The sequence below is a fragment of the Vipera ursinii genome (genome assembly GCF_947247035.1).
Source record: "Vipera ursinii genome assembly, chromosome: 1".
In the NCBI taxonomy this organism is placed as follows: Eukaryota; Metazoa; Chordata; class Lepidosauria; order Squamata; family Viperidae; genus Vipera; species Vipera ursinii.
In genome coordinates, this window is record NC_139512.1 from 271,394,590 (window position 1) to 271,538,768 (window position 144,179).

The 144,179-nt window shown below is 38.9% G+C and overlaps 1 protein-coding gene across 1 annotated transcript; it reads left to right on the forward strand.

Annotated features, from left to right (window-relative positions):
* Window positions 1–17,535: 17,535 nt before the first annotated feature.
* Window positions 17,536–111,312, forward strand: ADGB (androglobin; the record flags this gene model as incomplete). The annotated part of the gene is made up of 35 exons (XM_083348724.1): window positions 17,536–17,609; window positions 24,718–24,895; window positions 27,248–27,340; window positions 29,698–29,769; window positions 31,156–31,374; window positions 33,442–33,581; window positions 34,727–34,813; window positions 35,849–36,048; window positions 37,944–38,072; window positions 41,082–41,176; window positions 42,298–42,472; window positions 46,773–46,863; window positions 49,633–49,762; window positions 58,913–58,958; window positions 62,250–62,415; window positions 62,938–63,001; window positions 66,153–66,255; window positions 71,387–71,531; window positions 79,335–79,449; window positions 79,936–80,103; window positions 81,816–81,951; window positions 84,146–84,277; window positions 85,841–85,934; window positions 86,044–86,178; window positions 86,861–87,014; window positions 87,325–87,512; window positions 90,512–90,696; window positions 95,273–95,466; window positions 96,371–96,482; window positions 98,706–98,890; window positions 100,315–100,470; window positions 104,311–104,413; window positions 107,623–107,731; window positions 108,043–108,226; window positions 110,875–111,312. 35 exons carry the CDS (start codon window positions 17,536–17,538, stop codon window positions 111,064–111,066), a joined length of 4,749 nt encoding a protein of 1,582 aa, XP_083204850.1. The 3' UTR covers window positions 111,067–111,312.
* Between the last annotated feature and the right edge of the window lie 32,867 nt (window positions 111,313–144,179).

Genomic DNA, 144,179 nt, shown 5'->3' on the forward strand with positions numbered 1-144,179 from the left:
AGATTGCCGTAATGGCCTATGCTGATAGACAAATCTCTTAACGTGAAAAATAGTTGCAAAGTTTAGCATAAGCTTAAAAGCCAGAGATCTTAACATTTTTACATTCTGTGCAACTAACAATAAGTAGTAGAGCTTTCCAGGGAGATAGCTGTTAGTCTGAGCCAACAAAATGACAAATACTTGTGACACCTTAGGGCAGGGGTAGGCAACCTTGGCTCTTTTATGACTAGTGGACTTCAATTCCCAGCATGGCTGGATCAGGAATTCTGGGAGTTGAAGTCCACAAGTCATAAAAGAGCCAAGGTTGCCTTCCCCTGCCTTAGGGAATAGTATAAAAAAATACTTTTTATACCTTTTACAAAAAAAACCCTGCTATAGCTTTTCCAAAATATTATAAAAAATTACTTTAAAGCTTTTGTGCATCTGATGGATGTATATTATAGTCCATAGAAATTTGAGCCATAACAAATGTGTTAATCTAATATGCCAAAAGACTCCTTGTTTATACTAGTTCAGGTTATCAACAGCTACATTCCTTTTTAGGCCCACTGTAAATCCTCAGTGTATTTCAAGCTGTAAATCATATTTCCTGTCCTAGGTGAGGAACTGAAAAGAGAATAAAAAATACAGAGCCTAAATGTTGAAGATACATTTATTGTTAGAGGCAAATAATTTGTGAAAACCCGAAATTATTCCTCTGCAAATTTGACTATTCTATGGTGGTATGTGACTTTAAACTAGTCTTCTTCTAACTGTTCCCTTATGGATATATTTTATGATCAGATCTTTGATAGGCATCTCGTTTGCAAAAACTGATGAGGTCAGTGAAACATTTTTGTATTCAAGATCTTATCTACAGAATCGTGGCATGCTGACATTTAAAAAAAGATGCCCCAGTGTTCTTTACTACTATCTCAGTATTTATAAAATAGAGGCATATATCAGATTGTTAAAAAAAAGTACTAATATTTCATTTACATAAAACACTCCTGGAAAAAGTGAAGAAAATAATCCAACAACAAAGTCTAGTTCAAATCTACGTAATCTTATGACACTGGTTTGAAAGCAGTTGTTAAACTTGCAGGAATTAACTCCTAAGTAACATTCTTAAAATAATCCTGTAAAAGCTACAGTTAAGATGTAAGCAATGCATAGCAATAGAGTAATAGGAAATTTGAGTGGGGAGGCCAAGTTTAAATTCATCCTCAACTATCAGAATTCACTGCGTGTCTTCCTTTCAGTCATTTTCTATTAATATAATCTACTTAATGGGATTATTGTGAGGATGAAATAAATGGAGATTCCCATGCAAGACACCTTGAATTTTTGGGTAAAAGGCAGGATAGAAACTTAACAAATCATGCAATCACAATTTTCAGATTTATCACTTGGTGCTTAATGTGGCAGTTTTTCAGAATTTCTACTCTGACAAGATGCAAAAAAAAAACAATATTACACATGTGGACATGGGCTTTGCACATCATCTGGATTAGTTCTCCATGTAGGAATAGCTGTTTTTCTCTAAAGAATTTGCTTTCTGATTATTGGTCCTCACATAAATACAGAACAAATTTACCCATTTTTCCTTTGCTTATCTGACTCGATTTATATTTTAACAACACACATCTATGCCAGTCTACTCAGAAGTAAGGCCCATGGAACTCAGTTTGAGTTACAAATGTTTGTATAGATTGTTTCAAAGTTATACTTGGTGATGCTCAAAAATTTATATGACTTATAAGTGCCTTGCTATTAAAAAGATTTTTTCTCTAAATTACATAGTGTGAATAGAAAAAGATATATACAAATGGGAATAGTTGAATTTTCTACCCTAGCTAGTATTTCACATACTGTGGACATAATCCTAAATTTAATGTTGATGTGAATCTGACTCTTGGTGATTCTATTGGTCAGGTCTTTCCATGTCTCCTAAATTTCATAGGATGCTGCAACCTTCTTATATATGTTTCAATAGAGACATATCTTTTTAGGGTAAATTAACTTCATTAGTAAACAGGGTTATTTCAGGTTACACATTCTATGCTGCTTTTGGCATTTGCTTCAGATTGAAGGGATACAATCCTATGGAAAAGTAGAAGAGATTTCCAGATCAGCTGCTGCAGGAATGCACAACATCTGTCAATTCAAGGATCATGCCAAACTTTGTGCAGTACGTAAGAGTGCACTGAAGGTGGAACAATGATTTTGAGAGTGAAATAATGGTTACCTTAAACCCCTGTATTTTTCTTCTTAAAAACATTTTTTTAAAAAGAGTTAAAAGATGCTTTTTACACTGTGAGCTTACAAATAAACTCAAGTTCAGCTTTGCTGAGTACAAAATCTTAAATACAGAATACCAATATAGGGTTCTCAAGAATTGTGCAGAGATAATAATAATAAAGTTGGAAGGGACCTTGGAGGTCATCTAGTCCAACCCCCTGCTAAGGCAGGAAACCCTATACCATTTCAGACAAATAGCTGTCCAGTCTCTTCTTAAAAACTTCCAGTGTTGGAGCATTCACCACTTCTGGAGGCAGGTTGTTCCACTGGTTAGTTGTTCTAACTGTCAAGTTTCTCCTTAGTTCTAGGTTGCTTCTCTCCTTGACTAGTTTCCATCCATTGCTTCTTGTCCTGCTTTCAGGTGCTTGGGAGAATAGCTTGACTCCCTCTTCTTTGTGGCAGCCCCTGAGATATTGGAACACTGCTATCATGTCACCCCTCACCCTTCTCTTCATTAAACTACACATACCCAATTCCAGCAACCGTTCCCTATATGTTTTAGCCTCCAGTCCCCCAATCATCTTTGTTGCTCTTCTCTGTACTCTTTCTAGAGTCTCGACATCTTTTTTACATCGTGGTGACCAAAACTGGATGCAGTATTCCAGGTGTGGCCTTACCAAGGCATTGTAAAGTGGTATTAGTACTTCACTTGATCTTGATTCTATCCCTCTGTTAATGCAGCCTAGCACTGTGTTGGCTTTTTTGACAGCTGCAGCACACTGCTGGCTCATATTGAAGTGATTGTCCACTAGGACTCCGAGATCTCTCTCACAGTTACTACTATTGAGCAAGGTACCACCTATGCTATATCTGTGCATTTGATTTTTCCTGCCTAAATGTAGAACCTTACTTTTTCACAATTGAATTTCATTTTGTTAGATAGTGCCCAGTGTTCGAGTCTGTCCAGATCCTCCTGTATCTTAAGCCTATCTTCTGGAGTGTTGGCTATTCCTGCCAACTTGGTGTCATCTGCAAATTTGATGAGTTCCCCATCTATCCCCACATCCAAATAGTTGAAGAGGTTGAAGAGCACTGGGCCCAGAACAGAGCCCTGGGGCACCCCACTACACACTTCCTTCCATGTAGATGCAGTTCCATTTTTTTTATTGAAAAGTTTTAAAATACAGTTTTCCTTTAAAAAGCCCCCCTTCCCCCTCCCTCCTCCCCCCTCCCTCCCCCCTCCCTCCCCCCTCCCTCCTCCCCCCTCCCTCCCCCCCGTCCCCCCCCCGACTTCCCAGAGCTAAATACAAGGTATATATATATAAAAAAGCAATCATAAACAACCATATACTAACAACTATAAATTCTAAAATCCATCACTCTCTAGCTTATATAGGATAAAACAAACCTTAGCAATATTAAATATATATAAAAAACTAAAATAGAAAAAGAAAAAAAAACGAAAGAAGACTTATTCGAATGCTACATAAAATTTCTTAACCCTATACTTGTTCTGGATAAACTCAATCCATTTTCTCCATTCCATAATATAACGTTCTTGCGAATGATCTTTCAAATAGGCCGAAATCTTCGCCATCTCTGCCAGGTTGGAAACCTTTAAAGTCCACTCTTCTATGGTCGGCAGCTCCTCTTTCTTCCAATATTGACCTATCAAAAGTCTTGCTGCCGTAACTAAGTTCAACATCAACTTGGTGTCCACAACTGTAGCGTCGACAATTATTCCCAACAAAAAAAATTGCGGACAAAACTTTATCCTCCGTTTAAAAATCTTCTGCATATTCCACCAGACTTTTATCCAAAAAACCTTAACCTTCTTACATGTCCACCATATGTGAAAATATGTTGCATCTTCATCACCACACCTCCAACATTTGGGCTGGTAATTCGGATACATACTTGCAAGCTTTTTAGGATCTAAATGCCATCTATAAAACATTTTGTAAAAGTTCTCTCTTAAATTTTGAGCTTGAGTAAATTTTACATTCCTCACCCAAATCTTTTCCCACGTGTCCATTGTAATAACTTCCTGAATGTTTTGGGCCCATTTTATCATACAATCCTTAACAAGCTCTGTTTCTGAATCAATCTCTATCAGTGCAAGATATATCCGTTTGATATGTGCTGGTCCCTGATTTCTAATTTGCTTTATCAAATTTTCATCAGTCATTGCAAATCCATTTTTCTGGTCTTCTTTCCACCTGGCCCGTAACTGAATATATTGAAACCAAGTTTGAACAACCTTCTCTTCTCGCAAGAGGCTATATGATTTCAAACACCAAACATTCCTTTCCAAGCTTAAAATTTCCTTGTACGTAGTCACATCATGTTTGAAACCAGCATGTATATTTTCTATTGCGTGTTTTGGAATTGCCCACAATGGTATCTTGCTGCTTAACTTATGTCTATACTTCTTCCAAACTCTCAGCAATGCCTGCCTTAAAATATACATCATAAACACAGTATCTACCTTCTTATCATACAACAAATATGCATGCCAGCCAAACAACAAATCATGGCCCTCAAGATTTAATAACCTCGGTTGCGTCAAATTAATCCAATCGCTTATTCCTACTAATGCAGCAGCTTCATAATATAGTTTAAAATTAGGCAATTTAAGGCCACCTCTCTCACGAGTATCCTGCATAATCTTAAGTTTAACTCGTGGCTTTTTCCCTGCCCACACAAATTTATTGATACCACGCTGCCATTCCTCCAAATTAGAATCTTTCTTAAGAATCGGTATCATTTGAAATAAAAATAAAAATTTGGGCAGGACATTCATTTTCACTGCTGCAATCCATCCCAACAAAGACAATTGCAATTTTTCCCAACTCTCCAATTCTTTTTGAATTTTCCCCCATAGGTTTTCATAATTATTTTTACATAACTTTGTATTAGAGGGCGACAAAATCACCCCCAAATATTTAACCCTTTTAACAATCTCAAATCCAGTTAATCCTTCTAAGAGAGCCTTCTGTGAAACTGTCATATTTCTAGCCAAAATTTTAGTTTTCTGTGTATTTACTTTAAATCCAGAAACCTTCCCATATTGTGTTATTATCTCCATCAGGTCCACAACAGAATTCTCTGGCTGGGTCACTGTAACAACCAGATCGTCTGCAAATGCTCTCAATCTATAGTCCTGATCTCCAACTTGTATCCCCTTAATTTTTTCCGAATTCCGAATCTTAACCAATAATATCTCTAATGTTAACACAAATAACAAGGGCGATAACAGACACCCTTGCCTTGTGCCCTTCTCAATATTACATGCTGCTGTCAGGCTATTGTTAACTATGATTCGGGCAGTTTGTTTTTGATATAATGCCCTAATCGGTTGTAAAAATTTTTCCCCAAAATCCATTTTGTCTAAAACTTTCAACAAAAATTGCCAATTCAATTGATCAAAGGCCTTTTCACCATCTAAAAAGATTAGCGCTGCAGAGATCTGGTTGTGCCTTTCCAAAAACTCTAACACATCAACTATATGTCTCACATTATTTTTCATTTGCCTACCACTAATAAACCCCGTTTGATCCCCATGAATCACCTGTTGCAGAACCCTCATCAGTCTATTAGCCAAAACCTTAGCAAATATCTTATAATCTGTATTTAAAAGCGATATTGGTCTGTAATTTTTAACTTGAGTAGCATCCTGGTCTTCCTTCGGAATCAAAGAGATAAAAGCTGTTCTCCAAGACGGTGGCACCTTTCCCCCCCTCTGGATTGTCTGGAACAGTTCCTTTAACGGTTTTATCATCTCTAATTGTAAATTTTTATAATAGGCCGCAGTCAAGCCATCCGTGCCTGGTGCTTTATCCACCTTCAGTTCCTTAATTGCTGTAAAAATTTCTTCTTCTGTAATCAGTTGATTAATCCCCTCTTTTTGTACTTGCGTAAGAACCGGGATGCTAGCATTCTCCAAGTATATATCAATATCTTTTGCATTAATTTCCTCTTTAGTATATAATTTCGAATAAAAATCCACAAAAGCATCCTTAATAAGATTCTGTTGAAACACAACCCTTCCTTTATACTCAATCTTATCTATATTAGAGGCCCTTTGTTTTTTCCTCAGTCTATAAGCTAACCATCTGCCTGGTTTATTAGCGTTGCAAAAAGTATTATGCCTAGCAAACCGCAGATTGGTCGCCACTTGATCAGCCATTAATTTATCAAATTGTCCTCTTAGCAGTCTAATAGCCTCCTTGATCTTCACATCCTCTGGGTTCAAAATCAAAACCTTTTCTTTTTCCTTTATTTCATTCTCCAGTTCTTTCCTTCTAGTTTCCACTGCACGTCTATGTCTATTATTCATATATATCAACACCCCTCTCATATAGGCCTTGCTAGCATCCCAAACCATATCCATAGAGGTACCCTTATTCATATTAATCTCAAAAAAATCCTTCATCCGCTGTTTGCATTCTTCCACATTTCTCTGATTTCTAAACAAATTCTCATTTACGCGCGATGAGCGCCTATCTCTTTTCTCCTTATCAATCTCCAACCAAACTGGACTGTGGTCAGAGATAGTTCTTGCACAAATCTTCACCTTTTTAGTTCTCAAAAAAAAATCATTAGTCAACAAAATAAAATCAATCCTCGAAAAAGATTGGTGTCTGTCAGAATAAAAAGTATAATCCTTCTCCTGCAAGTGTCTCTCACGCCAAATATCTCGCAATTCCAGGTCGTCCTTCAATTCAAAAAAAGATTTAGGCAATCTAGCATGACTTGGAATGCGCTTAAAAGCTCCAGCCTTATCCAACTGCACATCCAAAACACCATTCCAGTCCCCCATAAAAATAAAAGATTTATAATCCAACTGGGTAAGCTTTGTGTGAAGTAAGCTAAAAAAGTCAGCTTGTTGTTGGTTAGGTGCATATAATCCAACTAAAAGCATCTTTTTACCTTCTAACAACAGCTCAATCATAACATATCTTCCATGCTTATCTGTTTCAATTAAGTCTGCTGTTAAGGCACTTTTAACATAAACAACCACTCCATTTTTCTTATTCTCTGCAGAAGCAACAAATTGCGTACCCAGCCTCGAGTTCAGTAAGTGCTTTTGATCCAAAACTCTAATATGCGTTTCTTGCAGACATATGACATCTATCTTAAATTGTTTTAAATATTGAAAAACTTTCTTCCTCTTCTGCGGTGAATTTAGTCCATTAACATTCCAGGTTAAAAATTTAGTTGCCATGCATATCCTCCAAAAGCTCTTGGACCACAGCTTTGATAGGACTAACTTCTTTAGGCCGTGCTCCTCCCACTGCTTGGCTATGAGTACGTTGTGAAGAATCTGAAGGCTTTTGCTGATCTTGTTCTTTTATTTTCTTTGCTCCTTTTAAAGCAGCACGCGTTACTCTTTGCTCTCTAGGATCATCCAAAGAAATTGTAGCTTGATCTCCTCCAGCACCATTTTCCTCTGTTTCATCCTCTTGATGTTCTCCTTCTCCAGATCCCTTTACAGCTTCCAGAAGTGTTAATGGGGTTGCTTTTAAGACATTATTGTAGAAATCACGCGCTTGCTTCACAGTAATCAGCCGGTACCTTTTACCTTCATGCATCACCATCAGCCCATCTGGAATCTCCCATCTGAACCTTATATCTCTTTGCTTAAGCTCATGCACGAGAAATGTATAGTCTTTCCTTCCCCTTAAAATCCTTGGAGGGATTTCTTTTAAAACCAAGACTTCTTGTTCAGCCATCACAACTTTAGCATCATAGGCAGCTTGTATAACTTGATCTCTAATTTCTCTTTTTGCAAAATAAACCACCACATCTCTAGGCAACTTTCTCTGTCTGGCAATCCATGAATTCACCCGAAACACTTTATCCATAGCTGCTCTTATTTCAGATGCTGGCTGGTTCAATACCACTTCGAGAGCCTCAGAGATCAGCTGCTTTAAATCTTCTTTAATATTCTCTTTTAAACCTCTGATTCTGACAGCAAACTGCATCTGGTAATATTGGGCAAGGCTTAACTCCCTTTCCATTTTGTCTCTTGCATTTTCATTCTCCCGTGCTTTTACTTCTAATATAGCATTCCTTTGAGCCAGATCATCCATTTTTTCATCTAAATCTTCCACACATTCCGCCACTTTATGCACTGAGGTCAAAATGTCTACCTTCATCACGCTGAACTTCTGTTCCATCCTCTCTTCCATTCTCTCCTCCAATTTCTCCAATTTCTCCTCCATCTGTGCAAATTTATCAGCAATTGATTGATTAATTGATTCCAAAAGTACCTGGGCATGTTTATCCAAAGCATCTCGCAAATCCTTCAATGTCAGCGCTTCAGGAGGGTGCAACACCTGTAGTGATGATTGTTGCACCGGTGAGGATCCACCACTCCGAAGAGTTTTAGGGGGAGGTTTCGCCGCCATCTTTTAGTCCACAATTATGATGCACTTTCACTTAAAGTTTAAAAAGTCCAACAAGCTCGAGAGTATAGTAAAATAATCCTCTTCACCTTTTCCTCTTGTACCGCTCTGCCTGCTCCTTTAAACCATAGTCCTTTCTTCAGGCAGGGATGGTTCGCAGACGCCTGGCTCTGCTCCAAGAAGTTCGGAGCAGAGACGCCGGCCAGCTGGGAGCAACCCAGGCTTCAGGGGAGTTCAATCCTTCAGCCGCCCAAGCTCCAAGCTCAGGCGGCCCCGGAGAACTCTACCCCTACCTGGGGCCTCACCCCCTCCTCTTCTCCCGAGGAGGGGGCTTCAATTTCGCCCGAACAGCTGATCGGTGCTGTTTCGGGCGAAAAAACAAACAGCTGAGCCGCGGGCAGCCCGGGAAGGCTGTCTTCGGCGCCGCGCCGCCACCGGAAGTCTAGATGCAGTTCCATTGAGGACCACACGCTGAGTACGGCCTGTCAGCCAGCTACGAATCCATCTGGTGGTGATGCTATCTAACCCACATTTTTCTATCTTATGAAGTAGTAGGTTGTGATCTACTTTATCAAATGCCTTACTGAAGTCCAAGTAAATTATATCTACAGCATTCCTCTGGTCCACTAGTTTTGTCACTTGGTCAAAGAATGCAATAAGGTTGGACTTCCGGTGGCGGCGCAGCGCCGGAGACAGCCGTTTCGGGCTGCCCGCTGCTCAGCTATGTTGTTTTCACCTGAAACAGCGCTGATCAGCTGTTCGGGTGAATTTGAAGCCCCCTCCCCGGGAGAAGAGGAGGGGGAGAGGCCCCAGGTAGGGGTTGAGTTCTCCGGGGCCGCCTGAGCTTAAAGCTTGGGCGGCTGAAGGATTGAACTCCCCCGTAGCCTGGGTTGCTCCCAGCTGTTCAGCGTCTCTGCTCCGGAATTCTTGGAGCAGAGCCAGGCGTTTGCGACCACCCCTGCCAGAAGGAAAGACCCTGGAATAAAAGGAGCAGGCAGAGCGGTACAGGAGGAAAAGGTGAAGAGGACTTTTATTTTTACTCTCTAGCTTAATGGACTTTTTAAACTTAAAGTGAAAGTGCGTAACAAGTAAAAGTAAAAAGATGGCGGCTAAACCTCCCTCAAAAACTCTTCGGAGTGCTGGAACTTCCCCGGTGCAACAGACATCGTTGCAAGCCTTGCTTCCTCCTGCTGCATTGACATCGAAGGATTTACAAGATGCTCTTGAAAAACATGCCCAGGTAATTTTAGAAACACTGGGTGATAAATTGGCAAAGGTGGAGGAGAAAATGGAGAAAATGGAGGAGAGGATAGAAGAGAGGATGGAAGAGAAATTCAGTGCGATGAGGGTAGACATTTTGTCTACAGTGGAAAGTGTGGCTGAATGTGTGCAAGGTTTGGAAGAAAAAGTGGAAGATTTGACTCAAAAAATGCTATATTAGAAGTAAAGGTATTGGAGAATGAAGAGTTAAGAGATAAAATGGACAGAGAATTGAGTCTTGTTCAGTTTTATCAGATGCAGTATGCTGTTAGAATCAGAGGCTTAAAAGAAAATATTAAAGAAGACCTAAAGCAGCTGATTTCTGAAGCTCTGGAAGCAGTATTGGGTCAGCCAGCATCTGAAATAAAGGGATGCATGGATAAAGTTTTTCGTGTAAATTCATGGATTGCTAGACAGAGAAAGCTACCTAGAGATGTGGTGGTTTATTTTGCAAAGAGAGAAACTAGAGATGAAGTTATTCAAGCCGCCTATGATACTAAAGTAGTGGTTGCTGACCAAGAAGTTTTGGTTTTAAAGGAAATTCCTCCAAAGATTTTAAGGAGAAGAAAGGACTTTGCATTTCTTGTGCAGGAACTTAAGCAACGTGACATAAGGTTCAGATGGGAGATCCCAGTTGGATTGGTGGCGATGCATGAAGGTAAAAGATACCGTCTGGTTACTGTGACACAGGCACGTGATTTCTACAATAATGTTTTAAAAGCAACCCCACTATCACTTCTGGAAGCGGCAAAGGGATCTGGAGAAGAAGATGGACAGACAGAGGAGAATGGTGCTGGAGGGGATCAAACTATAACTTCGTTGGCTGATGTTGGAGAGCTGAGGGTGACGCGTGCTGCTTTAAAAAGAGCAAAACAAATAAAAGAACAAGACCGGCAGAAGTTTATGGAAATTTCAAAGCGTACTTACAGCGAGGCAGTGGGAGGAGCGTGGCCCAAAGGCGACAGAGGGGCTATTAAAGATGTGCTCCAACAGCTTCGGGATGACAAGCATGGCGACTAAATTTCTAACCTGGAACGTTAATGGACTAAACTCGCCTCAGAAGAGAAAGAAAGTTTTTCAATATTTAAAACAATTTAAGATTGATGTTATATGCTTGCAAGAAACGCATATTAGGGCTATGGACCAAAAGTTTTTATTGAACTTAAGGTTGGGTACGCAATTTGTCGCCTCTGCAATGAATAAGAAAAACGGAGTGGTTGTCTATGTTAAAAATGCTTTAACAGCGGACTTAATTGAAGCAGATAAGCATGGAAGATACGTAATGATAGATTTGTTGTTAGAAGGTAAAAAAACGCTTTTAGTTGGACTGTATGCTCCTAATCAACAACAACAACAAGCTGACTTTTTTAGCTTACTTCATACAAAGCTTACTCAGTTGGATTACAAATCGTTTATTTTTATGGGGGACTGGAATGGTGTTTTGGACGTACAGATGGATAAGGCTGGTTTTTTTAAGCGTGTTCCGTGTCATGCCAGATTGCCTAAATCTTTTTTTGAAATGAAGGATGATTTGGAATTGTGAGACATTTGGCGTGACACACACCCGCATGAAAAGGATTATACTTTTTTTTCTGATAGACATCAATCTTTTTCCAGGATTGACTTCATTTTGTTGACTAACGATTTTTATTCTAGGATTAAGAAGGTAAAGATCTGTGCAAGAGCTATTTCTGACCATAGTCCAGTATGGTTAGAGATCAATAAGGACAATAGAGATAGGCGCTCGTGGCGTGTAAATGAGAACTTGTTTAGAAATCAGAAAAATGTGGAAGAGTGTAAACAGCGAATGAAGGATTTTTTTGAAATTAATATGAATAAGGATACTTCTATGGACATGGTTTGGGATGCTTTTTGTTGTTAGCTGCGAAGTCGTGTCCGACCCATCGCGACCCTATGGACAACATTCCTCCAGGCCTTCCTGTCCTCTACCATCTTCTGGAGTCCATTTAAGCTCACGCCTACTGCTTCAGTGACTCCATCCAGCCACCTCATTCTCTGTCGTCCCCTTCTTCTATTGCCCTCGATCTTCCCCAGCATTAGGCTCTTCTCCAGGGAGTCCTTCCTTCTCATTAGGTGGCCAAAGTACTTGAGTTTTAGCTTCAGGATCTGGCCTTCTAAAGAGCAGTCAGGATTGATCTCCTCTAGGACTGACCGGTTTGATCGCCTTGCAGTCCAAGGGACTCGCAGGAGTCTTCTCCAGCACCACAGTTCAAAGGCCTCAATTCTTTGGCGCTCAGCCTTTCTTATGGTCCAACTTTCACTACCATACATTGCAACTGGAAAGACCATAGCCTTGACTATACGCACTTTTGTTGACAGGGTGATGTCTCTGCTTTTTAGTGTGCTGTCTAGATTTGGGATGCTAGCAAGGCCTATATGAGAGGGGTGTTGATATATATGAATAATAAACACAGACGTACTTTGGAAGCTAGAAGGAAAGAATTGGAGAATGAAATTAAGGAAAAAGAGAATGCCTTGATTCTGAATCCATTGGATGTGAAGACTAAGGAGGTCATTAAGCTATTAAGAGGACAATTTGATAAACTAATGGCTGATCAGGTGGCTACCAATTTGGGGTTTGCCAGGCATAACACTTTTTGCAATGCTAATAAGCCAGGTAGATGGCTAGCTTATAGACTAAGGAAAAAACAGAGAGCTTCTAATATAGACAAAATTGAATGTAAGGGAAAGGTAGTGTTTCAACAGGATCTTATTAAAGAAGCCTTTGTGGATTTTTATTCTAAATTATATGCTAAGGAGAAGATTAACGAAAAAGACATTGATGTATATTTGGAGAATGCTAGCATTCCGGTTCTTACGCAAGTACAAAAAGAGGAGATTAATCAATTGATTACAGAAGAAGAAATACTTACAGCAATTAAGGAGTTGAAGGTGGATAAAGCGCCAGGTACAGATGGTTTGACTGCGGCCTACTACAAAAATTTACAATTAGAGATGATAAAACCGTTAAAGGAATTGTTCCAGATAATCCAGAGAGGGGGAAAGGTGCCTCCGTCTTGGAGAACTGCTTTTATTTCTTTGATTCCGAAGGAAGACCAAGATGCTACTCAAGTAAAAAACTACAGACCGATATCATTATTAAATACAGATTACAAGATATTTGCTAAGGTGTTGGCTAATAGATTGATGAGGGTTCTGCAACAGGTGATTCATGGGGATCAAACTGGGTTTATTAGTGGTAGGCAAATGAAAAATAACGTGAGGCATATAGTTGATGTGTTGGAATTTTTGGAAAGGAACAACCAGATCCCTGCGGCGCTAATTTTTTTAGATGCTGAAAAAGCCTTTGATCAATTGAATTGGCAATTTTTGATGAAAGTTTTAGATAAAATGAATTTCGGGGATAAATTTCTGCAACCAATTAGGGCATTATATCAAAAACAAACAGCCCGAATAATAGTTAATAATAGCTTGTCAGAAGCATGTAATATCGAGAAGGGTACAAGGCAAGGGTGCCCATTATCGCCTTTGTTATTTGTGTTAACATTGGAGATATTACTGGTAAAAATACGGAACTCGGAAAGAATTAAGGGTATAAAAATTAGAGATCAGGATTATAGATTGAGAGCGTTCGCAGACGATCTGGTTGTTACAGTGACCCAGCCGGAGAGCTCTGTTGTGGACCTGATGGAGATAATAATGCAATATGGGAAGGTTTCTGGATTTAAAGTTAATGTACAAAAAACTAAAATTCTGGCTAAAAACATGACAGCATCGCAAAAGGCCCTTTTAGAAGGGTTAACTGGATTTGAGATTGTTAAAAGGGTCAAATATTTGGGGGTGCTTTTGTCGCCCTCTAATACAAAACTATATAAAAATAACTATGAAAAATTATGGGGAAAAATCCAAAAAGAAATGGAAAGTTGGGAAAAACTGCAATTGTCTTTGTTGGGGCGAATCGCAGCAGTGAAAATGAATGTCCTGCCTAAATTTTTATTTTTATTTCAAATGATACCGGTTCTTAAGAAAGATTCTAATCTGGAGGAATGGCAGAGAGGTATCAATAAATTTGTCTGGGCAGGGAAAAGGCCACGAGTTAAACTTAAGATTATGCAGGATACTCGTGAAAGAGGTGGTCTTAAAATGCCTAATCTTAAATTATATTATGAAGCTGCTGCGTTAGCAGGTATAAGCGATTGGATTAATTTGACACAAGAGAGATTATTAAATCTTGAGGGCCATGATTTGCTGTTTGGCTGGCATGCATATTTGTTGTATGATAAGAAGGTAGATAATGTGTTTAGAGTGCATATTTTAAGACAGGCATTGCTGAGAGTTTGGAAGAAGTATAAACATAAGCTAGACTGTAAGATACCATTGTGGGCAATTCCAAAACACGCAATAGAAAATATAAATGTTGGTTTTAAACATGATGTGACTACGTATAAAGAGATTTTAAGCTTGGAAAGAAATGTCTGGTGTCTGAAACCATATAGCCTCTTGCGAGATGAGAAGATTGTTCAAACTTGGTTTCAATATATTCAGCTACGGGCCAGGTGGAAAGAAGACCAGAAAATTGGTTTTACAATGACTGATGAAAATCTGATAAAGCAAATTAGAAATCAGGGACCAGCACATATTAAACGGATATATCTTGCATTGATAGAGATTGATTCAGAAACAGAACTTGTTAAGGACTGTATGATAAAATGGGCCCAAAATATTCAAGAAGTTATTACAATGGATACGTGGGAAAAGATTTGGGTGAGGAACGTAAAATTTACACAAGCTCAAAATTTAAGAGAGAACTTTTATAAAATGTTTTATAGCTGGCATTTAGATCCTAAAAAGCTTGCAAGTATGTATCCGAATTATCAGCCCAAATGCTGGAGGTGTGGTGATGAAGATGCAACATATTTTCACGTATGGTGGACTTGCAAAAAGGTTAAGGCCTTCTGGATAAAAATTTGGTGGAATATGCAGAAGATTTTTAAGCAAAGGATAAAGTTTTGTCCGCAACTTTTTTTGTTGGGAATAATTACAGATGCTACGGTTGTGGACACTAAGTTGATGTTGAATTTAATTACGGCAGCAAGACTCTTAATAGGTCAGAATTGGAAGAAAGAGGAACTGCCGACTATAGAAGAATGGACTTTAAAGGTTTCTGACCTGGCAGAGATGGCAAAGATTTCAGCTTATCTGAAAGATCACTCGCAAGAACGTTATATTATGGAATGGAGAAAATGGATTGAGTATATCCAGAACAAATATAGGACTAAAAAGTTTCATGTAGCATTTGAATAAGTCTTCCTTTTCTTTTTCTTTTTTTTCCTTTTTTTCTCTCTATATATTTAATATTATTAGTGTTTGTATTATCCTATATGAGCCAGAGAGTGATAGATTTTAGAGTTTATGGTTGTTAGTATATGGATGTTTATGATTGTTCTTTTTTTTTATACCTTGTACTTAGCTCTGGGAAGTCGGGGGGGAGGGGGAGAGGGGTAGGGAGGGAGGGAAAGGGGAGGGGGGACTGTTAAAGATAAAATGTATGTTAAAACTTTTCAATAAAAAAAAAGAATGCAATAAGGTTTGTCTGGCATGATCTGTTTTTGACAAACCCATGTTGGCTTTTAGTGATAACTTTGTTCACATCAAGGTGTTCGCTGATTTGTTGTTTGATTGTTTTCCAGAATCTTCCCAGGTATTTAGGTCAGGCTGATAGGTCTGTAGTTTCCAGGATCTATTTTTTCCCTTTTTTGAAGATGGGAACTACATCAGCTCTGTTCCAGTCCTCTGGTAGTTCCCCAGTGCTCCAGGATCTTTGAAAAATATAGTTCAGTAGTTCTGAGATCACGTCTGCCAGTTCCTTGAGAACCTTGGGGTGTAATCCATCTGGTCCTGGTGATTTGAACTTGTATAGGCTGGACAGGTGTTCACTTACCATTTTCTTGCCTATCTTAACTTGCGTTTCTATTCTGTTTTTTATGGCACTGGTTTTGGTAGGTTGGACTGTTTTTTCCCTTTGTGTAAAGACAGATGCAAAAACCGAGTTAAATAGTTCTGCTTTCTCCCTGTTGCTTGTCACCTTCTTGCCACTTTCCCCCACTAAATTGTTTATATTTCCCATTTATATACTGTTAACTCCTGATATTTTGGTGATGTTATTTTTTACTTTATTCCAAATAGCTTCTGTATTGTTTCCCTTATGACTACTTTCCATTCAATCTGTTGGGAGATTATTTTCTAATTTTTTTTCTACAGGGCTCTTACGTTCTCCAATGATTCTATTTTATTCATTTTTCACTTTTTCCCCCTTTTATTCCATGTCCTTTCTCCCCCAAGATCCACATTTGACACCATTAAATGCTGTGACTCCATTCAAAAGCTGTCCTCTCTGTATATACACTTCACTAACTCAAATCTTCCAATATAAAATGTCAAAACAATCATGGTTTTAAACTGTATTAATTTATTTCTTATTATACACAGGGACAAAGTTAACATATTTGAAATACAAATCTTTACTAAGGAAATTTTCAATAATTACCACATTTGTGGCAATATATGATATATTTTCTATATACATGTAATATCTTTGTGATTCTTCATTTCTTACAGCAATCATTTTGTATGAAAAGGGCATCCCCACCTATTTTTAACTTCTTTATTGCACAAAGTATTTCCTATTAGCATAAATCCACACACTTCTGTGGCACTCTCACTCTGTTCCAAATAGCTTCCACGTTTCACAGTAAACTTTCCTGACATCCAATTTTGTACAATTTGGGGGAAACTATGTTTCTATTTATAAGTCTCCCTGCAGTTGTTCCCATCCCATATTCTTCAATTATCAATTCCTTGGAACTTAAAATGAAACTATCACCGATCTCTGAATCCTACTTTCACATACATCTATAACAATCTAAATGACACCAATTCAGTACTTTCTGATATACCTTTTCAGCCCTTTCATTGATAGCGGAGCTTACATTTTTACTTCCCTAGTGTGTCACAATTGCTTCTGAAGCACTGTGATATCATTCCATCTTTGCTGCTATTCGGTTTCTACTTCGCTTTGAGCAACGCGCTCTGCTTCGGGTCCAGTCGAGTTCTACTTTTGCTAACTTTGTAGACATGTCCAGCTTCTTTTCATTTCTTTCCGGCACCGGCATTCACACCACCATTAGCATTGCCAATGCCTTCTTCGGTGAAGTTTTTCAGCTCCTTGGGACAAAGAGTTGCAAGTCTATGAATTCGCTGCACACAAGCACACAAACACACACACACACACACACAGAGAGAGAGAGAGAGAGAGAGAGAGAGAGAGAGAGAGAGAGAGAGAGAGAGAGAGAGAGAGAGAGAGAGAGAGAAAATGAATCTATGCGTGTAGGTCAGGGGTAGGCAACCTCGCTCTTTTATGACTCATGGACTTCAACTCCCAGAATTCCTGAGTCAGCATTGCTGACTCAGGAATTCTGGGAGTTGAAGTCCATGAGTCTTAAAAGAGCCGAGGTTGCCTACCCCTGGTGTAGGTCTTCCTACCGGAAGGTGTCGTTCCGTGTCACTTTCTTCCGGTGTAGCGCACAAGAAGCAGCCGAGGGCGTCTCTTAGCAACCAAGCAGCAGACGCTGAGGCAGTGAGGGAGACGAGAGAGAGTCCAACCATGTCGAAGTTCGGCAAAAAGAAGGAGGCGGTGAAATCCAACAATGTTCTCCAGTCAAATGCGCCCACGAAAGAGTAAGGCCTGCCCTTTTCGCTGGAAGAGCTTTTCTCTTGATCTTTTCCCCCTCTGCCCCTCTTTCCGCCGGCAAGAGGAGGCTGGTGTCACACCTAGGTGGACCTCCTCCTCCCATTCCTTGGGATACTCCTCCCTTTGAAATAGTGGGTGGTCAGTGGCCTCCGATCGTGCGGAATAATGACAGGAATGTCTGAATATGATCTGGGCTTAAGTGTAGACCGTTTTAAGTTGTCAAGAGTCTGTATCGATTGGGATAGTACAGGGGTAGGCAACCTCGGCTCTTTTATGACTCATGGACTTCAACTCCCAGAATTCCTGAGCCAGCTTGGCTGGCTCAGGAATTCTGGGAGTTGAAGTCCATGAGTCATAAAAGAGCCGAGGTTGCCTACCTCTGGGATAGTATAAACAAACCAGGTATGTCGCCCTGGATAAATGACACATTGCAGCTGCTTTAAATATCCTTCCTTTGGGGTTCTGGTGTGCAGCACGGACAATGGGGTAGATTCTGCTGCTGTTCTCCCTTTTTATTATTTACTTATGAAACCAGAACCGAAAAACAAATTATTATTAAATGTTTATCTCATCTCTCTTTTTTTTGTATATAACTCAAAGCTGCAAGCCATACCTAATGCATCTGCTTCCTACTTTTCCCACAACAACAACACTGTAAGGTAGGTAGGGCTGAGAGAACACCTTAATCACTATACCAAACTGGCTCCTTGTGATGGCAGAAGCCTCCTATCCGCTCTGCAGCCATTGCTGCCCATTTTCTGCAGCCTCTATCATGGAGATAGTAATGGGAAAACAGAGGCAATGTTTGTAGAGATACCCTAAAATGAGGGGTCCTTGGTCCTCTCTGAGCTTGTTTGTTTTCTTGCAGAGGTTTCATCCCCCAACCTGGGTAACATAATCAGTGGTAGTGCTAGTGATGATGTTACCTAGTCTGGGTAATGAAATGTCTGCAAGAAAACAAGCAAGCTCAGAGAGTACCAAGGACCCCTCATTTCAACCTGGAGCTACAAATATGCTCTTTATTGGTATGCCCTAAAACAGGGGTGTCAAACTCAATTTCATTGAGGGCCGCATCAGCATTCCGGTTGCCCTCAGGGCCGGGTGGGTGTGGCCAGGGTGGGCGTGGCCTACTGGGTGGGCGTGGCTAGAGTGTGTATGGCCTACTGGGTGGGCGTGGCCAGCTCTACATCGTTCGCATCAAGGTTGCCTATGGGGGCCTGGGCAGGAGTGGGTCAGATCTGAGGGTCTCTGGCAGAAGGAGGGTCTCTGGGCCAGAGCCAAGGCAGTGGGGGCCGTTCCCTCACTGTTTCCAGGATGGCTTCGCGGGCCGCATGAAACCACTTTGCGGGCCTGATCCGGGCCCCATGTTTGACATGTCTGCCCTAAAATATTGATCTGAGAAAAGGTAAGGATTAGTTCAGTACCTGGCCACAGCAGACTAAGATGAGTTGTTTTCACTCCAAATAAAACTGGCTCTTGATCTACTTCAGGGTTCGTTTGCTGTGAATCAAAAAACTAACGAACAGGCTCTCCACTGAGACGAGGGCCTTACCCCTCTTGGGTAAGGCTATGAAGCCCTGACTTTCTTGCCAGCACTGGGACGATGGATGGGCCCAGTATAGGTGTGGATTCTGTTGAGAGTTTGTTGTTTGATGCTCACTCAGCTAGTGAACAGTGATTTTAATTTTGGTTTTTGTTTTGCTTGGAAGAGTGTTACTATATTTTTTGTGTGTATGGATGAATGTTAGCCACCCAGATTTTGTACCTTAAAAGGTGTCCGTATAAATTGTCTAAATAAATAAGAGCTAAAATATAGGAAAGTATTTTGTGGAAACAATTAATTAGCATGAAATAAAAGAGAAGCAAATAAACTAGTTGCCTGTGAAATTAAGAGAAAGGTGGTTTTAATGGTGTTAATGGATCAGAATGAAAGAAGCTTGCTTAGGAGATGGTGTACAACTTGTTTAAAATAGGTGTGAAGATTGGATCTATATCTGGCATTTGGAATAATGCTGTCATTCTTTCCTATTCTAAGTGAAAGGTAGCAAAACTGAATGTAAAATTACAGGGGGTTAGCTTGCTGAATGAACTTAGGAAGCTGTTCAGCAGAATTCTGATCAAAAAAATACAGGAGATGATAAAGATCATACTTCTTCCCTGCTGACATTCTGCTCTGTGATGCCTTCTCTAGCCACTATCACTTTCAAATCATCCTTTTCTTTTCAATCTGTTATCTTCTTTGTTCTTCTCTGGATACTGCTACGACCTTTTAAAGTGTCTGAAGACTTTTGAAAGGGTGAAGGAAGACAAGTTACTTGAAAAATTAGGGAAAGGAGTGGACTCATCTTTTCACTTAAAACACAAAAAAACTATGTATCTTCATGATAAAAGTTATTTAAAATACAACAAAAACACAGATTTCTGAGTGTCCCCATGCCATACCAGAATGGTATCAATGATATCAAAAGCTGCCAAGAAATCAAGAAGAACAAGGATGGATGCAGTGACTAGATCCTTTTGTTATGTTTAATTATGGCTACAGCCTTTTCTAGTTGGTATATGAATTAAACTTCTGTTTGGCATTTGACATTTAAAATATATATAATTTTACACTGGGAAGTGCATTTAAAAACATAAATTGTGGTTTTCCTAACTTAACAGTAGCATGGCTATTAGTACCAAATTAGATTTATTTGTCACATGGTTTGTTCTAACATAACGTTTTTAAAACTTAAAATTGATGTTGAGATTGGGATTGCAGTCTGAATGGAGACGGGCTATTAAATCTTTACACCTACTATTGCACTTGAAGGAAAGCTCCCATTGGCACTTTAATACTAAGTGCTGAGGTCCTCGATTCTCACTGGGCCCATTTCAAATGCAAAATTCAAAAACCTTGACCCTTTTATAGCAGAGACAAGTTCAAATTATTCATTTTTTAAAATTCATACTAACCTAATTCAAAAAATACTAAATGTAATAGATAATTTGATGCCTGGATTTGATTAGATGGAAACACTGCTGTTTCATCCAATATATTTTTGTCTATGACAAAATAGTTATGTTTGTCTTGAACAAATTAGAAATGTTTTCCTGCAAACTTAAAATGCAATAAAGTTTTATGCATTTGTTATGTTGCATGCCACCTGTTTTCATTTTCTTCATTTGATGTATTTTAAGTGATTGCTTTGCATTTAAAAATCCTCATTTGTATCTCTTTCAGCTAATTACTAATAAGGACAAAGATTTGAAAAGGTTTATCTACAATTATTTTCCTATTCAAATAATATATATTATCAACATCAATCAAATTAAAGTAATAAAAATTATGCTGTCATTGTGACCATTTTAAAGTTGTTCATGCTGCCTAGAAAATCGAATTGGAATAATTTGCTAGGAGTGCCAGTTATACATTTCATAAGGATAAGCAATGTCATTTGGAGAAAAATATTAGAACTGTTTGATATTTTAGTTTTTTAAAATCTTAATAAATGTGTGTGCATATATTGTTACATCCACTCATTATTTTGGCAAAGAGTAAGTGTAAGCTAATTTATGGATCCAAATATAGTATTTTAATCTGAGAATGCAATGATGCAGACGTCACGTTTTATACAACAGTATGCTACTCTGCTACTTTTATCAAATTGAAAAACAGAATTTTTTTTGCCTCACTTTTGTGCAACTCAGTTTCATTTTCCAACCCAATGTCTGTGTAATCAAATGCTGCTTCATTTGTACTCAGCCTTTACTGATTAATTTGTGGGGCTTTCTCATGGAAAAATTAAAAGATATCAGGAATCTCAATCTAATAATGAAACAATATAATTGCATGATTTCAGGAAGCACTTTTCTTTTGTCTGTCATCAAATATGCAGATTGCTGAAGTGAAGTATAAACAATATTCCCATTTTTCTGGTTAGTTTAAATTTTACTAAGCAACTATTTGTACTTAGGAGCTTTTCAAAAATTTATTTATTTATTTATTTATTATATTTTTATACCGCCCTTCTCCCGAAGGACTCAGGGCGGTGTACAGGGCAATAAATATACATAAAAGACAGAATACAAAAGTTAAAAAACGAATTAAATATAATGCCCAAATTTAAAATTTAAAACAATAATTAAAGACATATTAAAACCCCAACCCTAACCCATCAGACCAGGTCAGATTGCTCAAATAAATACGTTTTTAGATCGCGCCGGAAGGAGCAAAGGTCGGGGGCCATCCGGAGCTCAACCGGCAAGCGGTTCCATAGGTCTGGCGCGCCACAGAGAACGCCCTCCCCCTGGGAGCCACCAATCGGCATTCTTTGATTGGAGGCACCCTGAGGAGGCCCTCTCTGTGGGAGCGCACTGGACGGAGGGAAGTTGACGCTGGCCGCAGGTGTTGCCGTAGGTAATCCGGACCCATGCCATGTAGGGCTTTGTAAGTCATTACCAACACCTTGAATCTCACCCGGAGGGCAACCGGCAGCCAATGCAGCTCGCGGAGCAAAGGTGTAACATGGGAGTATCGGGAAACTCCCAGTACAACTTGCGTGGCTGCATTCTGCACCAGTTGGAGCCTCCGAGTGGACTTCAAGGGCAGCCCCATGTAGAGAGCATTACAGTAGTCTAGACGAGAGGTCACGAGCGCATGAGTGACTGTATGCAATGCATCCCGGTCCAGATAGGGTCGCAACTGGCACACCAGGCGAACCTGGGCAAAGGCCCCCCTAGTCACAGCTCCAATATGCTCTTCTAAAGAGAGCTGTGAATCTAGAAGGACCCCCAAGTTGCGCGCCCTATCTACGCGCCCTATATTGAAAACAAATATGAAAATATTTGCCATGTAAGAAAGAAATACCATGTTAGGGCTTCCGGTTTGCCAACGCCACCAGTATGGATGTTTGGAGGACGACTCTCGTCTTCCATGTCCAGTTTCACATTGCTGGGGGGTCCTAAAAGGGCCGAAGAGTAACCCTGGAGAGGTGACCAGCAAGAAGGGCCTTTTGCAGAAACGTGGGGGGGCTGCAACTCCCCTGTTAGTGCCTGTATTCCCTTTGAACCGACGAACGAAAGACCAGCTATAGCAATATGGCTGGTCACTAGGCTGCAGATAGCTGAAGCCACACTTACTACCAGGCAACATTAAAGCAGTGTGGAAGAGACCGGGTAAGATCAACCTCTCTTATACTCCAATCTTCCTCTTTTCACCTAAATAAGCTGCTAAATACCTTCCCCCCTGTGGAGAGGGAGGGGGGATTTCAACCCTCCCTTCAGAATCAGCGGCGATTGAACCTCCAGGGGTGTTTTAAAAAGAAACGTTGAAAAAAAATGAATTGGACCTCAATTAAAACTTTATTCCTTTAAAAAAAACTTGTGGACTAAAAACTTGTGGACTATTTATTCCTTACTTCCTATTTTTATTTGAAAATTTGGCTCTGCTCTTTTGAAATAGAAGAAACAATTGAAAAGAGATTAACAGGCAGTTCCCTAAAAGAAAAGAAAAGACTTTTCTAAGCACTTGGGGGACACTGTGTGGCTAAATCTGAAATTGCAATCTGACACCATAAAAAAAAAGAAGAGAGAGAGAGAGAGAGAGAGGCTTGGCTGAAAACAAGATAAGACTAACCTTGAACACCAGATGTGAGAGTCCACCATGGAAGAAATACAAAAATAAATTTATGCTATGATGCAAATAACCTGCCAAACGTATCAGTTCCTTTCTACAGCTGGTGATGAAATAAGAGCTTTTGGGGGAAAAACTAGAAAGCGTCTTGGATAAGCAAACTCAAATTGTGACTATAACTAATAATTTATCGGGACAGAACATAACAGAAAAAATTGAACAATTAAATACCCTGATAGAAGATATAACTACTCAACAAGCACAGACAAGAGAAAACTCAGAGAAAAACCTGACAAAATGGATAGAAGGAAAAAATTGCTACATAAAGCAGAAGGAATTTGAAGATCAAAATGAGAAACAGATGGAAGGAAAAATGGACAGTCCAGGACAATTACGCCAAGAGGAGAAAATAATGAGAAGATTTGGTATTTCTATCAGACCTCTCAACCCTTCAAAAATGGAGATTGGAGGGTCATTTCAATACAATACTACAACACAAGAACTCTTTGATGACCCTGAAGCAAGGAAACAGAGAATGGCATGGCAAAGGAAGAAAGCCAGAATAAGATTGAAGAAGAATGGACATATTTAAGAGGCCTGAAATAGAAAATATCTAAATAGGATTGTACTTGGATTATGAGAGATTGTTTTGATGTGCAGATAAAAATACTGGCTAATTAAAAAACTTAGATGTGTGAATATCAACAGTTAAATTGAAATATTGAATAGTTTAAATGAAATTGACTAAGATGCATTTATGTTAACATACAATGTAACAAATATACTTAGATGTAGTGATAAGAATAAAATTACAAGTCTAAGCACGAGAGAGCAGATATAAAGGAGAAGAGAAAAGATGTATTAAATGTTGAAATGGGAGAAAGTTTGGTTATTGCATTTACAGTATGTGGAAATTATAATGAAAACAATAATATTATATTGTATTATTAACCTGTTGATATGGAAATGAGATAGATACGATGTGTATCTAGATTATTAGGCACTGGAGAGAACTGTGATAAAGAGAAGTGGGATCACCTAGAAATATGAAAATGAGAAACTTCAAACGTTTAACTTTAATATTAATGCAAATTAAAGCTGGAAAAATTTATAAGGTGATTGATGTCTTAAAGATGAAATGTTAAAATAAATAAAACATATAAAAGTATTGACAAATGCAAGGAAACCATTAAATAACTGGTAGATAAAATAAGTATGTTAATTTAGATAAGAGACAATATGTATTTAAGGGGGAAAAAGATGAAATATTGGCTATAACAAACTGGAGATTTGTAACAACATGTACCTGTATGAAATGGAACTATTGTAACCCAGACACCACGTTGCTTTTCAAAGATATAAGTGTAATATTGGAAAATCAATAAATGTGTGTGTGTGTCTGTGTGTGTCTGTGTGTGTTTAAAAGAAAATACCATGTTAGAAGAATATAGTAAACTTTTCATATTCATATTATATTTCAGCCTCTGGTTTCTTTCGGGATCAGCTTCTACTGTAAATCCTCAAGGTACTTCACCCGAGTCAAAGAAAGGAAGATTTCCTATCTGGCCAGAATGGAGTGAAGCAGACATCAATGTAGAAAAGTGGGATGCTGGAAAAGGTGGAAAGGAAAAAGATAAATCTGGAAGAAGCCCTATTCTGGTATGTTTCCTATAAACTTATCTTTTTTTTCCTAATTCATCAATATATAGAAATTTATTCTTGTTGTATTTTTCTTACTTACTGAATTTTGAAGCTTAGTTGGGTGCCAATCTGGAAAGTTTGCATCCCATATGTGATACATGAGAAGAATTGTGGAGGGAAAGGTTACCATGGGTTTGGGTTTTTTAAAAAATATTTTGATATTTTAATCACTGGGTGCAGTGCTTAAATCGAAGTACTTAAATCACCAACGATCTGTTTGTTGGCTAGTTGAGCTAGCTAATGTGTTCTGTTCCCCCTCAAGGTACAAACAGCCGGACAAGCAGGTACGAAACAAAAGGGTTAATTCTTTATACTACAGTATAATTGCTGTCCGATAAAGTCTTGGTAGCAAGCTACCCACAGTCAGCCAACATAAGCTAGTTATCTCAAACGTTCACTGACATGAGATAACTGCCAACAAGTAATTCCAAGAAAGTCCAGACAAACAAACCCAAAAGCAGAGATGAAGAAGCGTAGTCACGAAATCCAGACCAGGGTTCACACAGGTAGAGAAATCCAACAGACGTGACCAGAAGCTGTGGTGAATTAATTGTTCGTCACAAAGTTCTGAGAGCAGCCGCACCCCCTTTTGTACCTTGTGGGGTGTGGCTCAATGACTCAGCTACTCCCTGGCCCTCCTACTCATCCTACATTGCTGCAAACGCTTGGCCCTGCGTCTTTCTCGGGGGTCTAGCCATGAGTCATCTTCACTAGACTGTATTTGCTGCAGCTGCTTGAGCTCTGTTCCAGCCTGGCTCCCAGCCTGGCTACTCCCAGGCTGCTCCTCTCGGCCTTCAGATGGAGACGGAGGCCTTGCCAGAGGGGAGGGTCTCAGTGAGGGAGGCCTTGCCAGTTCCTCCCCATCATCCTCAGAGTCCTTTTCCTCGGTTAGGACAGGTGCAGGGGTTGGGGCCACAACATATTGTTTCAGTTATAAAAATATTAGGTTTCATCATAACTCGTGGGTGGAGCGCATAGCATTGGGGAATGATGTTTCTGCCTTTTATTTTGAGTTTGAGGATTGCAAAAGATGGGGAGAAGACTTGTAGTAACTCTTAAGTTTTCCACATGTCGGTCGGTAACTATGACTCAACTTTACCAATGTGATGTGGAGCTTTGCCTGTGCATATGTGTATTTCATGACCGTTATTTCATTGGTTGTGTATTTTGATTGCTGCACTTGTTTCAGTGTGTCCTAGTTTTGACACGCAGACTGTCAGAGTCCTTACCAGCCCTGGTTCCACCAATGATAAATGATGGTCAACAAGGTAGCTGGCTAGGCAGGAACGTTCTGACCAGTGTTTATTGATGGCCAATAACATCTTAGAATCTGCTTCTAAGATTTCAGGAGAGAATTTGGAATTTGATCAGGGGCATTTTTTTTGTCTTTTTGTTTTATAAGTGAACAAACAGTAAGTGAAGAACAGCAAAATGCTCCTTTAGCACACGCTTTGGACTCTCTGTTGCTTTTTTTAGCATTATAGTTGGTTTTCTCCCTGTGAAGCTTGCTAGACTGGTGGAGTTGCAACCGTGAAATTTCTCTGTCAATATCTTCCTTGTCCTTTGCAATGGAGATTTGTCAAGTGAGAGTGGTGAGAAACACTCTTCAGCAAGGTTTAGATATGAGGAAAATCAAACAGCTAACAACAGTACAAAAGGCTACATGTAGACCCTCTACAATAAATTTAAGATTCATGGTTACTGAAGTTGACTTCTCATTTATTCCATGTATCCTGTTATCAAAAATGAGAATGGTGGCAGTGAGCTGGAAGATTGTGAAGAAGCTGTTTTGTCTGTTATCAACCTGCCCAATGTGTATACAGAGTAAATACTATAGTGGGCAATAAAGATGTCTCTATTTAAGACCTGTAATTGTTATGATATATTAGACATGGTTATAAAAAATAATCACATCGCAATTCAGCAAATAATCGCCAAAATTTTCTAATTGGCATAATTAGAAAAAAAAATCTTTCCACAGAGTCAATATACAGAATACTTTTACATTTTATTTTAAACTCCCACCCATAGGCCAAAAAGAAATAGATGCAAAATTTTGGGGCTATTTCCTCTGCTGGCATTACTTACATTACTCAGAGTCATAGAAATTTTACCAATTCGGCATTAAAGAGCCAGCTGTTAGGATTTGCTTTAAATAATACTTAGATTAACTCAGATCAGTTCATTAAATTAGCAGTTGGATTTGACTGAATGGATAACATCAAAGTACCACTAAATTCATTTAGTAAGGCCTAGATATCACTAAGTAAGAATTCAACTAATTTTTGTTTCAATTAACATTGCACAAAGCATGTGTTTGAAGATCCAGAAGGAAAACTTGAACTTCCCTCTTCATTGAAAGTGAGTTTCTGGAAAAGGCCTCAAGAAATTTTAACAAATAAGGTAAGGTGCACCTAATTCCAGTTATCTATTTAAAATTTATTTATTTTTTAACTTGGGGAATGTACAATAATATAGAAAAAAGAATCGGAGTATCCTTTATGGCAAAACCAATGATTTCTAGAAATGTGAAACGTATTTCTTATAATTTAAAAACTCACATTGAGCTCTTCAACAGGTTTTTACAAAAGGTTTGTCTTATTTTTTTGCACCTATGATTTAGGCATGCCCATTTAAATATATTGTTAGCTATTAGAGGTTAATAAATGCTGAATCCAGATCTTGGAAGGAAATAATAATAAATATAACATTATATTCCAAAAATTTGGAAGGGGTGTGTGTGTGTGTGTGTTTCTGTATGTATATATATATATATATATATGTTTGTGTGTGTGTGTGTGTGTGTGTGTGTGTTTTCTGAGGTTTTCGTGGGTGTTTGTATGTAGATCTTTGGTCATTCGGCTTTTTTCCCACGTAGAATTGGAGGTATCAGGGCAATGTTTCGACGAAATCTCATCCGTCATCCTCAGGCTGGTGACTTCAGCTTCATTCTTCTGGGAGAAGTGTGTGATAGTGGCTGTTTTTTCTTCTTTTTTAAACTGCCAGAGGGGATGTGTTCTGTGGGTGGAGGCTTGGCTGTGTTCTGATGGGGTGGAGGTGTGCTCTGATTGGGTGGGGGCTTAGCTGTGTTCTGATTGGGTGGGAGTGTGTTTTGAATGGGGGCTGTGTTCTGATTGGGTGGGGATGTGTTTTGAGTGGATGGGCTGGTTTCAGCTGCCAGCCTTAGACCTGAACTGGTGAGTTGTGCTGCTTTTGTTTGGCTCCGTGTTTGTGGTGGTGCCATGTTTTTATAGTGGGTGTTATGCCTACATAGTACATACATAGTAGCAGAAAAGATAATTTTGTGTTTGAAATATATACATTTACCAATTTATTTATTTTTTAAATAAAATAGCTCTCAGCCTTTGAGCTGGCCTTGCACTGATGGAGAGAAAAAGGGTTAACTATATAATTCCATAAGGGACGCGGTAGCTCAGTGGGTTAGGACGCTGAGCTTGTCGATCAGATGGTCGGCAGTTTGGCGGGTCGAATCCCGAGTGCCGTGTAACAGAGTGAGCTCCTGTTACTCGTCCCATCTTCTGCCAACCTAGCAGTTTGAAAGCACGTAAAAATGCAAGTAGAAAAATAGGGCGTTCCATGCGCCTTTGGCGTCTAGTCATGCCGGCCACATGACCACAGAGACGTCCTTGGACAAGCACTGGCTCTTCGGTTTTGAAACGGAGATGAGCACCGGCCCCTAGAGTCAGAAACGACTAGCACGCATGTGCGGGGGAACCTTTACTTTACCTATATAATTCCATATGGTCCATGTTTAGCTTACTCTTTAAAACTAAATAACATAAATATACAAGTAGTCCTTGAATTATAACCATTAGTTTAGCAACCGTTCAAAATTATAGCAGCATTGAAAAAAGTGACTTGCAAATGGTCCTCGTACTTATGATTGTCACGGCATCCTCATGGTCACTTGATCAAAATTTGGGCGCTTGGCAACTGACATTTATTTACAATGATTGCAGCATCCCTGGGTTATAGGATCACCACTTGCTACTTTTTCTGCCAGCTTCTGAGAAACAAAGTCAATGGGGAAAACCAGATTCACTTAACAAGCACATGATTCATGTAACAACTGCAGTGATTTGCTTAACAAGCATGGCAAAAAAAAGATTGTAAAACTGTGTGCAACTCATTTGATAACTTCCTTGCTTAGCAACAGAAATTCTGCTCTCAGTGGTTGTTATAAATTGAGGACTATATTATTCTTATTTTGAAAAATAGTGTTTGCTGCCTCTGTTCTTTCACCATTTCAATATTTACTTTAGAAAAATAATATTACAGCATTTTGATAACCTTTTTGCTTGAGGGAAAAAAGTATTCTTTTTTTTAATGAAAGTTTAAAGGCGCACAATTGTCTAAATCAAATTTCAAGAATTTGGAATTTCTATTCATCCAATAGTTTTTATATTTGTTCTATAGTCATATTTATTCAGAGATTTTGAAAGGTTTTCAGGTTTTCCTCAAATATACGTATAAGGAGAAAAACAGAATATGTCACCTTGGAAGACATTACCTCTTCATACGTTTTTTGACCATTTCATATTAACAGTATTCTGGATACCTGATTTGTTATGAACACAGTATATATATTGCTCAGCATACCTTCTTAATCAGCGTACAAGTCTTTTGAGATATACTTTGATATGTAACTTTGATCCATGAAGTATATGGATTTTTGCTCTAATATTATTAACAATTCATGTATATGTTCATAGAATAATTAAATTTCTCATTACTTTTAGGTTCCTGTGGTAGTAAAAAATGAAAATTGGTTTGATCTTTTTTCATCAAACGAACATTTAATGGGCAGTGAGGTATGGAATAATCATCCTTTATAAGAAATAACATACATTGAATGTGTATTTGGATGAAATAAATATTTGTTGTTGCAAAAGTATGAAAGTGACTTTGATCTGAAAAAACAGGAAGTATCAAAACCTGTCATGCAACACAGTGAACTGATTTACTAAAGTACGACCATGCAGAGCGAGACAAAGATGGGATTAGACCTCATATCAGACAGCAAAATGTTGGTTCATTACCTGAGAGCAGTGTAAATGAGCATTTATTTATTTATTTTATTTAAATGCTGCCCATTTCCCCAACTGGGCAGTTTTCATTCATTGTGGGTGATGGCATATAGTGTAAGTTTATGAAAGGTCAGTTTAGAGTTATTTAGTTAAAATGTTATGTTTTCATTAGAAAATTGAAAGGGTTTAGAATAGAAGATGTTCTAGCAGTTTGTTCATTTCACATTTTTAAGCAAATTACTGGATTCTTAGTTTTGCATGCTTTTGCAGAAAGAAACTTCATTAAATCCATTCATTCTTATTTGGACATTTTTTAAAATTTCAAAATTATTGGGCAAATAATAGGGCAAATCAGACTTCTGCATAAGTCATGTGGAAATGACATCACCAAAAATAGTCAAATCTACCTATTCTGGATGTTTAGATAAAACCAAATTACTCAGTAGAGCTTATGTTTCTTATGCTGTGTCTATAATCTACATCTAACAATTTAATTATAATATAAGCACAACTCATTTAAGATCACAGTCATAAAGAAATTACACATTTATGTATAAGTACAGCTCACAAACGCCCCTCAGAATCAATACTTCACTAAATTGAAAATGTGTGATATGATTTCTAGCGAGGTAACCTTACGAGGAACTAGAAATGAATATCATTAAACACTTTATTCTGCATATCATAGCTGCTTGTTATGAAACTCAGTGAACATTATGTTTAAAGCTATGGTTTTCATTCAACCTGTATGAGTTATAGTTAATAGTATCTTTTTCTCTCCCATATAAGGATTATCAACATTTGTTTCCATTTTTAAGGAAACTACGATTTTCATTAGTGTCCATTGTTTAAATATTTAATTAACAAATTCCAGGATTGGATTTTCATTTGTTCTTATCCCCCAAGTTTAGGCATTAGAGGCTAAGTGGAACACTATATTTTTTCGCTCTCAGGGCTATTTTTCTGTGGGGTTCCAACATTTGCACTCTAGATGACTATAGGTAGCTTTACAAAAGCTATAGGAGCTATCCAGGTCAGCAGTATTGCCTGAATATATAGAATGTATCAGAATGGTTAGTCCACTTTCATTTATTTATGGAAAGCATTTGAATGCCAGAGCTCAGCTGACTTTTCTTATTTCCTCTACATCCTATCCACATCTGGCTTCAGTTGATGAGATGGATAATAAGTGAAATATATGCAGTTTGGAAGTTGCACAATACAACTGGTTTAAGTGTTGAAGCTAAAACTAATGCTAATGAAATACCCCCAGTACCTCCAGTATTGTGGAAGCCATGGGAACATATCTACTCATTGTGCAAAGCAATAAAAGGTCATATGCCATTGTATAACAGCTATGGAAAATATGTGGTAAAACTCTTCTGGATGGTAAGTGATCATTTATGTGTATATTATATATTAGGGTTTTTTTTACAGTTTGTTAAATGAATTGCATTGCTTATTTAACTATCCATAGAAGAGGAACAATTGGGAATAGTGACTGGTATTAAGAAATTACACTACTGTTTTAACTATTATTATATATCCTACTGAGTATCTTTTATTGCATAAGAGCTGAATGTAATGCACAAAGTCTTTATATTATTACACATTCATATAATCCAAAGTGAATAAAGTCTAGATATACTATATGTTTTACATATGATTGTTTTACTTTGATCACTTTACAGTAAACCTTAAAAACATGCATTTAAAAGTGCACTTCAAATGCATGGCACATCTGTTTTGTTGGTTTGAAAAGGCAAGAAGTTTTCTTCCCTTCTGAATGTTTTACACACCCCTAGTTTGCAGTGTTTGCTATAATGCATCAGAGCCATAATACATTTACATGTTTCAGAAAATCATGAGTAGTCCAGTAGTCTATTATCATACATTCCTGTAATCAGAAAGATAGAAGTAGCACAATCAATAGGAAAAAGTGTCACAGATATTTTCAGTATAAAATCGTAGAGTCTCTTGAAATAACCTTCCACATAGAGCCTCCTTATTTTAGTCCTATTAAATGTTTTAAAATGACCAATTATTTTTCTTATGCTATTTTATTGTACTACATCTGGCTTAGGAAAATACCAACTCTGTGTAACATACCATTCCTCAACCTTTTTTGTCCTGGAGAAACCATTGAAATGATTTTTAGTTTTGGGGAACCCCTTCATAAACAATTGCTATATCTGTAGCTATTTTTCACAAAACTACAAAAACTTCACAATATAATTCAATTCTCACACCATTCATGTTTATAATGTAGAGAACAATAGCAAAGGAGCAGGCCATGTGAGTCATGATGCATAAAGGTTTCTACCACTATCAGCCCTAACAATGTTCAAAAAATGCTGGTTATTTTTTCTTTAATCATGATCTCTTCTCTGGAACCTTAGTTGAGAAAAGCTTATTTAACATGTGGCAATGCATGAATAGAAGGGACACGGTGGCTTAGTGGGTTAGGACGCTGAGCCTGTCGATCAGAAGGTTGGCAGTTTGGCGGGTCGAATCCCGAGTGCCACATAGCAGAGTGAGCGCCTGTTACTTGTCCCAGCTTCTGCCAACCTAGCAGTTCGAAAGCACGTAAAAATGCAAGTAGAAAAATAGGGACCACTATAGTGGGAAGGTAACAGCGTTCCGTGCGCCTTTGGCATCTAGTCATGCCGGCCACATGACCACAGAGACGTCCTCGGACAAGCGCTGGCTCTTCGGCTTTGAAACGGAGATGAGCACCGGCCCCTAGAGTCGGAAACGACTAGCACGCATGTGTGGGGGAACCTTTACCTTTACCTAATGCATGAATACATTGAATACAGATTCAATTTATGTCTTTCCATTAGTATAATTTGTGGAAATAATTTTGTTGTTAAGAAAAAGTATCTTATTGGCAAGAAGTATAGGGAGAGGCTAAGAAGAAAGTACAATTATCATAATACCAGTAAGGTTGTGGAAAAAAGCCAGCACTAAGTTAGTTGAATAACGTTCACAAGTTCCATTGGGCACTCTTGGTCATTTTCTATATACTTCCTTCTAGCACATATACAAGTACCCAAACAGTCATCTTTAGTCACCCGTCATAAGGGATGCTGATATCCACATTGTCACTATATTTCAGTTGCCATAAAAATGATGGCAAACAATTTGTTTGTTATGCTTTATAACAAGAGAATGTGCTGGCTAGTGATATATAAAAGCATATTTTTGCCATGGTAAAAGACACATGATTGTGGCCAGTTGAGGATAACTCATCAGTACCCTCTCTGCAAATGATATTTAAATTACTAGCTGTATTGTACATCTGTTTTATACATGTATTTCACTGAATTTTCATGTTGTTCTTTCTATCTAGTTAAATTATAATGAGCGTCAACCTTTGAGAAGGTCACGCATATTTTTGAAATGAGTCTATTTTTCATTACTACCGCATAATACTTGATTTTCATTTTTTTCTAGGGATGTTGGAGAAAGATCATTGTGGATGACAGTATACCTTTCAGCGAAGACAATTTCATGCTGCTTCCAACCACAACATGTGAAATTGAACTTTGGCCACTGATATTATCCAAAGCCATCATTAAATTAGCAAATAATGAGTATGTTTTCCTGTTTTGAGATTAAAAAAAGAAGGAAAGCCATAACTTAATACAGAGAGGATGCTTGTTTGCTCTGAATTTATCAACTAATTATCTTCTTGAACCTTTTGTTAAACCTTGGAAGCTTCCCAGCTTCGATAGAATATATTAGTACAAAAACATCAGCCTTAGGGGAACTCTTCAAATTTTTAATTCCATTACTCAAACATATTTGGAGCACCTCTTGAAATACTAGTACTAAATTTCTTGCAATGCATAGGATGATAAAGAAGTAGAACACTTCATTCTATTTGTGTAGATCCAGTTGCACTTTAAATTTCAAACCTTCTTCTGTTTAGAAGAAATGGCATATTTATTAAACAGAAGAGTACTAAAACAATGCTAGAGCAAGTTAACTGCATAACTTGATCTATGCTAGCTATTGTTATATAACAACTATATAAAACAGTAGGAACCATACAAAGTAAAAGGCACCAATGAAAAAATATGTGCTACAGCTGCAATATTTAGATTCCACATTGTCAGGGTGATGGCTGTATGCTTACTTTGAAAAAAATCAAACATACTAGCATATTTTTCCATGCATTTCTGAAGCACAACTCATGTGCCCCAAACAATATTTATTTTTTTATTTTAATTCCATTTATATCCCGCCCTTCTCCGAAGACTCAGGGCGGCTTACAAGCTTAGCAGTAGCCTTCATTCTATGTATATGCCTGCTTATTAGGGGCTTTCACACACACCCCAAGCGGCATTATTACAAAGTCAGCTTAATTGCCCCCAACAATCTGGGTCCTCATTTTACATCTCCCAGATTTTTTTTGCAACCACATCTATGTCTAAGATTTAATCTTAAATTTTAAGATTAATATTTTTGGTTCTTTTTTCTATTCTGATTTATTTAGACCTATGAGAATCTAAGATGTTCAGCAATATAGATGTGTGCTATGTTAAAAGATTTAACATAGACATTTAAGTTATTATAACTACAGTATGGAAGAAATAAATTTTTGTTGGTTGTAAAGTTTCTGGGGTTAAAAGATTGTGTATGAAATATGGAAGATTGGGGTTGTCACAGAACATGAAGAGATACAGACAGAATAGAATATTCATATGTCAATTGTCACATCTTTTATTTTTCATAGTATCAATGAGGTTGGAAAAAGGGAACTAGGAGAATTTACAGTTCTGCATGCACTTACTGGATGGATACCAGAAATTATTCCTCTCCAGTAAGTTCTATTTTTTTCTAACATATACTTTTTAATTATTGCATGTGCTGTACTCTGTAATTATTTTGTACTTATTATCATCGGGCCCTTGGGTAAAAATTCCGTGATCCCACAACTTTTGATAGGGTTGGCATGTTCTGAGTCTCATCAATTCTATACTGCCATTTTAAAGGACTGAGGGGACATGCTTTCTCTGTTGCGGTGGCTTGGGAATCATGCTCCTTCCCCAAGAGTCAGATGATCTTGACACTGTGAGCCTTTAGAAGGCCTTTAAAACTAGGTTCTTTCTACAGGCGTAGGTCCAAGTGTATGAGTCCATTGTAATTATATACGGTTGGTGTTTTATGCCCAGGACAGTGTGTTTTATTCTTTTATTTTATCTTATGTTTATATTGTGAGTGTTTTAATATGCAGTCACATGGCAGAGGGTTGACTATATAAAAGGAATGAATGAATGAGAACAAAGACAACTTATATAAAAGTCCATGATTTTAACATACGTTCCTCATATTTTGAAAATTGTAATATGAGTTGCTAAAAGTTAGAGAAGAGTTATTGTCAAATTATTCTGATTATGTTTGACTGGATCCAGTCTTCCACAGTATCTTGTCTTCTTTGGAATGTAATGTAAAGCTATTACTATTGCTATTTATATAATATTTAATATATAAGATAATGGTAACTTTAAAAAAAAAGATTATTTAAAAATTAAACCTTTTACTTGCTAAATAATGGTAAATTGAATCAATTTGAAATTAATTCTATAGTTTTCTGTAACTGTGTTGATATGTAGAAGCTATATTTTATTGTATGTATTGCTCATTTTACATATATCTGAGTTTTAGTCAGTTCTGCTAACTTGATCATTTTCTTAATTTTTAGCTAAGTATAATGCTTTTCTTTTTTCACTATTTAAAAACAGTTTATCAGATTCCCCAAGCCCAAAAAGTTCAAGCTGCCAGGGGTTTAATATATTTGTAGTAAATTAACAATAGGCATTATTTCAAAAATATATTGTATTTATTATTTTTAAAGATCTGGATATTTGGATAAAATCTGGGAATTCATAAGAGACATTGTGCCAGAATTTAAGTTACCAGAAGAATCACCTCCTGAATCCAAATCGTCACTTCAAGATGCAAAAAAGGATTTGAAAGCATCTGAGATAAAAAATGATACTACGCCTATTGTTAAACAACAAGAAAAACCAGAAAAAGCTGAGAAAGCTGGGAAAGGTATGCTTTAAATTGTCCACGCTATCAGACACACAATGAAAGAGTACCAGAAGAATAACAAGGTTATATTGCCGAGAGATAAAACAGGTACAACAGAATTACACTCATCTTTCCCACAAATTATTTATCAGGATTAACATGGCCAGTTCTGTCCCTAGACCAAATCTGAATCAGATTGCAAAAGCTCAAGATAATCAGTGTTTTCCAAAAATGCCAGCAGGTATACATATGCCAGCCTTTGAAATATATTGCCCCAAACATTATATAAAATATTTTGATGCTCAAACAAATCTCATCTTTGTTGTTTGCCATCTTAGCTGTTGCCTTCCTGTCCTATTGTATTGTACTATTATTTTCTATTCCATTTAAGAGCAACAATATAATATTTTCTTATAGTATAATGCATACATTTAGCTCTGGAGGAAAAAAAAGCTCATTCTTGTTTCTAGCTACATTAAAGATACGCATATATGTCTGCACGAAGGTCATGGAAACTACCAGCTATGCTCTTTCCTAGAGTAGACAAAGCTTATCATCCCCAGCTGAATTCAGCTGAATCACAGCTGAAGAGTATTACTGCAACAGTGTAGAGTTTTCTTTGAAAAATGTTTAAAATACAGGAAGTAAAATTTTTGATTGAAGACATTTTTTTTAAAAAAATAAGGGATTTTCCAGGTAAATCATCTTCAGTTGCTTCCACTTTGTTGGTCATTCCAAATTATTTTTAGTTATTATTTTTAAAACGTTGAAGGGCTGAAACCTGGTACTTGAAATATAACTTTTTCCTTCATTTTTCTCTCTCATTTACTATCTCTATGTCTCTGCAATACATTTGGATAGGGCAGGGGTCGGCAACCTCGGCTCTTTTATGACTCGTGGACTTCAACTCCCAGAATTCCTGAGCCAGCATAGCTGGCTCAGGAATTCTGGGAGTTGAAGTCCACGAGTCATAAAAGAGCCGAGGTTGCCGACCCCTGGGATAGGGTATAGAAAATCGGAACAGCAAAGATTTATTAACATTCTAATTGCTAGAATTTTGTTTTCCAGGTAGTCCTCGGCTTATAATCATTCATTTAGTGACCGTTACAACTGCATTGAAAAAAGTGACTTATGACCGTTTTTCATACTTAGGACTGTTGCAACATTTCCCATGGTCACATGATCGAAATTTGGAGGTTAGCGACCGGTTCATTTTTATGGCAGTTGCAGTGTCCCAGGATCATGTGATCACCTCTTGTGATCTTCTGACATGCAAAGTCAATGGGGAAATCAGATTCACTTAACAATCATGTTATTAACTTAACAATTGTAGTGATTCACTTAACAACTGTGGTAAGAAAGGTCATAAAATCGGGCAAAACTCACTTAACGAGAAATTTTGGACTCAACTGTGGCCTTAGGTGAGGACTTCCTTAGGTAAGGTAGTCCTCACTTAACAACCAGTTGCTTAGCAATCATTCAAAACTATGACAGACCTCCCCAAAGCTACTTACAAATCCAGCTACAGATTTCAATGGCTGCACCTACCTCCATGGTCACATGACTGCCTTTCAGGCACTTGGAAACCAGTTTCCGGTATAAAATGCCCATAGGAATATAGAGATTCACTTAATGACCACGGCATTCACTTAACTGCTACAAAAAAAGTCATAAAATCAGATCTGGTCACTTGGAAACCTGAATTTATGACCATCATGATTTAGGGCAAAAATTCTGGGCACCATTATAGTCATAAGATGAGGACTATTTGTCCTTAATCTTTGGCTTATCAGAAATAGAAACAGAATTTTTGGTAGCTGAGATTCTTCAGTACTATCTATTGTTTGAGACAAGATCTGCTTTATAATCTGAGACAAAGTACTGTAGTATTCGTTAGTCTACTGATTTTTTTTTAGAAAAGTCAGATCAAAAAGAAGTTGGAAAGAAAAGAAGCAAAGATGGTGAAAAGGATAAACTTAAGCCAGCTGCTCATTCTGCACGAATGTCTGCTGACTTTCAAAGTTCTCTTCAGATATTTCTTGATGGTAAGATTATAAACCTTTTTAGACATATGTGCATTGGCTACGAAAGCTTTAGTGAGATTATAAAGTATATGAGCTCATAAATTAGCAGAAGTATTTACAGTTGAAATCTGAGCTCTAATTCCAAATGTCTATAAGTGTCAGATAAAATCTTTCTTGCTTTATGTGTCAGGGGCAGATCAGTAACAGGTTATCTGACCATTATTTGCTTTTCATACTTTCAGCTCATATTCATGGTTACAAGCCTTGATTACTGGTTCCTTCTCAGAACCAGTTAGCAAAGATAATACCCTACCAATAATGTGCATTTATTTACCTATTTGTTATTTGTTTATATCACAAGGATATAATATGAAGAATTCTGTCACAAGAATATAATATGAAGATTCTCTTTCCATATTATCAGTCACCACAATGATATCATTAGTGAGATTCTGTGGGATGCACTACTTTCTATACATCACTGCAAAATCAGAGTGCTAGCCTGTTTCCTGTTCTCATCCTAAAGCATGGCAGGAGTTTGTTTTTTGCATTTTGGGAGAGTTTGGGAGATTTTAAGGGGCAAAAATGTTTCTGTCAGCTTTACAGAGACTGTAGGCTACAAAAAAGGCACAGTAAACTGCGGTAAATGGCTCAAGGTTGATAAGGAACTGAAATATTTTTCCTCACTTCAGTGAGTCTACAAATTTTTTTTCAGACAAATGAATGTCAAAAGTTGAACACAGGTACTTCACACAGTTTGTTTCAACATTAGTCAATCTGATATTGACCCAGAATTCATTTTACATGGTGTTCTGAAGAACTTTTAAAACTATAAATACAGTTAATTACTGATTAAAACAATTAATACAAATACAATACAATTAATTACTGATTGACATGCTGTTCTTACGGTGAACGTCTATGAGGAAATCCCTGTTTGGATTCTGTAAGCCGTCTCCTCTTTCAACACTGGAGATTTATTTTCCATTCAATCTTGCTTCTACTTAGCTAAGTTGTCTCCTCAGCATGGTCTTGCTCTGCTTGTTGTGATTAAAGTTGTTGGTTTTGGTTATTTGTTACTCTCTTTGTGTCACTTTTCTCTGCTCTTCAGCTTTGACCCGCTTAAAAGATTATGAAGAAAATCAATGATACTAGGTGTTGTAAATAGCCAATAATTTTCAGTTATTCATAAAATACAATTTAAAATTTAATAGAAATTTGACAAAAAGTAAACAAAAAATTACTATCTGTCTATCTATCTATCTATCTATCTATCTATCTATCTATCTATCTATCTATATATTAGCAATTTGAATAATTTACACAAATAATGAGCTGTCATAAGTTGACTATATCCTGGGGATAGTCTTGGGTTAGGCAAAAACAGGAAAGAAAGAGTTAATTAGCAACGTGTATTCAAAAAAAGCCTTGACAAATACTCCATCTCTCTCTCTCTCTCTCTCTCTCTCTCTCTCTCTCTCTCTCTCTCTCTCTCTCTCTCTCTCTCTCTCTCTCTCTCTCTCTATATATATATATATATATATATATATATATATATATATATATATATATATATATATATATATATATATATATATATATATATTTTCTGAGGTTTTCGCGGGTGTTTGGTCATTCGGGTTTTTCCCCACGTAGAATTGAAGGTATAAGAGCAACATTTCGACAAAATCTCATCCGTCATCCTCAGGCTGGTGGCTTCAGCTTCGTTCTTCTGGGAGAAGTGTGTGGTAGTGGCTGTTTTTTCTTCTTTTTTAAACTGCCAGAGGGGGTGTGGTCTGTGGGTGGAGGTGTGCTCTGATTGGGTGGGGGGTTAGCTGTGTTCTGATTGGGTGGAGATGTGTTTTGAGTGGATGGGCTGGTCTCAGCTGCCAGCCTTAGACCTGAACTGGTGAGTTCTGCTGCTTTTGTTCGGCTCCGTGTTTGTGGTGGTGCCATGTTTTTATAGTGGGTGTTAGTTTGCTTATTGTGTGGTTTGGAGGGGTTTAAAGTGGCTGATGTTGCAGCTGTAGTTAGGCTTCTGTTTTGTGGTTGTGTGTCGTTATCGTTGTGGGTTCGGATTTGCTTTTTGAATGGTTGTGTGGTGGTGATGTCATGTGTTGTTATCATGAGTTTGGGTCTGGTATCATTCTTGGTGGTTGGGACTCGTCTGTCAATCAAGGCGGGTTTCCAAATGGCTGGTAGGCGAGAGGTATCATCTCATTTGTTCATGCTGTGGGGGCGTTTTTCTATCTCGATGGCTTCTCTGATTATTCTGTTGTTAAAATGTTCAATTTTGGCGATAGTTCTGGTTTTTTTAAAATCAATTTCGTGTCCCGTGGCTTTAAAGTGTTGGAACAGGGATGAGGTTTGTTCTCCCTTTCTGAGTGAGTTCCTGTGTTCTTCAATGCGTGCACTTATTCTTCTGTTGGTCTGTCCAATGTACATCCGATGTATGTGGTGGGACAGGTGGGGCATGAGATTTCGTATACTCCTTAAAAAAGAAGAAAAAACAGCCACTATCACACACTTCTCCCAGAACAACGAAGCTGAAGTCACCAGCCTGAGGATGACGGATGAGATTTTGTCAAAACGTTGCCCTGATACCTCCAATTCTACGTGGGGAAAAACCCGAATGAGAGAGAGAGAGAGAGAGAGAGAGAGAGAGAGAGAGAGAGAGAGAGAGAGAGATGTACATATTTAATTTTTAAAACCCCAAATAATATGTGTTGATTTTAGGTAGTTACATTAGTCAATTACATTAAATATTTCTAATTGTAGCTCTCTTTGAATAAAATCGAAACAATTTAAATGTAACAGATTATTATTTAGACTTTAAAACTACTTATTTTGAGCTAGCTTCCTTGATATTTTTCAGGATACGTTACCTAACTGAAACATATCCCATTTCTCATTCTTGCATTAAGAGCACCATGTTTAACATGGGATATTATCAGTTCATATTATGTTATTACCTACAACTTTATTTCTTTTCTTTTATACTGTTTAATATATTCAATGGGTTCTTTGTAGGTTCTGCAACACCATTGCAGCCGCAGATGGTGGTGTATGCTTGCTACATGCCTCTTTATGTACCTGAAAAAAAGATCTTCATATTGGAGAAAATGGTAAAGATTTATATACTTGTCCTTTTAAGAATAAATTAATAACAATAACTATAATAGATAACAAAAGAACAGAGTTGGAAGAGACCTTGGAGGTCTTCTAGTCCAACAACCTCCCCCCCCTCCCCGGTTTAAACAGGAGACCCTATACCTTTTCAGACAAATGACTGTCCAGTCTCTACTTAACAGCCTCCAGTGATGGAGAAGCCACAACCTCTGGTTAATTGTTCTCACTATTATCAAATGTCTCCTTAGTTCAAGCTTGCTTTTCTCCTTGGTTAGTTTCCATCCATTGTTTCTTGTCTTGCCTTCTGGTGCTTTGGAGAATAGGTTAACCCTCTTCTTCTTTGTAGCAGCCTCTCAGATCTTGGAGAAGTCACTGGAGGTTTTTAAGAAGAGATTTGACAACTGCTTGTCTAAAATGGTATAGAGCACAGGTCCGCAACCCGTGGCTCCGGAGCCACACGCGGCTCTTTCAGCCATCTCCTGCGGCTCCCAGTCCTCTGCCGTGTGCAGTCCCAAAAAAAAAAAGTGGGACTAAAAACTTTCAACCAATCAATTCAAATATGCAGGGTAGGTGCATATCTCGCCTTGTCTCCACTCTTCAGTCAAACCCTGTTCTGCCCATGCGCGCATGTAGGCGCATGCACACACATTTTTTGCGGCTCCCAGTTTTTCCTTTTGTGAGGGAACCGGTTCTGAGTGGCTCTTTCACTGTTTCAGGTTGCTGACCCCTGGTATAGAGTCTCCTGCTTGAGCAGGAGGTTTGACTAGAACAGGCGTGTCAAACTCACGATGTCATGTGACATCGCACAACATATAGGGACTTTTTCCCCATTGCTGGCAATGGGGTGTGTGTGGTTTTGGCGTGACGCATCCGGCCCGTGGGCCAGCAGTTTGACATGCCTGGACTAGAAGACCTCCAAGGTCCCTTCCAACTCTGTTATTCTGTTATTCTATTATTCTGTTAATATTAATAAGATGTTTCCTTGCTTCAGATTTAAATCTTAGCACAAGTTTTTACTCGTTCTACAGAGTCTTATAACAGAGTCGATATTAAAATGTTTCCTGAGAAGATATCTTTGCATTTTGTATATAATCAAGCTGCTTTTATTATATTGCAGGCTGATTCTTCTGAAAAGTTACGACAATATGGTCTTTCCCACATCTATAGCCATCCTGTACTGATAACTAGAACAAGGTCAGGTCCCTTAGTGGCCTCACCAAAACCACCACCTGTACCTCGGTGGAAACTTATACGCCAGAAAAAGGAAACAATTGTGACAGATGAACCCCAAGGTGTGTCATTTCAGCCTTTGAGTTTTATTTCTAATTAAGAATAAATCCAGATATATAGTCTTGCTTTTTTCCTCATGGTTTCACAAAGATTTCCTTTTGAGAATCAAAATGGTTGTTTGTGAAAATGTAAAAAATGTATTTTGATTACTGCTTTAGGGATGTAATACTGATTTAAAACCATTCTTTATGTTTCATGTAATGTTCTCCAATGCCAGATCAATTGTTCTAAAAAAACAGATCTATCACGTACTACCTATCCCCCCCACCATATGTGTTGGGCCCTTTGTTATTTGGAGCGCCACGGTTGCCATGGAGGCCATGAACTCCTGAGTTACCCTGGATTCAATGTCACAGGTGGCAGGTTAATTTCCCCAAGAACCATCATCTTTAGAAACTCTAGCATCTACCTAACCATGGAATCCATCAGCTCAAATAGGGATGATGCTAGGCTGCAGGGAGGACAGTAGTCTCAATTTTGTTTGCATGGGCTCTATTCAGCCAGAGGGTCTCACAACTGACTATCCATGGAGTAGATCCTCTAAAAACCCTCAGTGGTTTTCACAGGATAATAGCCACCATCACCCCTTTTTCCTCTGGGATCGTGGTGATACAAAGCCTGGAAACCAGGTGAAAATCTTCCTAGGATGAAACACCCACACCAACCCCCTTCCAGGCCATCCAGGTTTCAGTTATGCATACCATGTCACTGCCATCTTCTATAATCAAATTGTGGACAAGGGCAGATTTTGTACACACCAATCTGGCATTCATAAGCAGCAACCAGAGGCTAGGGCCACTAGGAATCCTTTGAGCTGGCCCTGGGATCAAGATAAATAATAATAGAATGCTTATATCAATAGCTATAAATAACATATATATCTCCCTGTCTTTTTCTAGTAACATGCAGTTCAAGAGATAATATTTTTGTGTTTGCATTTTTGTGATCCCTTCATATGGCAGGCTGTGGAGCAGAAAGGGAAATGGAAAGAAAACATTAGCCAGTCAATAACCTTGAGTTTGTTTCTACAAGTTTGGAAGAGGATCGGCAACCAAATTATTAAGTTCTTTTTAGCTACATTGCCATTCTTACTCCATTATATGCAACACAGGATAAATATGTGGAAGATTACAAAATTGTTCACAAGAAACAGATCCCAGCGAGCCCCATGGTTCACCGAGGAGCTCCGGGAGATGAAGCGTCGGAGACGGGGCCTAGAGAGCCGTTGGAGGTCCAGTCGATCTGAATCCGACCGATTGCGACTAAGAATCCTCACCAGGTCTTATCTCGCTGCGATAAGGGTGGCAAAATCCAACTACTTTTCCACCCTCATCGCGTCCGCAGATAATCGCCCAGCTGCCTTGTTCAGGGTGACTCGCTCCCTATTAAACCAAGAGGTGAGGGAGGAACCCTTGCAGGGTCGAGCCGAGGAATTTGGTCAATATCTGCTGGATAAAATCGCTCGGATTCGAACTGGTCTGGACTCCAACTGGGCTGAGATGGAAGAACAAGACATGGACAGTCTTGTCGACGTCATCTGGGAAGAATTTGATCCTGTAACTCCTAAGGAAGTGGACAGGATTATGAGAAGGTTAAGCTCCTCCACATGCTTACTGGACCCGTGCCCTTCCTGGCTGGCCTATGCAGCTCGAGAGGCGACACGAGGCTGGTTCCTAGCGGTCATCTCTGCTTCTCTGAGTGAGGGTCACTTCCCCACCGCCTTGAAGGAGGCGGTGGTGAGACCTCTCCTCAAGAAGCCCACCTTGGACCCATCCTCTTTGAATAACTTTCGTCCAGTCTCCAATCTTCGCTTCCTTGCGAAGGTTGTTGAGAGCGTGGTGGCGCACCAACTTCCTCAGATCCTGGATGAAGCGGTTTATCTAGACCCGTACCAATCGGGTTTCAGGCCGGGCTACAGCACGGAGACGGCATTGGTCGCTCTGATGAATGATCTCTGGAGAGCCCGGGACAGGGGCCATTCCTCTGTCCTAGTCTTATTAGACCTCTCGGCGGCTTTCGATACCATCGACCATGGTATCTTGCTGCGACGCCTCAGGGGACTGGGAGTGGGAGGCACGGTTCTGCGTTGGTTCTCCTCCTTTCTCCAGGGTCGCTCGCAGTCGGTGCTGACAGGGGGACAGAGGTCGACCCCGAGGCCTCTCGCTTGCGGAGTCCCTCAGGGGTCGGTCCTCTCGCCTCTCCTGTTCAACATCTACATGAAACCGCTGGGTGAGATCATTCGCAGTTTTGGAGTAGGGTACCATCAGTATGCTGATGACACCCAGCTTTTTATCTCAACTCCAAACAATATCAGTGATGCCCTAGACGTGATGTCCCGCTGCCTGAAAGCGGTCCGGGAATGGATGGGGAGAAACAGGCTTCAACTGAACCCGGACAAGACTGAATGGCTGTACGTACCGGGAAGCCAGGAGATTCAGAACGTCCCACTGCTTAACATTGGGGACAAGTTACTTCCCCCTGTTGATAGGGCCCGCAACCTGGGTGTCCTCCTAGACTCGCAGCTCTCCCTGGAAGACCACATTGGAGCTGTGACCAAGGGGGCCTTCTCCCGGGTTCGACTAATTCGCCAACTACGGCCTTATCTGGACCTGGATTCCTTACGTACAGTCACCCATGCCCTTGTGACATCTTGCCTAGACTATTGTAACGCTCTCTACATGGGGCTGCCCTTGAGATCCACTCGGAAGCTTCAACTGGTGCAAAGTGCGGCGGCACGGACACTCTTGGGAGCCTCCCGATACTCCCATATCACACCTCTCCTCCGTGCGCTGCACTGGCTTCCGGCTGCCTTCCGTGTGAAGTTCAAGGTGCTAACGATGACTTACAAAGCCCTACATGGCATGGGTCCGGACTACCTTCGGGAGCACCTTCTGCCGATGTCAGCACCCCACCGTCCTGTGCGCTCCCACAGAGAGGGCCTCCTCAGGGTGCCACCGCTCAAGGAATGTCGGCTGGTGGCCCCCAGGGGGAGGGCATTCTCAGTGGGTGCGCCAGCCCTCTGGAACACCTTACCAACAGAAATCCGGATGGCCCCTGACCTCCGTACCTTCCGTCGCGACTTAAAAACTTTCCTGTTTCAGCAGGCTGGCCTGGCATGATAGCGTTAATTGGGGTCCCAGTTTGTGTTCATTAGTGTTTCTTATTATCTTTATTGTTCAATCTGTATACCTTCCTTCCTCTGTACACCGCCCCGAGTCCCTCGGGAGAAGGGCGGTTTATAAAAACTAATAAATAAATAAATAAATAAATAAGCATGCAAAAGTGAGAAGCACTTGACTTTGCATGATTGCTGCCATATGTGTGATTCACATAGTAAATCTATTTGAAATATATGTTGTGTGTGTGTTAGGTAATATACAGAGCAAGAAAAATTAATGGACTTCAAGTAGTAATGTATTATGATAAAGGCTCTGATGGAAAAAATCTAATTATGGAATTTCTACAAATATTCCAATTTGTCTACATAGTCCTTGAAAGCAGTTTAAAAATTGCATTTAGTTCTGAACAGAACTGCTGCACTGCTAGCTGGAATCAGTCATGACAGATAGTGTTCAGTTAGGTGCTCCTGTTATTGGAATGGGTTTCCTAAAATGAGTGGACAGGTGAGTAATTCCCTTCTGTACTTGAAGTCTTCTTTCCACCATCAAAAATGAATTTTAAAGATTGGATGATTCTATATAGATTAGCCTGTTCAAGTGGTGTTGAAAGAAAACTTCAACTATATAAGCAGGTTTGTGAACTTTGGCTTGAATCTGTAAATGTTACGCAATACAGTGTCCTTATGTAACAACTTTCCACTTGAATCTGTAAGTTTACACAGCTCTAACTTCACTAGTCCCATGTTATAAAGGTAGTCCTCAACTTACAACACTTTGCTTAGTGACCGTTTGAAAGGTTATCCAATGCAACAAAGTTTAATGACAACAGTCATATAGTAAATATCTAGAGTCCTGAAATTACCCATCAAAAGACTAAACAAGAGACTAGATTGAAGGGGACATGTTACAATGTTTTGCAGTATGCTAATTATACGTTATAGTTGTAATGAATTTAAAGAAACCATTTCTTATATACAGTAATATCTATATATAAATTTAGTGTATGGAGATTTATGAAAATCTATATTCTAATTTGGCAAATATATATTTGTTTTTTGGATGAAATAGCAATGGCTGTCCTAACATCATAAATGTATTGACCTTCCAGAGAACAAGTCTGAGTCTGTTGTCTTTGTACAGGATGTTTATTTCTTGCATTTCAGTGGTTGTTGTTTCTTTTCAGAAATTGTAATTAAAAAACCCGAACAATTTGTTGAGCTTGCTAGTCCTTTTCTGAACTTCAGAGTTCCTGCTATACCTATACCAAGAGACACGTAAGTAGATCAATCAGTGGGCTTCACTGAGTATAACTCAGTATTGTGTGGTGGCAATAAATACAATTAAAATTATTTTAATTATAGTATACCACTGAGAAGCATGGGAGTAATGTAGAGCAGCGGTCACCAGCCTTTCTTGGTTGGCAGACCAGAGGTAAAGGGAGGGGGAAGCATTTTACATGCGCATGTGTGCATGCACGCACACGGGGCCACGAGCATGAACGTGATACAAATGGGGTGGGGCTAGTGCTTGCATGATACTCGCTAGCCCTGCCCCGTTCTTGTATGACACAGCGCCATCTGTTTTTGCACTTACAGCACAGTGGTGGCATCCTGGTTTCCCCTGGAGGCACAGCGCTGTCCCATTTTTATGCAGCGCAGCAGTGTCCCTTTTCATGTGCTGCAGCCACGGTGCTACCATGAGTGGGGGGGTGTGCATGCACACATGCGCGCATTGGCCAGCCTGTCCAGTGGCTAGGAGGCCACGGCCCACTACTGGCCGTGGCCCACAGGTTGAGGACCCCTGATGTAGAGAAATGAAAAAGGTCTATTTCAGGGTAATTTTAGTATAAAAATATAAAAATTATTGTAAAAGTTAAATTTAAAAAATCTTATGTGTAAATGTAAAATTTTCTAGGTTTCCGAAACACTGAAACGTGGTTGAAATAATGTTATGTTTCAGTTTTATTTCAGTATAACAACATAATGCTGTCCAAATATCATGAGTATACTTTTTAAAAAAATGGAATGTTATTATAGCAGCTTATATATATGGAACTTTTAAATTTCTGTTACATATTAATATTATTTTTCATTTTTTAGCAATAGCAATAGACTTGTATACCGCCCCATGGTGCTTTAGAGCACTCTCTGGTGGTTTATAATGTTAGCATATTGTGCCCAGCAATCTGGGTCCTCATTTTACCAACCTCGGAAGGATGAAAGGTTGAGTCAAGTTTGAGCCCATCAGGATTGAACTCCAGGCTGTGGACAGAGTTAACCTGCAATGCTGCATTCTAACCACTATGCCACCAGGGCTTCTCATTTTAAAAATGTATTTTTCAATAATACACTATTGGCTGGAAAAATACAAATGATCTGCAGGCTCTAGTAATCCCAGTAAAGGAACACAGTGGAGAAATAGGACTAAGATTAAAGAAGACCATATGAATGATAACAGGTACAGCAACTAACCTTAGAATTGACAAAAATATTTAAATGGTAGATAGCTTCTGCCTTTTAGGACTTACTGTCAACAATAAAGAAACCATCTGTCAAGAAATATGCTACACACCAGTACTTGATAGGATAGCAATGAAATCCTTGGAACAGATAGCCGGATGCTGTGACACGTATACTGTATACCTACAAAGATCAATCCAGGTAATCCTCGACTTACAACAGATCATTTAGTGGCTGTTCATAGTTCCAACAGCACTGAAAAAAATGACTTGTGACGCTTTTTCACACTTACGAATATTGCAGCATCCCCATGGGTCATGTGGTCAAAATTCACATACTTGGCAACTGATTTATATTTATGATGGTTGCAATGTCCTGCAATCACATGATCCCCTTTTGCAACCTTCCAACAAGCAACGTCAATGGGGAAGCCAGATTCATTTAACAACTGTGTTATTAACTTAACAACTGCAGTGATTCACTTAACAACTGTGGCAAGAAAGATCGTAAAATGGAGCAAAATTCACTTGACGACTGTCTCGCTTAGCACCAGAAATTGTGGGCTCAATTGTGTTCATAAATTGAGTTCTACCTCTACTAATCAGGCAGTGGTTTTCCCTCTGATAATTGGATTCAAAGAATATTGACCTTTTTAAATGTTGGTGTTGAAAACTCTTGAGAATGCCATGGAAAGCCAAGAAAACAAATGGATCATAAAACAAATCCATCCAGAGCTCTCATTTGATGTATAAATGATCAAGCTCAAATTATAGTATTATACAAAGATCTAGCTGTCAAGAGAAGGCTCTAATCCTGGGAAATCTGAAAGGAAAGGAAAGAAGAGAATGATCAACAGCAAGTGGATGGCCTCAGTTAAGCTCTGAAAAACTTGGCCAGGTTGAGGACATACCATCCTGAAAAGGTCAAACGATGTGGTTGCTAAGAGTTGACAAATAATTGATTTTCAATAAGGTATCTCCAGAAAGAAAGAAATACAACATGACATATATCAAAACTTCCCTTGGATTGACATTATATTAGATATTGATGGATATTTTTGAAGCAGAGTAGAACATTATTTCTGCAGTTAATTGTATTCAGAATGTTTTAATATTTGAGGGCCTTTTAATATTATGTGCTATATTCTTCTGTTATACTTTATGTACCGTGGACCAGATAATGTATAAATAGAAATATCACTTCAAATCTTCATTGATTTGAAATTTCATTGATTGTGGGATGTACGTCTTGCCAGATGCATAGCAATTCATATGAACTGGTTGGTTTAACCTGAGGAGCTAAGTGAATGGGGGACGGGGAATTAACAAATACAGAGTTGTTGCCACAGAAAAAGGCTTGCGTGTGTATGTGTGTTTGAAGACTAGAATTTGAAAGCAATTTCCAGGATGCGTACATAAATATTTATTTATTTGGTTTATATTATTTGATCTATATTCCAAAGCAGCTATTCAATAGAGAAATAAAGATTTCAGGGTACCTGGAAATGGTGATACATGTATCAAAATTAGGAAGGATTTAGCTTGCTTTTATTTTTAAGAGAAATGTTTATTTGTATTTCCTTAGCCACTTTCCACCATCCACTTTTAAAAAGGGATCTCTTCCAGCATCCAGCCTTCCTTGTGTCACTGAAAGTGATGAAAGCCTGTTTGACAGTTCTGGAGATACGAATCTCAGTTTAGAAGAAAACTCTCAGGTTAAGTTTTTATTATTTATTTATTTAGTATTTATATATTTATCCATCCATCCATCCAATTTCTATAGCTGCCCAATTCAATCAAGTGATCTGAGTGGCTTACAATTCTAAAATTTTAAAACAATAAAAACACCCACAAAATAAATAACTATAAACAGTAGTCGTGATGATTAATCAACTAATAGTAAAAGCCAACTTGTGGGGCCCTTAACACATTTAGAGCCTCAGGCCTGGATACATTGCCAAATTTTTAAAGCTTTGCAAAAGGCCAAGAAGGGTCTAATCGCCAAGTGGAGAATATTCCATAGGGCAGGGGTTAAAAAGCCTGTCTTCTAGTTTCCACCAGTTGACACTGAGTGATGGGATCTGCAGCATGCCCAATCTGTTGGATGAGTAGAAGCTCTTGGGAAATGACAGTTTTTCCTAGTCTCAAGCCACGAACTGCATCTTGAATTGTACTCAGAAACACATTGGCAGCCATTGCACCTCACGGAGTAGCAGTATTACGTGTGTCATACCAGCACAATTTATTTATTACCCATGCAGCCATAAAGGTAAAGGTAAAGGTTCCCCCGCACATGCTTGCTAGTCGTTTCCAACTCTAGGGGCCAGTGCTCCTCTCCGTTTCAAAGCCGAAGAGCCAGCGCTTGTCCGAGGACGTCTCCGTGGTCATGTGGCTGGCATGACTAGACGCCAAAGGCACACGGAATGCTGTTAGCTTCCCACCGTAGTGGTCCCTATTTTTCTACTTGCATTTTTACGTGCTTTCGAACTGCTAGGTTGGCAGAAGCTGGGACAAGTAACAGGCGCTCACTCTGCTATGTGGCACTCGGGATTCGACCCGCCAAACTGCCAACCATCTGATCGACAAGCTCAGCGTCCTAACCCACTGAGCCACCGCATCCCCTCATGCAGCTATATTTTGCACCAATTGAAAATCCCAAATTTTCCAGAGGCAGCTCCATATAGAACACTATGTATATTTATTTATATATTAATATAAGTAGACATTAAGGGACGCGGTGGCTCAGTGGGTTAGGACGCTGAGCTTGTTGATCAGATGGGCGGCAGTTTGGCGGGTCAAATCCTGAGTGCCGCGTAACAGAGTGAGCGCCTGTTACTTGTCCCAGCTTCTGCCAACCTAGCAGTTCGAAAGCACGTAAAAATGCAAGTAGAAAAATAGGGACCACTACGGTGGGAAGGTAACAGCGTTCCGTGCGCCTTTGGTGTCTAGTCATGCCGGCCACATGACCACGGAGACGTCCTCGGACAAGCGCTGGCTCTTCGGCTTTGAAACGGAGATGAGCACCGGCCCCTAGAGTCAGAAACGACTAGCACGCATGTGCGGGGGAACCTTTACCTTTTATAAGTAGACATTATGTTTATTTTACATATCTTTATACATTTATATTTAGCTAAAGTCTAATGCAAGGAAATATCCAGATGAGTCATGCCAACCCCCACAGAGTGGAAGGATCTACTTAAGATAGTTTACCCCAATGCCTCATTGATCCAGATCAATTCTCATGAGTCACTGGGGATTTCCCTTACAATCTGGAGTCAATTCCTCTGAATACGTAGACAAACTTTACAACAGAGCAGTGACCAGGTATTGGTTTTTAAATCCTTGCTTGCTTTTTGACTTATCAAGGATTTTCAAGGAATGAAACAATTGAAGAGACATATAGAGCAATGGGAGAGAAAGACCTAAAGTAAATTTCACAAAACACAAAGAGACCTCATGCTTGAGTCTACCACCATGGCAATACAGGCAGCAAGCAATCTATTTTTCTGTTCTTACTGCAACAGCTGACCTATTGGCCCTATTCAGGTTGAGCTCCTCCCTTATAAAGAATGTGGGGCAAGAAGATCTCATCTGAGGCTACTTGTGCAACATTTGACTAACATTTCACTAATACAGTTGTTCAGTTATAATCTAGTCTACATTCCACATGGGCAGAGTGTAAAAAGATAACTGAGCTAAAGTCCTAAGAGATTATCTGGGAATAATTTTGATTAGGTAAGTTATGAGAATGTGGATATATAAAACTGTACGGCAATATTAGCTCCACCCCTTGTAAAGTGTATCCTTACCCCATCTGACTCTTTTAGGAAGCTGACTGGGCATGATCAACTGGATTGGAGAGCGGGTCAATGTCTCACAAAGGGAAGGAGTAATGTTGGTTGTCCTGAAAATAACATTTTAAGTAACAGTCAAAGAAATTTATTCCTTGTGAAAAAAAACTTTTATGGTTCCAGTCTATTTTGGACCATTTTCACTAAGTTTTTAACTTTCCACTTTTAGGAAATATTGTTGAGAAAGTGGTGAGATTACAGTTAGAAGAAATAGCTTCCCTGACTAACTTTCAGTATGTTTTAGGCCCTGGATGATTGTTGTAGCTGATAACTTTAATTAAGACTTGACTGGGGACGATTCTTCCTGGTATTTTCTGTCAGTAGCCTTTATTACCATTAAATAATTATCACATTTTTATGGGCTCCTTATAAAAGTTGAAATTTGGTGTTTTCACTCCTTCTGGAATGGACAGTCCCATTCAATAATTGAATAGAACAACAGAGTTGGAAGGGACCTTGCAGGTCAGACATGTCAAACTCGCGATGTCACGTGACCTTGCGCAATGTATCGGGACGGTTTTGCCATTGCCGGCAATGGGGTGGGCGCGACTTCTGGATGATGTGTCTGCCCTATGGGCCGGCAGTTTGACATCCCTGTTGTAGGTCATCTAGTCCAACCCCCCTGCCCAAGTAGGAGTCTCTACACCAGACATGTCAAACGTGCAACGTCACGTGATGTCGCGCAATGTATTGGGATGGTTTTGCCATTGTTGGCAATGGGGTGGGTGCGGCTTCTGGATGACATGCCCGGCCCGTGGGCCGGCAGTTTGACACCCCTGCTCTACACTATTTCTGACAAATGGCAGTCCAGTCTCTTCTTGAAAGCCTCCAGTGATGAAGCACCAACAATATCTGAAGTCAGTCTGTTCCATTGGTTAATTGTTCTCACTGTCAGGAAATTTCTCCTTATTTCCAGGTTGAATATCTCCTTGATCGGTTTCCATCTTTTATTCCTTGTCTGGCCTTCAGGTGCTTTGGAAAATAGGTTGACTCCCTCCTTTCTGTGACAGCCCCTCAGATATTGGAACACTGCTATCATGTCTCCCCTGGTCCTTCTCTTCACTGGACTAGCCATGCCCAGTTCCTGTAACCGTTCTTCATATATTTTAGTCTCCAGTCCCCTAATCATCTTTGTTGCTTTCCTCTGCATTCTCTCCAAAGTCTCAACATCTTTTTTATAATGTAGAGACCCAAATTGATTGCAGCATTCTAGGCGTGGTCTTACTAAGGCTTTATAGAGTGGTATTAGTACCTCATGTGATCTTGAATCCCTCTTTTAATGCAATTTAGGAATGCACTGGCTTTTTTGGCTGCTACCGCACACTGTTGGCCCATATTTAATTGATTGTCCACTAGGGCTCCAAGATCCCTCTCACAGTTGCTGCTATTAAGCCTGGTTTCACCCAATCTGTATGCGTTCTTTTGATTTTTCTTGCCTAAGTGTAAGACTTTACTTTTCTCTATGTTGAATTTCATTTTGTTAGATAGGGCCCACTGTCAAGTTCCCTCTGGATCTTGAGCCTATTGTCCAGGTTGTTGGCTATTCCTGCCAGTTGAGTGTCATCTGCAAATTTGACAAGTTCCCCTTCTATTCCCTCATCTAGGTCATTTGTGAAGATGTTGAAGAGTACTGGGCCTACAACAGAATCTTGTGGTACCCCACTGCTTACTTCCATCCATAGTACCATTAAGGACTACTCTTGGATTGCAGTTTGTCAGCCAGTTAAAAATCCATCTGATGGTGATACTGTCTATCTCACTTTTTTTTTAAGCTTTCCAAGAAGTTAGGTTGTGGTCTACTTTGTCGAATGCCTTGGTGAAGTCCAAGTATACCACGTCCACAGCATTCCACTGGGCCACCAATTTAGTCACCTAATCAAAGAACAAGATAACATTGGTTTGGCATGACCTGTTTCTAACAAACCTGTGCTAGCTTCTATTTATTTATTTATTTATTTATTTATTTATTTATTTATTTATTTATTTATTTATTTATTTAAATTTATATACCACCCTATTCCCGTAGGACTTTCTTTGTTTCTAGATGTTCGCAGATCTGTTTTTTTTAATTATCTTTTCCAGTATCTTCCCAGGTATTGATGTTAGGCTGATTGGTCTGTAGTTTCCTGAGTCTGGTTTTTTTTTTCTTTCTTCTTTTTTTGAAGATGGGAACCACATCAGCTCTTTTCCAATCCTCTGGTAGTTCCCTGGTTCCCCCTGGATTTTTGAAAGATATGGTCCAGTGGTTCTGAGATGACATCTGCCAGCTCCTTCAGAACTCTGGGGTGTAGTCCATCAGGTCCTGGTGATTTATGTTCATCGAGATCAGACAGGTGTTCTCTTGCCATTTATTTTTTGCTTGTTTATTTTAGCTTTTATTTCTAAAAGCTAAAGTGGAGGAAAAGGAGAGATCGGTCTGGTGATATATGATGGGACAGGGTTCACCTTTCTATTTCTCATGTTTTTAAACATTCCTGGGAAGCCTCCTGTAAGAAGTAAATTTGCCAATTTGGTCTGAAGTCTCATCAGTATGCATCTCCACTGGGAGGTAGTCTGGAGATCCTATGGAAGTCAGTCTGGTATCTGAAGACTCTGAGAGACTAAATTAAAAGCAGCAAGCCAAAGAACAATCCCTGCAAGATGGAGTTACTGTTTGCTGAAAATACCTACTGTCTCTCAGCTCTAGTTGTGACTGTGGTATTTCCAGAAACATCTTCTTAGTCAGTTCTTAAGTAAAATGCTGAGGAGCCCTCACTTCTATGAGATTAGGATCAGAGACACAAAAAACATTTTTTCTAATTATAGTTTCATCCTGTGTAATAATCTATTCCCCCAGAGATTCAAATGGCACTCTCCTTGATGGCATGTACAAAGATAAAACTGTTTTTTTAAGTGTTTTATTAATTTTCTATTATTACGATTCATTATGCTTAATGAACAACGTGTTGTCTGGGTTGATTTGTTTTGCTTAGTAATACAAGTTAAGTTCTTACTCTCTATCCCATTTCTCCAGCCATTGATAAAATAAGTTCCATGTTTGAAAATATTCTGTGTCTTCTTTTTCTTTGATTCTCAATGTGAGTCTATCCATTTCAGCACAGTCCAGTATTTTCTTGATTATCTCTTCATCCAATAGTGTTTTTTTTCATTTTTCCAGTGCTGAGCAAATATAATCCTTGCTGCTGTTAATACATATACACTTTGTTTATCAATTTTTTCTGGAATTATACCTAATAAAAAAAATCAGGTTTAAAATCTATGTGTTTCCCCTAACATCTTTTCTAACCAAGTATGTATTTTTGTCCAAAATTTGTTTGCTTTAACACATGTGCACCACAGGTGATAATATGTACCAGGATTTTGATTACATTTCCAGCATTTACTAGACATATTTTTAAACATTTTTGCTAATCTGACAGAAGATATTACAGATTATAGATATCCAAACTGTTCTAAAAGAGACTATGTAAAACAATAAGTATCTCTTCAAGCTTCTGATTACAGCATCCAGGTGACTACATTTCTCAAATTGGCAAAACTGAATCTATTTGAACTTTGAAACAGACTTTGAACTTCTTTCCAATGGGATTTGTCTTAGAATACTATAGTAGTTTCAAAGCAGTGATTTGTATAGTTTTACTGTTCATATTGTGCCTCCAAGTACAAAGCTGAATCTAGAGCATACAGAATTTATGTGTAATTTATGTGTAAACACATTGTTGAGATTAAGTCTCAGTTTATTAGCGCATATGAAAGCTCTTACCACTATCAGTTATTGAATTAAAATATTAATAGCTTCTCTAGTTGAAATCTAAATTTGATTTCTTTTTCAGAGGCAAATTCCGAACTTAATTACAACCATTAAAAATGGAGAGTTCAATACAAAATCAGTTTCCATTCAAATATATGCTGCAATCTTGCAGGAAATCTGACAGCTTTGATATATGTTAAAAAGGAGCTTGGCAAGGATTTTTCTTACTACTCTTGTTTTTATATATTGATTTAAATGATTTATTGATAGCTTGAGAAAAGAAAAAGAAGTCATTCTCCTAAATTAGCCAAAATGAGCCTCCTTTATGCAGACAGTGCTGCTTACTGTCACAAACTGTCACAAACTGGAGCTAAATATCCCTGAAGGAGCAGGGATGGCATTATGGCAGAGAGTGGCAGCCAGATGCTCAATTGCCACTCAACAAAATCTCTCTGGAGAAAGGAGACATGTACTCTGGAACCTCATTTCTTAATCACATTTTTTTAAAATTGCTTTTAAACTGTTAACCTTTGGAATAACAAGCTTTTATCACATTCACTGGGCAAGTCTCTTTCTCCTTAGCAAAATAATTTTCAAGTACAAGTTAAAGAATCCAGAATTTTTTTTTTGAAATAAACAGCAAAAGGTCCAGATGGATTTGAAAGAAGAAAATTATTGTAAGAATCCTTCCCATAGGAAATTACTATCCTTTGGATTCCTTAAGGCAGAGGTCCCCAACCCCTGGCCCGTGGACCAGTACCGGGCTGTGGCATGCCAGCAACTGGGCCGCACAAACAAGCAAAGCCCCATCCACAAGATGCAGGCAGCACACAAAACCACACACCCTCCGGTCTGCGGAAAAACCTCTCTCCACGGAACCGGTCCCTGGTGTCCAAAAGGTTGGGGACCTCTGTCTTAAAGAAAAAAATATGATAGGATGGGACTTTAAGAGTTAGATACTAGAGCAGTGGGTTATAGTTATAGCAGTTATAGCAGATGAAGTGGTTTTACTGGACAAGACTGACATTGCTTTGAATGTGGACTTAGAAATGATGAACTACAAAAATAATATGAAAAAAGTGATATACTGCATATACAAATTAAACCAATTGATGTGTTAATAATTAAAAAAGCTTACAAATAACAAACCACAAGAGTACTTTGGATAACTTTCCTATACTGGATTTATAAAAGAGATCTATACAAAAGAGATCTGTTAGGGTTTTGAAGGGTTTTCCGAGAAGGGACAAAAAAGTAAAGAAATCTAGCTCCTGGGTATTATTAATGTGATTAAAAAACAAGATTGTTAAAAGTATAGGGGAGGAATATAAATTTGGTTTATTTGATCAAGGTTAAAGTAGATAAGTAGTCATCTCTGATAAACTTTCATGGACTTTTGTTGACCAGGAAAGAATGATGAGTCTGTAAGATTTTTCTTTATAGTTAGGAGATGAGATATCGGGAGATAAGAGCATTTGTTGTATTTTAAAAGAAGGTGATAAGTTACTAAAATTGTTTATGCTTGTTGTAATGAAGAGGAAGTTATGTCTTTACATACTTTCTTTTTTCTTTTTTATTTCTTTTGTATTTTCTGCAATTTCTAATTTTTTTACTCATGTTTTTAATTTGTATTAGTGCTTTATCTTTTAACTGTAATTTCTAACAAAACTATTATAAAAAATCAAAGTGGTTTATGATAAGACCAGTACAAAATGCAAAAGAATTATTTTAATTTATTAATGTTTTTTAGTTCATTAGAACTTTTTCTTATGAAAGTTGTCTCAATCAAAACAATAAGAAAGGATTAGGAAAATCCCAAAATTAGACTATATATAAGCGTACAGTTCAAAATCAGTATTGAGATGGAATTTGAGGACAGAATCATTACTAGTTGTTGGTATCAAATTAAGTGACTAAGTTCTCTGATGGTAGACAAGGAAGAATGTCAGTGTATCCCAAAGTCCTGGTGTTCCCATTTAATAGTATCACAAATATAGAGAAAACTGTGGATGACAAGATGAAACCAATTGTGTATTGTATAAAGAAGGTTGTGAGTGATCATTTCTTATTTCCTATATATTCAGTTTTCAAAATATTGCCAATTCAAAATTTCAAATTACAAATAATGGTATAATATAAACATGCTAGGAGAAGTCTACTTATCTTTTGACTTGACAAGGACAGCATACCAATAATCATATACAAAAATCTATCGAGATTTGATAGTGCTCTGGGTTGGGTTTTTTTTTTGCAAATCCATATGAAGTTGCTTTTACTAGATTGTATTAAATTGATCAAGTTATACAAATGATTCAACTTTTCTTACATATAATAAAAGTATTTAGAATGCTTCATCATTATGAGAATCTTATCTAATTAATGAGTTGATTCTCACACTGATAATGAGGCTAGGAGTTCTGTAAACAATATTAAGAATAGCTCACTGAAATTTTTGTGTGATCAGATTAACCCTTTCCTTAATAAATCTTATTCAGCAAAAATCATAAATAAATGTTTCTTTAATGTTAGCGAGTTCTGGCATTAACAAAAGAGAGAACCAGAAATAATTGAATTGGAACATGCCTATGGAGATTCTCAATTATTTAGGACAGGGATGTCAAACTCAATTTCATTGAGGGCCGCATCAGCATTGCGGTTGCCCTCAAGGGGCCGGGTGGGTATGGCCAGGGTGGGCGTGGCCTACTGGGCAGGCGTGGCTAGAGTGCATATGGCCTACTGGGTGGGCATGGCCAGCTCTACATTGTTCGCATCAAGGGTGCCTATGGGGGCCTGGGCAGGAGTGGGACAGATCTGAGGGTCTCTGGCAGAAGGAGGGTCTCTGGGCCAGGGCCAAGGCAGTGGGGGCCATTCCCTCACTGTTTCCAGGATGGCTTTGTGGGCCACATGAAACCACTTCGCGGGCCGGATCCGGCCCCTGGGCCTTGTGTTTGACATGTCTGATTTAGGACATGGTTGTCCCAAAGGTGCTTTTTCAAAAGGCAACTGGACTTTCTTTTTCTTTTTTTCCTTGAAAACATTTTGCTTCTCATCCAATAAATTTCAAGCAGAACTGAAGCAGTTTCTTGGATGAGAAGTGAAACGTATTCAAGGGAAAAACTAAGAAATTCCAGTTGCCTTTTGAAAAAGCACCTTTGCATTGGAGATACTCACAGGTAAATATCTTGTAACTTCTTGAATAATGTCACATGGTTATTTGTATTGCTATAATAAAGTTACTTTAAATATGTGTTTCTACTCTACAGGAATCCGGTGTAGTTCCACAACACATTGTTGAAGGATCCACTAAAGGTAAGCTCGCTGTGTTGTAATATAGTCTCTTAGTTTAAAAATGAAAAAAACCACATAATTTTACATCCATTTTATTTACCTTAGTCTCATCTAAATAATTAAAATGGGAAAAACCAAAATTATTGCAACAATTGCACAGAAAAACAGTATAAAAATATATTAAATGCCGCTGATGAAAAAGGATCCATTTGATGAAACTCATTATTATCCATTTATCAGCAAACTGGGATCTTTGGAACAAATTTAAGCAAGCATGAGAAGAGAAGAGAAGATGTAAAATATGCTCTATTGTATGATTGGAAGTCCTGTAGCAGAATGTTAGATGTCAGCTGCTGATATTAAAAGCAGACTACCAAAAGGTTCAAAGAACATATTTGAGGACAGAATTGCAGTTTCCTGCTGTTGTATAAAGTTTTTCTTAAGTATCACAATGTAACCATTGGCAAATTCTGCATTCCCAATTTTACCTCTGCAGTGCGCTCACAAGGTGACATTAAGAAAACCAATCTGTTTCAGACTGCCGTAGGGCTGATATGCAATTAGATCACACTTGTGAAGTTTTTGACCACTATTTAGATGTTAATAATCATTAATAATGATTATTACTAGTATTATTAAAAACAAAATTCATAAGCAGCCTTTGAACACAGGAGTCTACAGAAGGAGAGCAAGAAGAACAAATGGTTCACATTGCTGCCCTATTGTCCCTTTGGCACCTTCATGGCTAATTACGAACTATTATGACTACAGGAGACTAAATGAGAAAGCTCCTTGAGTTTGAAAATTCACCACTGGATTAGTATATCTACAGACCATTGTTTGGTGCTTTTTGAAATTAACTCAATACTTAGACATTTCCTTCTGCTTTTTTCTTCCATTTCCTGTGCAATATTTTTTTAAAAATGCAAGGCGTACTTTAACAGATGGAATATATTAAACATTAATTATTAATAACAACCATTAAAATTTAGCTATTCCAGTAGATCTTGGGGGTGAATATGGTGCGCTCTTGTCCCCTCCTGCAAGAGTATCTTTTATAACAAGAGATTGGACAACCATTTTTCTGAAATGGTATAGGGCAGACATGTCAAACTTGTGACGTCATGTGATGTCGCGTGACATATCGCAGCTTTCCCCCCATTGCTGGCAATGGGGTGGGTGCAGTTTCATCATGATGCATCCAGCCCACAGGTCAGTAGTTTGACACCCCTAGTATAGGGTTTCCTGCCTGAGCTGAAGGACCTCCAAAATCCCTTCCAACTCTATTATTCTATCCTATCCTATCCTATCCTATCCTATCCTATCCTATCCTATCCTATCTTATCCTATCCTATCCTATCCTTTTCTATTCTATTGTTTCCTTGCATGTGGAATGGATGTTGTTGTAAATTGATCTCTTGTTTAATTTCAGTTTCAATTGTTTTAATCATGCTTGCATATGTTAGACCTATAAGCTGTTCAGATTGGAGCAGTAGCCAAATAAAGTGAAGTGGAATTCACAAACAAATGAAAGCAAGCATGTGAAAGCAGAAATTCCATAAGTACCAAACCATTTCACTTGATGTCCAGAGTTCTATGCTACATAAAAATTGCAATGAAAAAATACCATATTATAGGAAAGAAAGGATAAGTTAGACACAACCATACGGACTACTAAATTTCAAATATAATTTCAATACAATGATTTTTATATAATAGTTTCTTACTATTCTGTTATTTAGATATCTTAGAGGAGTGCTGTCCTGGGTATTCTACCCAAAACTGAGAAAAGTCCATTACCCAGTCACAACAGGGATATTTAAATAAAGACTTTCTGGTTAAAAAAAAAGTAAAGAAAAAAAGAATTTCTAATGAAGGAAAAAGTTTCTTATAAACAAGAAAAAAAGTGAACATTCTATCAATATTATTTATAGTGTTGGATATTAATGTTTCACCTGGGGGATGCCAAGGAAAAGACCGAATATTGTAATTCAAAACAGATTTTTGTTTCTCTGGGGCAAAGGTCTGCAACCCGCGGCTCCGGAGCCACATGCGGCTCTTTCAGCCGTCTCCTGTGGCTCCCAGTCCTCTGCCATGTGCAGTCCAAAAAAAAAGTGGGACTAAAAAAGTTCAACCAATTCAAATATGCAGGGTATATTTGCCTTGGCTCCACTCAAACCCTGTTCTACGCATGTACGCGCATGTGCACACATTTTTTGTGGCTCCCAGTTTTTCCTTTTGTGAGGGAACCGGTTCTGAGTGGCTCTTTCACTGTTTCAGGTTGCTGACCCCTGCTCTGGGGTGAAGCAAGTGTACCTACATCTTCTCTGTTTTTTTAAATTTTCAGCCTTATTTAGACTCCAGTTCTGCTTATCTAGAATTTTGATACTCTGGAAATAGGAGAGATGGTAACTTTATCATTTACATAATTTGCAATAATAGGAAAAATAAATATTGGATTCAGTGATTGACAAATCTGCACTTAAGTCACTTGAGATTTAATCACTATTACTTGGCCCAATCCCTGTATAATTTGGAGAAATCATGAATGTAGAGATATTTTAACATTTGTTCCATGACATGGTTTCAGCTAACTGTAACTCATTTTTTTTCTTTTAAGCAATTATGTGATAGTTTTTAGTGAGGTACAATAACTAGAATTCCTGATTGACTGATTATAGTCAAAAAATTAATAAATTCAGTCCATATACATCAATCACAACAATCACAATGAGCTTCATCTCATTCAAGTAGTAGTGTACAAATACTTCTTCCTTATACTTTACACAAAAAACACTTCTACCTTTAGTATGGATAACTAGTATGGATAATATAAAAGCTTAGTGTTTCTGTAAATTCCACCACTTTCTGAATTAAAACAACAACATAGTAGACATTTAAATCAAATGTTAAAGAAGCATAGCTTAAAAACTTGCACTAACTGCTATGGAATTTGGCATATTTTGTTCGTGCTTGAAACTCTGGAATTCTTGAAAATGTAATTTTATTCTGTCAAAAGATAGAAATACATCTGTCTCATATTAGGCTGTTCATATTTTCAGATGAACATTTTTTAGTCAGCTTGTACCACTTGAGTTTTGAATTTGTACTCTGAATTGGATTATATATAGCTCAACTCAACAGATATACTGAAAGTTCATTTATGTTATTTTACTTTATTAAGACATTAGAAGCTTCAAGAGCTGCCCTATGTGTATTTTCTAGTTCATCAGCAAACCATCATCTTTTCTTTTTCAGAAACATAGGCTTAATCTGAGGAAAAATTTCTATATCTCTTTCTTATTCATATAGGTGAATCTACAGAAAAAGTAAGTAGTGAAGTAGCTCAGATACCAGAATCAGCAGACGCTGCTTTCAACAATCAATTAGTCAAATCTCTTGAAGAAATTGAACTTGAAAAGAACATTATTTCCAAAGAAATATGGATGGACTATGAAGATTTCTGTATTTGCTTTCAGTAAGAAGCAGTGTTTTTTTTAGTTGTAACCCTATATTTCTGAAAACATAATGTGTTCTTGTATTGAAAACATTGTCTTGAATATAACAAATAAGTTGCTTTTATACCCCAGACAAGAAGGCAAGCAGTTGCCAAGGTTACCTGTACAATCATTGGAGTCTTTTTTGAAAGACATCATGATAATGATACAGAAATTATTTTTTGTGTCAAGATCCCTCATTTCTATGATTCTCTATTCTCCAGAATTTTACCAATTGATTTTAATTGAGAACCAGAACTACAGAATTCACTGCTGCATAAGACTATATGTACAGACTTACATATAAAGACTGTAAATAATTTCTGTCAATAATATTTTTCAGTTTGGGCTCTACAAAATACTGGGAATGAATTTCTATTACTATCGTTCTGTCTTCTTTAATATTGAAAAGTTAAGAATATTTTTTAATTCAGTAAAGTGTGACATTGCATGAGAGATTTTTATATAACTTATGCTAAAATAATCACATTCATTTTTCTTAGGAATTTATATGTTTTCCACAAACCAAATACCTATGCCTATAACTATCAGAAGTCAGATTTTAGGGTAAGTTTATTGACAATACGATGTATTTATATCTCAGTATGTTTCAGTTTGCATTGATGAAACATATTTATCAAACTTTATTATACAGAATAGAATATTTCAAGTTCATGTCAAGGGTTGAGACTTTTTTTTTAAAAAAGAACCAATTACAAAATAATTATCTAAAATAAGAAAACAGTTGGTAATTGCAGAACTTAGACATTGGGGCTTAAGCTCAATTCTAGCAAGATTGAGTAGTTTTAGTTTCAAGGACTTGGTGGTACAGTGATTTACCATCTTTAATTCTTGAGTAGCACTGGCCAGGTAGAACTGGTAATTTAAGGATCCTCAGACTCTCAGCTCCTGCTCAATTCACAGATGGTAATGAATGGCCAAAAGAGCCTTTGCATAATTCCAAGTTGTGCACCCATTGCCTTTGATCAGGAGACTCTTTTCACAGTCATTGGTGTCCCAGTCACTTTCCACTATGACAATGCCTATCTATATGTGCAGAGTGGAGACCACAGATGGTCCACAAAGCCACTGTGCAAGTAGTTATACATGCTTCCATCTTCAGCCATGTAATACTACCGCTCCATTGGCTGCTGCTGTTATTGGTGAGCTTCCAGATGTAATTCAAAGTATCAGTTATCTTCTGTAAAGGCCTTCGTGAATCAGTACCTGATTACCTATGGGACTATATTTCTTCCATGATTTCTGCTTGACCAGTAAGATCTAGATGAGTTGGCATGGTCTAGATCCTTGATATAAAGCTCTGTAACTTTATGGGACGTAGAAGAAATCCCTGTTTTGTTGAACACCATACCTGCTGAGAACTGTATGGCCCCAACTCAGTTGGGCTTTCATAAAGCTAGAAAAACCTGGCTCTTTTATATTCTTCGAGGTAGGGTGAAATAAATTGCTCTCGTGGTGGTTGGTGGGAAGTATACTGAGTTAGCTTCCTCTGTACAATAACATATCCTTTCGGTGATTCTGTTTTGATGTTACTTTTGCTGAATATTTCAGTCCTATATTGTAAGCCACTTAGAGCACTTTCTGATTCAGCAGTATTCAAGTTGCAGATAAGCTTACAAGCAAGAGAGAAAGAAATATCAATCGACAGGATATCATGACAAATTGGTGGTTACACAGAATCTGAGTTGATTATTGTACGACATAGATTTTTATCATTTACTGGCAGAACCAATTACTGCCCGAACGAACTTGCTTTTACAATGCTATTTAACCATTCTGCTATCATCAATTGTCACGCACCTACCGGTATATACCGTATAGAGTTCTGAGATAGATTTGAACTTCCTGGATCTTAGGTCCCACCATTCCCCAAATATAATTTTTTTAAAAAAGAAAAGAAATGTCCTCAGCCCTGAAACTGAAGTAACTATTTAATTTCACATTGAATTCAGGGGAGGGAGGGAGGGAGGGAGGGAGGGAGAAGCAAAGCAAAGAAGTAGAAATTGCATTGGGGAAAAGAAGTGCTTCTGCCTCCCCGACTTCGCATGTTCATCCCTCTTACCCTCTGTCCCATAGTACTGCCTTGATGAAACTGGGTTTCGATGTATTTATTTTTCTCTTTATCAGCTGTACATTCATGCTACATTTGATAGCATGTTTGAATACTGCAGCTTTCTTGACATAAAATAGATGACTAATTATTCTAAAGCCCTTATTGTATTTTTAAAAAAATCTAATCAAAATTAGAGATTAGATTTAGTTGTTTTATAACCCATCCCTGTGAAATCGCTGAGACTAAATTACTAGCAAGTTCTGTTAATTAGGCACTGCAAAACTTTTAGGGAATTTTTATGAAGTGTCTAAGCGAAGATAGCAGAGGTCCCACCCAACGAGCCAACACGACATGATTGATTGCTTACTAACTCTTAAGCTGGCATATATTCTGCATGTACCCATATGCACCCATTTAAATGCAAATAGAATTCTTTCTACTTAGCAAAAAGGAAGACAAGTGGAAAGAAAGATAGATGCCCTTCATTTCCCCTGGCCGAGTGGATGAAAAGCAGTTGAGAACTCCAAGGAGTTCTTTCTGGGAGAATCTCAGCTTTTCTAATACCATGTCTCCATCTTTTATAAGTTACAGCATCTATTCTAGTTTGGTGTAGTGGTTAAGGCATTAAGCTGGAAACCGGGAGACCAGGATTGTCAGTCCTGCCTTGGGCGCAAAGATAACTGGGTGTTCTTGGGCACTCTCTTTCGGAAGCAATGGTAAATTACTTGTGAAAAACTTTCCCAAGAAAACTGCAGGGACTTATCCAGGCAGTCTCCAAGAAGCAGACACAATTGGACAGAGGAAAAAATATTCAGAAACAGTAGAAGGATCAAGAGAGGGAATAGAATATAACATAAATATATTGTATATGTAAAAAAATAAAGATGTAGATGCTGCAAGTATGCATTTCATATAATGGATCTGGTCAAAATATGGAGGCATTTGTTATATCTGTGTGTTCCATATGATTGCAAATAGTTACCATGTCATTGACTCATTGGGGTAATGGTAAATACTGTATATCATTACTTTCAGCCCATATAGTAGCACCAGTGCCTACTTATAATTTCCATTAATTATGATTCTATTATATAGTCTTGCTTCTTTATTGTAAACATAATAGAGTTTTAGATTGGTAACATATAATCTAGAGATAAGTAATTTTACAAATACTATTTCTTCACTTCTTCAATTAGAAATTAGCCTCTGTAGCCTCATTTTAACTTGCAGCTATATCCATCGAAATGAATTTACCAAAAGTCATCATAATTATGCTATTGTCTTTTTTCACTTTGAAAATTTTCAGTGCATTTTAAACATTGTGATTAACTTCCAAATTTATAAATATAGAACATTATTCTTTGAACCAATCTTCCTGATGTTATTCTCTCTTAATATCCAATTAAATAATACTTTAGGAAGTTATATATAAAACCCTTCATGCAAAAGAGTGTAGACTTTTTGTCAGTTGGTTAAAACAGCACCAATAGTTATGGGAAAACAACATTCATGACTGATAAAACAAGTTGACACTTTTGGTTCTGTATCCAATACCATACATTGAAATATAACAGAAATGCTATCAAGTATTAGTTGCTACATTAGATGATGGAATTTAAACCGAATGATCTTTTCTCTTTGCAGATGGTAGATGATCGAGTTTTGTATTATATGTGCGTGGACAGCTTGAAGCCCACTGATATTCTAGTTAGCTTTTCTGGATTAGTACATTGGGGAGAAACTGGAGGTAAGATTAATACAAAGCACAAGAGTAAGATTAATATTGTTCTCTTGGATTTTTTTCTAAGAGATATTGAGAAATAGAAGTAAACCAGCTAAATCAAATAGTATTCACTCTGTATGCATTTTCCTCATATTTAGCGTTCTGTGAAAATTACCATGTAATTAGATTTAGGTCAAGAATATTTAATTGAAATACACATGTATCTACTGTAAAGTCCATTTTTATTATTGTAGCATGCTCATTATACAAATGAAGCGTGGGTAATAACATAAAACTACCAACAATAAAATATCAGTAAAATCAATAAGGCCAAGAGAAGAGGTAAAGAGAAATAATCCCTACTACTGTACTATGACTTGCTTGTAATTTTTCAGAAATGCCCAGTGAAACAGGCCTATTAATAGTGATTTATTCAGACTCATATATATCTGTACAACTGCCATTCAATACACTTTGCGAAGAAGGACATTTCACGTTAAGAGTTCCAAAGACCCTCAAATTATATTAATGCATGAAGGGAATTGCACCTTGATGTTGACAGAAGACAATCCATTGCAAGTGTCTGTATGCTAATATGCAATAGTCTACCATGTTTTGTAACTGAGAATTCAAACTATGACAACTCAACTCTGTAAGGGCAACCACTATTAAAATGTGGCCAACTTCATACTGTCCATCCTTTTCACAATCATGTTTGATTGATTGATTGATTGATTGATTGATTGATGTAACTGTCCGCCTCATAGATATAATTCTAGATGGTTTACGATAAAGTAGACAAAATAAAGAATAAAAATACATAGCAGCCCAGCATCGTATAAACAACCATCAACAAAGCCAAGAGACAGGCCACATCATATATCTGGGGCCCCAGGTGTGGATAGAAGACTAAGTTTTGAGGGCCTTATGTAGAGCCAACAGGATTGGGGCTAGACTAGTCTCATATGCAATCATAAAGGTAACTTCCAATACCTTGAATTATCCTCTGCAGCACATTGGAAATCAATGCAGCTCATGAAGCACTGGTATCACATGTGCCCAGTAACGGACGCCATTGGATGCCCACACACTACCGTACATTTCTCCAAATCTTGTCACGTGTAGTAGTTTTCATACTCCTTCTAATCACAATGTGTGCCCCCTAAAATTGAACTTCTACTTGTTAATTATTGTTTTAAAGGAGCAGTTGGACTTTATTAGTCTAAAATTGACTGACTATTTTTAGTCTCTGGTACTTTTAGTAACTCTCTCTAGATTAATTGGAAGGTGTTTATCTTTCTTCCGTGTCCTTATTTTTTTTCCCTTCTGTTAAATCTTGTCTGATTTTTTTGCAGGCAAGATTTTTTAGAAATATTTGTCATTGTCTCCTTATAAGGGCTAAGAGATAGTGACTGGCCCAAGGCCAGCCAGATGGCTTTGTGCCTAAGGCAGAATTAGAACTCACAGTCACTCAGTTTTTAGCCTGATGCTTTAACCACTACATCAAATTCTTATATTACTAATAGGAAAAAAATCCTGCACCTTTGGTATCATAAAAATATCCTTACCCTTCATCTTCTTATCTAAATATATCATTCTCTTTCACCCTAACATTAATCTTATTTCTGCAATGCATGTCCTAATTTATCCTTTCTTGAGCAAACAAGACTATTAACTACCTTCACTTATTTGCCTTCTGCTCATTTATTAAGCAAAATGGTTGAAATTACCTTTATCTTCTTAATATTTAATATTATAGGTATTTTTAGATTATTAAAACATTAAAGCAAGTTACTCCTTCAAATCTGATCCATCAGTGATCAGATTTCTTTTATTTTTTTAATGTTTATTTCAGCTTTTAAAAACAAGTAGATAAAAACTAAGACAAATCAATAGACAGTAAGCAGAGAAAAAGAAAAATCAAGAAAAAAACCAAAAACTATAAGAAAAAAAGTTTAGAAAAAGAAAAAAAAGAGAAAACCATAAAAGAGCAGCTTCTGATATTCTTCACAGCAGTTATAAGTACAAATATATTTTAACCCCACTCTCTATTGTTACATAATATTGTTCTTCTTTATATCTATCTTTCAAAGCCATAAGTCTCAAGTTCTTTTTTTTCATTTTATGAAAAACATCCATAAGAGACTTCCAGTCAGCAATAAATATAGATAATGTCTTATCTAATTATCCATTTCAGCAAAATCTTTATCAACCATTCCTCCATAGGGGGGTGGTAGTGAATCTTTCCATCTCTGCATACAATAATGTTACTGCTGTGATCATTTATTGGAATAATTTTCCATGGCTTTTTTTCTAGCTGCTTGTCCATTATAAAAAGAAGAGTTCTGGCTTTACTGATCAGATTTGTTTTAAATTTGGTCTGATACCATCACATCTAAATCACATCACATCTAGATTCAAGGTGCTGGTGATGACCTATAAAGCCCTTAATGGCTTGGGTCCGGGTTATCTGAAGCTCCCTTCGTCCAGTGCGCTCCCACAGGGAGGGTCTCCTCAGGGTGCCGCCGCTTAAAGATTGCTGGCGGGTAGCACCCAGGGGTAGGGCCTTCTCAGTGGGTGCGCCTGCCCTGTGGAACCAGCTGCCTGCGGAGCTTAGGACTGCCCCCAACCTCCGTTCATTCCGCCGGGACCTGAAGACCTGGCTCTTCGAGCTCTCTGGCCCAGGCTGAGAATTTTTTAATTTTAATTTTAACTGGGTTTTAATTTTCTCAGGGTTTTATTTAATCTTTTTTAATTTGTTTTAACATTTGTATTGACTTTCTTTTAAATGCCCTGTAAACCGCCCTGAGTCCTTCGGGAAAGGGCAGTATATAAATCTAAATAAATAAATAAATAAATAAATTTACTTGTGAAACCTTGACACTTGTCCCCAGTATCTGAATGCCTTCAACCTAGAAGACCCATTATTTGGTAGCCAAACTTTTCTAAATATTTCAGCCATGCCCATACAGCAACACAGAAGTATCTTCCTATTACCTTCTTAAAGTTCCTTCATCTAAACGAGTAAGTTTTTTTTACACCTGCAATAAATTCCAACAGTTTTTAGTTATGCCCTTTGTATTCTTTAGCCTTAAAAACCAAAGTTTTCAGATTTTCAAATCACAGCTCAGAGGAGTCTAGTGTTACCATAAGCATCTGTACATATTATCCCTCTGCATTCAGTCCAAACTAGTTGTTCTTGATTCCTGTTCATTTTAATTCATAGCCAAGTATAAGAATCCCTTTTTGATGTCCAGGTTCTGTTCTGATTCAAGAAGAGTCCATTGTTCTTATACAGACATGAATGTTTGTAAAACGTTTTGCAGTACCAAACGGTTTGTGCCTATTCCAGAATCCCAGACATATAATATTGAAAGCCACTGGTTTTACTGTTCGCTTGGCCCTCTAGGTGAAACAGAAAGCATTTCGAAGAAAACTGCACTGGCTTTCAGTTTCTTTGGAGAAATTTAAAGTTGGCACACAAGAATCCATGACTAAATTCTCCTGTGTCACAATATGCAGAACAATCATTAAATATGTATCAGTATGCAGAATAACTAAGTAGTGTATGAATATAAGCAGCAATTGCAGCAGGCAGGCAAATTACCATGCAGTCTATGAGCGCTTCAGAAAGTGAAACGATTAATTCATTTAGTTCTTGCTGCAAGAAAATACCTATTCATCATAGCAGAAATGTATCACATCATTTTCCTTTTCTTTGGTGTAATATCCACCTCTTCCCTAAAATATCATTTTCTGTGAATAAAAAGGAGCTGTCAACTTGGCAATGGGAAGCTGTTATCATATTCTTCAAGGCTTCATCTGCAAACTTTTCTATCTGGAGAATTGGATTCTTTGTGTTAGCAAACTTTGCTCTAGGGAAGAAACTTGATCCCCATGGAAATATAACTAGTGGCATCATGTGTACATCTGCAAGTTCCATCTGATGGTTTCATGGTTTCCATTCTGCAAACTGCAAACAATATTTAGCTATGTTTTGCGTCTTTTCTCCATAACGGCTTGAATATTTTACTGCTTTCTAATTCCTGTTTCCAAATCAGGTTCACTGACTTTGTCCAAACCAATGAATGTTCTCATGATCGTATTTCCAGCTTCCACGTTTCTCTGGTATATCTTTAGTTCTCTTATTTTTCTACCACATTTAAACCTTACAGCACTTAGAAAATTTAAAAATTAAGATTACTTAATAACATATTTAGCAAAATAATTGGGCTATAAATCAGATGTAAGCAGAAGAATGCACCCAACCAAAGGGGCTCTAATAAAATGGACATATTCAAGAAGTGGCTGTCTGTCATCATCAGAATATTTAGGATTGTTGGAAATTTCAAGATAATTTACCATTTTTGGTGAATTGTAATGTCAAGATAATAACTATCACTGCAATCCCCTATCAATCTATTTAGGAATATACTGTAGTTCTGGACCTAATGCACTCATACAGAAATATGTACATGCACACGTGCACACACACACACACACACACACACACACACACACTTAACAGAACAGAGTTGAAAGGGGCCTTGGAGGTCTTCTAGTCCAGCCCTCAACACAAACAGGAGATCCTATGCCATTCCAGACAAATATAACATCAAGCACAGTAGCAATTTATTCTCAAACAAGCTGTTTCTGGGGTGTAATGGTGGGCTGTATGAAGAAAAACTTTCCAAAGCATACATAGAAGCAAAAGAGCACTTGCAAAAAGTAAATTTGCTTCCATTTAAGTGTCTGTGTCTAAGTTAAAATCTTTAACAGTGACTTCATGGGATTTAATACCTCTGTAGGAATATTTGCATGGAATATTGGCAGTGTAAATACTGCAAGGTCATTTAAGGATTTTCCCCCCCTCATAAAGCAAGTGTCTCTGGGTCATTCAGCTGAAAATGGAACCTTCATTAAACGGGGATGGAAAAGGAGCACAGAAATGTTACTGGCATTTTCATTATTTGAATTACACGGTACCTGTTCAAAGTGAGAAGAAATAGAGGAAAATATGTTTGGCCTGGAATATATAATGCTGGAATATATAATTTCCCGGATATTTTGTGCTGTTTTTCTTTTTGCATTTATAAAAAAAAAGGTATGACTATGTCTTAGTTGTAAATATATGTCCTGTTTTCTACTTTTCTAGCACTTGTACAGAAAGAAAGCCAAGTTGTTCCCATGGGGTTACTCATGGTTGAAAGTTTCTCATGGAAACATTTATCTCCAGGGCAGTTAATCCTGAAGATCCACACATATGCTACTAAAGCTGCCGTAATAAGTCTGCCTGCTGGGTATGTGCTGGTTTCTTTCTATGTCACTCATTAAGGAACAGAAACATTATTCTGAATCCGATCAAAGGTCTCACTGTTCCCATAGTAGCCAGCTAGGTGACTATTGAGAGGGAATCCACATCAAGAATAACCTGAGGGCAATAATATCCTGTTGTTGCTGTTTTCTGCAGATGATATTGGAGGTATAAAATCTCGTAACAGGAAATAATATATTATGTAGGCATCGTATATATGTTGTACACTGGAAGGCATCGATTTGTTATCTCTGTAAACATGATCTTATATTTGTTACACGGAACCACATGCATTTTGTATGTTTATGCCACCATTTGGAAACATGCCATGGGAATTCTTCACTTTCCTTTTCTGTTTTGATCGTAGAAGCTTTGATGGATTATTTAAACAGAAATTGTACAAGAATAACACGCTACCCTTTTTTCGATCACTCTTAAGAGTTTGAAAACCACCGTTTAGTGAGAGAAAGGTCAAGAAGAAACACGGTTTATTAATTTATTTTTTGTCCCCTTTTCTTCATTTCTCTTTTTGTCCCTGTCTTTTTTCAGTCCGAAGTAATGCTGAACCAGAGCAGCACCTCTAGGCAGCTTGTAAAGAGAGTAAGAAAACAGGGAAAAATTGAATCCAGGTTTTTCTAAGGGAATACGCAGAGATGCTAAGAGAAATGTAAATACTGAGAGAAGCTTCATGGTGACTTGCAGAGTTTATGCAATGTTTATCTTCTTGACTGAAGAAGATCCAAAACACACCTGTTCAAATGCAAGTTTATTTTCTCTTTGGAGGAGAAAGTGTATGTAGTTGAGGAAAGATGCATCTGGGAAGATGAAAAGTTCCCAGCAAGAAAATTGACTCTCTCCAGGAGAAGCAGAGAAAGTAAGAGAATGCTAAACCACAGAGGGGGGGGAAAACACTTTGGCAGAGGCAAACACCTGATTCTGGAAGAATGTGGCCAACTCAAGAAGCAAAAATACGAGAGACAGTAGAACTGAGAAATTGGTATCAAGCTTTTCCTTTTAGCTACCTGAGCAAGCAAAGCTTGATAACCACAAAACATGGATACCAGAAAACATGGCAGAAGACCCTTGGGCTTCAGTAGCTTGAAGAAATCCAAAAGCTGTCCTGAGAAAGCAGCAGCATATCATGATTGAGGTGATTCTCTGCTTAGTAGAACTGAGGTGGCTGTGCACAAATTTAATATGATGTGGTGAGTTATGTCCTAAGTGCCCATTTACAGAATATGATAAGAGAGATTACTGAAATTATTTAAGCCTGCCGATAGCTAACCTTCCCTTTTGATCCATATGAGGAGCACAAATGACCTAGCCAGACGAAACATTTTAGAAATCTAGGGACTACAAGACATTAGGAAGTAAGGTGAAGAAACTAGGAACACTGACAGTTTCTTGTTCTCAACAGTCCTGGTTGAGAAAAGGTCTTAGAAATCAACCACTGGCTTCACAGATAATCTAACTACCTTCATTAAATACCTGGGAAGAGACGGCATACATCTTACTAGCAAAGAGATGCCTCTCCAATCCCTCAACAGGTTATTAGACTAGGGACAAAAGGGGTAGGATGGTAAAAGCTTAGAATTTCTCCAAGAATTGGAGAAAACGCAAGCTGTTTTGTATGAAATAAAAGACAAGAAGAATTAAAGAAATTTTCAGAGAAATTACATATTTGTCAACAAATTAAGGTTTCACAAAGACAATTATCTATGTTAACTGTAAAAGAAAATAAAAATGATTTAAGTAAAGCAAAAAATGAGTTTGCAAATAAACCAGGGACGTATAGCATTATAAATTATAAAAAGAATATATATATATTAGATACTATAAGAGGGAGATACTCTATTAATGAATGTGTCCATACAAAAAGCATTTCATCAATATTATTTCAATTTGTATAAAAGAAGTGACATCTATCAAGAGTAAACAGATAAATATTTAAAAAAACAAAAATTACCAAAGATTACAGAGAAGCAGAGACAAATTATAAATGGACCTGTAACAATAAGGGAAGTTTCCGAAGCCATAAAAAAGGATTAAACTAAGAAAGTGGTCGGAGCAGATGGATTATCTGGTTCTTATTATAAACGTTTTGAGCATGAATTTTTATTACCTTTATAAAACATGATGAACTCTTATCTTACAGGCAGAAAAGATGCCAGAGAGTTTGAAATATAGCATTAATATATAAAGAAGGACAAAATTTGACTTTAACAAAAAATGATAGGCCAATATCATTATTGAATCGTGACTACAAGTTGCTCAGAATGATTCTTGCTGGTGCACTAAAATAATTTTGCAACAATTTATTCATGAGGATCAGTGTGGGTTTTTACTTAAAGGACAGTTTAAAAATGTTACAAATGAGTTAGATATTTTGAAACAACATAATAAAAAATAATCTTAAATGAAAAGAAGACCTTTGACAATTTGAAGTGGGCTTTTTTGCTCAAGGTTCTGGAAGATATGAATTTTGGAAAGAACTTTATAAACTGAGTAAGATCAATTTGTATTTGTCAGAAAGCAGAAATAATTATTAATGAAGATCTAACAAAACCCTGTGAGACACAAAAAAGCAAAAAAGGGATGCCCAGTCCCTTATTTTGGTTCTTAAAATACTGAATAGAGATATAAGACAAGATGTTAAGTTTGTGGGAGTAAAGATTAAGTATAAAGTTATATGTTAAGGACTTTTGCCAGTAACAAAGAATTTGGTGCATTAAGCAGGTTGTAAGATTAATAAATAAAAGATGAAGATGTTAACAAAAATATGAAAATACAAGATTAAACAGAATTGATGAATAAAATGGGTGCTAAGATTGAGAGGAAGGTAAAATATAATGTGAATTATCTGTTATTTCAAAATAACTCTATTAAGATGAGAAATTAAGTTTAAAAAGACATCTTAAGAGGGGAGAAACTACCACCGTCATTGCTGGGGAGAATTTCTGTGATAGAAATTAACGTCCTGGCTAGAATGAAGTTTTTGTTTCAAACAATAACTGTTTTGACAACTGATGTTCCATTTAAACAGTGGCAGAAATATATATCTAAATTTGTGTGACAGGGAAAAAAAACGAGTTAAATATAAAGTAGGGATGCGGTGGCTCAGTGGGTTAGGACGCTGAGCTTGTCGATCAGATGGTCGGCAGTTTGGCGGGTCGAATCCCAAGTGCCGCATAACAGAGTGAGCGCCTGTTACTCGTCCCAGCTTCTGCCAACCTAGCAGTTCGAAAGCACGTAAAAATGCAAGTAGAAAAATAGGGACCGCTATGGTGGGAAGGTAACTGCGTTCCGTGCGCCTTTGGCGTCTAGTCATGCCAGCCACATGACCACGGAGACGTCCTCGGACAAGCGCTGGCTCTTCGGCTTTGAAACGGAGATGAGCACCGGCCCCTAGAGGCGGAACTGACTAGCACGCATGTGCGGGGGAACCTTTACCTTTACCTAAATATAAAGTGTTACATCATGCAAAGGAAAAAGGAGAAATGGGTTTACCTGATTTGAAATCATGTTTTGCATCTTATTGTTTGATTTGGATGAAAGAGTGGCACTGCTTTTGGACTGATGTCTCTTGGAAGGAGAAGAACATAACCTAAGATTTGAGTGGATATTTGTGGTACAATAAACTCAAAGTTAACATGGATTTTAAAGAACATTCTGTTAGACGTACCACATTGAAAAAATATAGATACAAATCAAGTAACTCTAAACACCCTTACGGCCCTTAGCCATAAAGCATTTTATACATGGGAAGTAACAGATAAACACAAATGGCTAACTTACTGTAAGGTACTAAATTTTTTATATTTATAATTTTTTATATTTATAATTTTATAATTATATTTATAATTATAAATATAAATAATTATTTATAATTATTTATATTTATAATTATTAGAAAGATTAGAAAGATTTAAAAATAATGGTTTGAACATTATAACACTGAGTTTGAAATGGACTTGTGCACAAAGGATAAATATATAATTGCTAAAATGTATAAATCTTTACTGAAATTTGACACAGAACAAGTGAAAGAATGTGTGATAAAGTGGACTAAAACTGATTATACAGATGAAACAATAAGAAAATATGAAAGGATTGAAATTTACACTATATTATGTTAAAGAGACTTTTTATAAAAGGACATATTGGCGTACGTCACTAGAGAAATTGTCTAGAATGTATGAAAGCACTTCAAATTTATGTTTGAAATATGGATAACAAGAAAAGATATTTATCACATTTGGTGGACATGTAAAAAAGCTAGAAAATGCTGGATTCAAATACATACACTGATTCAGAGGACATTAAAGATTTATATACGATTGAGACCAGAGGTTTTTGTTCAGGGATTGATAGGCAAACAGTTGGAAAAAAGTTATGGAACTTTGTTTTGTACATGGTAACTGTAGCAAGATTGTTGCATGCACAAAGATGGAAAGATTTATTTTATAAAACACTATTTGGCTCGGCTCCTAGATAACTTTACTACTTGGCTTCTCCAACCAAATTTAGTTGACCTACAACAGGGGTATCAAACTCAATTTCATTGAGGGCCGCATCAGCAGTGCAGTTGCCCTCAAGGGGCCGGGTGGGTATGGCCTACTGGGTGGGCGTGGCTAGAGTGCATATGGCCTACAGAGTGGGCGTGGCCAGCTCTACATCGTTCGCATCAAGGGTGCCTATGGGGGCCTGGGCAAGAGTGGGATATATCTGAGGGTCTGGCAGAAGGAGGGTCTTTGGGCCAGGGCCAAGGCAGTGGGGGCTGTTCCCTCACTGTTTCCAGGATGGCTTCATGGGCCACATGAAACCACTTCGCGGGCCGGATCCAGCCCCCAGGCCTGGTGTTTGACATGTCTGACCTACAATGTGCCTTTTAAAGAAAGCCGTTTGGAGTGTTCCGGTCTTGTTAAGTGAGGGTGGCTGGGGCCTAGAAACAATGTTTTTTCAGTGGTAGCCTTTTAAAGAATAGCCTGCCTTTGGAACTAATATTGGCTTCTACCCTATTCAGTTCAGAAATTGGTTAAACCTAAGTTTTTCAGGAGAGTGTTTGAATATTAATTATGGTGACTCAACTTTGGTTTGCTTCAGTTATTCTTTTGATGTTTTTCTTTTTTTATCTTGTTTTTTGCATTGTTTATCATAGATGTTTTAATTTTGTTGTTAATCACTGGGAATGTTAAAGATTATATTGATATACAAAATCAATCAGAAAATAATTCCAATAAACCGTTATATAAGCCCTGGTTGGTTGGGTAAGTGCTGCGACTGAGAGTTACTTTCCTTAGCCCAACTTATGAATTGATGAAAGAACTGAGATTTGTACTAGGAATTGATTTGGCTTGCTTTTCTGAGATATTATTAGAGGTAATTCCCATTGGGTTCTTTTAAAGTGATTATTTTAAATGTATGCTTAAATTACAGCCTCAGTCACTAATCTACAGCATCTGGGAATAGTTAAACAGCCTTGTAAGATATAACAATGTCACACTATAAATTTTAAAAAATGAGATGAAGAGGGGGGAAAAAGACATCTTGCTTAAAATGTAGTGCGTAAGATTTGAATCCATCTCACCAGTGCTTTTTTTCTTAAAAAAAAGGTGCCGAAACCCACATCTTGTTAATCTTTTATTTATATAATTTTATTTATTTATTTATTTATTTATTTATTTATTTATTTATTTATTTATTTATTTATTGGCTTATATTCTTTGGTTGCGCTGTGCCCTGTTTGCAACTCTGCTACTTGCTGAGAGAAAGTTGGTGAAATTGCTTCCCGGGGGCACAAAAGGAGGAAAGATTGCTGAGAAGTGCGCTTACCTGTATACTGGCATTGTGAAGATTCTGGATTTTCCTCCCAGCCTTCCTATCCTAGAAAGATCCAGCAGAGATTGACCAAAAAGTTCATCTCAGGTCTGAATTCCCATGCAGTGAAAAGGAGAGGGCTCACAACTTCTGGTTGTAGTTATCCACGTTTCTGCACACTGAGATAATCAGCCACTTATACAAATTCAGAGCCTATCATGCTTTTATATTTATATGGAACAGATACATTACCTGAAAATTTAAGGGAGAAAAAAATTGTGTATATATGTATTTTGCTTCTGACTTTAGAAGCATTTGGCATGTCTGCACTGCCAATTGTACTGTCAATTATATACCTATAAATACATCACTCATGACATAATTTTTGGAATGTGTAAAAAATTTGAGCCAGCCCAGAAACTCATTTCCCATTGTTTGTGTATATATAGAAAGTAAACCCTGAAATAGATTTGGAAAGAGCAAGAACTTTGATTAAATGGAAATGTTGCTAAGCATAGAGTTAATTTGCAGCTGTTTCTGCTGTTTTCTTTTTATGTGCTATGATTTTACATCGCATTTTAAAATCAGCTAAATTGAATATGAATAAGATTGTGACTGAAAGAATACTAATTCTGAAATATAGTAAATATCTTTAACAAGTAACGTTAAATTTAGCTTTAGTGTAACTTGCTTGCTTAGTGTAGCTAAAACTGGAAATTATATTTCTAAAGCATTAGTATGGATCATTGAAAAGAACAAAGATTTAATATTTATGATTCAGAAATATAAATGTGTGAGAAACATGTTTTTAAAGACCTTTGCAGCTTGTTCTCATATATACCCTGCCAAAGAAGTAACTAAAATTATGAAATTTAGAATCTACCAAGCTTCCCTCCCATGGACAGAAGACAATCCATGGGAAATGTGAATCACTAATCCATTAAGCATGATAGGCTCTGTATTTGTATAAGTGGCCGATTATCTCAGTGTGCAGAAACGTGGATAACTACAACCAGAAGTTGCAAGCCCTCTCCTTTTCACTGCATGGGAACTCAGACCCGAGATGAACTTTTTGGTCAATCTCTGCTGGATCTTTCTAGGATAGGAAGGCTGAGAGGAAAATCCAGAATCTTCACAATGCCAGTATACAGGTAAGCGCACTTCTTGGCAATCTTTCCTCCTTTTGTGCCCCCGGGAAGCGATTTCACCAACTTTCTCTCAGTAAGTAGCAGAGTTGCAAACAGGGCACAGCGCAACCAAAGAGTATAAGCATTGAGGGCCAGGTGCTCCAGGGTGGTCACATAGGTGTGCAGGACGAGGTGGCAGTAGGGGCGCAGGTCCAGCACCGGGTAGGCCACCAGCCTGGCTCACACGGCTGAGCACATGGAAGGAGTCCACATGGACTCCGCAGAACCCACCTCCCACTCCTTGTCTTCACTTAGCTAGTTGAGTTGGTGTAGTTGGGCAACAGGGAGGGGTGCAAAGTTCCTGCCAACTTTCCCTCACTGCAGACAACTTGCCTGTGCAACGTTTGCCGGCAGGGCCTTTTGGCACGCTCAGCAGCATTTCCTATTGGCTTTTGAAAGCCAATAGGCTTTCAAAAGCCAATAAAGGGAATAGCACAGCTTGTGCAAAAGCTTTTTGTGTGTGTGTGTGTGTGTGCAAAAAAAGATGCCGGAACGTTGTTCTGAGCATTCTATGAGAAAGAAAGCCCTGCATCTCACAATGTTAGCCACTATAGTAAACTACCAGAATGATTTTTTGATTAGGCGTTATATCTCCATTGCTGTGCACATGTTACTTTGGAACTTAACCAATGTTTTTGCAGGTTAAATGAAATGCAGATTTCCATGCATTGTTTATGTTAGTCCTGGAATTTTTATATCCACTTTTTTCTATTATGTGTAAATAAATTATGAATGTTATATTTGGAAAATTTAATTACTTTCATGTGTTGCTTTTTTAAATGTAGCCGCCACGTGTTGCTTTTTACTGCAAGTTCTCCCATAGGACACAATATCCATCTGTGTAGTATGGTGCCATGTGTATTTGGTGAAGAGGATATAGTTCTACCAAATCTTGAAAAGGTATTTTGTTACCATAGTAACTGGATTTGTGTTCTCATTGACTATTACTTAGTTTATAATGGTTTTTTTCCCCTTTTCATTTCATTTTATTTACAGTCTCTATTTTTGTTTTATACTTGGCTTTGAAAAATAAAGCAGCTAGGGCTTGCTTGAAAATATTGGCTTTTAGTAGCATTGCATCTTAGGGTCACCATAAGCCAGTGCAGTCAAGGAAAGGATTATATTAATCATTAAGTTTAGCTATGACACGCAGCCTTTTCCTGATGGGATTAGATAGCGCATCATATCCATGGAGTCATGACCTGATGACACTTGCACTGCCTGGGTTTTGATGGTTTGCTTTGATGATGTCACTGATTAGAGGAATTGATGAGCATTATAAGTTAGTATATACAGTACTATATCCATTTACACATTAGCCATATGAATATACTTTGAGTAGTTCTTAAGTTATTGGCAAGTAAAATATGTTTTTCCCTCCCCCAGGAGAGCTATCGTTTTATGGAACAAGCTGCTACCATAATGAAAGCCATTGGAAATGTATTAATTAATTATGGGAATGCAGAAAATCTTCCCAAAGCTATAAAAGCCCTGGAATTAACACATTGCCCCCCTGGTCTTTATGGCACAGGAATAGCTAGAGAACATTCTAAGGTAAAAAAAAATAAGAAGGCTAACTTGTACAAGTAGTCCTCAACTTATAACAGTTCATTTAGTGACTGTTCAAAGTTACAACATCGCTGAAAAAAGTGACTTATGACTGGTTTTCACACTTTACGACCATTGCAGCATCCCCATGGTCACGTGATCAGAATTTGGATGTTTGGCAGCTGACGTATATTTATGACGGATGCAGTGCCCCGGGGTCATGTGATCCCCTTTTGCGACCTTGTGACAAGCAAAGTCAATGGGGAAGCCAGATTCACTTAACAACCGTGTTACTAACTGAACAACTTCAGTCATACACTGAACAACTGTGGCAAGAATGGTTGTAAAATGGGCAAAATTCACTTAATATCTTTCTCACTTAGCCAGAGAAATTTTGCGCTCAACTGCGGTCATAGCTTGAGGACTACTTGTATATGCTCTTTCAGTTATTGTTTCTTAATGCTGTCTGTCATATAATTAATATGTTTAAGAAAATATGCGGTTAATTCAGAATAATTTGAAAAGTCTTGGCATTTTTCAATGCTGACAAAAAGCCTAGGCCAGATACCAGTTACAAATCATCTAAGAGGATCTACGGTAAGCCAACTTTATCATGTTTGCTGTTCTCTTGGGCATAGAACAGAAGGTCACAGAACCAAACATTCTGTTCTCAGCTAATAATACTTAGACTTCTCTGGCTACTATACGATGATTCCTAAACCCATAGGATGTAAATCCTGTCTTCTGAGGGTGTAGAATCCCATTTGCAATAACTGCAGAGAGCTTTGCCGCTGTTGCTTCTCAGGTGACAAGAATTTTTACACGTAGGGAATCTATAGGAACCATAGCTGTCTTATTCCCAGATATGCTCCCAAAACAGCACCTAATTTTTACAAGTCTCTGAGATGGTGTGAATTTTATTTTTTGAAAACCAATATATTATGATCAGATAAATACATCTGATGCTGTGAATACATATTTTACAATATCTTCTCAGCAAAACGGGATGATATCGAATCAAATCTCATATAGTAAGAAAATAACCCAGTTATACAATAGGAGTGAAAGCTAGTTCCCAAATGTTTATGGAGATTCTCAGTCATCCAGGTCATGGTTGTCCCAAAGCCAAAGGTGCTTTTTCAAGAGGCAATTGGACTTTCAAGTTTGAAAGAGGGGTCAAAGAGACCATCTATGCCAGAATTGAACAGCCCTCTCTCAATAGAGAGGGAGGGATACGATATCTCCAAACTACAACACAATCCTTTCAGCAGTTCCAAGAAGAAACCACGTGCACACCCATTTGCACCACTGAGGTGACCTTGAGGACACAGATAAACCTTCAAGTGGCCTCAGTGACTCTCTAAAAGAATGAAAATGACCAGCTGTCTGCAAGGAATATAAATCCTTCCATTCCGCACCATCCAGCCAGAGCTGAAGAAGTTTCTTGGATGAGAGGTGAAATGTCTTCAAAGAAAAACAAAGTCCAGTTGCCTCTTGAAAAAGTATCTTTGGGACTAGTTCCCAAATAAATAGATTCATCTATTTTCTTGACTTTGTTTTTTCTTAGTTATATTATAATATACTTTAGATAGACAGACAGACAGAGTGTGTGTGTGTGTGCATATATAATATCAATGGTCTGTTTTCTTAGTTATAATATATAAAATGTATATGCATATTTATTTTAATTAATTTGCTGTTTATTTTTATTTATGTAGGCTTTCAATAATGCTTTTTGGCATCTGGTGAAACAAATATTAGGGAATGTTCCTTCCAATTATGAATTTGCTTACAGAAGTTTTACACTGGATTTTAAGCTCAGTGATGTTTCTCTTGAAGACTCTGAATACTCAGGTAAAATAAGAATGTCGTGACAGAATTTATCAGCAATATTTGTCTTTAAATATTCAATTGATAGTTGAATTAGAGAGAAGATCAGTGAATATTGTAAATCCAGCCATTCATTGACAAACAAAAAGCATCGTTGTTAAGCATTCCTTCATTAAAATGGTAAATGTCCTTTTTATGCCTCATACATCTAAAATAAGACAGCTTATTAAATTCTACATTATTAAGCCTATTTGAGGAAGTTAAAGTCAGTGGTGGGATTCAGCCTGTTCGTACCACTTTGGCAGAACCAGTAGCTAATTTTTTGTTGTCCAAGCCCAAAATGGACTTCCCGGAAGTGGCATCCACACAGAGAACCATATTTGAATTCCACTACTGGTTAAAGTGTTTAATTTTTATTTTTTGGACATTTATCATTCCTTGAAAATTGAAGGCAATAGTTTGAAGAATTTGCCCAGAAACCATGCCAAGATGGTGAGAGTGAATGAAGACCATATCCTTTTCCCCAGTAACAATATTCATATTTTTCACCACAGGATCTTCTTCCAGGATCTTCTCTAATCCTCCAGAACCTGTTTTGATAATATGGGAACCTTCAGAGAAAAAAGCGGAATCATTCTTTCCCATTCTGTAAATAAAAATTATTCCCATTCTTAGGAAGACACATTGGATTCTAACCTAATGAATATTTATTTATTGATTCATGTTAAATGCATTAAGTGCATATGTATCTCAGGCATTTCATCAGAGTCCATTGGCTTGGAGTCCCTATTGTGGTGCCTAAGTCACTAATATGCCCATGACACTGTGTTGCCGTCAGGATTCTCTACTCCTCTGGACTTATTTTGTACCTGGCTGTGTTACTATGTGAAATGATGGACTGGAACAGAAGTGGAAACATACAATTTTTCTGTGCATTTCCCTGGTAGTAATAACTGTATTACCTTCTTTGTGTATGCTGTTGATCATTGAAAGCTAGTGAAGTGGTCATTTTGAAGTTTGGACACAGCCTTCAATATGCGTTGGACATGGCTTCATTTCACATAGCCCAACCTACTATTATATAAATGTGACATCTAATACTGAATACATAACCATATTGCGAATGTATAAATAGATTTCAAGTTTTTAAGTAAAACCTAACATCATAGTCTTCATAATTTTTTTCCTAAGTTTTGGAGCTGCAGTCATTTCAACACCAATGCCACCAAATAATGGCACTGAAGATTAAGAATTTTCTTTAGCTCTTCCTTCCTTCTAGTGGTCTTTTGGATTTTTGCAATTAAGATCTAGTGGCCCTAAACACTTGCAGGAACTTAGCAAGACCATTGAAAAAGTTTCAGCCATAGATATGTTTTGAAATTTTAATTGAATTTCAGTATTGATTAGTTCCTGACAGAAAAGAGAACAATGCGTCTCTCACCTAAGGTTTTTGGATTTTTTTTCCTATGAATTTATTTAAAATAAATCTAGTCTAGAATACTTCTGATAAATACTTTTGATAAATCATGTATATTAATTATAATTTTTTGAACAAAAGAATAACTTCTATATCTTACAACTTCAAATTTTTAGTTGATAGTCATGCTTTGAATGAAATTAAATGACACTCAGCTTTTGAAGCTTTTCTTCATAAGGAAGATATTCATATGATGTGGCCATTTCAGTTTTTTGCAGTCATTTTCCAGTATCTTAGTGAAATTACATTCAGTATTCTAACAATGAGCACGCTTCTCATTTATAATATGATCAAGATATGGTGCTGTTTTGTTTTCTATCCCTTTTGGCGTAAGCACTGAGTTTACATTTTTTGGATTATACCTCTGTAGTCTTTGTGAGGTTTCCTTTGTTTAGGATTTTATTGTTATATGTGTGGGGGTATTTTTTTCTTGTGCATTGATATATAATTTGGGATACATAAAAATCAGTACTTACAGAACAGAGTTCACTATTAATACTTAGAACTCATCATAATACTATAAACAATCACATGGTCATTTATTTTAACTGCTTTTTCAGGCAAAAAGCTCTCTCAAGGTTTTCACAAATAGGATCGTAGAACAATTTAAAAGAAAAAGGATAGTTCATCATAGCTATATAAAACATTTCATTCCAAGTCATCCATTGTGTTTTATGAATTCTATGAATTTAATTTTTGTTGTGCTATGTATACATTACATATGTATTTATGTATTTTCAGATGCAACAGAGGCAAGTGTTTCTCTTTGGCATAATAGAGAGTCTACTCCTGAAGAAGAGGAAGCTGCAGTTAAACTGCAAGCCATATGGAGAGGAACATATATCAGGCTACTGATGAATAGCAGAAAACCAGGTCAGGATTCTTCAAATTAATCTATTCATTATTTTGAAAACTGGGAATTTTTAATGGGATGTATGGGAGAAATGTACAATTATTTATTATTAATACTTTCATGATGTGTCAGGGATGCATCCAACTCTAAGCAACTTATTATTCATTTATAAAGACAGAAATTAAAACATAATCCCCTTGGGAAGAAGTCTTATAAGGACTAGAGAAAAATATATTCACATCGAGACAGATTCAGAAGTTATCTGCCAAATTTAACTCCAATAAATATGCTTGCAGCACATTTTTAGTCAAAGCTCAGTTTACCTGTAACTGCCTAAAATCAGCTAATAAGGATCCAGTTATTAAAATTCTGATCTGCCACCAAATTAAAAAATGTGAGTAAAACATTTTTATAAAACATCTGAGCAGTTATTAGTTAGACAATAGAGAGTAATAAGTGCTCCTCAATTACTCTAATTACTAATATTAAAAACTATCCTTCTGAATCACCTATTAATTAGTTTGGAATGACTACTCATGATTATTTTATCTATCCATTTTCATATGTCAAGCATAAAAAAAGAAAAAAACAGATTTATTTTTAAACAACTCCCAATATGCCACATTAAAAAAATCAAAATACAAAATTAAATTAATACGTTTTAGAACTGTAGTTTAGTACAAAATTCTAGAAGAAACCTAAGAAAAAGAGATAAAATAAAATACATTAATTATCATAAGAAGTTTAAAAAAATGTTCTACAAAGACTCCCAAAAAGCACATATTGAAATTGCTGAACAGGGACTTCTCACATCAACCTGAAGGTGTAACTCCAACTTAAGAAATAATAAAAATGTAAAAGTAAACAGGCTACTCTTTCTTGATCTTTTGATCCTGGGGGGAAGAAAAATGTCAGCAGCTTCAAGAACTGAGAATTTATGTAGCCAATATGTAGGCTGAAAATGTAGTTGGATATAGAAAATAAGTTTGCCTTCCACTAAATGTGCCTCATTATACAGCTTAGGTTTCTTCACTAACCCACAAAATCATTATTTTCATACCTTTCAATGTGAAAGGTTTCACAATAGAAACTCATACTTGGTCCAAATAGTATACATCAGATCCTATCTCTTGCTACCATTTCTTCTAGTTGGATAGGATTTTATTATTTTCTTTTTTTGAAGGTCTTCATCTCTGGCAAATAGTTTTTCCCAATAAAATATCATTCTGAAAAGTTGCACTGGTATGTGGATGTACTTTGAAAAATATTCAGGAAATCACATGTCTGTTTTCTGTCCAGCTTTTGGAAAAGACGGTTAGTGAGCTTTGGGGATACAAGTGATCAGGAAAAATATGATCGCCATCACTCAAGATTGTGAGGTCACACAAGCAGAGTCAGTCTGATTCATATGTGCATGGGTGAAATATTCAAATATGTTAAAAGTCTAGCCTAGAATCTTATTTATAGAATTAGATAGAAAGTAATTTAAATCTATACAATACTTGGATAATGCAAATTATTTTTGTGCTACAAATATTCACCTTATGCTATGGTAATGGCTTTTTTTTCTTATGTAATTTTAGGCACAAAGGAGAATGCTAAAGTCAAAGAAACACTTCAAAAGTTGTGGGGTCTAATTGAGTCAAATTTTGAACAATGTTCTTTAATGTTTTTGAGGTAATATATCTCTTGCAAAATCATATTTGTCAAACCCCATAATATGATAGCCACCCAGAGTTTGGTGTAAGATGAGTGGTTGTCTATCGTTCTGTGATATCTTTTACAGAGATATATTTAAAAGTAAATGTAAGTCAGTTGAAAAATATCGTTGCTACGAAGATGAATGGACTAAGACAACTTTTGCTGATTATACTGTAACTTACGGGGATCAACAAGCAAATGTTTGGTTTGTAGTCTTCAGGTGAGTTTATTATTGATGTAACCCAATCTGAAATAAAATTTATTTTACAGTTAATTCTCTTAATATACCTGAGACCCAAATATCCACATACTGAAGTTTCCTAGTATATGTTCCCCTTTCCTAATCTCAGATATCTGCCTTATAACTAAAAAGTGTGTCCTTTCAGGTAAATCTTAGCAATCTCTTTTTCTGTTAAGTATTCTTTCAGATTCTGCCTTCCATATCACAAATATGAAAGACTAAATTTCATTATAAACAAGTTAAGTCTGAGATGTAGAAAGAAACTTATTATATGACTTCCTCAGTATTTTTTTATTTAAAAAATAAATCAATACTTTCATTTTTTTCCCCATTGACAGGACATGAACATTAATAAACATTTTTTTTAAAAAAGCCAAAACTCCTTCTAAATTGCTATACTCAATGGCTACTTCAAAACCTCTCAATGTAACATACATTTCCTATGTCAACTGTCCAAAGAACTGCAGGGCATTTCTTAGCAGCTTATATATATATCAAAATGTTTATTTAAATAAATATTGGCTTGGTTAGCAGAGCTTACAGTATTTTAGTGTGAAAATTTAACAACGTTATGGACATGCATGCAAACAAATTAGAAGTAGACTTATTCCAAAAATCTTAATATAAAATAAATTATTTTTAACTCTTCTTTTTATTGTAGAGAAGTATTTTACATTCCAGAAGACATGATTATTGCACCAAAAGTTTATTCAACAGTTCCAACCTGTGTATTGCATGTGGTTGACAATGACACATTACAGGAAATTCCTCGAGTCTTTCTCAGAGTTGCACCCTATCTTTATACAAAGAACAAGGTGAGATATATAAACATCTTGATCGTGATGCCACTCATTCTCTTTTTTTGTGACACACACACACACACAGACACACACTAAGAGTGTGATACAATTCAAACTGAAGAGTCAATATTAAAAGAGACAGTGATTCAGTATCTGATGACAAACTGATTAGGCTAAAACTGCTTTGAGCTTTAAATTTTTAATTTAAGAATCAATTCAAAATAAATTCATTGACAGTCTATACTACTAAAACTTTCAAACTCTTGAAGCTTTCATGTTTAAGCATCGTCTTAAACATTTCGGTTAATTAACTTTTTTATTTTAGAAAGGATATACTTTCATGGCTGAAATTCAGACTGGTGAATCACCTGTGCCGGCTGGGAAAGTAAGGCTTCGGCTTATAAGTTCTTACTCTCCCCTTCCGTTTCTCTCTCGTGAAGCTGTAAACAACATGTTTGCTGTTAAAGAAGTTAAAGACTATTATTTGCCAAATGATAAGCATATCATATTCAGGTAAAATATGAAAAAGGCAAAGTTATTTGCACATTGTTACTACTAGTACTATACATTTCATTGCACAGAAATTATTTTTAGTACCTAATATCAGAGGGCTGAGCAAGTACTTGAAAAGGAATATTTCACATGTGGAGAGATGCTCAGAAGCAGCTTACAAAGCAATTGTGCAAGCCTGGAAAATGACGCAATCTACGCAGCCTTTCTCTGTGGGTGTGCGTGTGGGGTGGTATTATAATTATAGGTCAATAGGTCAAATGCAGGTGATACTGCAATTAATAATGTAATGAAAGGTAATAAATACTAATAAATACACTGAAAACTACTTCAGTACAATTTGCAATTCTTTCCATCCTGATCAGTACATTTCATTACGGTATTCCTCTAATGAATAATATTAATTAAAAATATGAAAGATTAAGGAAGATGGTCTAATATTGCTGGATATTTGTTTAGAAATATTAGAGGCAGCATGAATAAAAGAACAGCTTTCCAGTTCCAGTTTTGTTATTGGCTATAATTAGATAAACATATAATGAATAAATACACAATAGGAAAAGGGAGGCACATTAGTATGGCCATAGTCTCATAGCCAAGAGAAAACTGAATCAATTGACCTACTTCAAATTACTCTACAGGCCTGAGTGTTAAGTTCACACTAAATGAAAACAAGAGTGATGGACTTATCAACTAGTTACTTCTTTTCTATGGGGATAATTTAAAAATTGTATTCCCTATCAGCAGCCAGATTTTCCAACATAATTCCACCCGACATGTTCAGATCAAAACTAATATAAGAAAACTGTTGTTATTGTTAGCTGCGAAGTCGTATCTGACCCATCGCGACCCTATGGACAACGTTCCTCCAGGCCTTCCTGTCCTCTACCATCTTCTGGAGTCCATTTAGGCTCACGCCTACTGCTTCAGTGACTCCAGCCAGCCACCTCATTCTCTGTCGTCCCCTTCTTCTATTGCCCTCAATCTTTCCCAGCATTAGGCTCTTCTCCAGTGAGTCCTTCCTTCTCATTAGGTGGCCAAAGTATTTGAGTTTTAGCTTGAGGATCTGGCCTTCTAAAGAGCAGTCAGGGTTGATCTCCTCTAGGACTGACCGGTTTGATCGCCTTGCAGTCCAAGGGAGTCTTCTCCAGCACCAGAGTTAAAAGGCCTCAATTCTTTGGCACTCAGCCTTTTTTCACTGCCATACATTGCAACTGGGAAGACCATAGCCTTGACTATACGCACTTTTGTTGACAGGGTGATGTCTCTGCTTTTTAGTGTGTTGTCTAGATTTGCCATGGCTTTCCTCCCGAGGAGCAAGCGTCTTTTAATTTCTACAGTCCCCATCTGCAGTGATCTTGGAGCCCAGGAAAATAAAATCTGTCACTACCTCCATTTCTTCCCCATCTATTTGCCAGGAATTGAGAGGGCCGGATGCCATGATCTTGGGTTTTTTAATGTTAAGTTTCAACCCATGTTTTGCACTCTCCTTCTTCACCCGCAACAAGAAGCTCTTTAGTTCCTCTTCACTTTCTGCCATTAGAGTGGTATCATCTGCATATCTTAGGTTGTTGATATTTCTTCCGGCAATCTTAATTCCAACTTTTGATTCATCTAGCCCTGCCTTTCTCCTAATTTGCTCTGCATATAAGTTAAATAGGCAAGGCAACAGTATACAGCCTTGCCGGACTCCTTTCCCAATTTTGAACCAATCAGTGGTTCCGTGTCCAGTTCTCACTGATGCTTCTTGGCCCACATATAGGTTTCTCAAGAGACAAATAAGATGGTCTGGTACACCCATCTCTTTAAGGACTTGCCACAGTTTGTTATGATCCACACAATGAAAGGCTTTAGCATAGTCAATGAAGCAGAGGGCTAGTACTAGTAGCGCCAGAAAGAATGAAGCGACTGGGCCAAACCCAAAAGGACGCTCAGCTGTGGATGTGTCTGGAACTCTCTAGCTTTCTCCATGATCCAGCGTATGTTGGCAATTTGATCTCTAGTTCCTCTGCCTCTTCAAAATCCTACCTGTACTTCTGGTAGTTCTCGATCCACATACTGCTGAAGTCTAGCTTGTAGGATTTTAAGCATAACTTTACTAGCATGAGAAATGAATGCAACGGTGTGATAATTTGAACATTCTTTGGCACTGCCTTTCTTTGGAATTGGAATGTAAACTGATCTTTTCCAATCCTGTGGCCACTGTTGAGTTTTCCAAATTTTCTGGCAAATTGAGTGTAGCACTTTTACTGCATCGTCTTTTAAGATTTTGAATAGCTCAGCTGGAATACTGTCACCTCCACTAGCTTTGTTGTTGCTCAGCTTTTCTAAGGCCCACTTCACTTCACATTCTAGGATGTCTGGCTCGAGGTCAGTGACCACCTCATTGTGATTATCAGGGACGTTAAGCTCATTCTTGCTCTAACAAAGCAAAAGAATTAAAATTCTACAAAGACAATGGAAGCTGTGGGACATCCGTTAAGACTCCTTTGAGAACAGCTTATTAGGTAGAAACTGTTCACGACAACTTTCCTTAATCTGGTGTCCTTGGTGTATGTTGGATTGACTCCCATATCTCAGCCATTGGTTGTGCATTTGGGTGGGGTTGGGGTGATTATTCAAGATATAATACAAAATATCATATGGGGATCAAATTGGGAAAAGTTATTCAGTGTACTTATTTAGCTTGTTGCTCATTCTCACTGAGGTGTTATGACTAATGGGTAAGAAATAGCTTTCTCTTTCTTTTGGGAGACTTTTAAATATTAAATGTTAACTTCATTTTCATTGTAATACTGTAACATTGGTGCTCTACTTATTTGAGTAGCAGCAAGTACGTATTTCTAAATATATATAGTATATAATTTTCATATCAAACCTTATTTTCACAGGGCTTAGAAACAGTGTTTTCTTGAATAAAAATAAAATAGAATTTGATTTGGTGAAGAGAATTATGACATTATTATTTATTTGTTTTCTATCTTGATTTTTCCCCCCTTTAGATATTTAGTAAAAGTTACAATACCACTTATTGCTACTGTGCAGGTACAGACTTCTAAATCGGATACTATAATTAAACTACAAGTTCTGGATTCTGAGGAAGAGACGGCGAGTTCTACTGGGAAGGGTCATGTTATCATTCCTGCATTTCATTTCATGTCTTCTGAAAGGCCTTTAAGTAGTCTGTGTCAGTATTCTATGCTTTTGCTAGATGACAATGATGATTGTGATGATGGCAATCTTGAATGTATTTTTACGTACGTGTGTGTGTGTGTATGTGTGTGTGTGTGTTTGTATGTATGTCAATGTTTTCACTAGGAATTTAATTTATGGCACTGTTAATGACAAGAAATGGTTTTCTACAGAGTCCCATGCTGCTGCTCTACAAGGAAAAGTAGTAGCAATGCGCTTGCTATGTAACCTGCTTGTCTCACATAGGAGTGAGGGCCACAGTCACCAAATGTGTGTGTGTGTGTGTGTGTGTGTCTGTGTATACACATATATATATATACAACTCATTATTTGTGTAAATTTTTTGGATTGCTAACAAAGAATTAAAGGGAGACTGATATGGCCATTTCAAACTCATTTGTTCTCGTCAGTCAGCCATACCCTTAAAATACACACACAAACACACAATTTTAATCATTTTAATATATATCTGAAAGGTTCTCAAACTTTATGATACCACAACTGTTTCTTGGGCATGTGTGGGTAAAAGGAGAACCAAAAGACTGTTTTGACAACATGCCCATTCTTCTTGAGCAATGCTTCTGAAATTGTTTAAAAATGTAATCCTTGCTTTAAGTTGCTGGCATCTTCCTGACTTATAATTTGATAACTCCAAATTATAATTGAAGCAGCACATTTTTTTCCAAGCATCTCTTCAAAGAAACTTGTTTTACTTGCCTTTGTTTGTTCCAGTAGAATAATTTGTTTTGAAGTATAAATAAAGACCAGTGAATCACAACCCTTTTAAAAAGTGAATCATTGAAAATGTATTTCCCTTGGGAAGGGAATCCTTTGTTTGGGAATGCTTGTCTTTATATAAGTCGTTTACTTTATCAAGTTCATTGTCAGAGGCCATTCTTTATGTGTGATGGGACAATATAGATGAATTCTGAATGCCACAGCCAAATATCCAGAGGGCTGGAGACCTTGCACTTAGGTTGATATTTTTAAATGACAGATTTGTCTGCAGTAAATCTGTGATCAAATGGGTAACAGATCTGGAAACATACAGGATGGAGTAAGACAATTACAAACCAGTGGAGGATTATTACAGCAAATATTTAATCCTGGGAGGGGCTACTATTGTACTATGTCATCCTGGTTGCATGAGAATATCCCTCCCAAGCTGCTTGATCTCATTCCAGAGGTGGATATCAATTTGCTTATAATATTAGCAAGTTCCACTTGCCTTTAAACTCTACTTTCTGGGATCAACCATGGTGTGTCTCTGTAACATTAGCCTGTGTACAAACCCAATACATGCAGTTAAACACATATTAGGTCTCAATTTTACCTTGGAGCAGATGAGACATGATCTGATGTTGGGAGATACTTCTATCAGTATCAGTAGAAGAGAATATTGGTAGCTCAGGGTTGAATTGTGAGTCCTTGATGCTTTCTGTACATGGTTGTTTTCTTGAAAATATCTATTTCACCAACTAGGTAGAAGAGAGTAGGTTTACTGTCTTTTTTTATACACCAGTGGCTTGCCCTGAGAGTGTTGGTGAAACTGTTCTTGTGGTTCCTTGCTTAGGCTATTATTTACTGTTTGTTTGTCTGACTTGATAATTCCTTGACTAGGGTATTGTTAACCTGTTGTGGGTCTAGTATTGGTTAGCTCACTGTTAGTCTAGTATAACCCTGGTGTTAATCTCTGCTTAGCTGGGTGTTGATTTCTGGCAAGATGTTTTGACTTTTTTGCTTCCTTTTTGGCTTTTTGATTATCTCTGTTTAATGGTATGTAGATGTTGTTTATCTTTGTATGTCTGTTGATGGCTGATCTGTCTGAGTGCCAGGAATTCTCTAGCGTTTTTAGTCTTTATTTATTTATTTTATTTTAATTGCATTTATATCCCGCCCTTCTCCGAAGACTCAGGGCGGCTTACAAGCTTAGCAGTAGCCTTCATTCTATGTATATGCCTGCTTATTAGGGCTTTCACACCCCTCCCAAGCGGCATTATTACAAAGTCAGCTTAATTGCCCCCAACAATCTGGGTCCTCATTTTACCTACCTCGGAAGGATGGAAGGCTGAGTCAACCTTGAGCCTGGTGGGATGTGAACCTGCACTAATTGCAGGCAGCTGGTGTTACTTAAGGAGGCATTAGTCCACTGCTCCACCAAGGCTCTAAAAGTCTTGGTTTGGTCTAGGATGCTCACAGTTTCCCACAGTTTTCCAATTGAAATTATGATGAAGTCTGTCCATGTGTTGGAAACAAAAGAGTTTTCATGTGTTCTGATTGCTGGTTGGTGTTCATGGATGTGCTCTGCTAGTCTCCATGTTTGTCCTACATAGTGTCTATTATAGTCCTTATACTGTATGTTGTAGATGTCTTCTGTTTATTCTTCTGGGGCTGCAGATATTTTAATTTACTTAGGATGTTTTGGAAGACTTTAGTAGGTTTGTGTGCTATGGCGATGCCAGATGCTTTTGCCACCCTTTTTCTTTTGGACTCAAACTTTGTTCATCAGACTATTGTCTAGACTGCAGCTCTTTCTCCTGTCTCCCAAGGTCATTCTCACATACCATTACATAAACCTCCTGTAATCTTCACTACTGATGATCATGGTATCCTTCTGGACTACTGGTTTGGGAGTTTATTGTTTAGGCAGGCAGTTCTCATTAGTGATGTTAGGGACAAGGAGAGGTCAAGCCTTTGGGCACTCTGTTATAGGATTGCCTCAGAATCCAGTTCTTCTATTGTGTTTAGCCTCTACATGAAACCACTATCGAGAAGATTTCAGCTGATTCAGGATGAAGTGCCATCAATATGCTGGGTAACTCCACCCACCCCAGGCCCAATTCGAGATGTGATAGAAATTGTAACTCATTGCCTGGGGGCTATCAGAATTTGGGTGGGGAGAAACAAAAGCAAAACTTGGTGGAGCAGTGGGCTAATGCCTCCTTAAGTAACACCAGCTGCCTGCAATTAGTGCAGGTTCGCATCCCACCAGGCTCAAGGTTGACTCAGCCTTCCATCCTTCCGAGGTAGGTAAAATGAGGACCCAGATTGTTGGGGGCAATAAGCTGACTTTGTAATAATGCCACTTGGGGTGTGTGTGAAAGCCCTAATAAGCAGGCATATACATAGAATGAAGGCTACTGCTAAGCTTGTAAGCCGCCCTGAGTCTTCGGAGAAGGGCGGGATATAAATGGAATTAAAATAAAAATAAATAAAAATAAAACTGAACCAAAATAAAACTGCTGTTAATTTAAAAGCCAGGACTAACTTTGCCTCTTGATTGAATTGTTTATCCCCAGAGAGAAAAGTCTTGTGATCTAATTAAATAAATACGTCATAGACTCAGAACTTCTATCAGAAAAGCAGATGGAAGTCATGGCCATGTGGGCTTTAATCTTTGGCTGGTTCACCAGTTGCAGCCTTAGCTGAAACATGATGTATTGAGAAGAATTGCTTGTGCCCTTACCATCTCCCAGTTAGATAACCGTATTCACACTACATGGGAAGGCTTTTGAGTACCAATCAGATACTTCTGGTGATCCAAAATGCAACAGTTCATGTGCTCACTGTTCAGTGGTGCTGCTACATTATTATATCATTTCTGCAGGAGTCTGCGTGGTTACTACTATGTTGCTGAATACAGTGAAGAATTCAATTGCTTTCTTAAAAACCTTATATGGTTCAGAGCCTGAGTATTTAAGAAGTTAATTTTCCCTGATTAAGATGGCTAAGAGCATCTCCTAAGGATCTCCAACTACCAGGAAGTGCAGCAAAAGGATCTGTTCTTTGTGAGGGCTTCTCTGTTAGGAAACAGCCTCCAGCCGAGGTGAGAATGAACTTCATTCTCATGGTCTTCTGGAAACTGGTAAAAATCTAGTTCTTCTGGAAGGCCTTTAAGAATTTACTATGGAGTTATTGTCAGCAATATTACTCTTAATTAAGGGTACTTGGTGTTCTCTGAGTTTCGTTGTTTTTCTGCAGATATTTCGTTACCAGAATAGGTAATCTGAAGAAGTGGAATTTGCTGCTTGTTTGTGCCTAGGAGCTTGTCCTGTCAGTCTTGGTTGGAGGGGTTTTTTTGATGGTTCCTTGATTTGAGTATTGTTTCTTCCTTGATTGTTCCTGTTGTTGTTTGTTGCTTATCAGATATTGTCTACTAAGGAAGACGTGCCTTGATTTTTTATTATATCTTTTAATTGGGATATAGGTGGAGTTATCGCTATAGTCTACATATTTTTAATATTTTTTGTTTTTCTTTTGGTATCTAAAATCTAGATGCCATCAGAAACAGCATCATATATGTTGGTGTGTATTGTCAAATTCCAAGTTAAGATTTTAAAATATTTTCATAGTGAATGAATTTTAACTGTGAAAAATATATTTTTTCTATGCTCTGCCACCTTGTACAAGTCTTTTTTTGGAAAGCATGTGAGGCACGTAGTTGCAAATGATGAAAGGAATCAACCAATAGATCAGTGAAAAAAAGGATGTTCCTACAATATATACGATGCAATATTATTCAGAACATGATACTTGTTTGAATCGCTTTAAAGCTATTCTTCCTTTCTCAGCAGCAGCAAGTAAAGGTGGTGTAGTGCAAAGCACGCCCAAAAAAGAAGCTGAAGTTGTAGCCCCGAAGAAGAAAGGTACAGTGACAGTTCAGAAGACCATTAAGTCTTCGCCCAAGGCATCACAGGAAAGCTCAGTTTCAACAGAAGAAGATATTCCTGCTCTTCCTACTGTTGATGAAAATTTGCTTCAACAGGTGAGAGATATGAACTGATATTTAGCCCCTTAAATTCTTTCCTAGTGGAATAAGCATCCTACCCTAAGTTTGTCCTATGTGTTTCACCAAGATGATTCAGGATTTGGTAAAACTTGGCGTCGTGAGATTTTTCTCCCAAGCATGGCAAAATCTTGCGACAAAGAAAACCAGCCTGATTTCCACACGTGAATTTTGCATACAGTTTTACGACTATTTCTCCGTTTTGATCCCTCCGAGCTCTTTCTCTTTTCCCAAGGAATGGCTAAATCTTTTGGGCTATTTTAGTAAGGTCATTTGATTTCATTTCCACGTGATCTGCAAAAAAAAATCGTTCAAATGTATAAATGTATATTAAATTATGGGTGTTATCAAAATGTTTAATCTGAAGAGCAATAAAGACTGAACTTTAACAAAATGCCATGTTCTGCGTAATTAAGCTATTGATTTGTGTGATTCTAGTATGGTTATTAAATTAACAATTTTATGAGATTTAATGTTATGGATTTTGGCTTTTTGCTAAAAAATTACCATGGATTTTTTTTTGTTTATTTTTATGTTACAGCCTAGATTTTTCATAGCTTATATCTTAGCTTAGAGATTTTACAGTGGACTATGATGATATACAGTTGAACTATAAAAATAGTATTAAACTTAAAAAATAGCAAATTTAAATGAAATTCAAATGAAAATAGAATTTGCCACTGACATATTAACCTAAAAGACCAGATACGTTGTTTTTATATAACTGCCATGGTCAAATTCCTCAAACATCCTGTTTTAGCTCTTCTTTCCTTCCATTGTCTGAAGCTACAATGTTTTAAAATAGCAGTCAAGGAGAATGTTATTGACTTAAACCAATAACTTTATATATGAAATTGTAATGTATTGTTTTTCAATTTTACAGACCCACAAATATATTATACAAGCTTCAGTGTTATATAATAGTTGGCCACTTACTGAAAGTCAAATTGTATTTGTTCAGGCACTAAAAGAATTAGAAAAAAATGAAATCAAAGGTAAGTCACTGTGTTAGGTATTTATTGATGAAAAGTGTCATAGCGGTTAAAATTAATTCTTAATATGCTGTATTAATCCATTTATTTCCAATATATCACCACTTTCCAGTGTGACTCTAGGTCAGGGGTCTTCAAACTTGGCCCTTTTATGACTTGTGGACTTCAACTCCCAGAATTCCTCAGCCAGCCAAGTTTGAAGACCCCTGCTCTAGGTAGTTTACATAAGAGAAATAAAAACACAGCTAACAATGAATGAAAACAATAAAACGAATAAACCACTTTAAATAACAATGAATGATATCCTATCATCCAGTCATAATAAAAATCAAACGCCCCAAAGTGATTGAACTCCTGAAGAAATACCGCCCCGCCTCTTTTACCTCATAAATGAGGGAGTGTCAGCTCATTTAAAGCGTCTAGCAGTTAAAGCATCCACCAGATTTTGTAAATTATATGGGTAAGCTTATGATAGTATTAAGAATGCAAGGAAAATGGACATGGAAGAAAAGGAACGAAGTAAAAGCACAAGTCCTAAACAAAATCATATGAAAATATAAATTAATCTCTCAACAGAAGAAATATTAAGTAGACAGAAGAAAAGAGGGTGCATAAGCTGCTTGGAACAGAATGAAATGAATTATGCCAATGGCAAATATGAAAAAAGAGTCCTGATGAAATGAAAGAGGCTGTGGATTGTGGGAAATGCAAACAAGAAAATAATTGCTACAAAAAAAAGAAGAGAAACGTTTTCTGCAAAAGATAGAGAAAAAGATATATTGCACAGTATAAACCAAATACAGCACAAAAAAATGTTCGTGCTTAAAAGAAACAAAACAGTTTTGTGGAAGCATTTTTTAAAAAAAAAATAGATGAGGGATAAGCAACAGAATTCCAGCACTTCTGGGTGTATTGTTATACAAAAGAATTATCCTAGAAGAAACATAAAAATAAATTTAGTGCACTGAGAATGGAATATCTAAATGTGTGTGGTAAAAAGAAAAAGAGATGGGAAATGAATGAATGCTGAATGAATATGGATTGAATACAAATGTGAGTGATCGATATAAAGGAAATACATTGAAGCAGTTTCTAAGGCGGAATGAATGATGTTCAGATCACAAAGTAAATATATGAAGAAAGACCGAATAAGTTTAGAAGACAACAACCAAGTCATACAACTTTAACGTACATGTTGTAAGCAGGTAAGCTAAGGGAAATTGATAAATGTACACAAACATACATTATAATGAAGCCAGATAATTTTGGAAAGTATGCACAGTTGGGAATAAATGTATTGAAATCAATGTGCATATGTCTTTTCATGGATACAGTTTAATTTTGAGGCAAAATACTTAAAATAATATAGAACGGGAAAACTGTCAGGAAAATTATAATGTGATTGAAACTAAAACTGACAGATTCTGTTATGTCTACCCAAATGTACTTTACTGGTAATTTCCAGATCATTGTGCATTAATAGAAAACGGCTGCTTCAAATCTTAACATTTCTTATTTCATAATATAAGGCAACAGTGCCATCTGCAGTGAATTATTATTGTCTAGTTTAAGTAGCTAGAGCACAGCACGTAGATCATTTTTTGACATTTTTAAATTAAGGGAGAAAAAGTACAAATTTTAGAAGTTGTCTCCTGGTTTAATTCCAGTAGAAAACGTAAGTATTTATGCTAGGAAATGAATGCTGAGGAGAAGACACCATTTTAGTTTAAAATATTGCCTCACGATGCCAGCAAAAGGCAAGAGAAAACAAGACATAAGGAAACCGTTCCCGATTGCGGGGAAATGCAAACAAGAAAATAATTGCTAAAAAAAGAAGAGAAATGTTTTCTACAAAGCACAGAGGAAAAGATATAGTGCGTAGAATAAACCAAACACAGCACACACAAAAAAATGGTTGTGCTTAAAAGAATAAAAATGCTTTGTAATGGTATGTGGGAATGACTGTATTCCAACGTTATTTGTCTACCAGAAAGTTGCTTCTGCTTCAGCTGCCTCTCCCTGTGCCGGTCTACACATCTCCCCCGTCTGCTCTGGAAAATTGGGTGGAAAGGGACAGGAAGTCACACTGCATGAAAAGAACGTTCACTTAATGTTGACTATACCTCTGTGTACGTTTGGTATATGGATCTGAGAAAAAGATATTCAAGCACAAAAATTTTAGGTCATGAGTGCTTAATATTGTCATTTGAATAAAATTATATGCAGCTCGTCCCGTTGAGAGACACGAAGAGAATATATCTGTCTTAAGTCCAGACATCCACAGCAATTTGGAAAGTCAAAAGTCTGCAGGTTCTTCCAAAACCACTAGAAAAACCAAGGAAAAAACAACTGACAAAGCCGAAAAAGCACCTAAAGAGAAACCAGTATCCGCTGCTAGACCAGAATCACAGGTAAGGATAAATGACTGTAAATTGTAAACGTCCAAAGTAACAGCCTAGACTTCTCAGGGTTTGCTTCTTGGCCTACTCCTGTCTTTCCCATATTACAGTTAAGAGGGGAAAACAGATTTTTTTCTTCTTCTTTGTTTTTTACCCCACCCATACCCGACCCCCAATATTAGTACACTGCCTAAAATTGTCGTAGTTGAGCCCTGGTATGTTGTTACCTTGAGATATCTATCTTGAAATCCAGAATGGTATCTGGTTTGATAATATTATCATTACATTTTTAAGTTTGATATGACAATGACATTGTAATACTAACTACATTATTCAAGTCACAGTTGCCCATGCATGGGACTTGGAGGAAAGATATTACGGGAAGTCTTCATTTAACAACCATTCATTTAGCAACAGTTTGAAGTAATGACAGTGCTGGAAAAAAGTGACTTACGTTCGGTCTTGCACTTACCACCATCACCACCACCACCACCACCACCACGGTGTTCCCGTTGTCAAGTGATCATCATTCTGGTGCTTGACAGTTGTCATATATTTATGATAGTTGTAGCAGTCACATGGTTACTATTTGCAAGCTTCCTAATCAGCTTCCAAAAAGCAAAGTCAGTGAGGAAACCAGCAGGAGGTCTCGAGTTATGATCACATGATGATTCGCTTAAGGACCACTGGTGTTCCTTTTAACAACTGTAACTGGGATTGCTCTTGTTAAGTATGACAGTCACATGATGTTTTGCTTAAATAAGTGCTTCATCTAGCAGTAGACCTGCCAGTCCTAATTAGGATTGTTAAGCGAGGATGATCTGTACCCATTTTCTTAAGTATATTCATGATCCATATAAAAAAACTGACAAATATGTTTTTAAAATTCAGATTGCATGTTTTAGATATATTAAACTGTGAGATGGGTGGCACGTTGGTACTGATTCTCCGAGATGATACAGAAAGATTTTCAACCTTCACATGTTCCAGCAGTGCATTCGTCACCACTGTAACTTCAGTCCATCCATCTTGCTGCTGGTTAACTGCTGGCCACCAATCTTCTTCCCATTAAATTGCATCTAATATATGAATCCCTCCACGGAATTCGTTGCTTTAACATGCTTTGATGTCATGAATTTTTTTTTGCTCATTGGCGTTAAGTCCAAGTCCACTGACTCAACTGCATCCTTTTTCTGTTATAAAACAATTTTGATTGCCACTATTAGTTAAGACGTGCATTTGTCAAATAAATAAATAAATAAATAAATAAATCAGTGCACAGCATTTGCCAATACACACTTCACTAGGGTCATGCCTATATTTGTCAATAAAATTTTATCACAATAATTCTCTGGGAGAGATTCTGAATGTGAAAGTCAGTAGGAAACGGAGCCACTTGCGCCTGTCTGCTTCTGCTCTGTGTACTTCTTTTCCAGCAGTCTGATCCCAACAAACCCTTCTGGATTTTGCGCCTCGTTGTTGAACAAAATGAGACGGATGCAGTTGATCTGAAGAAAGATACTGAGAGAGCCGATGAGATCAAGGCTATGAAGCAAGCTTGGGAGGCTGCAGAACCAGGAAGAGCCATCAAGGTGACAAAGTCATGCTTTCTTTCAACATGTAACATGAAAACTACTGAGACAAAGCAATTCCTATCTGGGTGGGGGGGGGAAACAAAACAATTCCAAATACTGATTTATCAGCGCCAAATGCAGGAAATGCTTAAAAGACTTAGGAGTAGAGTTCTATTGGCCCTGATTGCTGGAATAAAATCTAAATTTCAAATCAAGAAACTCCTGAATTCCACTATGGACTTTTGCGTTAGGAAGATGTGATGATGACTATATTTGTATGCAACTTGGAGACCGTTGTTCTTACCTTATACTGAAATAGGTAGTCTTCAACTTACGACCACAATTCAGCCCAAAATTTATGGTGCTAAGTGAAACATTTGTTAAGTGAGTTTTGCCCTATTTTACAGTCATTCTTGCCACAGTTGTTAAGTGAATCATTGCAGATGTTAAGTTAGTAACGTTGTTAAGTGAATCTGGCTTCCCCATGGACCCTGCTTGTCAGAAGGTCACAAAAGCTGATCACATGACCCCGGGACACTGCAACTGTCATAAATATTAAGCTGTTGACAAGCATCCAAATTTTGATCACACTTACAACAAATGAACTGTTGGAAGTCAAAGACTACCTGTACATCAACGTAAAATTAGAAACCTGAGAATTAAATCTTAAGAACATTTAAATCTGAAATAAAACTTGCTCATTTTAACAAGACATGCACCTGAATTAATTGCATGTTGTTGTTTTTTTAATGTGCTCACAGTGATCTGATCGTCTGGTGGTTCCATAGACACATCTATACAGTTTTCTTGGCAACAAGATAGAAGTTGCTTGCCTTTTGCTTCTTTTGGCTTTGTGCATGGGACTGAAATATTAATTTCCCCCTATTTTATTTTATTGCTGAACCGGGAATTTCATTTCATCCCAAAAATAATAAAATGCAAAATATTTTGCCATAAATTGCAAAGCATTTTAAACTCAGTATTCACTTTAAGGATCCCATTGAATTCACTGAGGAATGTCTGAGTTAATAGACATTAGATTGTGCTGTACAAAAAATAAACTTGCCACTTAAACGTTTATATTCATGTCACGAACTGATGTGGTTCTTTACTAATTTAGATTTACAATTCTTACTCCAAGACTATGTTTAGCCTATTAACTATATCATTTTTTTACCTTCATCACTATTAGGCTGTATTCCATGGTTTACTTTAAACTCACTTTAATGTGAAATATTAATTGAATTGTTATTAGTAAGTCTGCTTCCAGCTGAAATCATCTCATAGTGACTATTAGACTTGTCAGTGTTTGGTATCAATATGAAAGTGATTTGTCCCTGCCGTCTTCCAGGAATTTTTTTATATATATATCCCTGAAAAGTCTATTAGGATTTTCTAGTGATCTTCCAGTTGAATAGATCTGACTCTGCTTAATTGTTTCAAGATCAGTTGACATCATCTAGTTCTACCACCTGCTAGGATGCTATTTTCACTAGCAATGTGTATTAAATCTACAAAAAAAAGGTCCTTTGTAAAATCTGATCATTTTCATGCATTCAGTGAAAGTAGAACATTCTGCAGATGGATTTTAGCTACACTCCAAAAAAGCTCTTCTTAAGAGAACATTCTACACCACAGGTGTCAAACTCGCAATGTCACATGACATGTTGCGACATATTGCGACTTTTTCCCCATTGCCGGAGCTGGAGTGGGCACAGTTTCGGCATGACGTATCCGGCCCATGGGCCGGCAGTTTGACACCCCTGTTCTACACCAAGCATCAACCTTATTACAAATGCAATATAATACTTCAGTTACAAACAAGATCTTCTTATAGTTTTCTGCTGAGAGTTACTTACCTGTTCTCATTTCCAGTTGCTTTAAAAACTGCTTTATTGCGTGCGTTAGTTTAATATACCCAAAGTTGTTTTTATTACTCAACTGCTAGCAGTTAAACAACTCTTGAGTTGCATAATCTAAAGGCAAAAATATTGATATTTTTGTTTCTGCTGCTGTCATTTCAAATACAGCAGCTGAATGTTGTGACATGAATCATTCATCCATGTGTTTGCTTTCATTCTGTGACTCATATTTTCAGTTGCAAAGCAAATAATAATTAAACTACTCAGCCTAAAACCTAAGCTGTGTTATGTCTGGCCACATGCTACTAATGTAAACCAAATCCTAATAGATTAATATCTTGAAAACTGCTACAGTTGCATATACAGTGCATTCAGAAAGTATTCACGCCCCCTGAATACACTGTATGCAGGCCAATATCAATAAAGGGGAATATTTCTAGCTCAGGCTTGAAATGAGAGGTCCTTGGCGTTCTCTGAGCTTGGTTATTTTCTTGCAGATGTTTTATTGCCCAAACTAGATAACATCAGTACTGATGATGTTACCTAGTTTGGGCAATGAAACATCTGCAAGAAAACAACCAAGCTCAGAGAGCAACCAAGGACCCCCTCATAGGCCAATATAGTTAAAGGAGCATTATAAGGCACTTGCTGTGCTCTGGAACCAGAGTCTGCGAGGCTAGATAGTCAGTTTCTAATTAGGAAAACAACCATGGCAAAGGAGAACTAGATGCCTTATGTTTCATAAGAAAGCCTGTTTCATCCTTTCCTGCCAGATAGAAATCTCAGCGTATGTGTTGGCTTGGGACCAAGGATTACTTAATTGTTGGCAAGATCACTAGCAAGAGAAGATCAGCCCAACCTGGACTAGATATGATGTCAGTTTATGGCTCACATATCTATTTACAAAGCCATAGTTTTCTTGTCACGGATGAGTCTTTGTTGTTTTCATTCCACATCGGTGCTACAGTTTTTTACATTGTACAACTTCAGCTACGCCAGTTGTGATTTCGTATCCTCCTTGGTTTTGATACTCCCAATTAATAGTTAGTTAAAATTCAAAGTAACAAGCAAGTACAGAGGAGGAGCAAGAAACTGAAAATCCTGTAAAATATAGGCAGCCTCATCTGTCCCTGAAATATAAGCAGTCAACGATTTACCAAATACATTAGCGCTCTCCCAATGTAACCTGTGCAGCTGGAACCAGTGTTTGATTTTCCCTCCCCTGCAAATTACATGATGCTGGAAAACTAGATCTACTCAGTGTCTCCATACAATGTCCACGCAGTAATTTTCTGACTAGTGTATAGTAACTGCACATAGTTGACCAGTTGTGTTGGCATCCCCAGGTCTTAAAGGACTTGCCACAACTTGCCATGATCCCAGTCAAAGGCTTTCTTGTAGCCAATAAATAAATCAGTTGTAGATGCTGCACATCCTATGCTAGGGCACAGAATTTAAAACACTGCATCAAACTGCCCATTTGCAAAGCATTCCTTATTCCTTATTGCTTAAGTCTGTTTTACGTGGGAAAGGAAGGCATATTCCTGTCAATTCAAATAGTCACCAACCGCAGCTCTACTGTGTTGTGTTTTATATTTCGTAGCTATATGATACACCAGTTCAAAAAGCAATCGTTCAATTAATTCCTTTTTATATGCCAATGGACTGACTATTGGAATCATGCAGAGGCCTTTGACGGTATTGTATCAAATCATATTTGGAGGAAGAAGAAAAAAACTATTTAAAAAATTTATAAAGTTCTTATTAGACTCATATTAACGTTGCCTATTTTATATCCAAGTAGACTGTAGATGCTCTCAAAGCAAGGATATCCTGATACTTGCATAGGTGTTTTAGGCCTAATAAAATGAAATTGTTGTTCAGTGCATATGCTGTAAATATTAAAAAGTTTCTGTGTCGAAATGGTTTGATAGGTACTGTAACAGAACACGCAGGTTTGTTCTAATTTTCGGCAACGAATCTCTTTCTTTCCCAGGCTTCTCAAGAACGCCTACATTATATTAATGAGTGTATAAGAAAAAGCCTGATGGAAACTGAGGCTGAGAGTGACAGGCCATCAGCGGGCTCAAGGGAAGCAGGTATGCATGGGCAATGCAAGCGTGATATTAAGCATTCCTGAAAGAAAAGCCTTGTCATGAAGACTTCACAATCATAGAAAGGAGAATATTGCGTGTCATTCAACCGCAGAATAGAAAGACAAGAAACAATGGATGGAAACTAACCAGGGAGGGAAGCGACTTAGAACGAAGGAGAAAAATTCCTAATGGTGAGAGCAATCGACCCATGGGATAGCTTGTCTTCCGAAGACACGGATGCTTCATCACTCAGTGGTGTAGCATGGGGGGTGCAGGGGGGGCCGGGCGCAACATCTGGGGGGGTGCACTCGCACTCGCAGCTCTCTGCCCCTGCCTGGCTCACTCACTCTCTCTCACTGCAGTGCTGGCTGTGCGAATCCGATCCGAGCCGCCGGGTCGCTGCCCACTGTGGAAGGGGGGGGGTGCCAGTTGTGCGGTGCGGTGCGGAGAGAGAGCGAGGGACTATCTGGGGGAGGGACAGTGCAGCGGCCGGGTGCTTGCCCCGGGTGCTGACAACCCACGGTACGCCACTGTCATCACTGGGGGTTTTCCAAAAAAAAGAAAAGAAAGAAACTGGACAACCGTTTGTCTGAAATGGGATAGGGTCTCCTGCTTGAGCAGGGCTTTGGACTAGAAGATCTCCAAGGTCCCTTCCAACTCTGTTATTCTGTGTTCTACGTTCCAGAAGGGCGGTGAGGAAATCGATATTTGCGCCTGTTACTATGGGCAAAATTAAAGTTGAGCTGGTTCGGGGTTTTTTTTTTCCTGCCAGTTACCGGCAGAAGAGAAAAAAAAAGCAAACATGTGTGCAACGTAGAAAGACATGGGAAAACGTTTTTAGATATTAAGCTCTGCAGGCTCACAGCAGTATTTATTTATTTATTTATTTATTTTATATACCGCCCTTCTCCCGGAGGACTCAGGGCGGTGTACAGAGCAATAAAGTAAGAATACAATAAAGCAATAAAGTGAGAAAATTTTAAAACCCAAATCCATCAGGCCAGGCCGGCTTGTTGGAATAGATAAGTTTTTAGATCACGCCGGAAGGAGCGAAGGTCGGGAGCCATCCGGATTTCAGCCGGTAAGCGGTTCCAAAGGATTGGCGCACCCACCGAGAACGCTCTCCCCCTGGGGGACACCAGCCGACATTCTCTGACTGGTGGCACCCTGAGGAGGCCCTCTCTGTGGGAGCGCACAGGACGGAGGGATGTTGACGCTGGCAGTAGGTGCTCCCGTAGGTAATCCGGACCCACGCCATGTAGGGCTTTGTATGTCATCACTAGCACCTTGAATTTCACCCGGAAGGCAACTGGAAGCCAGTGCAGCTCACGGAGCAGAGGTGTAATATGGGAGTATCGGGAGACCCCCAAAAGCACTCGTGCAGCTGCACTCTGCACCAGCTGAAGCTTCCGAGTGGTTCTCAAGGGCAGCCCCATGTAAAGAGCGTTGCAGTAGTCAAGACGAGAGGTCACAAGTGCATGGGTGACTGTACGCAAGGCATCCAGGTCCAGATAGGGTCGCAGCTGGCGCACCAGACGAACCTGGGCGAAGGCCCCTCTAGTCACAGCTCCTATATGATCTTCTAAGAAGAGCTGTGAATCTAAGAGGACACCCAGTATTAAGGCTTCACATACGGTACATTAACTCCTGTTCCATAATGTGTCACTCTGTACACCTTCCTGCCATCTACGCTTTCTGGGTTGCCTTGGGACTTGACATACTGTCTGAAGTATCAATAGAAGAGAATGTCTGTGGCATAGGGTTGAACTGAGGAGGCCTTGGTGCTCTCTGAACTTGGTTGGTTGCTTGCAGATGTTTCGTTATTCGCGAGGTAATATCGCAGTTCAAGTGAATGTGGGGTTTGCTGCCAGTTTTGGTAGCGGTATAGTTTCTTCCTTGGTGGTACCTTGGTTACAGTATTGTTTTCTGCCTGATTGTTTGTTTGGTGTGTTGGCTGCGGGAGAGAACGTGTTCTAATCTTTTTGTTTCCTTTCTTAACTTTTTATTGCCTCTTTTAAATGGTTCATAAATGAAGTTATCTCTATTTGTCTATGGATGGCTGATCTGTCTGAATGCCAAGGTTCCAGGAATTCCCTAGCATTTTTTTAAAAGAAATTTGGCTTGTTCTAAGAAGCTAATAGTTTCCCAGTTAAAACTGTGGTTGAATCTTCCCATGTATTGTGAAATTAAGAATTTTTTTCATTGTATCTTCTACCAGCTAACTGGTGCTCCGCTAGTCTTCTGCCTGTCTATTCTACATTGTGGCTGTTACAGTTCTTGCACTGTATATTGTACATGGTCTCTGTTTTTATTTCTTTAGCTACTGGGATTTTTGTTTGCTTAAAATGTTGTAAAGGGCAAGCGCTGGTTTGGGTACTACAGTGGTGCCAGCTGGTTGTAATGGTTGATTGGTTGTTTCTGAGCTGTTTTTGAAGTCTGGGAGTGTGAAGCTTTTCCTAGGTTGTACTGATTGTTTGCCTTTGTTATCAGACATCGTTTGATAAAGTTGTGTGGATACCATTACATTAAAATACATTGTATATTGGTCTGTTTGCTCTTTCTAGTGTTCTGAGATGCTGCTGTATGTTTGTGATTCAACAGTTCACAGAGAAAAAGCTTAGGTCACTTTCTCTCTGATCTCATGTGTATAATACAGAGTGGGCCTGCAAACACAGATGCACTGCCAATCATATAACAGAAATCTGTCAGTTTTGATAATGAGAATAATCTAGTCAGAAATAGGGAAGAGATCTCAAAGTTAATCAAGGAGTTCATCACAATCAGAGCAAATTCGATTTAGTACGGCACTGTGCAATTATACTCACTGCTGCATACTTCTATTTCTAGATCAAAATTGTCATATAACTATATCAACATACTGGCTATTAAGGCAGGAGCCCAGCCAGTCCCTGCTCAGTTGCCTGTGGGTCTGCATAGCATAGCAGACCACTTTGCCTCTGAAGACGTGAGCCATAATTACTGGCAAAGTGTCAGGAAATCAGACCACAGTCACTAATCCCTAAAGACAAGACTGCCGGATAGATACCAGCCATGAAAGCTTACACCACTATAATGCCAATGTAATTTGCTGGTAACGTTTTGATGAAGTTTGAAGAGTTCTTCCTGTGAAGTACTGGTGGTTTTAAATAGTCTGTATTAGAAAACAGAATGTTCATCTCTGCAAGCTAACTCAGTTGTTACTGTCTTGACAGAAAATGTTTCTCCTATTTCTGAAGTCATGGGATTTCCTCCAGTCACTGAAGCAGGTTTAGCCATTCAGCGGAAGGAATGGGCTCCTATGGACATCGCTCCCTATATTAGGTAAATGGCGCTGTATTTTTATATAGTAAGACCAAAGCACTGTATTTGCATTTGTATTTGTTAAATTTTTACGCTGCCCATTTCCCCTACAAGGTGACTCTGGGTGGCTACTCTGTCAATAATTTAACTTCTAACTGTTAGTTATTTTAAGTATTTAACTTGGCCTCTGTTGGCACCTTTCACTGAGTTTATAACTGAAGCGTTTCCTGTTCATGTGGAATACAATGTACCTAGATCTTGAGGCTGGACAAAAATTAAGATGCCTTCTGAAGACAACATCTGTAGTTACACTCTCTCTGTTTTACCTTCAGAAAAACACAGGTTGTGCCTATCGTGAAGAATGAGTTCATTATCCAACAGCAAGAAATGCGTAAAACAGAGGAAATAAATATTTTTAGACATTTTCGAGAAATGGTTCTGGAACATAGGCAGCAAGAACGCACGGCAAGGAATCAGTTGAAGCAAAATGTACTGGAAATGTATGAAGATTTACAAGTACGTTTGCTTATTCCTGACTACTTCTGTATTGTATCAATTCTTACTCTTGTGGCTTTGTTAGGGATTCTGATCATCAGATATTTTACTCCACGAATTTCCAAATGTACTTTTAAATTAACTCCTATTATCTTTTCAGTTTTGACATGCTGGCTTGGGAGACAAATTAGAATGTGCTGTGTCTGAAAAAGCAGCTGTTGGACTCACATTTAAACTAAAATTTAGTATAAAATATTGTCTATTAAACACCTGTTAATCCAGTATAATAACATTTACTGAGATAATAGGTAAAAATACAAAACTACATGACCCAATGAATTGATAAATTCATCTTGTCTGCTAATGAAGTTATTCAGTACTGCTTATGGGAATTGCATTTTATTATGCCCTAACTTTAAATGAAAACAAATTATTTGCTTTTTTAAATGAACAAACAAAACTTCAACACAAAATAAAGAATTTAAGATTAAAATAAACACAACAGTAAACATAAAAGCAACCAATCCTTTTTATGGGTAGCAAGCATTTGGTGATGAATATCGTTGTAATTAGAGTTCCTGAAACTTTCCGAATAATCTGGAAGACAGGCATTGGATCTTGCATTGAGCACAGCACCTCTCTGATCCCATTTAAGCAGCTCACCTGTTTCTAGGCTTTTCCCCAAGAGTTTAAAGAGAGTGCAGCAGCTTTTGATTCTAATATAATCATAATCATAATCAAACTTTATTGCATACAGCTCTCACAGGGTCAGCACCTCCGATGTACACTCCTTGTTCGTGGCCAGCTCAAGTTTCAGATCATCCATTTTAGTCTCTAGGGAGCAAACAATGGCAAACAGGACAGATGGAAACGGAGCTTCATGTGGATTAGCCCTCAAATTAGCTGGTATTCCTTATGGATCACTCTAATGAACATCAGGCAGATGCTGTCCTTGCATGAGGTCTGAAGCGCTTCTTTCAAATAATTTCAAAGCATAGACCTCTTGACTGATTAGCAAATACCATTTAAAGAAAACTAAAGAATATTTTTCGATTGCGGAAGGGAGTGACAGAAGATATAGAGCAGGCTCTGAGGAATACATTGTTATACTACTGACATATTTGCTAAATAATTGTAACTTTCAAAGAAATGAAATACAATCATTTAAGGGCTACAGGTAGTCCTCTATTACCAACCACAATGAGGACTGGCAATTCTGTCACTAAGTGACATGGTCATAGAGTGATATGTCATGGGACTGCATCAAGTTTATGACATCGGTTTCATGGGTTATTAATGAAACCACCGCAGGTGGTTAAGCGCAGTATCTCATGACCGTGACTTGCCACTTGGAGCTGGCTGCTCCATTGACTGGTGGTTGGAAGTGGCCGTGAAGATCACAAAGGGGGATCCTGAGATCGCAAGACAGTGCAACTGTTGTAAATGCATGCCCATTACAGAGCACTGAAATTGCGATCACATGACCACGGGGACATTGCAACAGCCACAACTTCAAAGATTGGTCACGAGCCTACTTTTTCAGGCCTCATCGTAACTTCAAACAATCAGTGAACAAGGCAATGCATAAGTGAGGACTGTCTCTGTGTGATTTTTTAAAAAAAAAATGTGTACAGAAAATGTAGAAAAGGAAAATATTTTTTTAAAAGAATTTGATTGGATTTCATAGGATTAGAGGGAAAAAATAGGGTCGGGATTGGGATTGGGGTTGGGATTAGGACAGGGTTGGGGTCAACATTGGGGTTATCCCCCAGTAACATTTTCGATATTTGTTGTTGTTGTTAGCTGCAAAGTCGTGTCCGACCCATCGCGACCCTATGGACAACGTTCCTCGAGGCCTTCCTCTACCATCTTCTGGAGTCCATTTAAACTCATGCCTACTGCTTCAGGGACTCCATCCAGCCACCTCATTCTCTGTCGTCCCCTTCTTCTCTTTCCCTCAATCTTTCCCAGCATTAGGCTCTTCTCCAGTGAGTCCTTCCTTCTCATTAGGTGGCCAAGGTATTTGAGTTTTAGCTTCAGGATCTGGCCTTCTAAAGAGCAGTCAGGGTTGATCTCCTCTAGGACTGACCGGTTTGATCGCCTTGCAGTCCAAGGGACTCGCAGGAGTCTTCTCCAGCACCACAGTTCAAAGGCCTCAATTCTTTGGCGCTCAGCCTTTCTTATGGTCCAACTTTCACAGCCATACATTGCAAATGAGAAGACCATAGCCTTGACCTATACACACTTTTGTTGACAGGGTGATGTCTCTGCTTTTTAGTGTGCTGTCTAGATTTGCCATGGCTTTCCTCCCCAGGAACAAGCATCTTTTAATTTCTTGGCTACAACAAATTAGCAAACAGAATATTGTCTGGGTACATATATTTAACTAACAATAATTAATATAGTAATAGATAACAGTAAGTATGATTAGTTATCATAGGCAGTATTAATTGATTCAATGTATAGACAGTTGGCTGAATAAAGAGGTAAAGGAAAAGACACAAGTAATTTTAGAATACATGAACCCCATCTGGTGCCACTATTATCAGAGGTTTCTGTATATGTGCATATGTGGGGAGAGAAGGGAGAGAGAGAGAGAGAAATGCACGCGTAGATACATAGATACATACTGATATTGCATGGACTGTGTATATTTTACCTTTGGACAGGCATCCTTAGATGAGGCACGAAGCAGGATCTTTGGAATCCGAGAAGCATACAGAGCCAAACTGTTGGAGGCCGAACGTTTAAGACTAGAAGCATTAGCAGCTGAAGAAGCCGCCCTTCGAGCCGAGCAAGAGAAGAAAAGCCCAGATGTGCAGAAAAAAAAGGGAGGGAAAACTGGAGGGAAGAAGAAATAATAGTATTTTCTACGATATGTTGTGAAGTTCACCGAGGAGAAAAGAACATCCTTTTTGCTGTGTTGTAGTTTAGGCCCGTCGAAGAGAGTTTTCGAAATGCTGTTTTGAAAGTATTGTTTTGCTCTCTATTTGCTACTGCATCAAGCCTTTTTTAAGTGATCTCGCCGATATACAGTAAAAACTAAATAGTTTTACAGTGACTTTTGCATTATGTTTGTATCTTAACTGCAATAAAGTTTTCTAATATAATTATTTGGACAAGCCTTCCGCTCTTTTTAGCCCATTCCTAGGCTAAAGGTACTAAAATGGCACAGATCAGGGGTGATATTTGGAGGGGAGAAGAAAAACAGTTCTATTATCTCATTGCCCAGCATAGGAAAAGCACATGATTGCAGTATTCATTTTGCTGTTCATTAGAACAGAATGAAGCTCATAAACAAGCTATACAGGTTAACGTAACAATGGGAAATACTAAATGTCAAAAATCACTACAAGAGTTTTCAGACTAACCTCTTTTAAAAATTGTGCTTTAAAAAAAAATGCATTTGGTTAGCACGATAATTAGGACCGAAAATTCTGTCCCTAAGCTATGTGGCCATAAAGCATAATGTCACAAGACCTCATTGGTTGTTGATAGCAATCCCAGCAATCTCTGTTGCTGTCATTAAACAATGACCTGCTGGCAATTTCCTCCCAGCTTCCAACAACCAAAGACAGTGAGGAATCCGAGAAGAAATTCCAAATCCCAGGCAGCTCACAAGCAGGTTGGCAGGCAGATAAAAATGGCTGCCTGTTTGTCCTACATAGTTGGTTGTTACACTCCTTACACTGTACGTTGTAGATGACTCCTGTTTTTTGTTTTGTTTTTTTCCTCCTTCTTCTGGGGCTGCCAGTCTTTTGATTTACTTAGGATTTTTGGAGGGCTTTAGTTGGCTTGCATGAAGTGGTGCTGCTGTGTGGCTATAATAGGCTCTTGGTAGTTTCTGAGGTGTTTTTGATTGTTGTGATTCAGGGTCAGCCTGTGGGTTCGGCAGTTGGGTCGGACGACTCAGAGGAGGAGGAGGGGGGTGTTGAAGAGCTTGCTGAGGGGGTTGAAAAGCTTGCTGAGGGGGTTGGAGAGTTTGCTGATGAGAGCCCTCAGCCAGGCCCCTCCCACCTGGTCACGACGGAGACCCAGCTGTGTGAGCCTGACAGCGTGGATGAAGATGACCCACAGCTGGCCCTGTTCAAGGATGCCAGACGCATGAGGCAGTCAATCAGGAGTAAACAGAGGAAGGCAATGGGGCACCTCGGAAGGAGGCAGAGAGAAGCCACGCCCTGAACTGTATAAAAGGGGAATGCGTGGGAGGGCTGGTTTGCTGAAGGCAACCGCTTGATTAGTTCCTGTTTCATAGCTCCTGTTTCATGGTTGGTGTCTTGTTTTGCTCTGTTTTATGTTAATAAATTTGGCAGGCTTAATTCCAGCCTCTTGCCGTTTGTAAAGGGGTTGTCCCTGCCTTTTCTGCAGGGCCGGTAGCAGGCTGGTACAGAACATTGATGTAAGACAGTGTTATCCTTTTCACAGCTTGCGTAGGTTGGTTGTGCTATGTTGGACAACGATCGGGCACATTTTGATAAGTTGCGTGGATATCCATCTTGTTGAAAGAGGTTGTGTAGACGATCTGTTTTCTTTTTCTGAGGTTAAGGGTTGCTGCAGTGTTTGTGCTCATCTAAATAGCGTTAGATAGCTTCTCTTGTGGGAGATTGGGTTGTGACTTTGGTAGTGGAGCAGTTGGTTGGTGTGGGTAGTTGTGCACTAGACTTGGGTTTCTAATTGGTCATTTGCTGATGAAGATATCCAGCATGTTGCTTTCTTTTTTCCCTTGTGAATTTTATTCCTTTGAAGATATTGATAGTTCCGTGTTTGTTCTCTAGTTGGTCCTTTTTTATTATGACAAAGGTTTCATCTAGGTACCAGATTCATACTTTGAGTTGTATGGTAGGGAATGCTATAGATTGTAGGCATTACATTACAGTACAGTATCTGCTATGAGACACGTCACATCATGTTGCAAGTTTAACACCCCTGACCTAGGCTGTCAAGTGACAATATTAGAGGCCCAATTGACACTGGGCCATTGTGACAGAACAACTCTCACCAGGATCAGTCCCCTTTGTCTGGATCTGGAATATTGAATTGATTTTTTTTCTGTAAAAATGAGATTAAAAGGTTAACTGAAAGTGTTATGAGGCTTTTCTCAATAGACTATCCTCTAGAGGCACACCAAACAAGGATGTAAGCCCAAAATGCTTTGATACATAAAAATATTGCAGAAAACCTAATGAAACCATTATGAAATAATCTCAGGAAGAGTTTTGCCTAAAAGGCCCATTTATGGTGAAATCAAGGTTTATATTCTTGCTTATTTTCTCATGTGTTCAGAGCATAACAGGTTTGAAACCATTGAGTTTGAGGATCATTTCCACCTTTCTCTCACTTTAGTAATGGTCTTGTCTGATTTCAGTCTATTCCTTTATGACCTTGTTACATTATTGGCTCTCATACTATTTCATTCTCTAGTTAATTCAGCTCCCATTTCATTACTTTTCTTTCTCCTCGCACATCCTCCATGTCCATTTCCTTTCTGCAGCTTAACTGTTCTTATCTTGACATATCATAATGTACTATATGTGCAATAGTGTGTATATGCATACTTATATTTCAGCCTTCCCAGAGTTGCATAAATTTCATATAATATCACATTCCCTGAAATGCCAACCTTTCAACAAGCCAGGCTAGGTCAGAAAAGCACAGGAGGTGGGTGAGCTTGTCTGTCTTAAATAAGACCTTGATTCATTCTTAATTCCTGAAATTTCTTATTTTTGAAGTTAGAGCAATTTTTAAGTTAGCCATTTCTGCATAATTCAATCCAACTTTTCTATAGCCTTTTGCCAGAAAGCTTTTTCCCCTAAAAATACGGTTGTGATTATACCTTTGAAGTTATCTGAACGTAAACTGTTATTTACATCCTATAATGCCAAAAATAGGGACGTGGTGGCTCAGTGAGTTAGGACGCTGAGCTTGTCGATCAAATGGTGGACAGATTGGCGGGTCGAATCCCAAGTGCCATGTAGCAGAGTGAGTGCCTGTTACTCGTCCCAGCTTCTGCCAACCTAGCAGTTCGAAAACACGTTAAAATCCCAGTAGAAAAATAGGGACCACTCCGGTGGGAAGGTAACAGTGTTCCGTGCGCCTTCGGTGTCTAGTCATGCCGGCCACATGACCACGGAGACGTCCTCGGACAAGCGCTGGCTCTTCGGCTTTGAAACAGAGATGAGCACCGGCCCCTAGAGTTGGAAACGACTAGTACGCATGTGCGGGGGAACCTTTACCTTTACCTTTATGCCAAAAATGAAGTCGCTTCAGGCATTCTGATGCTTTCCTATTATAAATTATAGTTATCAAACAGAATCTCAAATTAGTTCAAATTGAATCTAGTTGCCTTTGTAACCTGAATCATACATTTGAACTTAATCCTGCTATCCTTGAATCTCAAATTGGATCTTGGCTAATTTGCATATCTGTAGCATTATTGTAGTGAGTCACTAGAGGGAGATGTTTCTATACTTGCACAGCATAGAAACAGATTTTGTTTCAAAATATTTTATTTACTGAATAAGGCTCTGTTGGATTCCAGCAAAACAACTAACACCTTTTCTATGTGTGTTGATTTATCGCTTAAAGATAGGTTTGCTTATATTTGGCTTTGAAAATTGAGTCATGCCCAAAATAAGTTGCTCCTAACCTTTCCTTGAACAAAGAAAAGTAAACTTTTCTCCAAGTGAACCAAAGGGACTTAAAACAAATAATAGCTGGTTTTATTTCAAATGTAACACTATTTCTGATGCTCAGAAAAATATAGCTAATCATAGGTTTTTCCCCCCTACAGGACTAAGTGCTGCTATAAATATATTTACTAATAAAAACAAATCACTGACTTTAAAAAAGGTGGGGGGGAACAGTGGTTGATAAAAATGCAAAAGCTTGGTAATTTTCCAGCCACTGAAATATACAATTTATCATGGTCAATGGAAAATCTCCATATGTAGCCATTAAATCTAACTGTCCCAGATTCTCTATATCCTTTCATGGCAGGTTCTTCTTAATAAGAAAATAGATGGATTTGAGAAAGGTTGTTTTCTTTTCCTTTCTTTTGGAACCAAGCAATTAGTAATAGCAATGCCACTGGCAAAAAGTCCCAAAATATTGTCTTGGGGCAAAGAACTAGATTTTGGAAAGATGTAAGGAAACTTTGAAGCTGTAGTTGATATCTCAGATTCCTTTCTTTCAGCTTTGGCTGGGAACAAATTAATAGGCCTGGGGGAAGTTACTATTTTTGTCATACTCAGCTCCCTCCCTCTTCTCTGTAGAATTGGTATAATGATATTAAAATATTAACCTATCATACAACACTGTGGAACAGCGTCCTTAGACAAATACGTAAATTTATCCAAACATCTGAAAGAAGGATGAGAAAATGGAAAATAATGTAACCATCAAGGTGCTGTTCTTAACCCTTTTTTTCATCATTACCTGCCTATTCTTCAATCAGAAACATGCACACACACACACAAACACAAATCAGTCTTTTGTTTTTGAGTGTTACAGTGGGATGGACTAGAAGACTCCAAGGCCCCTTCCAAATCTGTTACTCTGTTATTCTGTTAAGATGGTTAAAGGTAAAGGCTCCCTCGCACATGCGTGCTAGTCGTTTCCGACTCTAGGGGCCGGTGCTCATCTCCGTTTCAAAGCCGAAGAGCCAGCACTTGTCCGAGGACGTCTCCGTGGTCATGTGGCCGGCATGACTAGATGCCAAAGGCGCACGGAATGCTGTTACCTTCCCACTGTAGTGGTCCCTATTTTTCTACTTGCATTTTTATGTGCTTTCGAACTGCTAGGTTGGCAGAAGCTGGGACGAGTAACAGGCTGGGACGAGTAACAGGCACTCACTCTGTTACGCGGCACTCGGGATTTGACCCGCCAAACTGCCGACCATCTGATCGACAAGCTCAGCGTCCTAACCCACTGAGCCACCGCGTCCCTAAGATGGTTAGTGGCATACTAAACTATGACTGGGGGATCCAAGTTCCTGTCCCCACGTGCCATGGAAGTCACTGGGTGGGGGGCTGATGGGTACCTCTCAACCTAACCTATCTGCAGGAGTGATTGTGTGAATAAAAAAACAGAGTGACTGAGCTCCCCAAAAAAAGTATGGTGTGTGTTTCAGTGGGGTTTTCTCTCTTTCTTCTTATTCTAGTCAGCAATTTCCCCAAACCATGTTTTGAGGTCCTTGACTTCCATTCCTTTCTTCCACCCACAGCAGCAGCACCACCAGCAGCAAATGTCTTCTGAGCCACCCGTGCTCTCTCTCATCACCTCCCAGGCTGAGGGATCTCCCTTTCTTTGGTTGAGGGAGCCCTTTCCCCATTCAGCTGCTTCTCCTCTTTCTTCCCACCATCAAGGGCAGGATGGGAGTTAGAATTATTGATGGGCCCCTGCACTAAAAGTCCTAACGTGAACAATAGGGTTGTGCAACATTTTCTTTCCAGTGAAGGACCACACTTGAGTAGACGGGCCATAACAAAAGCTAAACATGATTTAATCTAAGTTTAATGTAACACAGTTAACAAGATTATTCAACAGGTATTTAATCATTTCATCCCAGACGTATTAAAATTATTGAAGTGGTCTGGAAAAGCCAAAATCAATGTTGTTCTGGGGAAGCTGCATGTTTTTCCTTTGCTTGTTCTTCATTCAAGTCAATTTTATTTTTCTCTCCATAGCTATGCTCCTGCCTGCAATATAGGGTCATCCGACCTGGTGTCCACCAGATATATTCTAAATCAGAGGTCTCCAACCTTTTTGGGCTTGCGGACGGGAGGGAAGGAGAGCAGCTTCAAAATTGGTGTGCGCACAGGGCCACGCACACTGGCGCAGCACTCGCACCTCCGTTCGTGCATCCATCATGCACTGGCACCATGCACATATGTAAATGGCTGTGCACCCCCCATGGTGGCTAGCGGCCCCATTCATGCATGCCCAAACGGGCTGCGCAACCCACCTGGGCTAGTGGGCCATTTGCAAATGGGCTGCGGACATCCACTCGAAGCTAGTGGGCCCATTCGCACCCGCACACATGTGCAAACGGCTGTGGGCACTAGCACAATTGGGGGAGATGCACACCCACACATGGGCACACCGTCCAGCCATTTCCCCCTGTTCTAGATGCCACATCCAAAGCTCAAAGCTAGCATGGAAAAATGACTAGACTCTAGTCATAGAGTAGAGGAAACAGCTGAGAAACCTATAGGTACTTCCATAGGTTATTCATACAGGTAGCTGGTAGGTAGGTAGGTAGGCAGGCAGTGCACGTATGTATGTGTTTTCTGATATGTTTTATGGGGCATTTTTAACACAACATACTGTAATTCCCTCCTTTGGTCTCCTATGCTGTGGTCATCAAATGTAATTGCTATGGACCTCTGAGATCTGAATGTAATTAGTAGCTAATTTTTTGCTTTACCCTTAGGCAGTATGAATGTCTTTGATGACTTCCCTCCTCCTGGTACATTAGACTATGAGGCATGATATTGATCTCATTGCAGTGCAGATTCATGCTGTAATATTGATAGCCAATTGCCATGTGTCTGAGTACCAAAGTTTTGGAAAGTACAACTTCTGGTTGAAAGAACTAATTAACTGCCCATCCTTATTGAGATTTTCTCTAGGTACAATGCAGGAAACTTGCTGTGTGGAGGCAAAAATGTCTGTTCCAATTGTAAAAGATGAAACTGAAGTTTACGGATACAAAGGATGGTGTTTCGAAATTATTTTTGCACCTTGTTTACTTTTCTCCAAATATGGGAGACAGCTCAAAAGAGACATCAGGAAGCTAGTAATAAGACAGCAGAAAATTCTATTTCTTGGTTTCTCTTGCCCTTTGGCTCCACACTGAAGCTTTCTTTCACCAGCTGCAAGTTTTGGCTTCACCAACAATGTAAAACAACACAGGCATTATCAACTGCCAGCGACCAGTCTGAAGTCAATTCATTAACCAAGTACAATCGTCCCACTGAGGCTCAGTAAAGTCTTCCCTTAAGGACTAATGAGGAACTTGGCAAAACAGTGTCTAGAGAACTGGTGAATTCAATGGGCTTGCAGACCCCAAAAACAGTTTGTTCACAGTACTACTATACACTGTCCTCATCCCTGCGAATGGTCGGCTTTCGGAAGCCATATAACATTTGGCCTAGGCCTGGGGTAGGCAACCTTGGCTCTTTTATGACTTGTGGACTTCAACTCCCAGAAGTCCTGAGCCAGCTATATATTGATACTAGTAAGCTTTAAAAAAGTCAGTTTGCAGATTGCCAAGTGTACTCAATACTATGAAATGTATATTCCAAAGAGGTATAGTCTCCTATCCCCACTTGTTATTGTATAAAGCAGGGGTAGGCAACCTGGGCTCTTTTATGGCTTGTGGACTTCAGCTCCCAGAATTCCTGAGCCAGCCATGCTAAGGGGAAAGGGAGTTTCCAAGCTGAGCCAAGCTGGCTCAGGAATTCTGGGAGCTGAAGTCCACGAGTCATAAAAGAGCCAAGGTTGCCTACCCCAGGCCTAGGCCAAATGTTATATGGCTTCCGAAAGCCGACCATTCGTAGGCCTAGGCATTGATTATTCTCAGCTATCGCACATTTTAAATTTCAAAAGTCTATTTTTGCAATGACAGATGTTGCCACAACTGCATCTGTGAACACCCAATTCCTCTGTATACTATTCATGTAGGCAGTCGTGAATCATTAGTTGGGGAGAGACCATATAACTCAATAGCACAGTGTACACTTTGCATGCAGTCAGCACTAGCTGCAACCACTGGCCGATCTAGGGAAAGCTAGTTAGCAAGTAGAGAGGGCCTGCACTGGGAGAAAGCATCTTCCACTAAAAACTCGTTTTTTAAGAACCCCCGTTCCCAACATCTGTAGTCTAGAAACATTCCATCGAATACTTAAATCCAAAGTAACAAACATTTTCCCAGTAATGTAGACAATGGTAATCATGCAAACATACCTGCCACCCTAAATTCAAGCAGCATTATCTTTTGAATGCAGAGAAAAACAACAGTAAACACAATTCCTTTGTGAAATCTTTCTGAGCTTATGCTTTTCTCACAATCTCGTAACAAGTTTAACAACTGAAAACTGGATGAGATTTGACTGGTGTGGCTTTCTCATAATGAAATCTCTGGCTGGAACAAGACCGGTTACTGAATGCCCATCTGTCATGTGGCTCCTAATGACTGCTGCCCTGTGACAAGCAGTGATGTGCAAAAATAGATGGCTAAAGCCCATGGCAGGTTTCCTGCTTGTATAACTAGTTGATTTCAGAGTTAAACCTGGATTCATCAGCTTACATTATGGTAAGCTCAAAGTTTCCAGTCCAAGTGGATTATTCAAGAGTAATGAAGGTTGATTGCCTCCCTTTAAAAAAAATAGATTGAGGTACTTAGGATTTATTTTAGCCAGGATCTGCTTTATTACCATGCTAAGAAAGTCAAAACATAAAGCATAAAGTACAACAAAGGGGAATTTAGAAACATAATATCTACTCAATAATATTCTTAGCAGACTTCCTTCCTTCCTTCCTTCCTTCCTTCCTTCCTTCCTTCCTTCCTTCCTTCCTTCCTTCCTCTTTCTTTCTTTCTTCTGTGATTTATCTTTAAATAAGAAAGCAGTGGCGACACTAGCATCAAGCTCAGAGATTTGAAAAGACCTTTAAAATCCTTTTTGTTAAAAATAGCTCAGTGCATTCTGCTTTTTCTTGTTAATTCTTTATCACTGATGTATTGAGCACTAACTGTAAAACTATTGTAATTTCCCTGTCCATTTGCTAATACTATATGCATTTTCTCTTTTACCTCTATTTTTTTTAAAAAAAATGATTAATTAAAAAAGAATGCCACCATTTTCTTTACTGTTTGGTTTCAATCTTTTATTTCTTTTACAGTTTTGGTGCACTGCAGCATCATTTTCTGATATTTTAAAGGAACAAATGTTTCACAAATGTCAAGCGTTGACTCTTTAAATTGCTTTTTCTGCTGGTTGATCACCTTTTCAATGACCATTGTTGCTTGTTATTTGAGTATGCATGCGTGTATATATGTCCATAGCTTAACTGTGTATTTTACCCACAGAGATCCACAGAGGGGAATAGAAATATACTGTACCGGTCTATGACCAATGCAACAGGGATATGCATTGTAGTGTCAGAATGCAATCTCCACCCCTGATTTATCTGCATGCAACACTGGGGAAAGCTTGTATTCTGACATCTCCATGAACATTTGAGTGTCATTGTGGTTAGTAGTGGATGCCTCTCGTGTCATCATTTATATGTTAAGATGTTTTAGGCAATTTTTTTTAAGGAAAGAGCTATGAGCACTTTTTAAAAATATATACAGCTTTGTATGTGATGTTTTGTTCTTAACTTTCCTTTTCCCAGTATAAGGTGCAGACATGCCACACCTTTCATTAAAGACAACAGTATAGGTTGGAATTTTCAGAAATAGTTTGTGGTCTTCTTAGATTGTGTTATATTTATAACAAGCTCCTTATTGAAGAGACAGTGTCTAAGAGATTTGCCATACAGGCTGCATAACAACGAGATATTCAACAGATACTGTCTTTCAGTTGCTGCAATTCATTTAAAAAAATAACTGCACTGGTTAGATTATTCCAAGTGGACAAAAATGAAAAATAAATACAGCAGTACTAATGCCTGTGGGTTATGAATTCTTCACAGACTCAATTTAGCATTATTTTTGCAACCCAGAAAGCAAATCCTAACTTTGAACTTTAATCTAGAAGTGTAGGTTGGTAGCACTCGTACAGTTAATGCCCCTAGCAACCATTTCATTCCCACTTGGCACAGGAATGTTGAACAGATAAATATATTTTGTTGAGAGACTTTATATGGATTTAATGATGCCGGGTAAGAGATAAAACCAAAGACTCATGGGTGTTATTTCTGTCTGGGTTTTCAAAATGACCATGTTCCAACTTGCTCAACAAAAACAAAGTTAAGTCTACCAATCCTGTGTGTGTGTGTGTGTGTGTGTGTGTGTGTGTGTGTGTGTGTGAGAGAGAGAGAGAGAGAGAGAGAGAGAGAGAGAGAGAGAGAGAGAGAGAATTAGATAATAGAAAACTGATTGAATAATTAAGAAAAAGTTCATTCCCTTTCCTCTGGAAGTTAGCTAAATTCATTTTCTGTTTGGGAGAAATAAGAAAGATTAACAGAGAAAGAAAAAACAAATGTTAAGACATCAAGATGATCTCCAGAACAAAAGAGAGGCAAGAAGGACAGCAGGAAAATAAAACAGGGAATAATAAAGAAGAAATATTTGGGGTCACTTCCCGTCTTGTTTTATTTTTAATAGCAATAGCAATAGCACTTAGACTTGTATACCGCTTCACAGTGCTTTGCAGCCCTCTCTAAGTGTTCTGCAGAGTCAGCTTATTGCCCTCAACAATCTGGGTCTTCATTTTACCGACCTCATGAGGATGGAAGGCTGAGTCAAGAATCTGAGATTCCGAGCCAGTCGGAATCGAACTCCTGGAGTGAGCCGTGAGTTAGCCTGCAGTACTGCATTCTAACCACTGCATCACCAAATTGTTTGCCTTTACTTTACACTCACCCTGCTGAATTTCTTACTGGGGAAAAAACATACTGATTCAAAATGTACTTGTAACATAGCTTTCAAGAGACGGAAAGTGGGATGGACTTACTTTTAATCTTGACACATCTGGGATCAGGTGCTGAATTTTAGGAATGGCTTGAGAAAGAAAGAGACTTTCTGCTTGGCAGGGTCTTCTTCCTATTTTCCAGCCCTCCCCTCTTTTTATCCCTCCTTGCCTGACACCAAGCAAATTGTCTTCTACGTTGTCTTCTCCTCACTGCTCCTGCGATTTACCTTCTTTTCATCCCCTTTCTAACTTCTGATGATATCAGCAGGGCTGCTGTGAGTCTATGCTTCTTTCATCCAGGTGGATGGGAAGAATAGAGCACCCTATAACTCACCCTTACTCTGGGTCAGGTTTTTTTCCCCTTACTGAAAGAGAGAATGAAAGATAAACTTACAGATAGAAACGTTGGCTGTTCTTGAAGGCAATTTCTTCTGTTGCTCTCAGCTAGGAGTGATGCAGGAGAATAGAATAGAATAGAATAGAATAGAATAGAATAGAATAGAATAGAATAGAATAGAATAGAATAGAATAGAATAGAATAGAATAGAATAGAATAGAATAGAATAGAATAGAATAGAATAGAATTCTTTATTGGCCAAGTGTGATTGGACACACAAGGCATTTCTCTCCAGTGAATAAGCTCTCAATGTACACATAATCACTATTGAATAGTGGGTTGAAAGTTCTGAATTTGGGCCAGATTTAGTCTGCCTATGAAAGATGCTTTGCAGTCTAGAAATCACAACAGGTCTGAATGTCCAATCCACATGTTCTTAGCTAGCTTTCTTCTTTTGCAGAGCATCTCTATATAAATAACATCTGAAATACAAAATAAAGACTTTTTTAATCTCTAGAAAAACAATGATGGTTGGAATAATCTTTTGCTCCCACATTTTCTCCCCAAAATGGCTGCAGCTGACTACAGATGCTGACTTTTAAGTGTCTCAGAATGTGATAAAGCTTTGGACCAGACCAGCATCAATAAAGAAGTTTAATTCATCTATCACAAAAGCACAGAGAGGCAGGTCTGTCAAAAATTAATGCACACAACTGTGAGAAATAATTGCACAGAGTTAACCTAATAATGAAGGGTGATATTTGCTGCTTCAGGGAATGACAGGTGGGAATTGTGATGGGAATAACAGGAACCAAATTGCTCAGGAATATTAGTGTCAGGTCCTGATTCTCAAAAAAGACACATTTACTGCAGAGGAATATTAAGAAAGGGAAAGTAAAATAAAAATAATAAACCCTTGATGTAAATCTAGGGTGCTAATTACATTGGGCAAAACTGTGCATGTATAGTTCTGCCATTGCCCTTCCAAAAGCATTTTGCAAAATTGGAAAAGCTGCAGGAAGAGATAAGCCAAATTACCAAGGGACTGGGAGAAACACTCATACGAGGAAAAGTTCCAACCCTCAGTGCTTTTCAACTTAGAATAAAGAGGAGGACATGAGAGAAATGCGACAAATTAGGCATGGTGTGGAGCAATTAAAATAATACGCGGTGAACTCAGAGTCGTCCAATGAACTGAGTAATCAGTAGTACAGCTTCAGCCAGCACACAAATGAACTGTGGAATTCACTTATATAAAACAAAGTGACGGCCACAGATTTAGGTTGTTTTAGAAATCAATGGCACACATTCTTGGAATATATCACTAGCTGCTAATGAGTTCCAATATCAGAGAGCCTGAGGCTTCTCAATCAGTTCCTGAAAGGTGGGGGGGGAACATCAGGGTCACACAGGGCATCAGGGTCCATTTTGTTGACAGGGTTTTCATTGGCCAATGGATTTCTGGAGGGGCAGTGGCATTTCTACACTGGAAGAGACAGAATTCTGTTTTAATCTAATGAGATTCTTCATATGATTTTATCCTTATCTAGGAGGCAGCTTTGCAGTTTAATTATCCTGAGTTCATTTGTTGCACTTAGTTCTATCTGAAATCATTGGTTTCTTTGTGAAATGCTACTTGCTTCACTGGTTCCAATCTTTCTTCCTTCTTTGGTCAACAATGACCCCCATGGCTAGGATTTATCTGTATGTATTACTCAAACTCTCATTATCATGACCTTTAACTGGGTGAAATGGGACATCATTTGAACCAAGATGTTTCAAATAGTCTAACTTACAGAATGGGTCCCAATCTGGGACTGATGACTCATGAGGGAATGAGTTGTTTCTGTGGCTGTTTCAGTACTACTGGCTGCTGCTGCACTGTTAGGCTGCTACTGCTGTGGTCACATGATCTTCATTTTCAATGTTCTGTGAAAATTTCCCAGCCAGTCTTGAAATCCCTTGTTCCTCCCCCACCCTGCAGGAGTCCACTTACCTGTCTGCTGGAAAGAGAAGGAAAAGAGGAAGATTTCTGATGCTCTGGATAGTTTCCCATGAGGAAACTCAGTGGGGAAGTGTCAGAGCATGAACAGTCTTATTGCACTGAGATAACCCAGGAGTAAACACAGTAAACAGTGGTCTATATTAAATGGTGGTTTATCTTACACTACCTACAATATCATACACCAGGAACAATATACATACACATGTTAATGCAGCAGGCTCCAACACAGAGCAGTTACAGCAGGGAAACAGAAGGGAAAGAAAGCACATCAGCAGAGCCTTCCTTTTATACAAAGACATAGACCCAGCTGGCTCTTAAAGGGACATAGACCCTGCTGAGTCATTCCCAACATTACATCATACATCTTACATTACATCAGCTGGCTAGCTTCTAAATCATTACCTTGACAGGACATCAGCAGGAGGTTGGAAGTTGTTCCTACTCCCACTGCTTTTTTGCCTACCAATGGTCATTCTATTTCCTATTTAGGTAAGGAAATATCTCTGAAAAGATAACCCAACAGGGCATAAGTTGTCTCCTCATCTCTCTCTCTTTTTCTACTCTTTCTTTAGTGTGAACAGCTTCAACTATTATTACATCCTACAATATGCCATCTCATGAAAAATAACTGCCTGCTCCCTGGCTTACACTGAATCTTTTTCTTTTTCTTCCAACCATTGACAGGTCCTTAAATTTTCTTATCGAAAATAAATCCTATTGAGTTTAATGAAACATTGCAAAGGTCTACTGATTTTCAGCCAGTGGTTTGAGCTACAATCCTGGACAATTTACGTAGGAAAGAGCCTCAGTGAATTCAGTGGAACTTAGGTCTGAATAAATAGGTAGAAGATTACACCGTGAGACCATGATCTCTTTTAAAAGACAAGTGGTTTTGCTTTAAGAAAACAGCAAATAGAATTTCAAAACAATCTATTCCAGCTTATTTGGAGTTCCACCAGTGGTTTGCCAGAAAATCCTCAAAAATCCTTTTGGTATGGGCAGCTCTGCAGACTCCTTTCCTGAGGGCAAAACAGGAGAGAGAGAAGTGGAAGCAGAGCTCACGGCTGGAATTGGGGATAGAGATTATCCTACAGCCTACAGCATGCAGAGTGCTGTGCTGGAAATCGTTTCTGTTTGACAGACTTATACATTTGCCTCATTAGATTTCAATGTTATATTCCTGCAGGAAAATCAACCTTCATTGAAGATTTTTTATTATAAAATATATACACAGTGAAATGACCTATCACCTTCATTCCTCCCTCCCTCTCTCCCTGCCTTCATTCCTTCATTCCTCCCTCCTCCCTCCCTCTCTCCCTGCTTTCCAACTGGCTCGGATTGTTTAACAATTGTTAATTTTGACACAAAAATACACCTCTGTTCTTCTGGGGAGAATTATAAACATAAACTGCCTTCTTAGTAATAAATTACCCAGTAATTTCTGTTCTCCTACTTATATGGATATTTATAATGACATTTACTTGTATTGTGAAGTGCAAACAGCTCTTTTTAGAATACAGTCCGCCATTATTCATTTATTTGTGTAGTGCTGGAGATTTTTGCTGTTGTTGATGGGTACTGTGTGGTAAATATAGGGAGTTGCTACAAGACGTATATTTAGATTAGTTTTAAAAGCTCGTCTTAGACTTGTGGTGAAGAAAGATTATGAGAAATCATGTTGTTCTTTTAGGAAACAAAATCCACTGATCCTTTCTGAAATATAAGATTGGTCTCGCTTAACTTTTCTGCTGGACTGAGGAACCAACATTGGTTCAATTACCCAAGAAATCAAGTCAATTGTCTCAGGCGACACAGTGCAGATAGTGCTTATCATGCCAGCTTCATCTCATTCAGCCCATTCTTTTGCACATGGCAGTTCATCTTACAAACTGAGACACAAACCGAGACACATTCTGTCACATAACCAACTTTCCTGGAATATTTCTTACTCAAAAGGGGATGCTCTTGTCCTATTTATGCCACCTGAATGTATCCTACAAATCTAGCCTTCTCCACTCACCATTTCAGTTGGGAATCCTGGGAACTGTAATTCCAACATATCTGAAGAGTACTTTGTTTTGGAAGGGTGACATAAGAAAAAATATAATTGAAAATGAATTGAGGTGAACTGAAGACACGTCTGGAGAATGTATGTTACAGCTGGAGTTTTTCCCCCAAAGACAACAGACTAGATCCGTTGACTTTTATCAAAGGTACAAGCTTAAAAGCTTATAAGCAGATATTCTGTCCTGTGATATGTAGCATCTTATAGTACATATTAATTTGTCATAGTTACAGAAAATCCAGGCATGTCCTGTTCTAAGCAGAGCAAGCACACTGCAGCCAGTTTTACAGCTATAGATGTTTAAGGCTGAATCTGCACTTTGAACAAAGACAAAAGAAGGTAAAATACCCAACTAAGAAATCACAGGGGCACTCCAGGAGAAATACAAGGAAAGTTTGTTGTGTCTGGTACCCAGGGCATAGCATCAGCAGCACAGAAGCCAATCCAGAGTCACAGATATCAGAAATACAGGCAAACAACTAATGGCATTCAGGCTCAGCAAAAATGGGTTAGGCATTGCCAAAGACACAAGAGTACGGATAGTCCTCAACTTATGACCACAACTGAGTCCAAAGTTTATGTTGCTAAGAAAAGGAGAGCTATTAAATGAGTTTTGGCCCATGTTATGACCTTTCTTGCCACAGTTGTTACATGAATCACTGTAGCTGTTAAATTACTAACAGGGTTGTTAAGTGAATCTGGCTTCCCCATTGACTTTGCTTATCAGAAGGTCGCAAAAGGTGATCACATGACCCTGAGACAATGTGACCATCATAAATATGAACCCGTTGCCAAGCATCTTGTCAAGGTAATGATTTAACAGCTAACCAGCTTATGTAATGTAAGATGTAAGATGTAAAGATGGGAATGACTCAGCAGGGTCTGTGTCCCTTTAAGAGCCTTTGTATAAAGGAAAGGTTCCGCTGATGTGTTCACTTTTTCCGTTTCCTGCTGTAACTGTGGTGTGTTGGATCCTGTTGTATTAGCACATGTATGTATATTGTTCCTGGTGTATGATATTGTAGACAGTGTAATATAAACCACCATTTAATATAGACCACTGTTTACTGTGTTTACTCCTGGGTTATCTCAGTGCAATAAGACTGTGCATGCTCTGACATGTCTGAATTTTGATCACATCAACATGGAGATGTTGCAACGGTTGCAAGTGTGAAAAACAATCATGTCTTTTTTTCAGTGCCATTGTAACTTCGAACAGTCACTAAATGAATGACTGTAAGTCAAGGACTACCTGTAGTCCAGGAATCATACACCAGAGTCCCAGGGTCCCACAGCAAAGCAAAAAGAAAGAATAGAGTTAGGTCTCAGAAAGGGGAGTGGTTTCCAATGGAGAGCCAGTTCCTGAGCCTGCTTCTACAGTAAATAGGGGCTCAGTTAGCAACATTGTCCTACATGTTTCTTGAGTGGCTGAGTAGATTGCATTTGGTCCTCCTCACATCTTGGGGTTTGGTGCCCTACCAGGATCTGACTTCTCCTCATCTGAATCTTCTCCCTCACCTATTCTTGATGATTTTATGCCCGGTCAGTTTCAGGGCGTAAACTGTCTGCTGGCTGCCAAGACTGAAGAGTCAGACCATAACCAGCACTGTTCCTCGCTGCAATGGATGAGGACATGTCCAAATGATTCAGCATTTTGTTTGTTGATCTTCTCATATGCCCTTCAGCCACAATAATGAAAATGCTGTATTCAAATCAGTCTCTCAAGTGCAGTGCTACTGACGTCAATGAGGCTACACAGTTGTATGTTATTTGGGAATATTGGTCTTTTATGAACAGCATCATTATCTAGGAATCAGAGAGATGTCTAACATTGAGGGAATCTGTTCTTAATGCCTAAGATAAAGCTGCTGAATTCTCAGGCCTTGGGAGTTCACTGAAAAACATCGATTCATTTTATACAATCAGCTATTTATTGAAATAGGTTAGCAATGAGCCATATTTTTTAAAAAGTAAAGTATTGCCACCTGCATCTATAACTGCTACATATATGTATTGCATAAAATCCATCCTTCCTTCCTTCCTTCCTTCCTTCCTTCCTTCCTTCCTTCCTTCCTTCCTTCCTTCCTTCCTTCCTTCCTTCCTTTTGCAGTTCTAAATATAATTTCTGGAGCAAAATATTGTATGCAATCGATACAAGGCAATTAACCTGTAAACAGAAAATAATGTTTTTAATTTAGGAAGCATCCCTGTATTCAGATATAGATTACTGTAAAGGCATTGTTCCAGCAATGGGATGAGAACCCTACAAGTGACTGGCAACCCTAAGTGGTGGGATTTGGGGAGAAAAGTTTTTTGTCTCTAGATATTGTTAACTGGAGATCTGAGAAGCAAAAAGCCCTTAGGAGCATTCTGAGGCCCAAAAGCCCAGGGAGACCTGGAATCTGTAATTTAAAATTGGAGGAAGACTTTTAAAAGCTATAGGCAGAAGCGTTGGGACCTGCTTCTGTTTTCCAGGGCTGGCTTGTTCCACTGGGTGCTTCTACCTTCTCTGTTCCTCTGTGTTTTGGGTGTTGTGTTATGTTTTGCTTTTCATTCAGTTTACAGATTTGTGCAAGAATTCTCAAATTTTGTGGTGCCCTGGCTTATGCTGCTGTATTTAGGGGATGGGGAGTTGAACTGGGAAAATATATATGCAGCTTGTGAAGATGCAAGAAAAGGTTGTGCATTAACTATATTCACTTTTTTCTCATGCTCAGCTTCGTTTGGGAAAAAAAAGGGGGTGGGTGAGTTGTTGGCTAAATCTGCAAGATTTGTTTTCCCACGTCTTTTTCATGGTTTCATGCTCGCAGCTTTCTCTTACAAATAACAACCTGAGGAGATTTTTCAGTGACAAAACAACACTGTGAAACCAAAAGGTATGCAACTTTCATCCTGCTCTGTTGACTTAGACTTCCCTTTATCAGCACTGCCAAAAGCACCACTATTAAAGATGAATGGACATCTTTAGCTTTTCTATTATATCATCCCCTAAACCTGTCTCATTATTTTAGTCTAAAATAATGTACCTTGATGTCCATAGTTGGGTACCTGAGAGGATACCAAAACAGATGTAAAATGAGCAAACCAAAAGGAAGTCAAGACTTCAGAGATTCCAGAAAAACAGCTGCAGAGCAGGAACATGAAAGTCCTGTCACACTGTCCTGACAAGCTGGCTGTGACTTTCCTCTAATTCGCTTGCAACTCTCCAAGGGATCAAACTCACAGTTTAAGAATCCCTAAATTAATGATGACCAGTTTTAGCCTAAGCTTTATTGTCTTGGTATAACTAATCCATTTCCCCAAGCCCTTTGTTGCTTTCATTAAGATAATGTTTTGTTCTATCATTACTCTTTGTTACTCTACCGGTTGCTCCCCAAACCACTTGGACCCCAATAACTTCAGCTAAAAAAAGGGGAAACAATTATCTGCACTCCAGTGGTTAAAGGAAGACATTGCCAGTCCTACCTGAAGATGATGGAGAGGAAATTGATAAATGATTTTGCTCTAGGATCGGCCAGTGTTCCTCATATTAAAGGAACTGTTTATACTATGCATGAGCCCACCCACATTCTTCACCGTTACCAGGACCAATCTAAGTTATTTTCTATTTTTGGGAGATTGAAGATTTAAAAGAAGACAGTGGACATTAGAAATATGACTATTGCAGAGGGGGTCATTCTGGATCTGTGGACCATATATAATCCTTATTCCCATTTCTTTTGCATTTTCATGGGGATGAGGGTTTTTAAAAGCATCCCTTAAAAGCATTCAGACAAATCAGCTATTATGCCTATTTTAACTGATTTCTACAGCCGGAGAGATGATAACTGACTACAGTTCTGCATGTTCTCTGTTACGTTAGATGGCAAATTGTTGTTATGAAAAACAATTAGATATATTTTCCCCTTAATCTCATTCTGCTTGATCTGATTAAAACAGTGTATTTTTTATCACAAAACTGGATTCATTAAATGGGCAGATGATAGATATATTGAAGATAATTATAAACAAACAATGCCAAACCATGTTTCTAATTACCTCAGTCTTCCTGCCAGAATAATTAGGATTGTTCCAGGTTGAATCAGCCATAGTCTTGTAGACTTTACTAAAATCTGAGTACTTATGCTGGATCTACATCAGTTTTTATTCTAATATTAGCTATTGAAAAAAATGAGAGTTATTGAAAGTGCAGTATTAATACTTGGCATTAATTTTAATAATTGGGGAAGTAAGTAGTTGGCCAAAGTGTAAACAGGTCATGTTATCTAATGAAAATACATAGCTTTTTATGATGAAATCTGAGGGGGAACTAAGTCTCTAGAGGCCAGCTGATTCATCGGGAGGAAAAGAAGTGGAATTGGAAGTATCAGTTGTCTCTAAAGATAGTTGTAGGATGAAATCAGCAGATGTGTGGGTGTCAATAAAGGGGCATTCAGTACAATTTAATCTGAGCTATTTTTTTTGAACAATGCAAAAAAAATTACAGTCATTTTCTCGTCATTTATCTGTATACAGTGGTATGGGTGGCAATGAAATTTAAGAAAGTGAAAGATGGAAAAAACACAGCCACTGAATCGCCATCCACCCTAATTTTTGTTGTTCTGTCATTAAGTCATGTCCAATTCTTTGCGACCCCAAGTTTAGCCTTTTGGTACTGTCCATGGTACTGTTATTGTCAAGGATATTGGAGTGGTTACCATTTCCTTCCTTTCCTTTCTACGTTTGGTCAGAACTCTCCTCTATGACCCGTCCATCTTAGGTGGCCTTACATGGTTTAACTCATAGCTTCTTTGAGCTGTGCAATCCCCTTTGCCATGGCAAGGCAGTGATCCATAAAGGGTATCTACCCAAATACTATCTGCATAAAATCAGAACACGTACCTGTATTTAAATGTGACAATCATATCCTTTGGACTATACTGAGTGACTATATCTAGGACAGTGGTCCCAAGACTTTCCAGCCAGGCCCAACATGGGGGAGGGGTGTGTGTGAGTGGAAGGTACACACGCATGTGCATAGCTCCATTGGTGCAAGCAATGGGTGTGCACCCACTCCATTCGTACAAATAGAGTTTTGCGTGTGAGCGAAGGGCGCTTGTGCTTGCACGCAAAGCTCCACTCATGCAAGCAGAGGGCGCTTGAGCAGAGGTTGCTTGTGCTTGCACATGAAGCTCCACTCGTACAAGCAGAGAGTGCTCGTGCGTGAAGCTCCATTTGTGTGAATGGAGCTTTGCGTGCAAGCACAAGTGCCTTCTGCTCACATGAGGGAAACTTTATACACGAGTGCAAGGATCCCCTACTTGCCCATTACTCGAGCATCCCGGTTTAAAACAGGCCACTGCCCAATAGTGGTCCACGGCCTGGGGGATGGGACCTCTGATCTAGGGGATTGGGAACATATCTCTTTGTTTTGAATTTTAAAATGAATTTGCTCGTGTAATATTTCCTCATTTTTATATGCAAATCAAAGCATGGTTATATACTTTCATAAAATTTGTGAAATAATTTGTGGCTCAAAATGTCCAAAACAAACTAATAAATACTACATAAAAATATACATTATATTAGAGAAAACGTTTATGCAAAATTATGTAACTTAGAAAAATCCAAATTTTAGGGGAAATGTGCACAATATTATGTTTGAATCTTCATTTGAGCTACTTTAAAAATTGCAAATTGATGCAGAACTAAAACAGAACAAACTTGGATAATGAGAAACTGAATAAAATTATGACTGACAGATTCATCCTCCCTATGGGCTTGTTCTTATCTTTAGCATTCCTAACTAACTTTGTCCCATTTCAGCGGGGATTCCAAAGTTATACATACCTATAACTGACACAATCTATTTGCCAAGAATTTTAACTATGCAAGAACATGATTCAGTCAATGGTTTAGTGGTTATACCCACAAATTTGGGACTTTTACAGCCCATTTAATATGTCAGAACTTATGTTACAAAGTTTATTAAGAATGTCAACATACATTTCTTTACCATAAATCCCACTTTCACCGAGCATGATTTCTCTTTAAGTGGTTTCCTTTTTTCATAGTTTCTCAAGAGACTTAAACCAATCAAAATTCCTTTTTGCTCTAGCCATTTTGCTATAGAAAATATGTCCTCTAAATAAACAGAGTCCAGAACAGATTTGAATTTATTCCATGGTTAAATCCTTGTTTAGAAAAGCTCAAACTTGAAATCTATGAAATAAAAATAGATGAAAGGATTACTCTGAGCAGGCACAGAGTAAAGTTTCTTCACCACAAAATGGCTAAAGGGAGGCCTCATAAATAACGCTAGAAGACAGTAGGAAAAGTTTTCAGAGAAGTTTAAGTTATGGCAACATTCATCATTCTTCTTTCTCTTTTTTCTCTCAATTTAATTTTTGGCAGTCTTCAGACATCTACTAGGTGCATCCACTGAGCCTTTTCTTTCCAAGAATGTTGCCAAATCCTCACAGATGACTTTCTGTACTAATACTGTATATACTTGAGTATAAGCCGAATTTTTCAGCCCACTTTTTGGGCTGAAAAACTCCACTTCGGCTTATACTCCAGTCAACAAAAAAAAAGAACTGTCCCTTCGTTCGGAACAGGCTGCTGAGAGAAGCTGCCTCGCCTGCTGCGCCCCCAACAACCGCCGCTGCCGCTTTCCCCCCCCATCGCTCACCCGCTGCCCCCGAAAATGCCGCTGCCGCTTTTCCCCCCCCCATCGCTCACCCGCTGCCCCCGAAAATGCTGCTGCCGCTTTCCCCCCATCGCTCACCCGCTGCCCCCCAAAATGCCGCTGCCGCTTTTCCCCCCCCCATCGCTCACCCGCTGCTCCCGAAAATGCCGCTGCCGCTTTCCCCTCCCATCGCTCACCCGTGCTTCCCCCCCCCATCGCTCACCCGCTGCCCCCGAAAATGCCGCTGCCGCTTTCCACCCCCATCACTCACCCGTGCCGCCTCGAAAATGCCGCTGCCGCTTTTCCCCCCCATCGCTCACCCGTGCTTTCCCCCCCATCGCTCACCCGTGCTTTCCCCCCCATCGCTCACCCGTGCTTTCTCTCCCCATCGCTCACCCGTGCTTTCTCTCCCCATCGCTCACCCGTGCTTTCTCTCCCCATCGCTCACCCGTGCTTTCTCTCCCCATCGCTCACCCGTGCTTTCTCTCCCCATCGCTCACCCGTGCTTTCTCTCCCCATCGCTCACCCGTGCTTTCTCTCCCCATCGCTCACCCGTGCTTTCTCTCCCCATCGCTCACCCGTGCTTTCTCTCCCCATCGCTCACCCGTGCTTTCTCTCCCCATCGCTCACCCGTGCTTTCTCTCCCCATCGCTCACCCGTGCCGCCCCGAAAATGCCGCTCGCCCGCTTGCTCGCTTCCTCGCCCGGGGACCAGCACCAGCCAGCCAGCCCGCAGGCGAGAAGCCCGGCCCGGAGGTGAGGGGAGGGAGCGGAGTCGCTCACCCGTGCTTTCCCCCCCATCGCTCACCCGTGCTTTCCCCATCGCTCACCCGTGCTTTTCCCCCCCATCGCTCACCCGCTGCCCCCGAAAATGCCGCTGCCGCTTTCCACCCCCATTGCTCACCCGTGCTTTCCACCCCCATCGCTCACCCGCTGCCCCCGAAAATGCCGCTGCCGCTTTCCACCCCCATCGCTCACCCGTGCCGCCTCGAAAATGCCGCTGCCGCTTTTCCCCCCCATCGCTCACCCGTGCTTTCCCCCCCATCGCTCACCCGTGCTTTCCCCCCCCCATCGCTCACCCGTGCTTTCTCTCCCCATCGCTCACCCGTGCTTTCTCTCCCCATCGCTCACCCGTGCTTTCTCTCCCCATCGCTCACCCGTGCTTTCTCTCCCCATCGCTCACCCGTGCTTTCTCTCCCCATCGCTCACCCGTGCTTTCTCTCCCCATCGCTCACCCGTGCTTTCTCTCCCCATCGCTCACCCGTGCCGCCCCGAAAATGCCGCTGCCGCTCGCCCGCTTGCTCGCTTCCTCGCCCGGGGACCAGCACCAGCCAGCCAGCCCACCGGCGAGAAGCCCGGCCCGGAGGTGAGGGGAGGGAGCGGAGTCGCTCACCTGTGCTTTCCCCCCCCATCGCTCACCCGTGCTTTCTCTCCCCATCGCTCACCCGTGCTTTCTCTCCCCATCAAAGATCCTTGGAAGTAATGGTTGGAAAAGTTTGCAAGTCTTTGGGAAAGTTCAATAAGTGAAAGGAATACCCTCCTCTTGAAAGACCAGATAAGGCAGACAGGGAGATGAAGAGTTCAACCGAGTTTCCTCTTTTGTTCAGGCATCTGCACCCGCTGCTTTTAAACTCGCCGGGCGCTGCAACGGCACCCGTTTTCCCCGGCGAGTTTTCCCTACCTGGCCCCTGCAGAATCGCGGCGGCGCCCCCGGAGAAGCCTACCCCGAGGCTGCGGCCGATTTTTCCTTCTCCAGGACTCTGCCGCCCAGAGCGTTGTTTCTCCCCCTCGTGCGTGCGTGGGATGAGGCGAGAAACCAACAGCCTGCGTCCGTCTCTCTTTATGTATATTTCTGTATATATCTTATCTCGGGATCTAGACCTTTCGAAGGAGAAGGGGCGGCTGGAGTTCGTGAGTTGCTGTGGGACCCAAGGGTTGGGGGAAGAGAGATGGGAGGGAAAAGGGGAGAAACCTGCCGCTGGCTAGTTCTTTGTCTGATCGGGGAGCCTGAACAAAAGAGGAAACTCGGTTGAACTCTTCATCTCCCTGTCTGCCTTATCTGGCTTTTTGAAACGCACCACCGGCTGCTCCGTCCAGAAGCCCAGATTCGGGAGGGCTGCTTGGCTTCCACTTGAGCCCATCTATGTCCGCGGGCCCCCCCCACTACCCCTAGACCTCCGCCGCCGGCGGAGGCTGGATCCGCGCTCCGCAGCGGCAGGGCGCGGATCCAGCCAGCGGCAGAGGCTTGTGGAGCACGGATCCAGCCTCCGCCGGCATGCAGGCAAATCCTGCTAAAGGGCTTTTCCCCCCCACTGGATCCGCGCTCCGCAAGCCTCTGCCGGCGGCAGGGCGCAGATCCAGCCGGCGGCAGAGGCTTGTGGAGCACGGATCCAGCCTCCGCCGGCATGCAGGCAAATCCTGCTAAAGGGCTTCCCCCCCCCCCACTGGATCCGCGCTCCGCAAGCCTCTGCCGGCGGCAGGGCGCGGATCCAGCCGGCGGCAGAGGCTTGTGGAGCACGGATCCAGCCTCCGCCGGCATGCAGGCAAATCCTGCTAAAGGGCTTCCCCCCCCCCACTGGATCCGCGCTCTGCAAGCCTCTGCCGGCGGCAGGGCGCGGATCCAGCCGGCGGCAGAGGCTTGTGGAGCACGGATCCAGCCTCCGCTGGCATGCAGGCAAATCCTGCTAAAGGGCTTTCCCCCCCCACTGGATCCGCGCTCCGCAAGCCTCTGCCGGCGGCAGGGCGCGGATCCAGCCGGCGGCAGAGGCTTGTGGAGCACGGATCCAGCCTCCGCTGGCATGCAGGCAAATCCTGCTAAAGGGCTTTCCCCCCCCCACTGGATCCGCGCTCCGCAAGCCTCTGCCGGCGGCAGGGCGTGGATCCAGCCGGCGGCAGAGGCTTGTGGAGCACGGATCCAGCCTCCGCCGGCATGCAGGCAAATCCTGCTAAAGGGCTTCCCCCCCCCACTGGATCCGCGCTCCGCAAGCCTCTGCCGGCGGCAGGGCGCGGATCCAGCCGGCGGCAGAGGCTTGTGGAGCACGGATCCAGCCTTCGCCGGCATGCAGGCAAATCCTGCTAAAGGGCTTTTCCCCCCCCTGGATCCGCGCTCCGCAAGCCTCTGCCGGCGGCAGGGCGCAGATCCAGCCGGCGGCAGAGGCTTGCGGAGCGCGGATCCAGCCGCCGGCGACAGAGGCCTGCCTGCTTCTTTCCGCTGCGGAACGAAGCAGCCTGCCTGCTTCTTTCCGCTGCGGAACGAAGCAGCCTGCCTGCTTCTTTCCGCTGCGGAACGAAGCAGCCTGCCTGCTTCTTTCCGCAGTGGAAAGAAGCAGGCAGGCAGGGCGCGGAGGTCCGGAGACCTGCCGACGTTTGGGGAGGTTTGGGGAGGTGCGCGCGCACCTCCCCAAACCTCCCCAAACTTCGGCAGGTCTCCGGACGGCGACGGCTTGGGAGAGGTGCGCGCGATCCTGGAAGCACCGAAGCCTCGGCCGCGCACAAGTCCTCGGTAAGCTCCGGGCGGTCACTTGCTTCGCGTCTCCTGAGGGAAGGGGGGGCGACTGGAGCGGGCGTGTTTCCTCGCCTGCTGGGCGCCGCGATTTGCCCGGGGAATGCGCGGGCCCCAAATGGCAGCGTGGAGCGAGGAAGCGGACAGCCAGGGCTTCCCCGAGAGCCGCGGCCACACAGGGTATTCCTGTGTATTCAGGCTTGCAAAATGGCGGATCGAGCCTCTGCTGGCGGCGGAGGCTTGCAGAGCGCGGATCCAGCCTCCGCCGGCGGCGGAGGCTTGCAGAACAGCGGATCGGCTTATACTCGAGTCAACAACTTTTCCCAGTTTTTGGGGGTGAAATTGGGGGTCTCGGCTTATACTCGAGTCGGCTTATACTCAAGTATATACGGTAATCATTTTCTGAAGGACTTTTCAGAGATAACAAGTTCACAGAAAATGTCTGCCATTAATCCATCCCTGCAGTTGTTAAATGAATCATGTGGTCATTAAGCCAATTTGGCTTCCACACACACACATACACACACACTGTTGACTTTGTTTGTCGGAAGCCAGCTGGGAGGTTACAGATGGTGATCACAGGACACTAGGACAGTGCAACTGTCATAAATACATGCCAGTTGCTAAGCACCAGAATTTTGATCACATGACCATGGGGATGCTGCAACAGTAGAAAATGTAAAAACCAGCCATCAGTTACCTTTTTCAGTGCCATTGTAACTTCAAACGGTCACTAAATGAATATTTGTAAGTCAAGGACTACCTGTAGACATCTGTATATACACCTGGTTCAAATTTCACTCTTCTGCTTTTAGAAATATGGTACCTCAACTCAAAGAAATCAAAATTCCAACTAGGTAAATACATTTATGATTGTAGCATAGTTATTTGTGGGATAGTTATTTGTGACAAACATAAGAGAGGCGGCCTTATCCAAATTCAGCTGAGTTACTTCTAGTTCTGTACAATGCGACGCTTAAGTGACCTGAATACAAAAGCTACACCATTTTGAGTGACCTTACCTTATCATTTCTTCCAAATGTCATAGACATAAACTGTGCCAATAATCAGAAGCTGAAAGGAGAAAAAGTTTCTTGGGGAAGTGAAATGTACCAACTGCCTTCTCGGATCTGTTGTTTGCACTATTTTCTAATTAAGTGGACCGAGGGCCTATGCCTTTTGAAGCCCATCACAATAAAATGCAATTTAATTTTATGGCACTGTTACAAAAATCTGCAGATTCGCTCATTTCATCTGCCCAGATTCAACCAGCTGAGAATACATCCTCTCAACTGGCAATTAACTGCAGCAGCAGCAGCAACCAATAGACAGAATGTGCCTTTAGCCAACGAGGCCTATCAGATGTTGTGACAAGTAGGAGGAAGATTTAATCAGGAGATGGTCAGTAAATTCCAACAAAGTCATGCCACTGAAAGATTTGGGAGAGAGCAATTCCCCTTCCTTTTTATAAGCCTCCCGTTTCACATAAGAGCTGAAGCGAGTGGCTATCATAGTAAGATTGGCTGTGGTTAATATTCTCAGCAAGGTTCAAAGGTTTTGCTTTGGAGCCATTTTTAAACAACAACAAAATTGTCACCATGACTTTTTTGTCCCTTGGGATAACAATAGCAGTGAGAGACAAAATGATTAAATATGCATTTAATTTAAATATGCATTCAGATTAAAAGATACCTTTTTTATCCTAAGTGAAAATTGTTGTAATACTGTACTAATATAGACTGTTGGAGAGAGTCTAGCTGAGAGGAGAATAGAACAGAACAGAACAGAACAGAACAGAACAATAGCAGAGTTGGAAGGTACCTTGGAGGTCTTCTAGTCCAATCCCCTGCTCAAGCAAGAAACTCCACAAACTCAGCCCATTTATGACTCATGTACTTCAACTCCCAGCATTCCTCATCCAGGCATGCTGGCTGAGGAATTCTGGGAGTTGAAGTCCATGAATCATAAAAGGGCCAAGTTTGAAGACCCATGCTCCATACCATTTTAGAGAAATGGTTGTCCAGTTTTTTTTTAAAAAAAACCTCCAATGATGGAACACCCATAACTTTGAACTAATTGTTCTACATGTCAGGATGTTTTTCCTTAGTTTTAGGTTGGTTTTCTCCTTGATTAGTTTCCATTCATTGCTGCTTGTTTTGCCTTCAGGTGCTTTGGAGAACAGATTGACACCCCCCCTCTTCTTTGTGGCAAAGAAGATATTGGAATACTGCTTTAATGTCACCCCAGTTTTTCTTTTCATTAGACTAGGCATACCCAATTCCTGCAACTGTTCTTCCTAAGCATCTTTGTTGCTTTCCTCTACATTCTTCCTAGAGCAGGGGTCTTCAAACTCGGCCCTTTTATGACTCGTGGACTTCAACTCTCAGAATTCCTCAGGCAGGCATACTGGCTGAGGAATTCTGGGAGTTGAAGTCCACGAGTCATAAAAGGGCCGACTTTGAAGACCCCTGTCCTAGAGTCTCAACATTTTTTTAGTATCATGGCAAACAAAACTGGATAGACTTGCCAAGGCATTACAAAGTGGTACTAACATTTTATGTGATCTTGATTCTATCCCTCTGTTAATGCAGCCTAGCACTGTGTTGGCTTTTTTGACAGCTGCAACACACTGCTGGCTCATATGTAAGTTACTGTCCTCTAGGACTCCAACATCCCTCTCAGAGTTACTACTGTTGAGCAAGGTACCAACTATACTGTATCTGTGCATTTGGTTTTTCTTGCCTAAACCTTACTTTTCTCGCTATTGAATTTCATTTCAGTGGAGAATTAGTCTGGAATCCATACATGGACATAAGAGAGTGAAGACTGACACACACACACACACACCTTGAATGCCATTGATTCTTATGTAATCTAACCTATGACCAAACTGCCAGTCTGAGAAGATTCCTGTGTTAGGGGCTTAAGCAATCAAATAGCTATTTGAACTCTTTGCATATGAACCTGTTTGTTTATGCCTGACATAGACTAACATAAAATATTTTATAATGATAGTGAGGAATAGCCAGTTGATGCAAGTAGTAAGTCCCCAAGAAATCCATATATTTCTAAAAAGAACCCTTCATATTGTAAGAGTGAACTATCTTAAAGAGGGCTATCTGCTGTCTCCAAAAATACTAACTTTATTTTGTACTAACATAGAATGTGATTTGTTTGATTTGGGCTTAACATAATGGCAAACCATCATTTAAAGCAAATCTTGGCTTGGCGTGATTTCTGAACCCTGCCGCCATCTCTTTTATGGGACATCTACAACAGAAAAGTGTCTTCAAGAGATTTTAGGGTGGTGAAATTAAGTTAAAATGCATTTACATCTTCTTCATTTTAATCACGTTGTATACTGTGCTGATAGAAGAACCTTTTACACCCACACAAAAAGGACAAGGCTTCACCTGCAATCACAACACCACCTTGATCCTTTGATGTCCTCCCTGTGGGCCTCCCAGATGCTTCTAAGTGTTTTGAAGGTTTTCCAGAAGATAAATCAAGGAAGTCGTGTTCTGTAGCTCCAGCTGGTATAAAGCTGAAATGTAAAATAACACTGAGGAAAAAGAGGAAAAGCCATATTGGAATAAAAAGCAGAGGCGGGGACAATCTTACTGTATCTAGAAATTTGACAGATCCCCAGTAGATGAAGTCAAAAGTAATTAGGAAATCTATTTGTTTTAATTCTAGGTTTAATATTTCTGTACCAGGCATGTTAGCCATCTTGAATTATTTATAAAAGGCAGGATAAAAAAAATTCTAAAAATAAAGTAAATAAATACATCACAATAAATGGAGACTCGAGCATTTCTCAGGAACAATCACATAATGTCCTTCGTTCCGAAATGATGCATCTGCTGTTCAGAATTATCATCACTCCAGAAGAGTTTGCTGTTGGGAAGCTTTTTTAGGAAACAGCAATTGGCTTCTGAATTGTAGCTATACAAGCCCTGTAGTGAAACATTTTTAGAGGGGTTGATCTGCCCACTTTGTGGTAAGTGTACTGCATTTACTTGGGAGTAGGGGTTTGTGAGGCTCTAAGTAAAGCAAATCTGTGACCTAAGAAGTTATGTTGTTCTTTTTTTAAAGTAGATCTTCCATAAACATTCAGCCCTTAAAAATAAGGCAAAGTGTAGACAGAAAAGAGGAAGACTGGAGACAAGGAAATTACTCACTGTGTGCTTTGGAAGCAATTGCCTGAAGTGGCAGCTTCAGGGCCTAGAGGCCAGCCTGGTTTTACAGCAGACCACAAAAACACAGTAAAAGGAAAGAGCATCAAGAACATTGTGCCACTACAATGTAGCAATCACACACAAAGAGGAAATGAAGAAAGGGCAACGGACAATGTAATCTCAGAATGCCAAGAGGACTTCTTTCCAAATAAGTACAGTACATGTAGGATTTGTTGTTGTTGTTAGCTGCAAAGTCATGTCTGACCCATCGCGACCCTATGGACAACGTTGCTCCAGGCCTTCCTGTCCTCTACCATCTTCTGGAGTCCATTTAAGCTCACGCCTACTGCTTCTGTGACTCCATCCAGCCACCTCATTCTCTGTCGTCCCCTTCTTCTCTTTCCCTCAATCTTTCTGAGCATTAGGCTCTTCTCCAGTGGGTCCTTCCTTCTCATTAGGTGGCCAAAGTATTTGAGTTTTAGCTTCAGGATCTGGCCTTCTAAAGAACAGTGAGGGTTGATCTCCTCTAGGACTGACCGGTTTGATCGCCTTGCAGTCCAAGGGACTCGCAGGAGTCTTCTCCAGCACCATAGTTCAAAGGCCTCAATTCTTTGGCACTCGGCCTTTCTTATGGTCCAACTTTCACTGCCATACATTGCAACTGGGAAGACCATAGCCTTGACTATACACACTTTTGTTGACAGGGTGATGACATGTAGGATGGTATGCATTTTATCTGAAAGTGAATGCAGAACACAAAGCTAAGCACTGCTCCTCTGGTTTTGGAGTCTTTGCTTCAAGGTATCCAGCAGCCCAGAGACTGCTCAGGAGAGAGCAAGAGTCCAAGTCCAGGTTTCTCTTGACTGCTTTTCCTTACAGCTTGAATTCAAAGCTGGTGCAACCATTGCCCTAAGCTCTAAAGATGACACATTCTGCAAAGCCTTAAAATGGTTGGTTTGGATTTTGCTTAGTAAAGCGTGAAACCAGTTCCTGTGGTTTGTAAACCAGTTTATAGTTTGGCTTCTGTTTGTGAACATCAGTGGCTTGTTCATCGAGAAACATCTCTGATCTAGCCACTAATGTCTGCTGCTGGTGGTCAAGCAGGTTGATCTGACCAAAGCAGCATCCTATTGTCCTGCTGTAAGAGGACAATACTCCCTTTCACACTTGCATCACAGCATTGCCTACACATGCAAAAGGAATGGATTTGGATTTTAAAGAAGAATGGCACAACACTGCTTTCATCAGAAAAGTTCTGATAGTTTTAGCCTAAAGGTCTCAGGTAAGCAATTGACTGGCAGGGTTGAAAGCCAATAAAACTTTGAAGTCTCTCAGAATGAGCCAACCATCTTCATGAATAGAGGAGTTTTGCTTTCTGTCCCTTTGCCTTTACTTTATTTTTATTTTATTTTTTAAAAAGTAAGGCTGTCCATCTTAAACAACTCTTAGTAGCTCCCCACAGCAATTTTAATTTGCTGCCTGACAATAATAATTCTTAAGATTCTTTTGGCATTTCAATGTGTTCGAAGTACTTCAAACCTAGTCACTAGCTGTGGTTCTTACAACAGCTTTGTAAAGCACATCGTGTTACATGGGAAAGGGGAGAGAAGTGAGGAACAAGGCAAAACAGCATGGTCTGTAGTGATTTCACAGAAGACCTAGGAAGAGTCAGATGAGCGACTTATGAGTTGTAGATGACAAAGACATTAAGCCCCATCAATTCCTGCCTCTACAACCCTATACCAGGTTGGAAAATGCAAATAAATCTCTTTTTTTTTTAACAAGGAACACCCCATTCTTGTTCTAGAAGGAGCTCATGGAAAGGCAAGAATGATCTTTGTCATTCTTGGACACCTTTGAGGGGACCAAAGCCCAGAATTAATGGTGTGGCTAAGAGCTAAAAATAGATAGGATCAAATTACCCATAGTGGGGGGGAACCTACTGATGCCAAAAAACTACAGCGCAGTTTTTCACATGTTTACCCCTTCAAAATGGCAAGAACCTATGCTGCCAGTTTTCAGAATCATTGTTTTGAGGAAATATCAAAAGGAATTGCTGAGTGAAATCCAGAGACTACAGTTTGCCCACCTCTGAGTTATTTTAGGTACGTATCAAGTTTCTAACAGCACAGTACAACTCAGGAAAAAAAGAGAGTCACAGTGATCTCATTAATTAGGTTTACTGCATTGTCCAAAAGATAATACGTAAAGATACACAATCTTGGAAACCAAATACACTAAACTCGCATTTATTAGTGAATTTATTAAGGCTGTTTGAATGACTTTTTCCCTACAGTATAAGCTAGAAGGCTAACCAGACTTTCTTTCTTTTTTTCTTTTTTTCTTTCTTTTTTTCTTTTTTTCTTTATTATTTATTTATTTATTTATTATTTATTTATTTATTTATTTATTTATTTATTTATTTATTGAGGTATGATTGATGCTGGCCTATCAATCTACTTATTGCTATAATCCTTTGAGATGCCCACTTTTTTAAAAAATAAAATGTTTGTGGTATTGGTATTATATCGGTGACCTGAACTTTGATGCTCTCCCTCCCTCCCTCCCTCCCCCCCTCTCTCTCTCTTTATCTATCTATCTATCTATCTATCTATCTATCTATCTATCTATCTATCTATCTATCTATCTCATCCAATGCTTAAGTGAGAAGCAGAGATAATGAGGAAGAGGAGTGAGTAAGAATGGTACTGCCATATAGATTCAGTACAGTGACAAATGATTATATGGAGCAGTACATGACTGTTGAAATTACTGGACTTGATAGGTTGCAGCAGTCGGCCTGAAGCTACCTGCAACTGGAGCTTCATCAACATTGCCAAGCCTGTGGGTTAGATTTATTTTAGGTTTCTGCTGAAGAAGTAAAATTAAATATTAATTTTAAAAGGCAGTATGGATCTTATTTGCTTAAAAAAACAGAAATAGAGAACTTTGACAGATGTTTAATATAGGGAATAAATTGCATCTATTGTCGTGTCAAGAAATATTCTTCACTATCTATTATTCTTACTTTCTGAGTAGAAGGATCTATTTAATTTTCCTCTCTTTTTCATTATCATTTGTAATAGCAGGATTCAGCTTTCCTGCCTGCTGAATTTACAACATATGCTGCTCTCAGATTCATTCATTTATTCAGAGCACAGTGTTCTCTGTATCATTCACGTTGTCCTTTTTTGCTTTCACACTTTAGATATGGAAGCTGTATGTCCCTTCTCTCTTTGGAATATATAAGGTCAGGATCATTCTGTAAACTTCATGCTGACAAGTTTTCATGAGGCTTAGGAGTCTGGGTGACTGCTGCTGCAAATTTAAACTTTCATTCAAACTTGTGGTTAAAAGCAAATAACAAGGAAGCAATCTGGGAACACATTAATGTTTTTAGGGAGCAACATATTCATTAGTAGGCACAGGGTTGGGTAAACATAAGAGAAAATAGAACATAGGATAATAGAGTTGGAATGGATCTCAGAGGTCTTCTAGCCTAGCCTGTTCATCAAGCAGGAGACCCTATACTAGGGGTCCCCAACCCCTGGTCCAACCCCTGGTCCATTACCGGGCCACAGCAT